At 40.8% G+C, this 106,235-nt stretch overlaps 2 protein-coding genes and 1 long non-coding RNA gene across 14 annotated transcripts; 1 reads left to right on the top strand and 2 right to left on the bottom strand.

Moving 5' to 3' along the window:
* Positions 1–444: 444 nt before the first annotated feature.
* Positions 445–64,389, bottom strand: DNAI3 (dynein axonemal intermediate chain 3). Of its 6 annotated transcripts, XM_072974064.1 has the most exons (25): positions 64,231–64,389; positions 61,676–61,753; positions 60,976–61,014; positions 52,633–52,814; positions 51,920–52,024; positions 49,949–50,098; positions 48,724–48,923; positions 43,241–43,357; positions 39,644–39,834; positions 38,753–38,877; positions 36,772–36,861; positions 35,185–35,271; positions 34,188–34,316; positions 31,651–31,724; positions 27,136–27,280; positions 25,265–25,352; positions 17,865–17,995; positions 15,143–15,206; positions 9,313–9,443; positions 8,226–8,291; positions 7,949–7,990; positions 7,401–7,605; positions 5,805–5,896; positions 4,629–4,751; positions 445–699 (listed from the first exon to the last, which is right to left on the bottom strand). In XM_072974064.1, the coding sequence occupies exons 2-25, from the start codon at positions 61,737–61,739 to the stop codon at positions 556–558; spliced, it is 2,784 nt and encodes a 927-aa protein (XP_072830165.1). In that variant the 5' UTR covers positions 61,740–61,753; positions 64,231–64,389; the 3' UTR covers positions 445–555. The 6 variants fall into 6 exon arrangements, with proteins under 6 accessions (XP_072830165.1, XP_072830168.1, XP_072830167.1 ...); XM_072974067.1 differs by lacking the exon at positions 35,185–35,271; XM_072974066.1 differs by lacking the exon at positions 8,226–8,291.
* Positions 64,390–73,199: 8,810 nt separating this feature from the next.
* LOC116281228 (uncharacterized) lies at positions 73,200–73,885 on the bottom strand. The gene is made up of 2 exons (XR_012078989.1): positions 73,500–73,885; positions 73,200–73,404 (listed from the first exon to the last, which is right to left on the bottom strand). It is a non-coding gene; the product is annotated as an uncharacterized lncRNA (long non-coding RNA).
* On the top strand, positions 73,449–105,380 carry MCOLN3 (mucolipin TRP cation channel 3). 7 transcript variants are annotated; one of them, XM_072974074.1, is made up of 13 exons: positions 73,449–73,510; positions 76,628–76,857; positions 80,491–80,658; positions 86,049–86,202; positions 87,271–87,355; positions 87,433–87,529; positions 91,460–91,559; positions 94,769–94,881; positions 94,970–95,119; positions 98,268–98,369; positions 98,478–98,600; positions 99,508–99,714; positions 101,196–105,380. In XM_072974074.1, the coding sequence occupies exons 2-13, from the start codon at positions 76,630–76,632 to the stop codon at positions 101,328–101,330; spliced, it is 1,662 nt and encodes a 553-aa protein (XP_072830175.1). In that variant the 5' UTR covers positions 73,449–73,510; positions 76,628–76,629; the 3' UTR covers positions 101,331–105,380. The 7 variants fall into 7 exon arrangements, with proteins under 7 accessions (XP_072830175.1, XP_072830171.1, XP_072830177.1 ...); XM_072974070.1 differs by lacking the exon at positions 73,449–73,510 and adding an exon at positions 73,743–73,936; XM_072974071.1 differs by lacking the exon at positions 73,449–73,510 and adding an exon at positions 73,954–74,146.
* Positions 105,381–106,235: the final 855 nt, after the last annotated feature.

A 106,235-nucleotide genomic window follows, 5' to 3' on the forward strand; every position in this document is an offset into this window, starting at 1 on the left:
ATCAAACATTGATTTATTGTCTACTGTTATATTAGCCTTATATTTCCTGAATAAACCCAACATGATCTTCATATGCTACCATTTTTTTGTACACATACTTCTGGATTCCATTTGCTAATAGTCTGTTTAGCACATGGCCCTACAATCTGTACGGTGGCCCAGTGGGAACACTTTTTGGAGAGGTGACCAAAAGCTACCTGATAATTAGAAGCAAAGTATGATTTCCACTTCTGTCTGGGATTAGGGGCTCTGAATGGGTGGATGTAGGTTGAGGACTGAGGGTGGAGGCGATGTCTGAACTCTGTGTTACTGCAGCAAAACTAAAACTTCATTATCAATAACTTTTAATTCAGTACAAAGTTGAGTTCATATTCAGTCCAAAAACTGAAACGTTTTATTGTTATAATTCAAAAGTTTTAATAGCAGTGAAATAAAAGCTTAATATTCATATGTAAACCTTTTTAATGTTTAGTTTGCTAGTTCATCTTACATAAAAAATAATGAATGAAAGGACAGTCCCACGAAGCCCCCAGAACACCCCTACGGGAAGCTCTTTTATACCATTTCCACGTATGACATCGTCTCTTTCACTTTGATGAGACCAAGATTGACGAGGATGTTCCTTTCCAGTTCCAAATAACTCTCGTATTCCATTTTCAGTTCAGTCTCCATTTGTTCTTTTGACTTCTGATACATTTTCTAGGAGGGGAAGAAGCAAGTCATGTGTATAAAACTCTGACAGCCAGAAATACCAAGGGCTGGAAAGGGGCTATTCCTGCACAGCTGGCCTGGCTGCTGCTCTCTGGAAGCGGGGGCAGGAGGGCAGGAGGGCGTCTCTGCACAGTCAGGGAGAGGGGCTGCTGGCTCTGACCTGACGGGGAGGGGCGGAGACGGCGTGGAGCAGCTGTGCAGACTCCGGGCATCTCCTGGCAGCGGGCTGCCTGAGTCTGCCGATGTGCTGGATGTGGGCTCTCGGGGGCAGGGGGAATGCAGGCTGGCCTGCAAGCTCTTGCCCACGGCTGGAGGGAGGAGCACGCGGAGAGGGGAAGAGAATAACAAGGAGCATTTCTTCAGCTACTTTATCCAACACCACTTGCTGAACAATCTGAGTCATCTGTTCTGCTCTTTGACCTGTCAGTGTCTGTGTGACTACTGCTCTGGTTTAATAATTGTGACATTTTAATTTATTATGGTATTTTCCAGGATGGTCATTATGATTTTCTCTCATTTTTGTGTCTTCTTTCGGAGGAACTTTAGGACCACTTCATCTCGGTGTGTCATCCTGTTTCGCCTTTGTTTCTCCTCCACCCGTCCTCTCCCCATCCTATTGTCTTCCTGTGCCTTCTGATGCCTGGTTACAGAGCCCCATCTTTGTGGATTCCATCAAGGGAATCAGTACTGTATTTTATTCTACTTTCTTTGGAGAATAATTCACAAGAGATACTTTCTTCTTGAATGCTCACAGGAACTGACATTCCCTTCCCCTCCCTCTTCTTCCCTCTCTTTTCATAATATCTCTGCTTTCTCAGATACCTCATGTCTAGTAATTGCCTCTACTTCATAGCACTGTGAGGATTAAATGAATCATTAAACGTAAAAGTCCTCAGAATGGTGCCTGCACCCAGTAAGCATTTAATACATGTTAGCTACACAGTAACCAAGTCACAAAAAGAGCAGGGCTTGATAGGCTGAGAGCAGAAAAATATTTTCTTCTAACCTCTGTCCTTTGCAACATGTGTGACAGATCCCAGAGCATTTCCCATCACTTTTAGGTGTTAGGAATCCTGTCATTTTCAGGTATCTGAAGATTCAGGCCTGTCCAATATCCAAGTGGTGACTGCCCCCTGGGGCCCCCACTGCCAGACTCCTCCCTGCACCTCCAGCCTCTCTGTGCAGAAGTGGCCTCACCACAATTAGAAAGTCCTTTTGGGCATCTGATTTGAGCCCAGCTACTTTCAAGCTTCCACCTGGCTGCAGAAAAACTCACCACCCTCACTCTGCCATCAGTCACTGGTCCTCTTTCCACCCTTCTGACAGAGCAGTTTAAGTCAATCTCTTGTCTGCAGAATTTCCAGCCATAGGAGTCAGGCCCCTGTCCCTGGGTTCCCTAAATTCTCCCTGGACATTCTGTTTTGGGCTCTTGCTAACTCCTGGCCCTTGGATTTCTGTGGCTCAGGAAATCACCTGTACGAGGCCAATTGTCTATTCTGGCCAGCATCCTGTCTCTATCAGTGCTTCCCTTGAAGGCCTCCTTCCGGAGTCGGGGTGGTGTTGCAGAAGTGGGAAATGGGGTACGTGTGGCCCTCCAACACTTCTCTCCCAGAAAAATCCCTCTTCCAGCCTCCTTCCCCATTTACTCTTGTGTAGTCTGGAGTGTGGGTCATTGACTATGGGTTGCAGAATTCTTTTGAATTCCTCCCTCCAAGTCCCATTGAGATGGCATAAATTACGGGTCACATGGAAACCGCTACGCTTCTCAGCTTTGGGTCTCCAGCTGAAATTCCGGTCAGGAGAATTCCCATTGCATGTGCTGTTAGAGCTGTGGCTACTAGTGTTTTACAGTAAGTGAGAGGTATCCAGATTCAGGGTTTGCACAGAGATGGGCACATGGTTCCCCTCAGTCTGTGGAGTGAAGGGTACGGCTACTCCCTGCCAGCCCGGGGCACTCAGGAAGCCCGGCCCCGGGGACGGCTGTGTGATCCCGGCCCTGCGTAATAACACTCATGGCGGACACTTACTAGCACTTTCTGGGTGCCAGCTACGGACTAGCTGCTGTACATACTTTTAACTCATTTAATTCCCTCCAAGGTCTTCTGAGATTGTTACAGTTCGTTTCCATTTCCCCTGTTACCAGCGGTTGCCTGTAAGGAGCTCCTTCTGACTACTACTAGTCACTTGCCCTTCGTGACCCTTATCATGTTCTAAATGTAGCAGAGGAGCCCTTTTCCATGCATTTGTGTATCCACAGCCTTGTACCAGAGAAGTAGTAGCTCTATTTTAAGGAGGGCACTATGTCAAATGGAAATGAAGTTACAAGGAGGGGGCGGCAAAGTTTTGGAAACAAAAGCATCCTACAATTCCAAGATACGGTTATTATAATACTCAGGTGTTTCAAAAGTATTTCACATGCAGATTTTTTTTGGATTATCCACAATTCTACCCACTTCCACTGAGGTGGGTAATTAGGAGCTGTCGCTATGGTATTTAAACACTCAGTAATTGTGGATGTCTGCTGCTGCGGTGTGAAATTCTCCCATGGCAGACCAAGGCCAATTTTTTTTTTTTGGTAGTAGGGGAAAACAATGAAAATCAATGGAAAGTTATTTAATTGGTGTTCTTTTATAGCTCATCACCACTAAACAATGTTTTGTTCTTTTTAAAAAAATTTTTTTTGAGGGGTGAGGAGATAATAGAGTTTACCTATTTATCTACTTATTTTTTTTTAAGAGGAGGTCCCAAGGATTGAACCCAGGACCTTGTGCATACTAAGCACGTGCCCTACCACTTTGAGCTATACCTTCCCCCTGCAATGTTTTGAAATGATGCTCCCTCTGCTTTTGTTACACTAATTCGTATCCATCAATGTGATGTTAACCTATTTGGTAATGCAGTACATTGAAATATTTCCACATGCTCGTGCTTTTTATTGAGACCTAGGGTCTTACGTGAGTAATTACGTTGGAGGAGCCTATATATTTGGCTATGAGGAAACTGCAGACAGGACTGGTGATGGAATTGTCGGTGACAAAAGGGCAAGGAAGGGAATGAGCAAGAGTCAGGTAGACATATGGACTGAGAGGACCTCAAGTGGGAAAGAGAGAAGCACTACATTCACAGAATATGGAAAAGCTCCAAATTCCAGGGGGCAAGGGAAGACCAACAGAGCGAGGAAGTTCACATCAAACGGAGAAGCTTAGAGAGGCCGATGGGGTTTCAAAGCTTTAGGTTCCTCTTCAGGAGAGTTTACGATGGATGTACCATCAATATCGAATTCTCCTCTACAGCAAATTTCACAGCTCCAGTCTATGACAGTAGAATTTATATCTACCTGTCTGTCTGTCTACAGTCTAGCTCCCCTTTAATGCCAGTCTAGTATTTGTCAGTTTACTTAACTGAAAGACTTATAATAATCCTGAAAGGTAGTTATTAGTACTCCCATTTTAAAGACAAGAACCGAAGCTCATCACAGATACAAACCTTGCTCCAGATCTCATGGCTGTAAGTGGCAGAGCTGGGATGTGAGCCCACACGTCTTAATTCATATTCCACTATTTGCACTACCTGCTTTAATGCATTATTCACCAGATGTTAAAATTCTATGAAATGAAAGCACTCACATTTTGAACCTTTGCATCTGTCAATGGTATTCAGAGACCACTGTACCTAAGGAACTTTGAAATACAGAAAAGTTCAGAAACTCAAATTGTATAGAATCTCACTAGGTGTCTAGTTGGTAGTTCTCACTCATGTTAAGCTAGGAAATCAGAGAAATGCCCTCCGGACTCTCATGAGAACAAGAGAAGAATGTAAAAAGGTGTAGTTTTTCTATTGAAGCTGGAATAAGCCAAACAAATATATTCCCACTGGCGTTAGAGGGAAGCAACTTTTGTATCTGAAATTTAACTTACAACTTTTTTCTTCTCCATTTCCAGCTCCATGTCTTTCTTCTCCTGTTCACGAATTTTTTTGCGCTGCTCTACATATTCCAGGTGCTTGACTTCCCTTTCAAAGTAGTAATGTACACTTGATACCTGTTAGAGACACAGGCCCGTGAGAGGGGAGCCCACCCGGAGGCCCCCGTCCTCCCCACAAGGCTCTAGAAGAATTTCTGCCGCTTATGAGTCATTAGCTAGATATGCCTGCAGGCCACTCCCAGAGGGTCTGGCTAATTTGGGGGCCATTGGGCTAAGGTTTAGGGACCTTGGAATTGGAGGACTGCAGGAAGGGAGTAGGGTTGGAAGGAGAGAGCTGCAAAAATTGCACTTTTATAGGAGAAATATTCAGGGGTTGCTTTTTTCCCCTTTCTTTCCTTTTTACTTTTAAGATTGAGGGTAGTTCCACATTGTCAACCAAACTCAGAAAACCCAGATGAGGATGCCAGTGTAAACCCTAAAGGGACCAGAAGCAGAGGCGAGCTCCTGATCCCCTGGGGAGCTTAGTGTCTGAGCAGAAGAGCAGAAGCAGGAGTCAGCAGAGATCTTGGGCAAGGGGACCAAGGGAGGGGGAGCTTTTTGCCTGCCAGTAACTAGGTTGATGTTGTTGGGACTTGCAGCAGATTGCGTTCTATATATTTAATGTTGGTTGTATACATATTTATGTATTTCTATTTATTGACCTTCTTTTTATAACCTAATTATTAACACTGCTTGAAAGCTTTGGGTGGTGTGCGTGGAGGGGCAGGATACTGCCACTCAGACATGCTGTCCGCAGTACACCAAGTTGAGGGGGGACGGGTGGAGGCAGGAGATGGAGAGATGTGTGAAAGTGCCAGTGGGGCCCTCTGGGAGGGTATCACCGAAATAGGGTCCCAGGCTTGGGTTACAACCTGAAAATATCATCTTACGATCACAAATCCCCAACTCAATTCCTCTCTGAATCTGGGCTTCATGTATTTGGCCCTCCTTTCATTTGCATGCTTGTTTTATTCTACAATTTATCTCATACGACAGAAATACATTCCCCTTATTTTTGACTGCATGATTCTTCCTGTTCTCTTATAGAATGAAAATGCTGTCATTTCTGAATATACAACATGCCTCAGCAGTATCTGGTCACATAAACCCTCAAAGCCAAAAGTTACTAACCTCATTGGTGGAAGGGTGACTTAACGTCCAAGGAATTTCCAGTATATGCAGTGTTCCAAAATAATCGGCTACGGCTATAAACTGCTGCTTAGCTGGAAGATTCAAAAAATTGGGGAGAAAAAACAACTCTGCAGTCAGAAAGCCATCGTAGAGGTTAAACACGCCCTGTGTTTCTGTTCTGTGAGTTCCCAGAGGACCTGCTGTGGTTACAATGATTTTGGCATCTTCATCAGACACTCATGACCGGAGACCACACTGCCATGTAAAAGCCATTTATTCCAGTTGGTGAAGGAAGGCTGAGACCCCAAGCCTTTATCAGCCACCCTGCCCACCTCCAATCATGTTTTCTTGGTCTTTATATAAGGAGACCACCCTTGCTGAGGGTGACCCTCTCTAGCTGGACCCACTGGGCAAACTTGAAAAGAAAGCAGGGACAATATATGGATGATTTTCAAAGAAAAACCATGAAGCTAGCTTTCACCAAAAACACAGTAAAGGCTAAAGGATACCATTATCCAGATGAAGTTCAAAGACGCAGCCAGAATCAACTTTCTTGTTATAAAAACAAATTGCTTCCTCTGATCATTTAAAATGGATCTAAAACACAAATGTGTTTGAGAATTCTAATTTTCTATCTCTCAACTTTTTCCTTCTTCTTATTTTCAGAAGGTCTGGCTCAAAATGCAAATCCTAGACTTGTAATCCCTGTATATATACAAAAGCAATGTTTTGTTGCAAGATGGGAAAATATTCTTTGGTGACACATATGGCCAAGTAGTAGATCAAAGTCTGGCTACACTCTAGAGATTCTACAGACTGCGTTTCTAAATGTAATGTTTCTTCTGAGAAAGTAATGAATAGAAAGACAATTTTATGCCTGCACATCTTTGGAAACAAAGGGAAACTTCTTTTAAAAGAGGCAAATAAGTACTGGGTCTGTGTAGAAAGTATTATTTGGGTGAAGCAGAGAAATTGGGACAAAGGATATAAATTACGTTTACCATAGACACATTCTTGAATTTCTGCTTACTCTGTTATCCATTATTTTTTCCTCAAAGTCAGTTCAAAAGTTATAGTTTAAATAGATATGTGAGCCCATGGAGTCACTTGATCTCATGAAGAGAGCTACTTGGTATTGTCCACAGGAGAGCCCCAAAAGTGATAAAATATTGAACATTTATGACATAATGAAAAATTAAAGATGCAGAACTTGTTCTGTTTGGAAAAGAAGCGGTAAAAGGCAGCAAGAATTTATGGTTCACTCTGTGATTCCTGGACCTGGAGAGGGTGAGAAGAATGCTTTTCATCATATGGTTCAAAATTAGCTTCTGCTTGGCACACTGTGTCTCAGAAATGATTGTTGATGAAGATAATGGTGAGAGACAATCAGGCTGTATCCAAAGTTTGGGTGGAAGAGGGAAGGGAAAAGCAGCAGAGAGATGGGAAGGAAAGAGAAAGGAAGGGAAAAGATGGGATGGGAAGAAAAATAAAACTTGAGAAGAAAACCTCAGAGGCTTTCCAGGTGAATGTCACAATGTTCCTGGGCTACCCCTGGAAGGCAAGGTGGCTCAGCTCATTCGATCAGAATTAACACACCAGAAAAGGTCCAGGGTTTGACGCAGGTGATCATAGTTATGCAGATGTTTTGTGACTGGGCTGGTTCGTGGGTTTTCTCCAGAAGGTCCCAGATATCAAGGTATCCATCTTCCCGGCCAATATAGAAGACTCCAGGCCTTGTCAGGGACCAGTGCCCCGAGGTGTACCTTTTTGGTGCACAGCATGACTGAAGGAGGGGTCCAGTCTAAAAATAAATTAAAAAAAAAAGAAAAGCTTTTGTTATTATCAGAGGGATATTCACAATGATTTTAAGTACAACTCAGATGGCTATGCTCATACAACAGCTAAGTTATGCCCACTCAGAAATCTTTTTCTTGTAGGATTTTTATACAATGCAAGCTCTTTTCTTTCCTGTATGTTTTCATAGCATCTTTTTTTTCCTTATTTTAGTGACATTTTAGAAAAGATCAAACCTTCCAACTGAGCTGTTGATGGTTCTAATAATCCACCTGCTGCTAAAGTCCACTGCTGTTTCTATGGAGACTGGTGGGCATTAGACAAGAAATGATCGTAAGTTTTGCTTATACCTTTATTTCCCTGTCAGGCGTCTGCTCACCAGGGAAACAGCTCTAGGAAAAGCGAATGAAAAGTCAGTTCTCTCTGTGAGCTGCATCCAATGGCTTATAAGTATTATTTGGAAGAGATTTTGGACCACAAAAGCCACATAAGGTCATTTTCTCTCTTCTCTAGTGTGTGGTAACTTGCCTTCTTTGGGAGGTTTTCATAGAGTCAGAAGATCCAAACATGCTCTCTTCCCACATCATACTCCACCTGGCACCCAGGTGGGCTCATTCACCTACTTACACCTGCAGCGACTAAACTAAGCCATGGCGCTGCCTCCATGTTCCAACACGTGCATATAAAACCTTCCTGTGGGGAACGAAGACAGTCACTAATTCATGCATCCTTTGGGCGACACTCCCAACCTGTTCCTGCTCAGCTCCTTCCGTTTCTGTGGATAACCAGGTTCCTGACCCCTGCACAGTCTTTGGACAATTTTTGCCTAAATTTCCTTTTCAACTGCAAAATTATTACTTGCTTGTTGTGGGAAAAAAATCGATTATACAGCAGTACATTGGTATAAAGTAGAAGTCCTTCTGTTGACAGACACAAGGAATCTCCAACTTTTTTGGTGACAAACTTGCACATATATTCACATACATTTTTTTTGGAGTATTTATGTAAGTTAGAGTCCCAGAAATAAAAGGAAATAAAAGTGTTAGGTCAAAGAATATATATGTATTTCCCCCCCAAAGAATATACATATTACGGCTATGAGATATATATACTTTTTTTTTTTCAGATTTTGATCATTTTCTAAGTAGCTCACCAAAGGGACATATCGTGGTGATTTTCCCACACACCTGCTTCCTTGGTTTGGGCAGATGAGCTTCTGTCCTAATCCTGACCACAGACTCTAGGCACTGCCTCCCACTGACCCATGCACGTCCCTGTCTGCCAGGCGACAGACCCCTTAGCTGTCTTACTCCCGCTTTCTGAACCTGCTGACAAGCTTCTGGTGCAGCAGCAAAGGCGACATACCCATCGCTTGGACGTCACACAGTAATCCACACCCCATCTCGGATTTTAAGGGGAGGGAGAAACGTAAATCAAGTGAACTGCCCACGATATGTATTTCAAAGAAAAGACTGTTTGGTCTCAGAGAACAAAAGACTGGTGATTGTTTCCTTCCCTCAGGAAAGAAAAACAAACGGTTGTGTTTTCGAAAGGTTGCAATGGTTCTGTGGACAAGCTGGAGCCCAGGCCATCTGTTCCAGTTTCTCTACAGTGTGTCTCGGAGGCGCTGTGCTGTCAGAGCAGGCTGGTGTGCCGGCTGCCCTTCTCAAAACAAAGGCCGCCCACCCACTCCTCCATTTTGCCGGCAACTTACCATAACACCTTCTTTCCAGATGGCCACGTTCCATCCCCCAACGGTGAGGATGATGTCGTGGTAAAAAGGTGATCTCTGAACAGTGTGCACAGCCCCGTCGTGGACCGTGTAGAGGCTCACTGGCTTCTTTGCTGTCGGAGTGGAAAAGGCCATTTCATCCTTAATAACAATGTTTACATTCCTGCAACGAAGAATGGGCAGACCTCCAAAGGACGACTGTCCCGATTAACGAGGTCCAAGAGTGGAGAACCAGGGGTCGGTCGGGTGAGAGAATCTGTCAGGGGACAGCTCCTCCTGTTTCTGTGGAAGTCTGGGGACAGTCCTGTCAAGGCCACTTCTCGGGCTCTGAGGGACACCTCGTGTTCGTAGGCATTTACTCACTCATCTGTCAGTTTGTCGCTGTTATATACTGTTAGTCAATAAATACCTGTATCGCCTGTAGGTGCCAGGTGCTGTAGATGGCTGGGTAAACAACGGTTAATAAGCCAGCATGATCTGCCATCATGGAGCTTACAGCCCGGTGGGAAAGACAGGTGCTCAACAAACAAATCCCAAAGTAGAGAATAACCAATGTGAAAGGTGTTATGAAGAAAAACATGTCACAAGAAAGAATAACAAGGGACATTGGTCGTTTAGGTTGAATGGTCAGAAAAGGCTTCTCTGAAGATGAGTCACTTGGGCCGGCAGGGAGGGTTTTGGCATGAAGCAGCCCTCCAGACAGAGGGACCAACACACCCCAGTCCCGAGGAGAGGGACTCTGCACTTAGCATTCTGAGGAAGCCAACAGGAGACAAGAAGTGAATGGAAGGGGGAGGGTTTAGCTCAGTGCACGAGGTGCTGGGTTCAATCCCCAGTACCTCCTCCAAACAGAAATTAATAAAAAAACCTAATTACCTCCCTCTCCTAAAAAAAAAAAAAAAAAAGAAGAAGAAGAAGAAGAAGAAGAAGAAATGAATGGAGACCAAGAGACTCCAGACCGCGCAGGGCCCCATTAGGAAGAGAGTTTAGATTACATTCCCAGGGTAATTAATGTGCTTTAATGAGTCCTTCCGGCCTAGGAGACAATGTGATTGACATGTGAGGACTCTCCGGCTGCTCTGGGATCAGAGGCAGACAACAGCAAAGAGGGGACACCACAGGAGGCTGCTGCGGTAGTTGTGGTGAGACGGGGTGGCGGCTGGGACGAAGGTGCAATGGAGGAGTGGATAACCAGAAATGTGTGCGAGCTAGAGTTGACAGGGCCTGGAGGGGGCTGGAACAGGAGGGGTGAGAGAGATCAAGGGACGAGCAGGACAGCCAGCAGGCCAGTCACCGCAACAGGCTCGAAGTGGTTTCCATTATCACAACCGGGAAGACCAGAGGAGCAGCAGGTTTGGATCTTAAGATCAAGACTTCCCCTCAGTCTCGGCCCCAGGCCCCGGGGTCTGCCTGCCTCGCTGGCCTGTCTCCTCCTCTGCCATTGCTTGGGTTTCCTCTCCCCCAGGCTCGGCTGCAGGGCTGGCTGCTCCCCACTCCTTGCTGCCCACACCCAGCAGCCCTAGGGATGGCCATAAAAATAAGTGCCCGTCAGGGCCAACCACAGTGCAGTGTGTGGCTAGTTTATACTAAAACCATGAACTTACCCTGAATTTCATCATATTAATAGCTACGTGAAGGCTGGATTTTTTTTTCTCAGAACACCAATGGAACATTAAGCAGAAAAAGAGCTACCAAATCTTGCAAAAAGCTCATAAAGTGTCAAAGAGATATTGATCCACTCATGTTCATAGCAGCAATATTCGCAATGGCCCAAAGGTGGAAGCAACCCAAGTGTCCATCAGGGGATGAATGGATAAACAAACTGGTCTATACATACAACGGAATATTATTCATCCTTCAAAAGGAAGGGGATTCTGACACATGCTACAACATGGGTGAACCTTGAGCATATTATTTAAAGGGAAATAAGGCGGTACAAAAGGACAAATACTGTATGAGTTCACTTATATGAGGAACTTACAGTAGTCATGTTCATGGAGCTAGACGTGGAATGGTGGGTGCCGGGGGCTGGAGGGGAAGAGGAGAGGGGGGCAGTGTTTAACGGGTGCAGAGTTTCAGTTTGGCAAGATGAAAAGAGTTCTGGAGATTGGTTGCCCAACACTGTGAATGTACTTAGTTCCACTGAACTATACTTAAAAATGGTTAAGATGTTAAATTTCATGTTTATGTGTATTTTTTCTCAATTTTAAAATTATTCGAAAAAAGTCAATAAGTAAGTAAATAAATTTAAATGTAGCTCTTATAGTTTAAAAAAAAAAGACCAATTTTCGTCCAACCAAAGCCTCATCTTGAAGACAGCACAGAAGGCATCTTTCTGAGGCCATCTTGACGTGATCTGGAAGATTCCTGAGAAGGCAGGAGACACCTGAAAACCTGAAGCTTCCTTCTCGCTGTGGCTCCTGTTTCTCAGAGCCTGGTTTTGTTCTTGGTGCGCCAGGCTTTCCTAGGCCACCTCACTCTGGTGAGCAGGGCCGTCCAGGAGCCTAGAAGCCCTCTGCGAAACGTAATGATCACCAGTGATGGGAATACTGAGAGCTATCAAGATTTGTACTTTCACATGTTAGAAGTTCTCAGTCCATATAACTTCTCCTTCCTTTGGTTCTTTGAAAGACCTCAGTGCCTTTCAGCAGTAGGTGGAGCTGTCCTTAAGTTATTAAGTGAAGTGCCAGAGCGCCCAGCCAGGTTTTTATAAGGAATTTACAATAAACAAAACAGTAATTTCCAGAGTCATTATCTGCTGCAGGATTTCACATAATGATGTGGCCAAGAGCACAGGATGCCCGGGTTCAAATCCACAGTGTTGCTGTGAGGATTAAATGAGTTAATCTGTGGGATACTGGGACAAGACGTGTGTCAACCTGTGAGTCAAGTACATGAGAGGATTATGTCCACTGTCCTCATGCAGCTTGTGTTTCTTGGCTGGTCACTTAGATCATCTGGAAATTTTGTTTGATTTGACCTTCTTCATCACACAGAGCTCAGTCAGGGTAGCCTGTCCCTCAGAAGTTTCCTCTTAGAAGAGAAGATTCTCCTTCCTGCCTTGTTGTACATCGGAGGTAAGAATGTGGGGTTCCCTGCTGGTCAAGAGCTACTGGGTCCCAGTAATTGCCTCATCTTTACTCAGGAGGCCTGCCCGGTGTTTATGAAAGACATCAGGCCGGTAGCTCCCCTGGAAAACACTCCCAGTGCACGGGCTGTAACGAGGGCACGCAACACACAACTCAGCACAAAGCCCACACATGGACTTTCCCTGAACCTCAACCGCTACTCAGTGCGAATAGTACAGTCATTTGGATTTCATTGATACAAAATAACTTGGCTGGTAATTTTAAAGTATGAAAGTATTAAGATGATTTAAAAATATCCTTTAAGTAGGTGGTTAAAGCTATTCCTCCTTTTTTTTAGAATGAACTAAATGCCAAGAAATTAAAAGCACCTCCTCTTTCCCTTTTTCCAGTCACATCCCACTGGTCACAAAGTCCTGGTATAACCCCTGAGGTTCTCCCTCTTGTAGTTCCCCTGCTATACACCCCTGCCACCATGCCTGTACTTCAGTCCTCTCCATGTCTCATCTAGGCTATGCCAACGGGTCATCCTGTTTCCACTGTAAGTCCCACCAATAAATTATCCCCCCAGCCCCGCTCTCCTGACAGTGATTTTCTGATTACACCGGTGGCACCAGGATAAGGTCCGCAGCCCAGGAAGGCACTCAAGGCTTCCTGCCATCTGGACCCAAGTGTCCTCCTGGCCCTCTCCCGCTGCTCCTGCAGCCTCTGTATTGCAACGCTTTGGCCAGGAGTCTCCCTGTTTCCTAACTGTCCACTGCTCTTCTGAGCATCCATGTTTTTGCACTTGTTCCTCTTTCTACCTGGAATGTCTTGCTCCACCTGGAAAATCGCAAACCTCCCCCCTCCTTAAAGCTCCAGCTCAACTGTATCTCTCTTCAGTGGGTCATTCTGTTAACAGCCCAAGCGAGTTGGTCTCTCCCTGGGTTCTGTGTTTGCTTCCAACCACAGCACTGATGACAGTGTAACATCCTCATTTGTGTATGTGGTTTCCAATAGATCATGAAACTCCTTTGGGGGAAGATAATATCTTGTTCATGTTATATCCCCAGTGTCTGGCACATCGTTAATTCTCAATAGTGATTTGATGAATGAAAGAAAGAAAGAAAACAAGACTGAAAGAAAGAACAAGCAAGTATCAGTGAGGTTCAGACATAAAGCTCTTGGTTTTTAGGTTTATTGCCATTGGTTCTATAAATGGAATAAAATTCATTTAAAATAAATAACTAAATCTGTTTGGCATGGGCAACCTTGAAAGCGATTTCGGAAACTGGCACTGGGGTAAGGTTCCAAGAAAATCTGAGACCAGGAGGAACCAGTGTCCACCTGTGCATGACCAAGTTACGGCCTCAAGGTCTCAGCTTTTGTCTGGGGGGGTAGGGGGACCACTGCCACGTATCACAATGTCTGGCGCGCAGCAGGTGCACAATTAACATTCATGAATTATTGAATAAATAGATACATGAGTAAGCGTAAAAGTGGTTGACTGGAACTCATTATATCCAGTATATAATTTTGAGTTCAACTTTAAACCATGGAATTGGAAATGAGTGGAAAATGGAAAATTAGTCTCAGTCTGCACATACTGGACCCTCTTTTTGGGTTACATCTAATGTTCTCTCAATGTCCCACTCTTATTAATAACACACATTTGGGTGTCTGGTCAGAAGACCTATGTAAGAAAAGTAGGAGTGCTTTGTTTCCAGATAAAATGGCCATCCTGGAGGCAGTGTTGAAGAAGCAGGCCTTCCCCAGTCTAAGGCAGACTCCAGCCTGCAGACCCAGACTCGGCAGATGGAAATGAAGAAGATGACATTTAAAGCAGAGATCTGAGCCCAAACAGCTGTCCTCTGCGGGCGGTGGCTCCAACCTCTGGACCTCTGTCAGTCACTCACATGTCCACTTGTCCCAACCACCCCCAGGCTTGACCAGATCCCCTTCTGCAAAGCTGGCCGAGCTGCACCACCTCACTGCTCCATGGTGTCCTAGCTGCCTCTTTCTTAGCTCATGATTATTCCACACTTGGAAAGGTGGCTCAAATATATTTTCATGCCATGATAAAATCCAAAGGTTTCAAGTAAGTGGTTGTAATTGGAGTGCATTCCAAGGCTCTGAGCTTTGACAAGGAACTTAGCTCATTTGGGGGCCTGAACTATGGACTCGGCTTCTTGCTCACACCTGGGTGTGACCCTCATACCTCCATTCAGCTGCCCAGAGTCTGGTCCCTGGGAGCAGGGGGACACATGGACACCACCAGTCCCAGCCCCAAAGGAGAGCCCCACAGTCACAGTCACCCCGTACTGTCCTGAGGTCTTCAAGATCGTGGTAAATTTAGCCTATAATTTCATGTTGCTCTGATTTTCCACATAGCTGAGCCCCTGGGTTGCTGAATGATTGAAACAGCATTGTTATTTTAAAATTGAATTGTCCAAGTGTCTTTGTAATTTAAGCATCAGTAGATCAGTGCTTCTCAAATTTTGGTGTGAAAACAAATCACCTGGAGAATTTTATTAAGATCTGTATTCAGACTTAGCAGGCCTGGGGTTGGGTCCTTGATTTTGTTTCTCACAAGCTCCCAGGTGACAGACAACTCTGCTGCTTGTCCAAGTAACAAGTATAGAGTCAGAGCCTCAGGGGCCCTCCTCACCACTAGCAAGGCCAGGGCTACTCAGTGCTTTGTTAAAAAGGAACAACTTATGAATAATGGAGCAATCATCAAAACTTACTCATCAACCGGCCAGTTTCAGGGTCTCTTTCCATTTTCCAATCTGTGTATATCACTTCACCTTCCTAAAAATATTACAGGTTCCTGATGAGTGTAACGACCACTTAAGATGCAAAAGGCCTTCATGTTCTATTCATGTGCTAAGACTGATTGCAACTCAAACAAAGTAACAGACCAATTTAATCAAATGATAATTTGGGGCACTGGGGGGAAAGGCCCAAGATGATTACTTGATTTTATATTAAACAAAAAATTAATTTTTTGTGTTTTTATCTCCATACAGTGATGGGGAGAACACAGGCAATTATGAAGATAGTCTAGGTCCACAAGTTCCAACTGATGCATTTCCAAAGTCTTTACTGTTAACAGAAAATTGTCCCAATGGACTGAAAGCTCCAGGAGGAGGGGGATCTGGTCCGATTTATTCAGTGATTTATTCTCAGCATGTTACAAAGTCAGTACTTAATACATATTTCTAGAATAAGAGAGAAAGAGGTCTCCCATAAACCATCCAAGGCAGAAGGATCAGTCACACCAAGGGCCGGTGGAAGAGCAGCCCCCCGAGGGCAGGGAAGTTTGACTATTCTGTTCACTGCTATATTCCCTGGGCCAACAGCCGTGCCTAGCGTATATTAAATGCTCAATAATATCTGTTGAATGATGAATGAAGTTAATTCCAAGGAACAAAAGGACTTGAGAGGCAGGAAATCATTTGGTGTATAAGACGAATGAGAGAAAAATCAGAGCAGACAGGGCAAGTGAGGAGATTGGTGCAGATGGGGGTGGCAAGATAGAAAGGAGCCAAATTATGCAGAAGCTTATAAGCCATGCGTGGTGCAAGGAGCTTGGATTTTTCATGTTTCACTAAGTAGTCACTGAAAAGGAGTGTAAGTAGGGGATGCCATGCTTTAATATCTATTTTAAGATTTTTGTGATCATTTCTCTTTCTAAAGCTGTCATCTCCCACTTACAAAACTTTTGTGTGCACAGAGAAAATACTATGTGATTCCACTTACATGAAGTGCCCAGAACAGTCAAATTCATAGAGACAGGCAGTAGAAGGGTGGCTACCAGGAGTGGGGGCAGGAGGTTATGGGGAGTAATTGTTTTAATGGGTGTAGAATACTTTTACTTTGGGTTGATGAAGCAATTCTCGAGATGGATGGTGGTGACGGTTACTTAACAATATGAACGTACTGAATGTTACTGGATAGTACACTTAAAACTGGTTAAGATGGTAAATTCGTGCTTATGCATATTTTGTCATAATATAAAAAATAACAAAAACTGTGGTGTGAAGCCCAAGTTATAAAACACACGTCTATTTGGTAGAGTCCCATTGCTTACTAAATAAAATCACACAGCCTAGCATGGCAGCAAAGGCCCTTTGCTGGACCCCAACTTAGCATTCCAGGTGTAGCGTTCCCTCTCACACCGAACTGTCCCACTATCTCCAGACAAGTCCTGGGCTTTCGTAACTCCGGAATATCGTTCAGGCTGGTGCCTCCGCAGTGCCGTGAGCTTTCAGTGTTTCCTCCACCTCCAATGTCTAGTGAGCTCACAGGTCGCCTTCCCCAACCTCCCCCTTCCTGTCCCCGTGGCCCCTGGCCAAGTGTTGGTGTGGGTCACGCTGTCAACACGTCTGCTCCCTAACTCGGCGGTGGGATCCCCGAGAACAGAGGCTGTGCTGTCTCTGATCCGGGGCTAGTGCTAGCCTGGCAGGCGGTTCACACTCAAGGGCTCGTGGGACTGATCAGGCCCCTCATAACACTGAAGTGTGAACAAACCGCACCTCAGTGAGACCGAGCAGTGGCGTCTTCCCAGGCGGTACGGCCTGGGGGAAACCCCTTCACGTCAGGTAAACAGCCATGAGGGAGAAGAGCATCTCCAGCGGGGAGAGCATAGCTCAGGTGGTAGAGTGCGTGCTGAGCACGCAGGAGGCGCATGCATGGGGCCCTGGGTTCAATGCCCAGTACCTCCTCTAAAAAGAAATAAACCTCATTGCCTTCCCCCCACCCCCAACCCCCCCACCGAAATAAAATAATTAAATAATACAGTGATAAATAAACAAAATATTTTGAAAAAAGAGAGAAAAGAGCATCTCTGCCCCTGTATGAGCGCAGATAAAGCTCCGAGCCTCATTTCTTCATTTGTAAAATGGCACTAATGATATCAGTCTTCCAGGACGATTAGGATTAGATGAAACATAATTTGGAAAGTACCTGGCACGGACCCTGATGCACAGAACACCGATGGACCTGAGCTCGGCTTTGTTGCTACGGCAGGTGCTGAAATCACAGCCGTTATGGTTATTATTTCCGGGTGTTACCTGCCTTTTGCACTGAGTGAGTTTCTCACTCTCCTACTAGATTGTACCGGCCTGACAAAATGACACGTTTTCTCAGTAAATCCCTAACACTCAGCATGGTTTCTTTCACACCGTATAGAAGTTTAGTAAGTGTTTGCAGGTTGATCGATAAAATATTAGTATAAAGAATCATGCCTGGTTTTATAGACTTTCCCACATTTATTCAGGAACATCTCAAATATGAATCTAGGAGGCACTGAGGTCAAAAATTTTAAACGCAAGTAAGCACATTAAAAACATGAAAACAGTATAAATATTGTAAGCCTTCATAAGATAAACATACTATAGAGGTCATAATAGTATTTTTCAATGTAATTTAAAATACTAATTTTAGAAGCAGATCATTCCAACTCACCTCTGTCCCCACAAAGAACTTTGTGCAGAAGTCATCTATTGGCTCGAGATGATTGGCCAGCCCCTCTTCCAGATTCTGATATGGCCTCGCTTCTCCCGCCTTCACTGCTTTGCCCTGGGCTGGGGCTTTGTCTTTGGGAGGCACATGGATAGAAGCAGCACACAGTCACACTGGAAGAGCTTCTAAAATATACTCAGTTATTATTCTCTGTCCCTCATCACACATATCTGCCCCATTCCCTCCCCAGTGTGGGGGGCACGAGTCCAAGCAATTTCAGACTTCTGATTTAGCAGCAGAATGCCTTTTTCAAACCAAAGATGGTGTGGAACCCCTGTTTGTAAAACCGAGCAAAGCTGCACGGCTCTGAAGTGTTTCCTGGGTGGGAAGAGAGGATTCCTCTGCCCACTTTTCAGGGGCTCTAAAAGTTTCCAGGGCACAGTTTGCAAACCACTTCTACATCATTTACATCATTCCACAATTATTTACAGTAAACTGGACACAAAATATATCCTCTGGGTTATAACCCCCTTGATTTTCTCAGAGATATCATTGCAGTTTCTCCTTACTTGATAACACCCTTTACGTTCCCTAATGAGAAACTCATGTCATTTTTATTCATCATATGGCAATTTTTAAAAATAATTCAAGATTGGCCTTTTAAGTGTCAAAATTTTTTTAACTTCTAATAAATAAATCCATCTAAAATGTATTACTCATTTGTCATAAGCCAGCATATGGAACATAATTTAATGTCTGCTGATCAGCCCTGGTGTATTATTTATGAACATCAGTGATTGCACTATGTTACAGTTATCCGTGCAAACAGTAAGAGCGGAGCTCATCTGGGAGCTGGAATTCAAATGTCACCTGGAACATCTTTTCTTTTAAAAGAATCTGATGTTATCTTGTTTTAAAACAGAAGTCTTTTATGACCTAAAATTAATAAATGTTATTCATTGATGCCTTGGGAAAGAGAGAAAAACATGAAGAAAATAACAAAAGTCATTCATTATTATGTCTCCCAGAGGTAACCACTATTAAAATATTGGTATATTTCCCGCTATTACTTAATTTATTTACTTTTTGTTTGGGTACTTCAACTTTGTAGCCTGCTTTTCTACTCTCTTAAAGATATATCTTAGGTATTTTTCCAGGTCACTTTTTTTTTTAAATGGGATATTAAACTTCTGGGAAAGACTGTAAAGAAATATATGCTTACAAAACTCTCCTCACCACACCTTCTCAGTGCATCCACTGGGTTATATCAGTCAATGGAAAACCAAACAACAAACATATAAAGGAAAACTAAAATCGGGGAAGAAAACTTCAGCTACACTAAAAATACATATTGAATTTCAAAAAAACGACTATAATTCCAGACAAGAGTAAAAGATAATCGGGGGAGGGTGTAGCTCAGGGTTAGAGCACCTGCTTAGCAGGCGGTAGGTCCTGAGTTCAATCCCCAGGACCTTCTCCAAAAATAAATAAATGAATAAACCTAATTACCTGCCCCCTCAAAAAAAAAAAAAAAAAAAAAAGAAAGAAAGAAAGAAAAAAATAATCACTATGATTTAGCAGGTACAGCCAACCAGCATTTCCTTTGTTTGGGATCTACATGTTTGGAGCAGTCCCTTTCCCCACTAGGTAAGACACTAAAAACGAGTCCCAAAGTGAAGCCAAATGTGCAGCCTTTAAGCAGCCGTATTACAAAGGGTCGTCAACATTTCAAGAAATAACCAGGCACATTCAATCCCATTGTTCTTGCTAAAAGATATTATTCACAGCACATTTAGCAAGAGCAGAAAGACATTTCGTATCCATTTAATACATAAAATTAAAATCATTAAAACATTTACTTCAAATTCTCTCATTTATGCCTGCTTTTTCTTTTTAAAATGAAGCACATAAATATATCCATAGAGTAAAGCATGTATATAATTCATAAATAAATACATGTTCACTAAAGAATGTTTCCTGAGGGGGTGCAAGAGAAAAGTGTGGAGCCCTCTGGTCTGACAAGGGGCGCCCGATCCAGGGGTCACTACTGATCATGCAAAGGAAAAGGCAAACGTGAGATGCGTTATAAACGGGCTTAATCACCCTGTGTGGGAGGCTGGGCAGGGGGCCTGCGGAGACAGTCGGGGATGACTCAAGTTACGAGTTCTGTTCCAGATACGCTGGTGTTGTGGGGGTGGGCTGGGTTCAGTCCCAAGGGATGGTGAGAGGCGAGGATTCTCAGCAGAGGTGAGAGCGGAGACGGTGTCGCCGCAGGGCGAGCAGCTCATGGGGAAAGCACACGGCTGAACTTAGAGTCTGAGGCACATTCACGATGAGAGGGCAGAAAGGTGAAACGGAACCAGGAAAGAGGACAGAGGAGAGAAACTCAAGAAGGATCAGGAAGTTCACAGAAGCCAAGCTGGGAGCTCCAAGGAAAGGGCCTTACTTGATAGTGTTGGATGTGGTCGTCCGAGAGGACGAGGCCAGAGAGAAATGCTGTCGTCAGCTTCGCTGACTCGGACCTGACTGGAATTTATTCAGTTCAGCGTCATTCTCATAGGAATTGGATTTTCCATTACCAGGGATCATCATAATAATAGCAGCTAACACTTATTGATTGCTTACCACATGCCGGGCACTAAACTGTGTGCACTAAACTGTTTCATTTTAGGGGGTGGAGTATAGCTCAGTGGTAGAGCACATGCTTAGCATGCACGTGGTCCTGGGTTCAATCCCCAGTACCTCCACTAAAACAAAAACCAATAAACAAACAAACAAACAAACAAACCCATTTCATTCAGTTCTCACAGTAACTCCTGAGGTGGTAAAGCATTAACCCTTCAAGGGTGAGCACACTGAGGCTCAGAGAGGTTAAGTAGTTTGCCCAAGGTCTCACATGAGGTAGCTGAGGTTCATTGTGAGTTGACGGTGTGCCGTTCTTAGAGCTTTACATGTATTAACTCACTTTATCTTCACCACATTCTATGAGGTAGTTACCTTTATTATTTACTCTCCTTGTCTTCATCTCTTTCTTTTTAAACAGGTTGGGGGGTGGGGGAGTAAGGCACAGAGAGGTAAAGTAATTTGATCTGGCCAAATTGTGGCTTTGGGATTTAAACCCAGACTCCAGCATCCACACCCTTAAGTACTATGACACATGGCTCAGAAGAATGAAATGGAGGCTTTGAAGGCAATTCCCAAAGAGGAATTCCAGAGCCATTTAGAGCAAAGGCTTCCTTATCAGAATAGGTACAGAACTTCTTCAAGTTGCTAAGGACACGGACTTTTAAATCTAACATGGTAGGCAAAGGCTGAGCGGCCTGGGGCCACTAGATGGCAACAGAGTACCACACACTGAGACCCAACGAGGCCTCGAGGAAATGATGGTAGAATGGTGTGGACTTGTGATTCCTGGCCAGAGGACCCACAGTAATAAAACGTGATCACGAAGCAATGAGTGTGAGAACCACACAATTCTCATCAACAGGTCCAGATCTGGCCAGAGTGGGTGAATAGCCTGCAGTGTGTGCAGAGGAGATCCAAAATACCATAGTTAGAGCTCAGACTCCTGGAAGGTGGCCGGCTACCCAGGAGGCAGGACATGGCCACAGTAATGCCTTTAGAGACAAGAGGCATGTGTTAACAAGATTCATGGAATTACCCAGTGAGAATTAAGTCTTTTCAGGACTTGTGATATTGCCTACAACAATGACTTCAGAACACACGTAAGGGGACATGGCCAACTGAAAGCTCAGATGAGGATGTAAAAATGTGTGTTCATCCTCTTTCCGAACCAATTTAGTCAAAGATGCCTTTCTATAAGAAACACCCACAAAATAACTTTGTGCGGAAAGAGAACATTCATCCGATGGGAGTATCCCTGTCTGATGACGTTTGGGGCATGCTTCAAGTTTCATTTTAAACAGTTCCTTCCTTAAGTGGATGTGGATATGTATTTAGTGTCTATCCCATCAGAATGCAAACTCCATGAAAACGGGGACTTGTCTTTGCACAGATATATCCTTAGAGCCTGGTGTTTTGCAGGAGTTCCATAAATGTTTTGAATACACTCAAATATGGAGATAACTGAAAAGTAGTCTTTAACAAATTGAAGGGTCACAATATTTCTGCACAATGCTCTGACCACAGTGAGCCTTACATGCCTCTTCCCAGGTGCTAGCCGTGCCTGTGCTAAGATGAAATAGAATGCCCTTTAAGGAAAAGAAGGCCTCTGTCTTCTGAAATGGCACCATATTTAGGCAGTCGTCAGGAAGACATCTGCTTGTAAGGAAATGAAGGATCAACAGAATTACACTCACTTGAACAACATTAAAGTTTAGATTCATTTGCTTTTTAAAAAATTAGTCATACCTCATAATAAGTTTTAAAAAGCACACTTTAGAGAAACCTCTGCTTTGGGCCAAGCAGGAGTCACTGGGACTGGACTTAAGCTTTCTCACCTAAAACAACCAAAAAAAAAAAAAAAGGGAAAAGATAAAAAATAATCGTTTTTAAGACACTGGACATCAGACAACAAAGGACATTGATCCCTCAGAGATGGGAGAAAAAGGAATAAACTATTGATGCATGCAACAACACGGATGAATCCTAAATAATTCTGCTGATTGAAAGAAGACAGACAAAAAAAAGCATAATTGTGTGATTTACATAAAATTCTAGAAAATGCAAACTGCCATGCAGTGACAGAAAGTGGTCAGCGGTGGCTTGGGGGTGGATGTGGGGAGGTCCTGGGAGGAGGGATTGCAAAGGGAATCCTTATAAGAGTTAACTTCTGGGAGTGACGGATATGTTCATTATAGTGATGGCTTCATGAGTTTTTAGTATGTCAAAATATATCAAATTGAATATTTTAACATGTGTATTTTATTGTATGTCGATTACACCTCAATCAAGTTGTTAAAAGTGAATAAAGGACTACCACAGCAACAGAAATAAAAGCAAAAATAAACAAATGAGACCTAATTAAACTTACAAGCTTTTGCACAGCAAAGGGAACTGTAAACAAAACAAAAAGACAACCTACAGGATGGGACAAAATATTTGCAAACAATACGGCTGACAAGGTCTTAATTTCCAGGATATACAAAGAGCTCATACAACTCAATAACAAAAACCAACCAACCCAGTCAAAAAATGGGCAGAAGACCTAAACAGACATTTCTCCAAAGAAGTCATACAGATGGCCAATAGGCACATGAAAAGATGCTCAATAACACTAATTATCAGGGAAATGCAAATCAAAACTACAAGAGGCATCACATCACACCAGTCAGAATGGCCACCATTAAGAAGTTCACAAATGATAAATGCTGGAGAGGGTGTGGAGAAAAGGGAGCCCCCCATACGGCAGGTAGGAATGTAATTTGGTGCAACCATTATGGAAAACAGCATGGAGATTCCTTGAAAAACTAAAAATAGACTTACCATATGATCCAGCCATCCCACTCCTGGGCATGTATCTGGAGGGAACTCTAATTCAAAAAGATACATGCACCTCAGTGTTCATAGCAGCACTATTTACAATAGCCAAGACATGGAAGCAACCCAAATGTCCATGAACAGCTGATTGGATAAAGAAGTTGTGGTGTATATATACAATGGAATACTACTCAGCTCAGCCATAAAAAGAATGAGAGAATGCCTTTTGCAGCAATATGGGTGGACCTAGAGATTATCATACTAAGTGAAGTGAGCAAGAAAGAGAAAGAGAAACACCATAAAATATCACGTATATATGGAATCTTAAAAAAAAGACACAAATGAACTTATTTACAAAACAGAAACAGACTCACAAACATAGAAAGCAAACTTATGGTTACCAGGGGGAAATGGGGGAGGGGTAATTTGATAGTTCAGTATTTGCAGATACTATTAAACATAAAATAGATAAACAACAAAGTCCTACTGTATAGCACAGGGAACTATATTCAATATCTTGTAATAACCTATAATTTAAAAAGAATATAAAAAGGAATATATATATACATATATAACTGAATCACTATGCTGTATACCAGAAACTAACACACCATTGTAAACGGACTATACTTCAAGAAAAAAAAAACATAAAAATACAAATGAATAAGGGTAAAAACCTACCCTTTAAAAGATATAATGATATCCTTACTAAAAACTGGATAGAAGCACTAACACCCTCATGATCGCCTTATCATTAGGTTAAAAGTAAGACTAGGACATTGACGAGTTATCTTTTTACAGGTTACATTAAGCTCTCTCAGTCTTGGATTCCTTAATTATAAACTGATAATGAAAATTTCCAGCTTGCAGGATTGCTCTGATCACTAGCGTCTATTTTACTCCCCATTGCACCCCCAGGGCCCAGCATAAAATAAGCACTTCAAACAAATCTGCTAAATGCATAAAAGCACGTGCAGTATCAGCACAGTGCCTGGCTCATGGCTGGAATTCAACACGTGGTAACCAGTAATCAAATACTAAGACGAGGAGTGGAAGAAGGAGGGCACTGTCCTACATCACCCTCTGGAATGAAGGAGGCGCAAATACATAAAAAAATGCAATGTTTTAACATTGCTTTGAAAATGTCTATAAAAATTTAGTGATTCCATTTTCCTTTGTTTTAGCTTGAGTTCTTGGGTGGTATCTATAAAACACACAGCCTCAAAGTAAAGTTTGCCCAAGATGAATACTGGATATATCTTTTTCTTAGATGTCCTATTATTTAACTGAACACTGAACAATTAATAAATGTAAATCCTTCTGAGGAGGCAAATGTTTGGAAAATACTTCAGTTACTAGTGATTCCTGTACATTGTCTCATTATGCAGTGCTCTCCAGGCGGGGGATTCATGTACACCTTTGTTTTAACAATTTTGACAGCTTATATGCACACCCTTCAATTACTCCAACAAAGGTGTATGGGTTGAGATACATTTAAAGGTCGATTGTTCTTTCTTTACTCAGTTTTATCATGGTGCTGTATAAGTATTAATTTTTCTATTCTTTTCTTTTCTTACTGAGAGTGCTAACTTGTTTCTGAGCACTTCATTACTTATTTTGCTAGACTTGAGACGCATTCCATTCTGTAGAATTATTCTTTGAGCACATACATATTAGGTGAGCTTCATTGAATTTTTTTAGCATAATGAGTTTTCAGAAATGCATGAATGTGCTCGATAACTGAATTGCCCTGAATTCTGTCAGATCTTTCTGTGTGTATAGGCAGTTTTCATGTGTTGGCTATAGTTATGAGAGCCATTGTCAAGCTCCACACTGGAGGGTTTGCTCTTCTGCATTTTTTTTTAACAAATTAGACTATCCTAGCAAGTATTCACCTTAGACATAAGGAGCCGCTAACACTCAAACCTCATTAAATGCCTTTTTTGATCAGCAAAGGCAGTTACCTTGCTCTTTGTAAAGGAGGGTGTCATCACTCAGGCTTATCTTGGTCGGGCAGTGGTCCAAAGTTGTTTCACCTTTAGACAGTCTTATCTTTGGGGAGAACATACAAGAAAGATTATTTACTTATATCCTTGAGTTTATCCATGGGTGATTCATTCTTGCTTTTCCCTTCTGCCCCCCCCCGATCGCTGGGCCCTACTTCCCTCTCCCTTTCCCTTCTCCATTCCCCCTCAGATTTTGGTTGCTTTTCCCCATGGAAAAGCACCTAAAACACAGCACCTAAAGCTGTGCTACTGGGGGAGCTTGTCTGGAGCCTCATTTCCAAATCCCAAAGTCTCATGTGTTGTTTAATTTCTGAAAATGTTTTGTATTCCACTCCACAACACATCCCTGCTGGTTTTAATATAAAATAATGGCCTATTCCTCTGTCCCCTAAATCTTTTAGTTAAACAAAGCCCCAGACAGTTGTTCAGGGACCTTGCATCCCCCTGGCATGGCCAAGTCCCCTGGGGGACACACATGCCCCTGAGCTCCATGCAGAAGTGGCCCTGGGTCTGAACCAGAATCGGGAAGTGTCACCCTTTACATTTTCCCCTCATGGCTGCCTCTCCACTGTTCTCCATCAGGATGTTTGTCCACACGCTATACAATTATTTCCCGGTGAAGTTTTGTTTGCTTGTTTCTTTTTAAACTATCTACAGCTCAGTAAATTCTACCCCAGGAGATCTCTAATCCTCTGTTTCTCATTTCTAATCCCAGTTACTTCAGAAATATTCTCACCCCTCTGGGATTTCTTTCCACTAAAATACATGACAATGTAATTCTAGTGATACTTGTAAGTCAAAGGAAAAGAAAAATACTAAGTTTGGAATTAGTAGTGGACATTCCGAAGAAAGAGTCATCAATGTCAGAAGTCCATTCACACTTTTCACATACATGGCATCAGTAGCCATATCTTCCTTAAATTAAAGTTACTTTTCTTCATGCTCTGCCATTGAAGATAACGACAAATAACTTCTATTCCAATTATTTTCAGTTTTATTTGGTTATAGGTATTATAATACAATTCTACTATTGATATGCAAAATACTCAGAATTTTGGCTACAATACGGGTAAAATGAGATTTCCAGGCTAACTCGAGAGTCTACCAATTTTAAGCAACTGCTATGCAATTGAATAATTGTTACACAGACCACTGGTGAGGTATAACTTGCTTATATATGAATAAATATCAATCTCACAGAGAATACAGACTTGTGGTTACCAGGGGGGTGGAGGGTGGGAAGGGATAGACTGGGATTTTAAAATTGTAGAATAGATAAACAAGATTACACTGTATAGCACAGGGAAATATACACAAAATGTTATGATAACTCACAGAGAAAAAAATGTGACAATGAGTGTGTATATGTCCATGAATGACTGAAAAATTATGCTGAACACTGGAATTTGACACAATATTGTAAAATGATTATAAATCAATAAAAAATGTTAAAAAAAAAAAGAATATCAATGGAAGGAAAGACTTCAATGAATAATAGAAGGAGGAGGCTTATCTGTCCTGTTGTAGCCAATGCCTGGCATAAAGTATGGAATTCTATGCATTTTGTTGAATGGATAAATAAAGGAAATGAGATCAGTGCTAAAAAAAAAAAAAGTTCACAATAATTGTGATTTCTGGCTTGACCTAGGCAGGCATTACAATAACTTTCAATGAAAGAATCTATTGGTTGAATGAATACATGGATTGTAAGGTCCTGTGTTAACCTGAGCTGCTCTGCTTTTAGAGTGTGTGTATATATGTATGTCTATGCGTGTGAATTATACAGTGTATGTAAGTAAATAAAACAGACTAAATCCCATGTTACTTACTTTAGAGAAAGGTTTCCAGGAGAGATCTAGATGCAAAAAAGTGGATGGTACATCAAAAGGAATTTCAATACTTTCTTCTTTCTTTTTCTCTGTTGGCTGGGGAGTTAAAGCCTTCTGTGGTCTGATATCCCAAAAACATATTGTGCTTAAAAAAAAGTTTACAGTTTGTTTTCTTATTAAGTACAAAGAAGAGGTGTAACCTTAGGACTACATTCTTGCTGCTACACGTTAGCGATGTTTTATCATGGCTATATTTACTATCTCTGAAACTAAGATTTTTATGAAATGGGGCTGTTTTGCATTTTACATTTTAGAGTATCACACAGTTTATAGGATTATTTAATTCTTATGTATGATATGTTATCATATCTTATGTATGTTATCACACGTAAGAATTGAGTTTGTAAATTGACACAATTTTTTAAAATGTAACAGTTTTATTGAAATATAACTCACATACCACAAAATTCACCCACTTTACACAATTCAGTGATTTTTAATATATTCATCGAGTTGTACAAGCCATCATTACAATCAATTTTAGAAGATTTTCGTCATCCTCCAGAAGATATTATGTACAGATTAGCAGTCAGTCCCCATTTTCCCCAGCGCTTCCCAACCAACCCTGGGCAACCACTAATATCTACCTCTTGTCTGTATAGATTAGTCTATTCTGGACATTCCATATAAATGGAATGATAATATGTGGTCCTTTGTGAATGGCTTCTTTCATTCCGCATGTTTTCAAAGTTCATTCATGTTGTAGTATATATCAGTACGTCATTCCTTTGTATTGCCAAATAACATTGCATTGTATGGCATACCACAGTTTACTTCCCCATTCATCATTTGATGGAGTGATGAATGAATAAACAAAGTTGGGTCACTTTCCCTTTTGGCTATTATAAATAATGCTGCTATGAATATTCGTTAAGTTTTGTGTGGATATAGGTTTTTTATTTCTCTTAGCTATATATTTAGGAGTGGAATTGCTGGGTTATGTGGTAATAATATCTAGGTTTAATTTTTTGAGGAACTGCTAGAATGTTTTCTTTTTAATCACATGCTTTTCTGGGGGGTAGTAATTCAGTTGTTAAAAAATTAGTTTACTTTTAATGGAGGTACTGGGGATTGAACCCAGGACCTCATGCATGCTAAGCATGTGCCCTACCACTGAGCTATATCCTGCCACCTCCACTGAGATATAGCCTCCCCTCTTAGACTATTTTCTAAAGCATCTGCATTCTTTTCTGAGGATTCCAATTTCTCCACATCCTTACCAACAATTATTATTTGTTGTCTCTTTTATTTTGGCTATACTAGTGAGTGAAGTGGTATCTCACCAAAAGTGGTTTCATTTGCATTTGCTTGCACTTCAGGTGCAATATCTAGGAAGTCATTCCCTAATCCAAGGTCATAAACATTTACATTTCTGTTTGCCTATGTTTTCTTATAAGAGTTTTACAGTTTTGGCTCTTACATTTAGGTCTTTATTTCCTTTTCAGTTAATTTTTGTATGGAGTGTGAGGTAAGGGTTCAACTTCATTGTTTTGCATGTGAATACCCAGTCGTCCCAGGACCATTTGTTGAAAAGACTATTTTTTCTCTATTAAATTGCCTTCGGTCCCTGTTGAAATCAGTTGACCACAGATGTACAGGCTTATTTCTGGACTCTCAACTGTATCCCACTGATCTATAGGTCTATCCTTAGGCCATTATTTCTACAGCTATAACTGCAGAAACTTTAGAGATCAAGAAGTGTGAGCCTTGAAACTTTGTTCTTCTCTGTCAAGACTGCCGGCTATTTGTGTCTTTTTGGCTTTGATTTGACAGCTAACGATGCTGAACATCTGTGCTTATTGGACTTCTGTCTATTTTGGGGTGGGGAAGAGTCTGTTTCTGTGATACATCTATTGATATTCTTTTCTCATTTTAAAATGGATTGTTTGCCTTTTTATTGTTGAGTTATAAGAGTTCTTTATATATTCTTGATAGAAATCTCCTATCGATGCATGATTTGCCAATACTTTCTCCCATTGCATGGGTTGTCTTTTAAATGTCTCAATAGTGCTTCAAAAGGCAGTATCAAGTTTTGAATTTTGATGAAGTTCAGTTTATCTTTTTCTCTTTTATTAGTTGTGTTTTTGGTGTCATATACAAGAGTCTATATATATGTTATATATATATAAAACAAGGCATACACAGAATTTGTATTTAATGTGCTTTGTACATAGTAGGCATATAATAAGTGTTATTTCTCTTCTTATTTCTTTTTTCTCACAGGTTGGTTATGAAAATCAAATGAGATAATGTATGTGAAAATTCTTTATTAAGTTCCATATAGATCTAGAGTGTTATTTTTAATGCAAAAATACTTGGTACAAATTTATGATACGTGTACAGTACTTCAGTATATAAGGTCTTTGCATTAATTATGTGAAAACATATAATAAGAATAGCAAAGAATATGCCATAATAGCTCCCTAATGTCTATCACTGAGGTTATGAGTAACTTGGTAAATTTAAGATATTATTAAAGAATTTAGATGTGTAAATTTAAGTATTTAGATAAACAGATGGTAGCTCATGCAAGATGAACAAAACTTTTATTCATGTATGTGAATTATTTAATCAATATTAATCATTTATTTAATAATGGATAAATAAATTTAATAAAAATATTAATCATTTTTATGGTCAAAATATAAATATTTGGTAGAATACCATAGATGACATAATAAGATCTGTTTTAAAATATAATTACAGTTGATTTAAAACTCTTTTTCGAAATTACATAGCTCTTCTTGAATCTCATTTATGGCATTAATTTGCATTATATGTGAAATGGTTTTGCTAAATACAGAAACTTCAGTAGAATTTTCTGCATCAATCAGTTACATTCTTAATTAGCAGAACCTTCTTTTATCTTATTCTATACTATAAGACCCTTAGTATGGTTGAAGTATAAAGGTTAGAACTGATGAGTTTTCCAGAGAGCTAAGCATCGGGCTTTCTAAATGCATAAACTATTTCTTCTTACTACAACAACTTTTAAAGGAACTATTTCCAGAATATTTCCAAATTCAAGGGCCATCATTATAAACAACAATCAAGAACATGTACCTTCAATGTAGGACATGTAACATTTTACACATGGAACTGTTCATAGCTTCTAAATGCTCTCCAAGGCTACTAAAGAACAGTACAGCTTTGCATTCTGTTGTTTATAATCAACATTATACCACGAGCATTTCTCCATGAAATAATAATACAATTTTAATTGTTGTATAATATTTCATATGGCCCTATTGGTACCATGTGTTGTTTCTGTCTGGGCAGTAATTCCCCCCTCCTTTTTTTAGCAGGAGCATTCTGTTTTGGGGAGCTGCCCCTTCTGCACTGCGTGCAGTCAGGTGGAGCTGCCACTCAGGGTGCTTTGCCGCTCCTTCCCTGGTTGGTTGGGTGAGTTCACGATGTAGCAGAAACCAGATTCTCTTCTGTCACTCTGTATCTTCAACAGTGACACAATGGTTGGAACTGATTCATTCAGATGGAAGGGGCTGGCCATTCATTCTGGCCATTCACTATATATCGTGAGCTAAGGGTGGATAATATATTCGCCCTCAGAGCCTCATTTCTTTTATCCATAAGTATTTTCCAGGTTGGTGAGAATACAAAAATAGCTCGCCTGTTAAAGCACCTAGTACAGCATTGGCATGAACTTCCAGTAAATGTTTTTTGTTCCCTTAAGTTAACCATAGTCAATCTCTATTGCTTGTAATTACAGAACCTCACCCAATACGTGCCCATGGGATTAATCATGTCTCCCCCCACCTCCTGCCCACGGCTGCTGCTGATGTTACTGATGCCTTCACCTGCCACCCACCGCTGCTTCTGCTCCTGTCAGCACCTAAAGCTTAAGGTGCCATTACTTCTACTGGCTCAAAGCTATTTGGAATGGGAAAGTTTTGCCAGTATTTGGATGCTAGATGATACTATTACTCTTCATATTTCCTACTTCACTATGAATTTTCAGTTCCATAAATTAAGGGATACAATTTTTAAAAATAAATATTCTTCAACATAGTTACTGAACTGTTTATAAAAATACTTGTAATAAATATGCAATAAAATATAAAACTCTTCCACTTTTTCAAAGGAACTTTCCCAATTAAATGTTGTAATCTTCATAATTGGATGTAAACAACACATAATGCAAACTTACAAGAATGTGAATGTGAAGAAACAGAATAACTATGGCTAATATTACACAACATTATCAACTATTAAACCTAGTTCATTCTACTTTTTACAACATATTTGTATCTGTAAAACTTTTTTTTAATCAGCAACAATCTAACATTCTGTCCTTTAGTTATATTAGGTTTAATTGCTACAATAAAGACTATTTAAGGGACAGAAGAGGACAATGATAGAAGCATCTTTTTTAGAAGCATCTACAAAAAGAACATATTGTATGAAAACATAATAGATAATGGTTAAAGTAAGACATACCAGTCTGCGGAACAAGTGGCAAGTTGACAGGATATTCCGCTTCGATTTTCAAAGACAGAACCCAGTCTGTTAATCTATTTTTTAAAAACGCTGGAAGTTAGTTCTGTATACCTAGAACAGTAATGACTTTTTCCTAAAAGCTTTTCATTTTTACTTTAAAATGTTTTTCTTCTTTGCTTTAATTTTTATTAAAAGAACATAACACTAACAAAGAATTTGAAAACTAGGTTTTGAGGTCAAATACAATTCTACCATAAATCTTTCCCAGTCTTTTTTCACAGAAACATTTTTTATATTTTTAAATTAGTTTTAGTTAGTATATAAACTTCTATCCTAAGAGTTTTCAGTTAATATAATTTGAACACTTACCTATGTAGACATAAATATTTCTGTTTTTTAATATATAGATGATGAATCATAATTTCATTACCGTTATTATTAGAAATGTAGGCACTCCCTGTTTTCCACTACTAATTGTGGAGCTGAACACAGGAGCTTTTATGGGAGGGTTAAGTAGGTAAGATCAATAGAAAAGAGGCTTGGTGTTACATCAGATTCGTGCAGCATGCAGCGAATGCTGGGGGACCTACATTCTTCCAGTAGTTAGTGGCACAACTCTGCTAGCACACAGAGGAGTCCAAGGAGAGTGAATGGCTCTTTAAGGGCCTAGAAGGTCCAAAGTTTCAATCAACTAGCTCTCAGAGGTGAAATTTGCCTGTGAAGGTGCCACTCTCAAATCACATCAACAGGGAAACATGACTTTTCCCAATACCCTACCTTACACGATAGGACTAGTGAGCAAAAAGCAAACAGAGGTGGGGGTTCCAGCGGCAGAAAAATGGTGAAGGTGGGGTGGGAGGAAGGACACAGGTGCTGCACCGGTAAGGCCTACTGACGTCACAGGAGCTAGGGCCCTGGAGGCCTGGCGACGCTGCTGTGGCCTGAGCTGGTCCGGGGTCAGTTACAGCAGCCAGCTTCCACTGTGCTCTGATACACAGTCCAGAACCCACGGGGCCCCCCCTCTAGTAAGACTTCCCGACTGTAGGAAATACAAGACCCCAAGTTGTGCTTGCTCTAGGGCTGTATGTTTTAATGGTTAAAAGAATAATAATACTAGTATTACAGAAGTTTGGAAAATAGGTTTTAAAATCAAATATAATTCTACCTTATAATCTTTTCCAGTCTTCTTTCATGGATACACTTTGGCATATGGCTGTGTATCTTAAGATACAAATTGGATTATTTCTTTGCATAAATTCCCAAAATTTGAATTACAAATTACTGGTCAAAACCTTTGAAAATTTGGATGACTTAAGGACCACATCGGCTAATTGTATTACGAAAACTTTATGTTGGAACTCTAATGTTAGAGTTCACTGGTTTTCACCATTTCCTCCTTTCTAACACAGGGAATTGTTTGAAATTTTCATTAAAAAATTGAATAGTTCCAAAATAGTACATTATTGTTGCTTTATTATTAATTTCTTTGATACTAGAAAGTCTGAACAATTTTCCTGTTTATCTACTAACTGTTTTTCAGTATATGTCTTTAGCTTATTTACTGGAAAATTTGCATTTACCACATTTGGGACAAACATTTTTCTTCATTTTGTTATTTGTCCTTTATTTTTTAATTTAGAAAGTATATGTGTATGGTGCTTTGAATTTCTTTCAATAATAATTAGCTTAGAAAACTACTGAATCCAGAAATAAGCTATTCTATCCTGATTTGTTGTATGTTTCCTTGATTTGTTATTTTATTTAAATTTATAATCACTTGAATTAATTTACATATGTGATGTGAGCTGAAATGGAGTTGAAATAAATTCCCTCCCTTGTGTTGCAACTTCCATTGTCAAGTTAAACTTTTGTAAATAACAGAACTGCTATCTGGGCTATTTATTTTGGTCCATTACAACTTTGAAAAGTAATTGTGTTTTTCCATAATCTATTTGAATACCTTAAAGGGCTAATCACTTCCCATAACTCTGAGTTTTCAGAATATTCTTTGATATACTCACCTCTTAATTCTTCAAAGCACATAGTAGATAGACCCTTAGCTCTCTGAAGGAAATGTTTGGGAAACTTACTAGTTTCCAAATTCACAAACCCTAGACTTTGTGGGTCAAGTACAGACCACCTTGCCAAATGACACATTACTGTACGTCCCAGATCTTCAGAGTTGTCTGCTCTAAATAGCTCAAATCATAAATTTTAAATCCACAAAGGCTAATGGTGTAAAATATTTGCAGTCTAGTTTTACAATCTTCACCTTCTCCACTATTGTATTATATCAATGTTAATACCATGTACAATTTTTTCGTGGTTTATAAATCATCAAAGTTGAAACATTGGCCTTATTCTTATCCCCAAGTCAGATACTGATCTGTCAACAGTGACACAACTGTGTGATGTCTAGTTCCTGGTCATTTCACAATTTAAATGCAAATGGATTTTTGACTTGAAACATCCTTTTTGAATAAAATCTCCTGAAAGCTTATAAGCCAGCAGGAGAATAACTTACAAGCCAGACTCACCTCAAACGTGTCAGACAGCCAGTGTATATCGGTAATGACTTTCCTATGTCCGTTTTCTATTGAGGAGACAGCACAGTGTCTGATATACATTACTTCTTTATTACTCTCTGGTTCAAGTAGAAACAAAGGCTGTAAAATGTTAAAAGAAAGTTATGTGCTAATTTCAGAGCGCTGATGAGTGAACTCATAATTTACCTATTATTCCAATTAAAATCAATAATTTGGGGAAATATCAGTTCAGGGAAAACCAGAAATTAGTGTTTCTATGTATCATATAGTTAGGTAATAATCTTTCTTTTTCAGTTTAGTCTAAGACTTTAATCAATAAACTTAACAAAAATTATTGACCCATTTCCTAAAAAACCAACAAGGTCCCATTTCTGAAGGTGTATTGCTTTGAATGCACCAGAAGACCATCTCCCATTGTTTCTCGGTGAAGACCCGTCATGCTCAGGTTGAAGGACTCGGGGCGGAGATGCATAAACGGTGGATAAGCACTGTGTTGGGAGCTGAGCAATCTCTTCCCAGCCCTCTTGGCAGAATCCAAAGCTTCACAAAATCATAGTATATTATTATCAGAAAGAATTGTAACCCCTTTGTTGTATATATGAGAAAATTGATGCTTGCTGAGGGGGTGGGGGAGCATGTCCAAACTCTCAGGACTGTGATCTAGAGCCTGGATGTGTGGCCCTTCTATCCAGTGCCTTTTCAGCTCCATCACTTTATACAACCCCTTGGCCCCTTCATTTTATTTAACAGCAATAACAACAAAAAGGAACCCTGGGATAGATATTACCATCTGTTCTGTGCTGTTTTTAATCTAGGGGCTACATGAAAGCGATTGAAAACACATCCACAAGCAGGTGTGAAGGCTTAGGAAATAACACTTTCCCCCCCACTGAGTCTTTGTTTAGCTTGGCAGCCCTCTTAGGTACTTTTTGATAAACTCCTGAGTGGAAAAAACTTGCAAGTGAAAAGTTATAAGAAGCCAGCTAACCTTGAGGGTGACTTTTTTACTTCTGCTCCCACCCGCCTTGATGTTTTCTATTCTATCAGCGTGTGCGGTGATGTCCCACATGACAATCTGAAACAAAAGGAAAGTTTCTCACAACAGATTTTCAGGGAACAGCTAATTGCGTCTTGAACATTAGAAAAAAAAACACTTGGTATTGCATGCACTCTGATAAATCAGCCACCTTGGTGGGGGGGAATAATCAAATTTACCTACATCTTTAGTAAGTCAGCAACTTTTAAAGCTAGTATTAAAAAATGTTTTCTTCTCTATAAGAGTATTTTCAGCACTTTGATTTTTGTGCTTGTGTTAATAAATGCTAGTGTTTTCTTAAATCCAACACAGACATCATGCAATTCTCTCTGCTTTGGGAAGAGTTCTTCCTCTGTTTTGGGAACTGTGTGGATTCTGAGGACAGTTGCTTTAGACCCAGGAGAAAACAGCCTGTTCTCCAGAATTAAGTACAAATACTCAGCTGTCCAAAAGGCCAGGAAATGATGATTTCTATTTAATTGACTATTTTGGCCAATGCTGAATTTGCATATAAATGGATAGCCATTTTTTGAAAAATCAGAATAAAGTAGAACATGCAACACTAAATTGGAATAATTTTCAATGATGAAAAGTCATTGCAGTACACTAAAATGTTAAAAATGTCAGGACAGAATTGTGAGTGGTTTTATTTTCATCATTTGCTTTTCTAAAATATCCTAAAACAAAGTTGTATCACCTTCATAATCAGTAAAAAAAAGCATTTCAGTATTTGCAGGGCTTGAAGGATGGGCTCTGAGTCATCATTATGACTGCCAGTTATTGTTGAACAAAACTTAAGGAGAAAATTAGTTTTGAAAATAGAAAATTAGTTTTCTTAGATGTTTTTGGCTTTGGATAAGTGGGCACGGATGATGCAGTCATCTACATTGCAACCACAAGGAAGTTCCCCTAGCCACACCACAAAAGATCATATATACCCTTGTAATGGTCAAACTCACTGTATCATAGTGAATTTAAACTTTGATCACAAAGTAGCTATAAGATTTTTATTTTGCTTTATTGGAAAAAAACAGGCAACTGGAGGATAGAACCTAAATTTTACACAAACTAGGTAACTTAAAAGAGAAAAAAGAAAAAGCAAATAGGCTATCAAATTATACATACATAAATTTAGTGATGTAGGTGTGTTTTCCAGAGAATTCTGTTTAAATTCTGGATCATTCCCAAACTCCTATCCCTAGGGAAATTTCAGAAGAGGCCCCTTGACTAAAAGGTATTAATGCTCGTGGTTTTTGTTCTTCTGTGGGATCGTGTAAAATGTGTGGTTCTACCCCAGTGACACAAATAGATTTAACCTGTTTTGTTCCAGTTATCATAACTGGGTTACCCTGTGGACATCTCGAGCCCAGATACCATGTCTAACAGATCTTTATACCCCAGTTCCTGGCATGGTGATTGGCACACAATTGGCATGCCTTCCTTCTGCTGAATTGAACCCTTAAGTTAAAAAAATAGTACCAAAATGTATTACAGAATGTTGCCTAAATTAATCCATAGCTGAAAAAGAGCCATACGTACCTGCCCATTTATGCAGCCTCCAGCAATGATATTAGGGTCACTTGGACAGAACTCGAAGCAGAAGATGTCATCTGGGCTCTCCAGCATTAACTAAGGCAAACCCCACAAATTCAAGGCAGAATGAGAAAACTTATTAAGATCATGGCTATAAAGTAATATTAAGACAATCGAAAGTCTAATTTTATAGCCATCTATAAGAGACATGCACATTCCCAGAATTCTACCTCTGGATTGGAAGCTGCTTTTGCGGAATTTTGTTCTGGACATTGACCGTGTGTATGAGAGCAGCAGGCAAGTTCTCAAGGGGACCCGGTCTCCCTCCCCCCACCCTCCATGGGTCATTGTTGAGACATGTTATAATTTTTTATAAACACAAAGACGATGAAATAAATGTTTCTGAAAAGTGTGGAAAACAAGTTTTGGGGGGGCAGGATGTTTGTATGATTTATTCTCCGCTGTACAGCTAGCGTAGCACAGAGTGAGCACTCAAAAACAAAATTTCTTGAACAAGAGAAGATGGCAGTGCTGCCAATGATAACATTTCAAATTTTAAAATAATACAGAACCCATAAGGTAGACAACATCAAGTGCCTGGAGGGTAGGGCGGAAGCCCTGCGAGGAATACAGCAGTGTGAGGAAACAGGTGCACTGACCGTGGTTAGCACGTGTGCTACTGCGTTGCCACCAAGCTAAACACTTGCACGCTCACTGTTCTTGAAACATAATGACCGAAACAACATGCGCCGGAGGCCATTGGTTTGCCATCACTGGGCTAAAGATTTCAAATTGGAATCGGGGTGAAGTATCTTGGTTTATTTGGTACTCAGTGGATTCTAGAGAAACCTCTACTTTCAACAATATAATCTTTTAATACTCTCCTATAGCTTTGATTAGAACAAAGCTAAAAATTTGCATTATTCCTTTAAGAAACTGTGTGTCTTTTAAAACCTATTCTTCAAAATAGAGGAAAGGAGAGTCTTTCTTTCCTTCCTCTTCCTATTTGCCTGGAAGCTCAGCCACACTTCCACGGCGTGGAGTGGAGAGTGGTTCTAAATACTGGAAACTGTGAGAAAACCCCAGCGAGAGAACAGCGCCATTCTTGCGGTAAGTGGGCTGACAAGGAGGAACTAGAGCTCTGTCATTTTGATCTCTGTGTCTCTAGTAAGTAAAGCATCTAGACTCCATCCCAGTAACACTGCCTTAATTCAGATGAATTAGGGAAGAAGGGATAAAAGGAGGCTAGGGTTTATTAGGGAAAGCCTCAGTTATGTAATGCTTTATAGAAACCAAATATTACTATATTTAAGTACATTGAAAAAGCTTAATCTAACACTATAAAACAACCTCCCCCTAAGCAGAACTCTTCTGAAGCAGATACTGGAACTCAAAGGCCTTCAGCCTTATTTTATTTGGATTGCTGTGTGCTTTGGTTTGGTTTAGTTATCTTTTTAAAAATTGGAAGAGCTCACATAAAATTGCTGGATTCTCTTGACAAGTGGGACCACCGGCAACGAGAGCAGAAGAGTAGCTGTCCCCACAGATGGGCTGTGTACTCCCCGGGGCCACAGTCCCCACCATTCCCCACGGACACCCACATGGTCATCTTTACTCATTACCATCACTACTGGCGGTCCTTCGAATTGAGGAAATTCATATGAAACTAAAATCCCTCTGCATTTCAACAATTAGTACTTAAATAAAGCCCATAAAAGAGTTTGTTCTTTGAAATCAATTGAACATTCCTCTTACAATTTTTTTAAATAACATGTTGATTTGTTCAATAAACCTTTTAAATAAATTAAGTGTAAACTTGAATTCTGCTTGAATTGAATGATGACAAATTCTGAACTGAAGAAAGCCTAACTTTATAAGGGTTTACAACATTAAGTGATTATAAAGTATTTTGCAATTAAAACTGCTAAAGATATGTGAAAGTAGTACTTGAAATTTCTAGACCATGTAGAAGACTCTCCTTAATTACCTGAGGATGTATGGGATCGGAGAAGCTCCAGAAAAGAATCAGTGATGGCTGCAGCAATAATTTACCAGAAAAGTGGACTCTCTCTTCAAAGGAGAGTCGTACAGCCACCGATACGGCTATTAGCCCTGATGGAAACACAACTAGAAATTAAAATCTGCAGCAACGGTACACGGAGAAGTGTTTTTAGGTTTTGTTTCCCTACATAGTCACTTCATTGCTATGTTGATGAGATTTGCATAGAAATATTCTATGAGAGGCCAAGAGTTTTCTTAGAACTCTACTGTCTAACACATTGGTTGCCAGTAGCCATGTGTCACTTAGCTCTTGAACTGTGACTGGTCCAAATTAAGAGGTACTGTTAGTATAAAATAAACAGTGAACTTTGAAGATTTAGTAAGAAAAAAGGTGTTTTTTTTATTTTGTTTTGGTGAGGAGAGGACCAATGTTGGGGAGGGAAGGGGGAAGAAAGAAGGCATGGATGGCTTTGTTCCTGGTTGCACCTTCATGCATCCTACCTCCCTCAGCCACTGAGCGCTTTAAAGGAGGTGTGTCTCCTATCTTGCTCAGTAATCAGAAGGTCAGAGGGAATGAAGCTAGTCTTGGGAGTCCAACAGGCCCCAGGCACATCCATATTTGGCAAATCCAGCTAGGTGGCCTGAGCCAGTCACGTCCCTGCGAGCTTTGGTCCTCTCCTTGTAAAGCAGAGACCAGAATGCAGTCCTACAGGGTAGCTGGGAGGATCATGATGGAGAGGAGGTTCAGAAAGCACTTGGCCTGCACTCAACAATGGAAATTGTTTTACTGAAAGTGAGCTAGTTTGCTCACATATAAAAGCAACAGGCTATTTCAATGTCCTCCCAGAAGGGAATCCCAGCCATGATTCTGCCTCACCAAAGATAACTGGATGCCAGGAGACGCAGGTGATCATCTTCTCCGTGGGGCTATGAAGGTCAGTAAAGGACTGGTACTCTTTCAGGTGGGTATCAGTCTTGTCCCCAAAGGTGCCTTCTTCTTCTGCCAGGCGTTTCCAGTCATCAATAAATACATTCATGATTTCATTTTGCTGCAGGGCTATTTCAACACTTTTGTAAGAGAAAAAAAGGAATTAAGATGTTGGATTTTAGTATTCAGTGATAGAAAGTTTCTCCTGCTTCATTTATACTGAAAGAAAAAAAAATAGTCAATTGTATTTGGTAACTAATGATTAACCCCATGTGAAATGAATTACTTAAGAGAAAAAGAAATCATGGCAGTGTGCTGCTCAGAACTTTTCCTACTGCCAGGATGCCACAGCTGACAGCCTCCCACACCATCACGATCTGCCTCAGTTTCCCAGCCAAGGCCATGCTCTCTCCAGGCCAGTGACTGAGCATGGCAGCTGCAGGGACCTCAGGGCCTGCCAGCTGTGCTGCGGGCAGGACGCCTCCAACAGGTCGGCTTCCTAGGCAGCTCCCCGATGGGCTGGCTGAGACTCTGAAGTTCTCCCCGCCCAATCCTGCTTCCTGCTCCTTTATTTTTCACAGTGAGCTTCTCAGTAAACTTCTACTTTGAATTTGACCTCATTTGCTTCTTGAAAACTCCCAACTGACAGAAAAGGCAATTTTCTTGGCCATTTTCAGTACCAAACGATCATGTATGCTTACTATTGTAATAATATAGACAATTATTTTAATATATATAATTCAAAACAACAAATAGGGGATTCTCAAGGGGGAGATTTGGAGTTTAGAAGTGTGTGTGTGTGTGTGCACGTGGTGGTGGTGGTTTCAGTTGTCACATGCCTGGCAGGTGCTGATGTGTTTAATTCAATTACTAAACCACCCGCCATGCATGAGACAATCCCTAAAATGAAGACTTATCCTGCTAAAAATACTAATATTGCTTCTTTAAGAAACAATCTGGGTGCTAGGCTCATCTCTTCTTAGTCTAGGGACCTCAGTTTGACAGGCTCCTTATTTTAAAAGTTGCTATAAGTTACTATAAAGCTTATTGTCCCTTTATATGCTTAGGTTTGAAAGCTCAGCCCACTCCCAAGGCCACTAGGAGCTTGCCCACAATTAGAATGCTACCCACGGCTTTATCCTTATGATCTAAAGTCCAGATAACTTGAATTTTAATAAATGTAATAAGCTGAAAGAGTGGTTTCCAATAAGAATTTCCTAAAATAAGGGGAAAAAAACCCTTTATTTAGAAAATTAAACAGTAAATTTCATAATAGATACTCCTAACATGTAATTAAACAAGGGTACCATGTAATACCTCTGTCATTAATCATTACACTACCATTCACTTCTTAATTGAATACTCTTTGGGCTAAATTCTTCCTATACTTCATCTTTCAAACTAGAAGCACATCCCTGACCAGCAGCAGCAGCAGCACGAGCTGGAGCTGTTAGAAATGCAGAGACAGAGGCCCCTCCCAGACCCCCTGAGTCAGAACTGCATTTGAACAAGGTGCCCAGGGGGTTCATATGCACCGGAAAGTTTGAACAGCCCTGTTCAGGTTAGGGTCACACCCGGAGCTTCAAGGTTTAAACTCAGTTTCAAGTAGAAGCATTTGCTAGCATTTTCAGAATCATTTCTTTCTGTTTCAGCCTGAATGAGAAAGGAATTCCCAAGAGAGAAATTAAAGACAGGGCCTTTGCTCTGGTTCCCTGATGCTTCCGTCTCAGCCTGAATGGGGAAGTGACTCTCAAGGGAGAAGTGAAGCCAGCACCTTTTCTCTGGCTTCCTGTTTCTTGATTTCCCTGCCTTCTACCACCTGGCTCCTGGGAGCAATGGCTTAGGGGCTGACAAAGCTTGCCAACTGAGTGAAAGCCTCTGGGCTATCACTGTCTTTTAACCCCTAAATGAACATTTCTTAGTTGCTTTGGGAATCCCCTTGAAGTTTCTCTCTCTTCTCTCAGATCATTTTCTTCTTTTGCAAATAATGCTCTCCTTAGGTTTGTTCTAGACAAAATTCTAAGAAGGAAAGAACTCATTTCTAAAATGTCTGTCTTCCAGAACAAAACTAGGTTTATAGTACTCTTAAAAAATTACATATGTTCATGTATGACTGAAGCATTATGCTGTACACCAGAAACTGACACAGCATTGTAAACTGACTATACTTCAATAAAATATATATATATATGTATATATATATAATTAAGTAAACCTTTAGCAGTTTTAGAGTGGGAAGCATGGCTGTGATGTAAATGTAGGTTTTTCTTTATTCGTGGCCAGTGTAGTTAAAATTCCTGTACCAATGTTCCTCTTTCTTCTTATAGTTCTGGCTACTCCTCCCCACATCTCAAGGTATAAATTTTGAAGCTGTTCACTATCCCTCTGTTTATAAGCATGACAATTAAAAGGGAAGAATAAAAGCCCACATCTAAAGATAATACACAAAGTAGATAACCGAGAATTGGCTATAGACCATTTATTCTCTTGAAATTGATTGTACATAGACAGACTTCTAATTTTTAATGTTCTTAGGAAAAATTTTAATAACAACTTAATTTTAATATGAGGGAAAAGAAATCCCTGGTTTTCTAGTTTCTCACTGCCCACATGGGAAAAACTGTAGCACACTTACTGTGAGTGAGCGGCAAATAGTTAATAAGCTCTCTTTGAATCATTAATGAATTTTTGAACCAGATTCCCTCTAGGTATAGGTAACAACTTTTGAGACTTGTTGGAATTTTCAAGACACTCAACCATAAAATGTTTTCTTAAAAATAAAAATAGAAAAAGCTTAACTTTGGCTCTATGTGAACTTGTCTACCGAATCTTAAATTTGGGAAAGAAATGGAAACCAACCTATTGATATAACTGGCAGACCTGTCCACATGGTTCCACTTATCTGAACTCTGATATCAGCCTGATGAGACCTTGTCAGACTCTCTAGTTAAGAAGCCCCAAGGCTCTGCCTCGGGTCTCAGTATTAGTGCGGGGGGAATTTTGAAGTCACCTCTCTTTCAGAGCCGGTAAGAGTGGCAGCAACACAGGAATTAGGGATAAGGGTGATGTATCCATAAAGTACATCTGAATTGGATTCAGATTTCTATTTAAAAGATATTTTTGTAAATTTCTATTATCATTGTAACCATCATCCTCAACACCCACAGCGTCCTCATCTTTGTGATCCTATAAAAGTTAATAAAGCTAAGAAGGGGAGTGAGGAATGAAGAAAAAGACTTAAAAAAAAAGGTAAATAAATAGTTGTTAATTTGCCATTAGGAAAACATCCTTCCATGTTCAAATGCATATGTCTTCCAGGTTCGCACAGTTTGGTGTGGGCCTAGCTTGGACAGTCCAGGGTGTTGCTTAGCAACAGAAGGGAAAGAAAGACTGAGAATCTGGAGAGAGTGTGACACGCTCATGCGTATCTAGTAACTGTCTTCATACTCTATCTGGACACCAGGCATGGGGTTGTTTTTTAAGACTCATTATTATAGCTAAACGCATATTTTTTGTTTTATTTTTAAAATTTAACATAATTTTTACCTCATAGACACACTGTTAAGAAAATCAGTCAAAGTTTTTGATTGTTCCAGTGTCTTTTTTTCCTCTTCTGAAAATTCTCTTGGATGATATTGTGTCGTGGCATTTTGGGGATATGTCCTAACATTTTTAAAAAAAAATTGAACACCAAAAATTAGATCAAAGACAAGCAAATATAGGTCATGACAGGTCAAAGGTTTGTCTCCGTGATAATATTAGGATATTACTTTACATTTAAATTCTATTCATTGATTGTTTTTCTTTATCTTAGACAATTGATATTGGCTGCCATTTGAAGTATTTTGTGAATTTCTCTCCAATATAATCAACAAGCTCTTTACTTTAAAAAAAATTTATTTAGGTATCACTTCAAACTTCAGAAAAGTTGTAAGAAGGCTATAAGAAATTCCCACACACTCCTCTTTACCAGATTCATCAATTATTAACATTTTGTCCGATTTGTATATTATTCTCTCTCTTCATTTCATTAAGTCATTGTTTCTTAACCAGCGGGATCCTGTCCCATCTTCTCAACCCAGGAACATCTGGCAACGTCTGCAAACAACTGTGCTTGTCACAACTGGGAAATGCTACTGGGATCTAGTGCGCAGAGCCCAGGGATGCGGTTAAACACCCTGCAGTGCTCGAGGCAGCCGCCCGCAGCAGAGAATTATCCAGCCCCAGATGTCAGCAGTGCTGGGGTTGAGAAGCTCTGTTCTAAACATACAGAACGAGGAACAATTTACATTTTGGAAGTTACGGCAGTACGGTCTCTGGGAGAAAGCTTATTCCATCCAGTCTGCTCTCAGGGTTCACCTCCACCCTTGAACATGACACACTGCGCTGTACCTCTGGGCTTCGTCAGTGTCCCTCTCTAGACTGAGTGAGTTCCTTCATCTTAGAGTGTGGGGCTACAGAAGGATGACAGAGCACAGCCCTGAAGAGCGTGCATGCTGGTGACAGGCTGCCCGGCTTGCAGCCTGGTTCTATCTCGTACTAGCTATGTCGCCCTGAGCTACTTATTTAACCTCTCTGTGCCTGTTGTTTCATCTGTAAATGAAATACTTATAGTACCTGGCTCATGGTGTTACTGTAAGGACTGAATGTGTTAACAGATGCGAAGCTTTTAAGACAGTGCTTAGTGCATTTTTAAGTACTCCAAAAAACTAGGTTGTATTTAACCTGTGTTTGCTGAACAAATTTCAGTAAAATATACTAATGTCTCTGTGAGAGGCAAATATATTAATGGAGAGTAATCAAACAGTGGTAAAGGGAATTTTGTTTATATTTAATAGAACAGTTGATTCTTTGCTCCTTGCCTAGAGCAGTATCCACAGCAGAAGGCAGAGGGAAGAAAGGATGTTGGTGTTGGAACCAGAGACTTGGGTTCGGATCTCAGCTTCGCCTTTTAGCTTCTACCCCACGCTAGACCCTCCAGGTAGGAATAAGTAAGAAATTATATGGCACCCGGCGGTTTCATCAAAGTAGCAACACGGCTTAAGAGTCATTCTTACTTTTTAAAATGTGATTGTTTAGTTGTTTCTCAGCAAATTTATTCATTACTGCTTAAAATTTAAATTATGTTCCAAACACTGAGCTTTCACTTTCAACCTCTCTTTGTCTCAGTTTCTTTATTTGTAACATGGGGGTAGTGCCTATCTCAGAGGGCAGTTGTGAGGATTAACTGAGTTCATGTGTGCAAAGTACTTTGAAGAATGCCTGCTATGTAAGAGCAATGTAAGCTCTTGTTTTCATTGTCACTACTCTTTGAACCTCATCTTTGATTTTTTTTCCTTCTTCCATCACAATCATATATCTGTCTTCTCCACCTAATTTCTGACCTTAGTAAATAGAATCAGGATTCTTCTCCCAAGTCGCCTGGATTTGAACCATTTGAGTTACTTTTGATTCTCACTCTGTGGGTCAAGACCTGATCCTATTTCTCATCTATTCATCCACATAGAAACAATTGTCCATCATCATTAGTCAACAGTCACTGAGGGTCTATTAAATCCAAAGTCCTAGCTAGGGGTATAGTTCAGTGGTAGAGCATTTGACTGCAAAGCCCTGTGGCTAGGGTCTCTTTTTTCAGAAGTCACTCTCCCTTTCTGAGTCTACCTCCTGAGTCTACCCTGGCTGACTCATTCTCATCACTTTTCTGTACACTTGGTTTGACTAGGAAATTTGTCTCAAAATCTAAGTTATTTTTCGTGCTAATGAATCACATCTCCTCCTTCCTGTCTTACCCTCACTTCTTGGTATTTAATGATCTCTGATGTCCTAATCCTCTGCCAAGACATCACTACTAATCCTTGTCTTTCTCTTCACCTCCTTTGGTTCTGACCTGTCTGTCCACCTGCCTCCCTGGCTTCTGACCCAAGTCTTGTCTTGACCCCGGGCATCTATGCACTTGTGCCTGAACTTTAACATTGCACCTTCACGGTGTCTGACTCTTTGGTTCACAGAGATCTGAAAAGTGTGGTTTGTACTATTGTCCACACTGAGGACCCATGGTTTTCCTGGTCATGGCCTCTCTCAATGTATAGTTCACGGCTCTTCTCTTAACACTGAACTCAAGTCAGTCATCCATTCTGCACATTCTTCCTTAACTTGATCCCTCTCCTCCTCCTTTCCTTCCTCCATTCCTTTCTTCTCCTCCATTTAATAAATATGTGCCAGGAAGTGTCCTAGGAACTGAGGATACAGAAGTGAAAACAGTCAAAGTCCCAGTCTCATGGGGCTTAAATTCTAAGTGGTGGTGAGGAGAAGGTGAGAGAAGAGAGACAGTGACAAACACATATCAAGTGATGGGAGCACCATGAAGAAAAATAAAGCAAGGGGCGGGATAGCGAGGGGTGCTGCTTTTACACATGAGTGTCAAGGAATGCCTCATTCAAGCAGTGGTCTGAATGAAGGAGCGAATAAACCCTATGGAGGGGGGGAGAGCAGCCTCTGTAGAGGAGCTGTAAGCATAAACACATCAGGTATGAATAGGTTTGGTGAATTCAAGGAACAATGAAGCCAGTGGTGCTGGAATGGATGAGCCAGTGGAGTTGTGGGAAATGAGGGCAGAGGGGGAAATGGGACTCAGAGCATTTGAAGCCCTGGAGGTTCCTTCAGGATGGGAGGCCACAGGAGGGGTTTTGTCTGAGACATTTATATGACTTACATTTTAACAGGATTAGTCTGGCTCCTCTATGAAGAACAGAATGTAGAAGGGAAGGGACGGATAGAGCAAGCCCAGTTAGGACGCATTACAGTAATCCAGGCAAGAGATGATGATGGCTTGGTCCAAGGTGATAGCAGTAAATATATTCTGAAGATAGAGCCAGTGAAGTTCAAAGTTTGGGGTCTGAGTTATTACAAGAAGGTCATTGTCATTTACTGAGATGAGAAAGATTTGGGGAGTTTCAGGTTCGAAAATAGAAACTCAAAAGTTCATCGTTGGGTATGTTCACTCTGAGACACCTGTTAGATATTTAAGGAAGCAGATGAATAAATGAGTGTATAGTTCGAGGGAGAGATTAAGGCTGAGGGTATAGATTTGGGAGCCATCAGCAAACTGATAATAGGTAACGCCATAGGACTGGATAAATTCACCCAGGGATGAAGTGTAGTTAGAGAAAACATCAACCAGAGTTAGCTGCAGGTGTCCTTTAATATTTAGAAGTCGGGAGGAGGAGGACCAAGTAAAAGAGACTGAGAAGGAGCTGCCAGTGACTTCGGAGGGGTACAGTGAGTATTGTCCAGAAGCCAAGGGAAAAATGTGTGTGTAGAAAGAAGGAGAAATGGTCAACCATGTAAAATACTGCTCAAAAGTGGAGGAAGACGGGGTCTGGAAATTGGATTAGGCAAACAGACCACTGGAGGTCTTCAGTGACCTTGTTAAGACTGGAGTGGGCTTGAAACAGAGTGGCAGAAGAGAAAGTGGAACTAGAGAATGTGGACAACTGTTGTGAGGAGTTTTGTTGTAAAAAAAAAAAGTTGGAGAAATTAGCTAATAGAGGAAAGGCCAAACATTTTTCGTTCGTTTTAATGATGGGAGTTATGCATTTTGTATTTACACATGTCTGCTTTCCACTCTTTCTTCTTGGCTTACTGCCACCACCTCACTTTAAGACACTGGTCACATTTTGCCTGGTTTAATTAAAATAGACTCCTATTTGGCCAGTCTCCTCAACTCCAGACTTTTTCTTTCCTCTGCTCTCCAACACATACTGCCTGGCTCATAATAGCTTTACCATCTTGCCTCTCCTTCACTTCAGGTTGCCAAAGTTCTCTACTGTCTCCCACAGAGAACCCACTTCTCTGTCTGTCTGTCGCTGCTGCTGCTCCCTCCACCCTACCCAGCTGGTCTCCTTGTGGTCCCATGCAAACTCTGTTCACCACACCCCTTTGAACTGTTCAAGTAACTTTAAAAAATTTAGGCTGTTTTCCATTTCGATGTCTCCAAATCATATTCAACATTTGCTGCTTTTCTTCTATGAATCTAAAATTATTTCAAAATAAAAGGTTTTTTTAATCCTAAAAATATGTATGGCTTAGCTAAATATGTCATCAAATTTATACAACATTCAAAACCTAGCTCAATTCCCTCAGCAATCCATTTCACACCAATTTATTCACTGGATAAATTTTAATTAAGAGCTTGCTGTGTAAAATGATATCATCGATAGCCTCAAAGTTGCCTGGATGTAAGGCAGACAGACAGGTAGCAGACGAGGACAATATGGATCATCAGTTTGGTGGTATATAAAGATACCTCTAAGTTCCAGCGGGAACCCAGAGGAGACAGTGACCAACTCTACCTGGTGTTTGTAGGAACTCACAGAGGATGGGCTACTGAACTGAAATTTAGAGTCAAGAGGGCTGGATAAGGTAGTCAGGGCATTTTATGCAGAGGAACAGCATGGGCAAAGGCAGGAAGATGTGGAAGAGCAGGTATTCTGTGAGCTGGAAGCAGCTCGTAGGCTAGAGCCTGGAGGGTTTGTCTGGGAACAGGGCTGGAGAGGCAGACAGTGCCTCATCACGGAGGAAGGAGGACCTTAGATGTCATCCTAAGGGCTCTGGATGTGATGGGGAGCCATGGAAGAGATGCAGGCAGTGAAGTAACACAATCTGATTCGATACGTTGGAATGATCACTTAGGTGGTAGACTAGACCAGTTAGAAGGTGATGATAATATTCCAAGTGAGAGATGACCAGGGCCCCTTCTCTGAAAGCAGTACTGTAATTATTAACAGCATCACTCGTTTCCCGACTTCATAGTCTTTATAGTCTTATATATTGATATTTCATTTTCCCAGATTTTTGAAAGGTGTTGTTGATTATAATTACATCTTCTTGAGTTGAATTACTCCGTGGAGATCTGGCATCACTGTCAATTCATTTCTATTATAAAGATCTCTCGAAGTAATCATGGATGTTGCTAGATTTTACTGTAATTGACATTAAAATATATATATATAAATCCATCGCATACTTACCATCTTGTCTGAGTACTTATGTCCTTGATTTGGGGGATGACTTGCATGCCGACATCTCTTTCAAGTTGCTTAAGGGTAAAATTTTTATCTGGGTAGGCTGTACATTCAATATAGGCATCTTTTACACTGGAAGCATTCTGGTCACTAAACTTAATAGGGGCACCAAATTCACTTCGTTTTCGAGAAATCATATATGTAATCTGCAATACATGTAAGCAGTGAAGGAAATATTACCAAGTCTGTGGAGAAAAACGGATGTGGGGTCAACAACACTGATGCTCTGCCCTCATCCTCGCGGATCCCTTTGTGTACTTGCTGTGCACCCTTCCAGGTCCGTGTGCTCTCTGTTCCCACAGCCCCACCTGCTGCTCTTCTGTGGAGGATGCTCTAGGGCTATGGGGACCGCTTTGCCCGAAGGTACAAAGAACAGGAAGTGACTGGAAGTTTACATCTTGATCAGTGATAGACTAGCAGGAGACACATGTAAGCCCATCTCTTTTGCTTCTGTTTGTGACACCTCTGAGTTCCCCTAGGGGTTCAGGCTGAAGCCTTACCTCCGCCAGCCTTTTGCCTGAAATTGCACCCTTGCAGAGTTTCGGCCTTGTCTCTGTCCTGCCGTGTTTCCCATTCTCTTATGGAACACTTGCATAATACATCACTTGCACATAACTGCTCCTCTCAGGGGCTGGTGTGTGTTCGTTTCCTAGGGTTGCTATAACCAAGTGGCTTAAAACAACAAGAATTTATTCTCTGTCAGCTGTAAAGGCTCGAAGTCTGAAATAAAGTGTTGGGGGTTGGTTCCTTCTGAGGGTTCTGAAATAGAATCTGTTCCCTGTCTGTCTCCTAGCTTCAGGTGTGATGGCCAGCAATCCTTGGCTTGTAGACACATCACTCCAATCTCTGCCTTCGTCTTCACATGGTGTTCTCCCTGTGTCTCTGACTTCACAAGACCCTCTTCTCAGAAGGACCCCAGTCATATTGGATAAAGCTTCCCCTATTTCCTAACAAGGTCACATTCTGAAATACTGGGGGTTAGGACTTCAACTTACCTTTTGAGGGGGAGACACAATTCAACCCATAACACCCACCTAAGACAGTGACCATTCTTCTATCAAAAGAAAAACCATATCCCCTTAGCAAACATAGCAAACCATACAGACCCTCAGAGTAAGTGTTGCTCAGCTACAGGGAGGTATTGACGAGAGACCACATTCAAGCTGCTGACCTGTTTTGTAGATTCTTTAACCGTTTCTTCGTCAATTTCTCTTTCACTACCCAAAGAGACCCATGGCTTGGAGACAGGCGGCTTATAAACATACAGATCCTCAGGAATATGCTCTTTATATTCCTCCTGTTCTTCTGGTACCTCTAGGGGCTGGAGGAAAATAAACAGCATTCTAAAATATGTGAACAAGTTTAGGTTATATTATATATGTATATTTTGTGATAAACTTTACTTTTATATAAATTCATTAAGGTCTTCCTTATTATTTTTCTTCTTTGTTGTTTCATGCTTTTCAATTATGAGAAACTCAGCAAAAAAAAAAAAGGAAGACTAAAGAACAAAAAAGAAAGTATAGATATAGAAAGAAGAAATAGATGGGAGAGTAGAAACAGGAAAAGATAAGTAATAAGAAAAAAGCAGATACTGTGTACCTTTAAGAATATGGAATGGAAAACTTGATAAAATATTACACTAGTTTTCTATTATTTAATGAAATGAATTTTGATAAAAGGATTATATGTATGAGTAAATATGATATCCATTAAATAATAAAGAGTGAATGTTTTTTGAACTAAGATGTCCACTAGGAGGTATTCAGATAGATATACAGTTATATAGATGTTCACGGCTGCTTTATTTGTAATAGAGAAAAAATGGGCAACTGAATAAATATCATTAAGGAAAAGGGTTGATACATTGTGGTATAATCAGAAAATAAAATCTCGTAAAACAGCTGCAATGAGCAAGCTCAGTATGCATGTATGTGATATCTTAATGTTTTCAACATGGACAGATCCTGGAAGTTTACAATTCAGTGAAAAACAAAAGTTACAAAACAATTTGTATGATAAAATTTGTGTAAATTTTAAGTTAAAAAATATTTGTGGACCATACATACATGGTAATGGTATGAAATCATGGACAGAAGAACATAACAACTTTAGAGTAATAGTTCCTTATAGAGAGGAGTTAGAAAAATGGAATTATGAAGCTTATAAGAGGGAATCAAACATTACCTGCTATATTTTATTTCTTTTCAAAAGAATTTGAAGTAAATATGATCAAATATTAACATTTGTTAATTCTGCATAGTGATTGTGTAGATGTTTGTTACATCATCTGTATTTTTCTATACACTTGAAATATTTCACCATAATAAAAATACTAAAACACAGAGAAAAGCAACCATAAAAATAAAAATTGAAAATGTTATGGCTAACTGAAAGATTATTTTAAATTTAAAAAGTGTTAGATATTTTGAAGCCCTATGGTTTTCCTTTATTTTTCTTGTTTATTGGACCACACAAACCCCTGTCACACTGAATTTGACAAAACCTCCCCACCAGGATGCCAGATCTGAAGGCAATTGTCAGAAACCTGTCACCTTTCATGACCACTTTGACACTACACCCCAAGGGTAAACTGATTTCCTTTCTTTGGAAACTACCATTCTTTTATTTTCTGTTTATCTTTGACAGACTTTTCCCCTAACTCCCCACTGACCAAGTTGTCACTTTAAAATTTTGCTATTAAATAATCAGAGCAAACAAAGTGTGGAGCACCTAGCTTTGTGCCAGGCACTATAAAAGGGCTTTATCTGTATCGGCCCATTTACTCTTCACAATGGCCCAACTGGTGCCACCATTTTGAGGACGAGAGGTTCAGTAACCTACCCGACATCATGGAGATGGCAAGAGGAGAAACAGAAATACGGGCCAAGGAATGGCCAAGAGCAGTGATGCTCCAAATTGGCTGTTTCCACTCTCATTGGGTCGACGAAGGGCAAACAAGTGGAGTATCTGCTGCCCTGAGACGTCTGAGTTACCTCACCCCATAGTTACTGCTCACCTACTCTACACCCCGGGGAATCAGAGCTGAACAAGAATAACCATGACCACGTCTAGGGCTCCCCCGAGAGGCACCACTTCCTTCTGACAGTCAACAGATTGCACAGACTCGGGATGTGCTTACATTTAAATAGTTTTCCTTGCCCTCTTCAGTTCCAATAAGATAAAAGTTAAGTCCATATTTGAAGTCTTTGTCATAAACTAGCAGAAGCTCATCTCCAGGATATTCCTACAAAAATATCATCAAAAGAGAAGGTTAATATTTAGTGGCCAGTTTATTCAGAAACTGACACAAAATTGATATTTCTTTAATCAATCAGTCAGTCAATCACAGAAGATAACCATGATGCTAATCTATGGTTAATAACCCCAAACTGCAAAATTATTTTATTAACTTACAAAAGCTATTAGAACACAAAGGATCAAGGGAAATTTACCATGCAATTTTATTTCTAACAGGAAAAAAAAAAAAGAAGCAGCATTCCTTTTATTTGGTGCTGTGCTCTTTAGCATGTCTGCAGAGAAACCAGTACCAACGTTTTGAATTGAAAAATTAGAGCAGTATGGGGAAATAAGGGTGGGTTCCTTTTCTAGTAAAAAATTAAGCAAAGATATGCTTTTCTGGATGTGGAATAAGACAATCTGTCACTGACAGGAGTGTGCTTTCCACAAAGGGCCAACAAGAAGGGTTCCCAAGGATGCACAGGCAAGCTAGCACCTGCCCAAAGCAATGGGAAATACCAGATGTGAACTCAGCAATCTCTCCAACTTTTGAGATTATGTACCAGGAACTTCTTGAGGTAGCACTGAAAAATCAAGAGTGATGCTGTACTCAACCTGAATAATTTTTTTGACTGGGTAGAAATCAGATACTGCAGCTCTGTTTATGAAATCTGCAAAAAAATCTTCTTTTCTGATAAGTTTATAAGGTTGTTCATCCGTGATATCTTCATCTATTCGGCAGTTAAATATTTCCTGGGTCTTGGTAGTTAACACCAAAGGATAAATTTCCGGATGACCTGGGAAAGGCAAAGTGGAATTTGGACATCAAATAGAACCATTTCAAACCCTAACGCTAGGAAACATGCCACTGTTATGCTTTAAATAATTGTCTTGGTTACAATTTTAAGACTTAAAAATTATTGTTCATATTTTTAAAGTTAGTTTATCCATTATTAAAAAAAAAGTCAAAAGATTAAAAGAGAAAATAACAATCACCTGCTACTACCTCTCTTAAGAGAGAATCTGAATGAATAGTTTGCCCTATTTCCTTCCAGCCACTCCATATATAGTCTCTTTTTTTTTCTCAACAGAATTATTTATTGAAATCAATGCTCATGGTGCTTTCACAGTCATTCAAGGACATGTACACAATGAAAACTTTATAGTGAAAAATTTTTAGTTGCTTAACAAGCATGTTCCCAGCTGAGGTTTTTCACAGCCTTCTTAGAGCCAATGCTTTTTGCATTTTTGTGCTTTTTGTTCATGATTGCACCACTTGAAATGACCCACTAATGCTGAAGTGCTGTAGATCTAGTATCCTAAGCACAAGAAGGCTGTGCTTCCAATATATATTATCTTACATGAAATTCTAAATCCTGCCTTTCATACGTACCATTGTGTCACTAGACTTTTACTGTGACATTATATAATTTTTTATGCATCATTTTAAATTAATGTAATTCTATAGCATAGTTTTTAACCATTCTGTTGTTGGTAAGCATTACATTTTTTCTCATTTGTTTCCAATGGTTATAAATTACTCTATAAACAAATGTCTAGTTTATAAAATTTTATCATATTTCAAATTATTTTCTTAGGATAGGTTTTAAAGTGAAATTATTGGTGCGAAGGTATTAGCACTCTTTTAGGCTCTATCAAACCCGTTTGCTTTCCTAAACGCGCCCCCTCCGGCGCCCCTTCACCTGCTGCTCTCTCTCAGTAGGTGGCCTCACTTTCTTTCCCAGAGAGAATTCTGTGTCTGGACAGCAGTGACTCCTGGGAGGCCTCGCGGCCCTGCACGCCCACCAGCTGATCAGCACAGGCACCATCTTTCTGCCCTTCCCTCAGGTCTGCAGACCCCTCCCCACCCTTCTCAGCCTTCCAGGCCCACCAGCCCCTCCTCTCCCATCTACCTTTCCTACTCTGTGGGGTTTGCCCTCAGCATACCCGCTTGCTCAATGGGCTCCCACTTCAAGAAAACTTCCCTTGACCCTGCCTAGGTATCTCTGCTCCCTACGGCTCCTTTTCACAGTCAGACTTGCTCCTCAGTTCTTCACATGTTAAAGCCACTGACTTCCTGGTTAGATCAGGCCATATTAGTCAGCATGGAAGTGGGAAGGGAGGTGTGTTAGGGAATCCCTGTTCCCGCCTCTGGTTCCCGCGGCCCAGGATCGCCCTCAGGAGAGGAGGGAGGTTCACGGGCCTTCCATTCTGGTTCTTCCTGTCCCTTTGTCCCCCACCTCAGGTCAGTCCTCGGCAGCAGCAAGCCCTGGGACAGCCGATGGAAGAGGACAAGCTACGTTTTGCCTGTTGGCATCTCCTCTCTCAAGCCTTCTCTCATTTTCATATTCTTTCTGTCGCCATCAGTTTCTACTACCCCAGTCTCAGTCCTGCATTTATCCCCAGAACTCCCTCCCCTAGCTCATGCTCCCAGGATCCCAGAACCCACCCGTCTCCTCTCCAGGCCCCCCCACACATGGACATCCTGACAGGCTCCCTCCCGCTGCTCAGCAGGTGCGCCTGGAGAGGAGAAGTGCGTGTGGCCCCTCAAGTTGGAATTTTGAGCTTATTTTCTCACAGAAACATTGACCCCTCTCACCCTAGTGGCTCTATTGCACCATTAGTCAGGTGATTTTGGATTTTTTTTTTAGTGATTGTATGCATAACACTGATTATATACAGAAATATATTGCAAATTGCTATCAGTTGGTATAATAAACATTTGGAATACAAATTGCTCATAAATTAGGGGCAAAAACTGCCCATTTTTATCTCCCTCAAAATACTAACGCTAACATCTGGCACACAGGAGATGTTCAAAAAGCAACTGTTGACTTGATTTACATACAAGCTATCCTTCGAAAACGTACTGCCAAGGGTAATTTGTAGTGTCCAATGCCTAAGAAAAATTCTGCAGTTTTGCCTTGGAAAACCCACAAGGTGGAGCTGTAAGACTCACACTGAGCTGATGTCAAAAAGGCCGTGGCGGTCCTTTGTGAACCGAGGTGTTCACAACGACCAGGAAGTTTCCTACCATCCAAGAAACTGGAAAGACAGCGACAAAGACAGTGTTCTATGTCACCTGCCCCTACTAAACACACTGCAAGTACTACTAGCTGGATATTTTTCATAAAAATAATCCTTTTACACTAAGTGGGTGTTTTCAAGGTAACTTTAATATAGGATCTAACATCCCTTTATCTAGAAATGAGTAAAACCAGGAGCTTGCTTCTGGCTGGGGTTGGCAATCAGCAGTAACTGCAGGCAACTGGAAGCCAACGGACCATGCAAAACTCCTGCAGTCTATACTTTCGTGCCCTTCCTGAACAATGGCCAAACTAGATACAGGAAGGCCTGATGCTTCTGGCCACCCCCGAGGGTCTCTGGCTAAATTCAACAAAAGAATTGCTATTGCTTTGAGGCCTGCACTGAGATAGCACTCCAGGTACACAACAATGGAGTTGCAACGAGATGGCCTCTGGGCTCAGCTGCACCTCCGCGGAGTGGGATACTGGTTGTTCCAGGAGGGTGAGAAAGATGTTGGAGCAGAGAAGGCCTGCAGGGCCTCCTGAAGCTTACAGAGGTCAAGGGTGCCTGCCAAGTGGGCAAGGCCTGCAGCTCAGGGTGCCAGGCTGGTGCGGCTAGTGAGCAACAATGTGAGTGAATAAAAGCCATGTTAATTGTGGTAACGTCTGTGAAGCACCTTAGTAATGTGATCTAAGCACGTTACATGGATTATTAATTCATTTACTCTTCACAACAACACTCTGAGGTGGTTACTTAATTGTCTCCATTTTTAAAAAAACTTATTTTAACTTTTTAAATTCATTTATTTGGGGAAAGGTAATTAGGTTTGTTTATTTATAGAGGAGGCCCCGGGGCTTGAACCAAGGGCCTCATGCGTACTAAACATGCACCCTACCACTTGAGCTATACCCTCTGCCCTCCCTTTTTCAGCTGAGTCCAAATAAGGTATCCAAGGTCAGGAGCTGGGAGTTGGAAACAGGGGAGCCAGGATCCAAACCACGGTGCCTGCACTCTAACTACCATGCTGTGCTTTCTCTTGAATGTGTGAGCACAGCAGAGCCCAGCAGGGTCCTGCTCCTTCTTCACACGTGGTCAGGGATGTCACAGAGGCTACATTCCATCGGATGCACTGAATGGCAGTTATTTACTGAGTCGCCTGGTAGAGCAGGAGCCAAAGCCAGACTCAAGCTGCACACAACTAGCTCACTTGGAATCCGGCTGTGTGCGCAGGGAAGCGGCCTGTGCAATACAAGCCATGCGTCACACATCAGTTGTCCTGCATGTTGAAACAGAGTTCACGTAATGAACTCCCACGCATTTCATCTATATCTTTTTTTAAAAAAACATTTTGGTTACTGTTAACTTTTTTTTAAAAAATAATTTTATTCATTTTGGTTGCTGTTAACTTTTTTTTAAAAATGATGTTATTGAGATATAACTGACAAATAGGAAACTGTATATATTTAAAGTGTACAATTTGATATATATATATGCATATGCTCATGAAACCATCACCACAACTGAGATGAAGAATCACATCCATAATCCCCAAAAGTTTTCTCCTGCCGGTTCTCCCAGCACCCCTTTTCCCCCACTAATGCGCTTTCTGTTGCTATAGAATAATAGTTTACTTTTTTCTGGAATATTTATAAATGAAATTCCACGGTATATACTTTGTCCTCTTTTACTCAGAATAATTATTTTGAGATTCAGTCACATTGTTGCATGTAGCAATGGTTCATTTCTTTATATTTCTGACTAGTATTCCATAAAAGGAAAAATCAAGTAGGCAAAGATTTCGTAAGATTTATGCTTTTGGTTTTGGGTGCTGTGTCTAGGAAATCTTTGCCTAATCCAAGGTCACAAAGATTTTCTTCTGGCTTCTTCCAGAAGTTTTATGATATTTTGTTTTACATTTGGAGATAATTTTTGTACATTCTGTGCAGTATGGATTGAAGTTGACTTTTTTGCATGTAGACATTCAATTGTTCCAGCATCATTTGTTGAAAAGATTATCCCTTCTCCACTGAATTGCCTTTGCACTTTTGTTGAAAATCAATTAATTGACTGTATATGTGTGAGTCTCTTTTTGGATACTTCATTGTCATTCATTTATTTATTTCTCTATCTTGATGGTATTTTTTAAAAATAGTAACAACAGTTAATGGGAACCTTCTCTGTGACAGCCCTCTGTAAGGAAATGTTCGTGAACTACCTAATTTAACTTCTGCAATAAGCTCATGAAGTAGGTATTACACCCTCATTCTTCAGATGCGGAAGCAGAGAGCAGACAGCTGAAGTCATTTGTGGTCACACAGTCATTCAGTAGCAAAATTATGACTTAAACCACATCTGGCTAACTTCAAAAACCACGCTATTCATCACTTGTGGTAAACAGAATAATGTCCCCCCAAAGATATCCATGGCCTAACTCCTGAAGCCTGTGAATATGTTGCCTTATATGACAAGAGGGGCTTGCAGGTGGGATTAAGTTAAGGATCTTAAGATGGGAAGATTACTGGGCTTCTGAGATGGGTCCAATGTCATCACAAGGGTCCTTATAAGAGGAGGGCAGGAGGGTCAACGTCAAGGAAGATGTGACAGGGAGGCCGAGGTCAAAGAGAGGGAAAGATTGGAAGATGCTATGGTATTGGCTTTGAAGAAAGAGGAAGGGGCAAAGAGCCAATGATTACAGGAAGCCTTTCACTGAAAAAGGTAAGAAAACAGATTGTCCCTTCAGAGCCTCCAGAAGGAACCAGCCCTGCCGACACCTTGACTTTACCCCAGTGAAAGTAATTTCAGACTCCTGATTTCCAAAACTGTATGATAGTAAATTTGTGGTAATTTGTTATAGAAGCAATAGGCCGTTAATATAACCACAGACACTCTAACTTGTATTAAGGTGTGACTTATAATTTGGTAAATTATTTAACTTCTAGGGTCACAGCACCTCCATCTTGTGATGGCCACACTGCTGCTTATACGGATTCTCTAGAAACCTCCAGACGTTGCCTGTTAGGCCCTTAGGAGAGTTTTTAGCTAGTCTGTTGGTCCCTTGCTTCCCTGGTAGGAGAGAGGGTCCTCGTCCCCTGCAGCATGACAGCCACAAGCCCTGAGTGACAGCTGACAATGTCAGGACCCCACAGCTAGGAAGTCTGAGGGGTCCTGATGCTGCCTGAGGGGAGTCTGCGGGTACAGGGAGAGGTTCTAGGACAAGGGGTGCTAAGTCAAAACCTGCCCTCAACTTTCACTACAAAGTACTGAGATTTTTTTTTTCTCTTTAAAGAAACATACTCATTTTTATTTTTCAGTCCATTTACTTTCAGCTGAAACATCCCCATCATGTCCCATTCTCAGGTTCATGGATTTTCTTACCAGTCAATTATTTAGTCAGGAAATATGTACTGAGCACCTATGATGTGAAAAGCATGGTGCGAGTGCCAGGGCACACAATCTAGAGGGGGAGACAGACACTAAACAGATAAATACACTCAGAAATACATAAGGACAAATGGTGACAAGTGCAGTCTAGGAGAACACAGGGTGAGAGACAGAACATAGAACTAAGGAGGGCAGCAGTGCTCGTGGTCTGATTAGACAGGAGGAACAGGGAAAGCAATTCATTCATTCTTTTATTCAAGCAATCAACATATTTACTGAGTGTTTATTATGTGTCAAGATCTGTTCTAGGCATTGCGGTACAGTGGTGAACAGAGAGACAGTGAGAAAAGGGAAGAAAGAGAGAGTACACGAGGGGAGCCTGCATGGGTATGTGTGGAAATAGCTTATAAATGCATGAACATACAAATATGCTCCATCCTTATCACCCACAAATCCGGTATTTGCAAATTCACTTGCTAAGATGTATTTATAACCCCGAGATCAATAGTGGTACTTTCACAGTCATTAGTGGACATGCTGAGAGTGGCCAAAATACGTGAGCTGCCCAACATGCACGTTGCCAGGTAAGATCAAACAAGACGATGCTCTACCATCTTCTATCTGCTCTCATACTGTAAACAGTGTCCTTTCCACTGTTTATATAGTACCATGTTTTTTACATTTTTGTGCTCTGTATTTGTGATTTGGCTGTCTAAAATGGTCCCCAAGCTTCCTGCTAAAGTGCTGTCCAGTGTTCCTAAGCACAAGAAGGCTGTGATGCGTTTCACAGAGAAAACACGTGTATTAGATACGCATCAGTCAAGCACGAATCATAGTGCCGTTGGCTGTGTTAATGATTCAACAACATAAATAAGTTGTCTTTAAACAGAAACACACATAACACAAGGTTATGTATGGATTGGTAAATGAAATATTGTGACCAGAGGTTTGCAGGAACCTAATCCTGTATCTCCCTTAGGAGCAATGGCTCAGGATTTGCTAATTCAGTGTTTGCAGCAACTGTATAGAGCGTCCACTAGTAATGACAATTGACTGTACTTTAACTTCAGAATTATGATAAGTGCAATGAAGGCAATAAAATAGTGCACTAGGTGAAAGAGATGCCTTCAAGAAAGGCCTCTTGCGGAGATGGGATTGGAGTCTGGATCTGAAAGATGAGAAGGAGAGAGCTGCATGGAAGGCTTGTCCAGGCACTGAGGAGAACGAGAGCAAGGGTCCTGAGGCAGGAACGAATTGGGTATGTTTTGTGCTAAGCAAGGCCGATGAGCTATAGGTAGCAGGAGGGGATGGAGAGACAAGGTCAGAGAAGAAGGCGGGGCCAGGACCACTATAAGGACAAAGAAAAGCCATGGGAGAGTTTAAGGAGGAAAGAGACAAGTCAGAAGGGTTTCTGTGTGCAGAATGCATTGGAGGAGGCTGAGTGGAAGGAGGGATACCAGTTAGGGCTAGGGAACTAATCTAAATGAGGGATGTGGAGGCTAAGGTTGTAGATATGGAGATCATGTGAACTGGATGCGTTTGAGATATACAGACAGGACTTGGGATGGTTTAGGTGCAAGTGAGGAGGTGTTGAGGGGGAGAAAGGAGTCAAAGATGAGCCCCATGTTTCTGGGTGGTACCTTCATTAATTCAGTAAGTGTTTGCTGGGCAGCACACCCTGCTCCAGTGCTGCTTACTGAGAGCTGACATCCTCCCACCGCCTCCCCACCTCCACACTCCACACCTGCACCCCTTTGCCACCCTGGCCCTGCCACCACCATCTCTTTCCTGGCTTGTCACAATAGCTTCCTAACTAGTGTCGCTGCTCCTGCAATTCCCAACAGAGTAGCCAGGCTGGCCCTTTACAAACAGAAGTCAGATCGTGTCACCTCTCTGCTTAAACGCTGCCAATAGTTCCTCAACCTACAAGATGAAAAGCCAAAACCTTTATGATGGCCTCCAAGGCTTTTCGAGCTTCCTCCTCCATACCCTCACTGTTTCCCCTCTGTTTCCAAACAGGAAGTGCATCCTCTAAGGCAACTCTAAAGAGAGTTTCAACAACAACCAATTAAGAAGTTGTTGGACTAAGATTATTTCACCTCAAAAATTAGGAACAACATTAGTTTGGTTGTCTCAGTTTTAGCTTATTTGATTAAAAATCAGCCTCTCTCCTTGAAATAGTGGAATCCTACCATGACGAACAGATAAATATTGCCCAAGAGCCAGAGTTTGAGATTATTATAATAAAAGTCATAACTTGCAGATTTACCACACTTTATAGTTACAAACAGTCTCCTAATAATCATATAATACTGGATTTTTAAGGGACTGCTTGGTCTTAGTCTATTTCTCAGTTTGAAATTCTCTCTTCCACTCTTACTTTGTATTCTTTCTTTAAAAATTTTATTTTATATTACAAATGACACGATGTCATTTTAGTCCCTGCACATTTTGCTCAGTCACTTCAATTTGTAGTATTCTCACTTGCTTATTACACATTAAAATATTGTAGAACTGGGGACATAAATTCTGAATTGTATTTCCACTTACCCATGCTCTCCATATTTATAGGTTCTGCTTCTTCACTAACTGGAATATAATAAAATGATGTTAAATTTACATTTTTGAATCAAATATGTGTCTTAGTTTATTACAATCTTTTACCAAGTCTTAACACAAAACATAAAAGCAAAGACACAATAAAGATTTAAGCTATTTTATGAATAATTCAATAGACAGAAACTGAAATAATTGTTTTTCTCACAGAATTATCTCATAGTGATATATTTGCTATGACATTTATTATATGGCATTTAATTGATATTGTAATGAAATGAATAAAGAATAAGAATCTATCCCCAGGGGAGGGATAAATTAGGAATTTGGGATTAACAGATAAAAACTACTATATATAAAGTAGTTACACAACAAGGAACTAAGCATGGGGAACTATACTCAATATCTTGTAATAACCTATAATGGAAAATAATCTGAAAAATAATAGATATACACATGTATATGTATAACTGAACCACTCTGCTGTACACCTGAAACACTGCAAATCAACTGTACTTCAATAAAATAAACATACTAAAAAAGAATAAATCCCCAGATTTTGAATTCCACTTGTGTTTGACTTTATGACAGCAAAGATGTTTATTTGAGACATAAAACCATGATCATTTTGGCTGCTAATATACGTACAAGTACTAAATGCTTAGAAAGCCGGTTAATGAAAAAACAGTCTTACCAGGTAATGTTATTTTTTTTTTGCCAGTTTTTGAGATCTTTCGTTTTTGAGATTTGGGAGCCATGGCTCTGACTTAGGCTGCATAAAGAGAAAATATCGTTAGTAAATGCTGGTTTATAGTCTCCAACAGTAAGTACTGTCATTCAGTAAACATAAGAATATGTTTTCTAAGTTTTGCCTTTGGCTAAGTCAATATATATCTTCATAGAATGGGTGTTCTGTGACCAAAGGTTTTTGGCAACAAAAGTTTTCCTAAAGAGATCTTGCCATTCCAGCAGAGCCCTTCAGCTGAAGCACAAGGAGGCAACCTGCCAACACTTCAAGGTTTCCGCCACAGCCCAGCGGCGGAAGCACAACGGAGCTCTGGATCCCCTGCCCCTGCTGCAGGTTCCACTCCAGGGAGCTGCTCTGTGCTGCCCTGTGCCGGCGCCCAGGCAGGTGCCCCAGCTACAAACACAGGCTTAAAGTCCATGGGCAGACACAGGCCCACAATGTGCATATGTGGACATAATTTTAAAGTAACATAATTTAAATAGTACTTCTGTCCTAGACTGTGTACATGTATCCACTGTGTCCTTATTTGCACCCCCAGAGAATACCTCTAAAAGGTTTTCTGTGGAAAACTAGAAGCCCCCAGCATTTCTTGGCTTGTGGGCCCTCTTTGTCAATCTTCAAAGCCAGCAACAGTGGGTTTCTTCCCTCTCACACAGCATCCTCTGGCCTTCACTTCTTCCTCCCTCTTCCACTTCTAAGAGCCATTGTGATTACCTTAGGCCCACTAGATAATATAGGATAATCTCCTTATCTTAAGGTCAGCAATTTTAATTTCATCAGCAATCTTAACTCTTCTTTGCCATGTATAGAAAAATATTCACAGGCTCCAGGGATTACCAGGTGCTGCTTGAATATATATATCAGTTTAAAACAATCATCCCAAGAAATCATCAAAGTAATCAAGTGCACCTAGTTCTTTTCAAATGCTATGAAATGACATGTGGGTAATTTGGTATTTTCCAATTTTCGGGGAAAACAAAGTTAATTTACCACCTAATTTGTCTGTTAGGTGACAAAATTGGAACAAACATTAAATGTGTGCTGCCTTACCAGAACAGCTCATTTATTACTTTTGCAAATATTAACTCTTGTGTCTAAAATAATGACTGGTGACCAAGGAAAAAGGAGGGTCAGGTTGTTCCACAGGCTTTTAGAGGTCCTAATCCTTCTTCATTAAAAAGCATAATATCTACGTTGCTAGGCATCATAGATGGAAAAATTCATTGGCTGAGGCCAGCCGGATAAATACAGTCTAAACTGAAAAAAAAAAGACTAGTTTGGGAGTACCTACCTTACATTGTATTTGTGTTTCAGGCAAAATTCTATAGTTTATTTTAATAACTGCAAATAATAAAAACTCTACCAATACTGTGTCTAGAAAATAAATCAGTTGTCATTGGTGATATCAAAATCAAATGAGTGATGTAGTCTGCATAATTTCAATAAACACACTTACCTATTCAAGGTTTATTTTGGGGGCAGATTTTCCTTTTAAAAACAAATCCCACATAAAAGATGTCACTTTTTAGTTACAGTAGGTCTTACTAAAATTTTCCCATAAAACTAATTGCATATTTCATGTAGCAAATGTGCTATATTATATTTTCCAATTTTTCCCATTAAATTGACTTATGAAAGGTCATGGAAAATTTTCAATACAGGTATCATTCACTAAGACTACTCTGAAATGCTGACCACATTTTTCCTGTTCCCAGCTGAAGTAAATTCATTACAATTAAAAGCAGCAGAAGAGATACTTCATCTGCTCCTAAAATAATGGCTGCGCCTACCCAGGGGCTTGTGCTACAACTGATTTTCAAAGCCACTATAGCTGACTCAATTACAAAACAGAATTTGTGAAAGAGAATGCTTACAAATATTTAAGCATTCCAAGCTTCAAGTCTCTCCTGGACTCTTTGGCCATCTTCTGAGAAGTACATAACATCCACCCTCCAGAGATAACCATTTCTACAATGTTTCTTATTAGTCTACTATTCGTTCCTCCCCTTCTAACCTACTTTCATTCCTTTCCAAGATGAGCTATCTGCTTATTTAAGTAGAGGCTAAATCATCAATTCTCCCTTTGAAATATCTCCTGAACTCCAAACTCTCCTTTCCCATAACTTGCTCTAGCTCAGGCCTTCAATATACCCTTCTATACCAGGGGTTCCTAACTATTTTGCGCAGAACCTGCAGCCTGGTGAAGCCCATGCATCAAATAAAAACATGGGATCACAAGGGAGAAAGACAGTGATAGGCACTGAGGATATAAAACCTGTGAACATGACCTAGTACCTGCCCTCAAAGTTCTTGGCGTGTCGTTAACTGCTCTCTCGTTGCGACTTTTGTCTCCTGGCTAGGCTGGAAGTTATTTGAAAGCAGAGGAAGTTTTGCACATTTTTATAATCTTCACTGGGCACAGAGGGTGTTTTAAACGCCCTTGGAAGAGTGAGCAAAATACTTGATTCTAAGCCTCCCTCCCCATTCAAAGCTTCCCTTACCTGATGCTGCTAAGCTGAAGGGAAAAGAAGCCTTTTTGTAATACCCTGGAGAAAAGTTTCTTCGGGAGCTGGAGATGGGAGTTTGACTCTCCTCTCTCCGAAGTCCCCCAAACAAACTGCAGTTCCCCCGGCTGGCTGTTGCCGAGACGCATCCGTTGCTAAGAGAAAAGAGGCGCGTCCTCTGCTGGGATTGACAAAGCAGCACCACCAATACAGAGCCCGCTCCCTAAAAGCCTCTTTGAGAGAAGCCTTTTGATTGGTTGCTATGACGCTGACGTCACGCAACTAGAACCGGAGAAGTACGCAGTTTCCCACTAGCAAGGAAGGAGTTGCGCAATTTAGGTGCGCTGAGGACTGCAGCCCGGCCTGACCCCAGGTCTGTCAGGCTTGGGCCATGCCTCGCACCCAGCGCAGCCGTACTCAAAGGAGAGCCTTTCTAGGCTGTGTTCTCCAGCAGCAAGGAGTGAAGGATGGTTGAAGATTTCGGGCTCGGAATCCCTTAGGGCTGCTGCTCTGCCCACCCCACCTGCGACCTGAGGCCCTCCCAGGAATCTGCCCTAGATTCCCGTGTAAAGTAGAGAAAATTTGGCTCGATCGTGGTGGCCCAGAACTTCTACCGTGTTACATTTTCTTCTTGCCAAAATAACTTTTGTATAGAGCTTGATTCAAAATGAAAGTATGAGTCTCAGAGGAAGAAGATTAAATCCTTCAGCAACAGCAAGATTCACTTTATGATTATGGGTCCTGTGGGGTTCATACAGTCCAGCTCATCTCTCTGAACACTGTTACCGGCTCTCCCCTCCTTTAAAAAACAATTAAAACCGCCTAATTGGTAAGCTGGCAGAATTTAATAAAGTAATTCAATTGACCGCTGGAATTGGTCTAAATCAATTCTTTGCACCCAATTTAAATGAAAATATTTGGCAATAAGCTTACAGATTCTTAACGTATCTGAAATTAAATGATCCTAAGTATGATGACATCACATGGTGTGTAGGAAGGTCAGGTACAGTCTTTCAAATATCTGAATAACTTGTGTTTGCAAAATGCAAATAAATTTTACTAAAGAAATCATTAAAAAATAGAACTAGGAGGACTACTCATCATTGTGACGTTGTGGAAACTTTTATCGCAGGCTCTTCCACTCCCTGACACTGAAAGGTTTGTCTTCCCCTGGGCTCAGTCCAGAAACGCTTTCTTTTCTTACTCTTTGCTCTCTCCTCATGGCATCACATCTATACCCCCTTAGATTTAATTCTCTCTCCAAACACATCAGTGACTTCCATTTCTATACTCAGCCTATTACATCTCATAAATTCCAGACCTGAATTTCCACTACCTCTTGGATATTTCCAAACATGTTGAGCTTAGTTCATGGCGTTTAATAGGTGCCAAATAAAGATACTGAGTGAATAAATGAATAAAGATATTGAATGAGTAATTACTGTACCAGAGACATCACCAATGTAGCAGAAGTGAAAGTCAACTTATTATTTTTCACACCTCTTTCAGGTATCATTTGGAAATTTTTTTACTTCTTTATTTTCTCCTTTAGCTAACAGTATCTACTGTCTATTAGTTTGCAAAGCTAGAAATCTGTCATCCCTGACTCCTCCCACCTACAGTCAACATGTCACTAAATCCTGTCATTTTCCTTTTCTAAATTATCTCTCAAATAATCCATCTCTTCTTAGCCATCTTCACTGCCTCTGACTTATTTCAGGTGATGATAATGTTCTCTTGATTTGTTCTCTCTCTTCCTCTCTAATTTATTTGCTAAGGTGTCACAGAATGTTCTGAAACAGAGCTTCAATCTTGATAGCATCCTGCTTACATATTCTAAATCTGGCATGTGAAACCCTGTACAAACAGGGTTCTGAAAGATGCCTTAAAGATATCTGGAAGATAATGAGTTATATTTCTAACCTCACTTCCTGCCTCTCTCCCCAACTCAACCAACATTTTAGCATAGTGTGTCTCAACTGAGCCCCTTAAGAGCCAAGAGACGTGAAACCATAGGGGTTGGGGGTTGGTAATAGGCTGATAGTAAGAGGGGTTATAGCTTGAAATAGATTTTGGCAGCAGAGATATATTTTTTTCATACAAAGAATTCATGAGGTTTTTGCATTCTGCTCCACAATGTGTTCATGTTTGTTTTCATTTTTTAAATACATCTAAAATGCTTATTCAATTCTATCTCAGTAAAACTGGGGGAAATGTCTAAAATCATTATTAACTAAATTGACACAAAATTGAATAAACTCAAAGGAGCCCCAGGCAGCTGTGACACGCTCACCTTGTGGTTTTCGACAGCTCCTGACATCCTGCTGCCCAGGTCCAGGAGTTTCTGTGTCCCAGAAGGGAGGCAGAGCTCTGGTTCTGCAGAGCCCGTGACTGCTCCCTAAGTAGGCCATGCCCTTTAACAGCTGTGCACCTGTTCATCCCGCTGCCTCTACTTCTGCCTCTGCCTCTAATGCCTTTCTTCATCTGCATTATTTGGTAAACTCCTAATTATTTTTCAAGATCCAACTCAAGTATCATCTTCCCTGGAAGCCATCCAGACACCCAGCAGAATTAGTCACTCTTTCCTCTGTTTTTCCATTATTGCAAGCATTACACTGTGTTGCAATGGCTTGTTTATATGGCTGTGCCCCCAACCCTTGCTACCGGACTTTAGAGGTGTCTCATTCTTTTATATCTCCATTGTTTAGCACAGTATCTGACATGGATATTTAACATATGTTGACTCATTTAACTGATTGACTATTCTTGAGAGCAAATCTAAAAAAAGTTGTCTAATCAAAGTTTCTTTGTATTCTTCCAAAGAACTTCCTATTCGTAAAAAAAAATCATAATCCTCTGCAGTCAGATTTAAGGAAGTAAATATTATAACCTTGTGATTTGGATGAGACAGCAAGCCTTTCTGGCATCTCTTCTTCACAGACACCCCAAGGGAATGTCCACTCGGAGGAGTGAGTCACAAGTCCTGATACCAAGAGAGTCAGAAATCAAATGGAAAATGTTGAGTAATTCCTTCCTGTCACAAATTCAAATTATAAATGATTGCCTGAACATCTGTTCTTTCCTGGGAGTGGTCAGAAATGAAGCATCCCCACAGCGGCTAATGAACAACTCCGTGCTCTTCCAGGGGATTTGAACTCAGTCTGCCGGAAATCTGAAGACCTTTAAAAGTTAGTTTTAGTTTTACTAGTTGAGTGAAAATGTAGTAAGTCAAGAAGCTGCTACTGAAAATACCTCTCTGATGATTTAAGGACATCTTGGTGAGCTTCAGATCGGGTGTACAAGGGTAATCTGACACACTGGGTATGAGGTGGATTTTTACTACTTATTATTTTAGTGCTTGATTCCCCCTCCTCTTTTAAGAATTTTTCAAGAGTTAGTTTAGAAACCAGGGCCAAGGACCCTTAATAGGAATCTTGATGCCTTTTGTTTGTCTGCATCAGTACACCTGGAAGGGGAAAGAGGGTAGGAGAGAAGGAAGTGTCCCTGTTTGAGCCCCAGATTGCTGGGAGTCTGACATGTTTGCAAAGTGCTTGGGGAAATTATCACAGCCTATAGCAGGAGGAACTGAAGATTGTCCCGGAAGAGTACTCAGGTTCACAGATGAGAAAACAGACAGAGAAGTCTGACCTGGGAACAAAGTTTACCTATTGGAGGAGAGGACCAATTGTGGCAAAGCTAGAAATAAATGGACTAAAACTTTAGTACGAAATCAGAATATGTGCAACACGAAAGTGAGGTGCTAGGCATTCTATGACTTCTGCACAGAATGACTTCAGTCTAATGGGGACTACCCCATCAGAACTGCTGGTCCCTCCCACAAAGGAAGGTGAGGCCCAGTGGGTTGTCTGCCAGCTGTGGTGGCAGGTGTCTCTAGGGGGCGCTGATGCAGGAGCTGAGGAGGAAAATGTGGGGCCACGTGGTAGCAGAGTGGACTTACTTGTGAGTATAGGTGAGACTCCACTCTCTACACCAGAGACAGCTGGTGGTGGGAGACGCATTGTATGGTGGTGATAGTCTTACAATGTCAATAGGATCAAGAGCCAGTGAAATATCAATTCTGCATGTATAATGATTATTACCATTGGGACATTTTTAATATTTTTTAAAGTGGAATCATTCAAATAATACTTTCCTTAAAGTTAGAAAACTATGTCAGAACCTAAATTTGTCGCTTTCCAGAAAAGTGACATCAGACCAGTTGCTAAACTCTCTATATCTCAGTTTTACGTCTGCAGAATCTGGGATAATGATGCTTTCCTTGGAACCAAGTCAGATAAAGGGTGGGAGCAACCACATTGCTGCCGTGAAGGACATTCTTCAAAAGAGACGAAACTTCACAGGGGTGAACTGGACGTAGGGTGTCAGTTAGCTCAGGTCCCCACAGGTGACTGGGGGAGAGAGAAAATTGATTCTCCTCTCAACCAAGTATACAACTTCAGATTTGCAATAAAATCTATGTTGAATATTTTTGCCACGTGAGGGTACAAATCACAGGGTTTAATCAAAAGGCAATGTTTCCATCCCTGAGTTCAGCCAGTTTTAACATTTAAACTTTGAACAGTTCAATATGCTCCCAATAGCAATTTACTTAGAAAGTAGTTGAGAAAATTGTGTTTAATAAATTATTTCGAATGTAAAGGAAGGGTATACATGTTTGTTAGCAGCAATCATTTTTCCCCTATTTCCACTACATAAATGGTAAATAAAAATTTAAAGAACATTAGTATGAAGGGATGCTAGATTACTAGCATGCCCAGATTACCCACAGATCTTAATCTGTCCCTTCCACATAGCACAGCCATGAAGAGGCCGCATAGTGCCTCAAATGTGCTACGTGCTCAATGAATAGTTGTTGAATCAAAATTACTCTGAAATTCTGTTCAAAGTGAATTACAGACATTGCCTCTGCCCTTTGGTGACAAAGACAGATTTCCATGTTCAGCTGTCTAAGAGACATTTCCACTTGGATGTCTAACACAGAATTATCCAAAGTGTGGCCTTCTGATCGGAGCAAGCCAGAAAATATTTGTTACTAGTTCACCAATCCACGAAATATTTGTTACCCCTCTCTAACAAAAGAAGTACAGAATTTGAAAGTGCTTAAAAACTTAATAGCATTCTGGTAGCGTAACTGCTTTATGTTATATATGAACAAAACTACTTAGTATTCTAAATGTCTTTATTCCATTTTCTAGCAATTTAGTTGTACTGTATTTCACAGATGTATGTCTGTGAGAGGAATGCAAACAAAGCCAAATCAAGTTGCCTCCAACAGGTAGTTGGGAAGCACTTAAGAGACATCTCAAACGCGTGTTCAAACTCAGCTCCTGATTCTCCCCACCCACCTGCTCACCCTGCAGTCTTCTCCACCTCAGCTGATGGACACTCCACCTTCATGGCTGCTCAGGCGAAAACCCAAGAGTCATCCTTTGACTCCTTTGCTTCCGTCTTTCACCCTTTGGGGATGTATTTTCCACACAGCAGCCAGAGGAACATACTTGTAAAACATAAGTCAAATCATGCCAATCGTCTGCTCAAAACCCTATAAAGTCTCCCCTTTCACTCTGTGTAAAAGCCAGCCCTCACAATGGCCTACAAGGTCCGCCTTAGCCTGGCCCCTGTCACTAACCTCATTTCCTACCATTCCTCCTGGCGGCTCACACAGCTGCAGACACACTGGCCTCCCTGCTGTTACTCAAACACACCAGGCAGGCTCCTGCTCTGCACTGGCTGTTCCCTCTGCCCGGAACACTTCAACCAGATCCCCCTCATGTTTTTGCTAAAATGTTAACTCCTGAATGAGCTACCCTGTCTAAAACGGCAACTTCTAATACTCCTCGTTCTCATTTCTCTGCTTAATTTTTTCCCCGCTTAATTTTCCCCCCATAGTATTTATCACCTTCTGAAACACTCTATAGTCTACTTGTTATAGGCATTGACTGTCTCTTCCCACTAAACTGTAAACTCTACAAGGCATAAGTTTTTTTTTTTTTCACTGCTGCATCCCCTGTGCGTAGATCTATGCCTCCCATGCAGAAGGTGCACCATATAAAGTTCATTAAATGATTTGGGATAACCACTTTGGGGAGTAATTTGGCAGGATCTATTAAAACTGAAAACGTATGTATCCTACCATCCAGCAATTCTACTCCTCGATATTTACCCAAGAGGAACACGTGCGTGAGGCAGTGGTTCATAGATGTTCACTGCAGAATCTTTTTGTAATGGCAAATGGCTATTGTAGTAGTGTTTCCAAATTCCCAACACATACACATCTTTAGGATTCAGGAACAACAACAACAAAAAATGAAATTCATGAGTTATTTTGTATTTTTCATAACACTTTTTACATGTTTTTAAAATGTAAAGAGTAACCACAATAATAAACAATCAATTCTTTTTCTGTGACAGGGTTATACTAAAAGTTCCAGAGGTTTCTTTCTGTTTTAAGAGAAAATAAGAAAAGTGTGATTTATTATTATTATGAACCAATATATCGGACAAGGTTGTATATTTCAGTTACATGTTACTTGTTAGACATTTCATAACAAAAATAATTAAAAGAGGGAAGCAATAATGCAAAATAAATTCTAAATAGAAACTATTTTTCAAGATGAAAAGTAAAAGTATTTAATATTTAAAAAGTTATTCTTCATATGACAGTTTAAAACACACAGAACATTAATTGCCTTATCCAATAGATTTGATCTTTGTTTTGTGACAGATATTCCAGACGAGAGAAAATTTCTTATTCTGTGTTTGATGTTGGTTCAGCTGTTAAAAGTGTTTCCAAAAGAATTATCAGAGTGGGCATTAGGGCATATGTTGCTTTTTATAAGCTCATTTACTTTTTTCACAATAAAAATTTTTAGTCTGTTTTACAAAGAACTATATCCTTCAGTGAATATTCCAACTCTGAAAATGCAGCAAACATGATTAGGTAATATTCAAACAATGTAACACTTGGATCTCCTAGCAAGATCAATAATATTACATAGAAATATATTGAAATCACCATTGTATGAAGTTGTTTCAAGGTTATTTCTTGAAATACCATCAATAGGATTAAAACAATGTATTCTTGTATCTAAACATATTAATATTTATTTTATTTGTAAGAAGTACTCACCAGCAGGGTCAGGAACACACATTTATAACATGACAACAATTACAAGCAAGATTGACTGCTTAGATATGTTAGCTGTTTCTAATGTGCTCCTGTCCTGCTTCCAGAAATGTTGACCTTAAATTTTGACTTAATTTCCTGTCTTCCTTTTGACTTGATGTCAATATACTGCTTTAAACCAACAACATCATTAATGTTCATTGTCAGGGTTTAATTTTCTCCTTTACGTTGTTTTGGCACAATGTAATTTGTTATGTGAGGATCTATTTCTGCACCTGCTAGTCTGTTCCAATCCATTTTATATGTCTCTTTCCATAAACACCAAAACATCATGTTTATAGAGCTTTATAATAAGTCTTGAAATCAGTTAGGGTAAATCCTCTAACTCTGTCCTTATTTAAAAAAATTGCTTTCGTTATTCTGGGTTCTTTGCATTTCCATAGAATTTTAGAATTAGCTTGTCAATCTGTATAAAATAGCTTGTTGGAATTTTGATTGAGATTAATCTATAAATGAACTTGGTAAGAATTGACATCTTAACAATACTGTCTTATAATACATAAACATAGTTGATTTTTTCATTAATTTAGATCTTCCAAAAATTAAAATTTAAAAAGGATCAACATTCACAAGCAGATAAAGTATGTCAGGCACAGTAATGGGTGCTTTACATCTATCAAATTAATTAAAATTCATCATTCCTTTTATTAGGCAAATTATATATAGAAGGAAATGGGGAGATGGAGAGGTTAAGTAATTCCCTGGGGCCGGTAAGCTGGTGGCAAAGAAGGGAGTGTGGGTCCCCAGCTGTCTGACACCAAAGCCTGACTTTTTCTATTCACCAGTCTACTTAACTCAGCTGTAACTAGGGCCATCTCTTATGGCTGCAAACCTCTCTAAAGTTCAGATTGTTCCTGAACAATCAAGCATTTCAAACTCCCACCGTCACTGTTATGATAAGGAGATATTATTAAGTCATGTGTAGGCATGTGGGCATAGAAGATTAAATTACATTTTACAAATTGCACTTGAGAATCGGGTGTGCCAATTATACCCTTTTGACCGTCTACCTTGTTCACAGCACTTTGGATTCAGGTTTACGATCAGCATAAAATTCTTGTACTCCACTGCAAGAAAAGATATTACCATTTATAAATTATCCATTGCTAATTATCCTGGTTTAGAATTTGGAAACAATTTTGTAAAAGATCTAAAAGCTCTTTATATAATTTGGGGAACTACCTGTTGTGGAAATTCAGTGACTTTTCACAAATTTGCCTGTGGCCCCCCCAAAAAAAATCAATTAAAACAAACCCAAAGTGGTTGTAATTAAAATCAAAGTTCTTGATTTATTCCTGATAAGCTAAGGTTTAATTTAAAAAAATTCATGAAGAAAAAGTTATGGTTTCAGGTCAACACTTAAAAAAATATTCAATGACACTTTCCATCCAGATAGCTACAGGGGCCACTGCAATGGAATCTTACAGTGGAGGAGACGGGGTACAACTCCCAATACAGCATGGGCAAGTGGAAGTTTGCAGATTAGGGGTCAGTGGATGGAAAATCCTTAAAGAAAACAGTAGGGTTCAGGAGAGTTCTGGCTAAAATGACCTAGCAGGACTCTTGCTGAAAAAGGACCAGGACCATCAGACAGCTCCTGGGGAGTGGTGAAGGATGAGGAAGCAGCAAACATATTGACGATCATCACATACTGAGGCGGAGGGTGCTTCTGGTTAAACTGACTTAGCAAAGTTCTTCCTAAAACTGGATTTTTACAAGGAAGTGCACACGTGAGCCTAGAAGGCTTCAGGAGCCTGACTGAAGTTTGGCCAAGCAAAGAATCTTTACTTCAAGTACTTCCAGTCACATTTCTTTTAAGAGCTTTTCGGGACTCATTCAAACTCAGCATCCATTCTTCAAGAGTCTAGTTAACAGTCCGCTAATTTTATAGCAATTCTCCCAATCTCGAAGGCCTAGAGAGGGCTCAAGCTTGAAAAGTCTTCCCCTTCACGATTTCCTCTGTACTAAAAAAAAAAAAAAAATCAGAATAGAAGGCTGCCGGAGAGGGCTGCGCGCTCACCCGCCTCCAGGCATTCCACATCCGTCCTGGCTCGTTTACCCGCACAACCGGTGAGAGGGAGCCCGGAGCCCACGCACTTGCTCCTCCCGGCTGCAGGCAACCGCAGAAAACCCGGGGAGGGGTGAGCGGGTCGTCTGTGGCGACCGGAGGGGCGCGAAGGGAGTGAGGCGCCCGGAGAACGGGGACAGCGCCGGGCTCGCTCAGGCGGCCTCCTTGGCCCACGTCCTGAGGGGCGGCTCCAGAACGCGCGTGCGGGGGAGCCGCAGCGATGCGGCGGGGGTCACGGGTTCAAACGGCCGGAGGACGGGGGATGCCACCGCGGCGGCTCCTGGCCGCCGGGCTCACGTCGGACTCCGGGCTGAGCCGAGCTCGGACGCTGCCAGAGCGGCGGAGCCGCAGCAGCCCCGGCCGCCGAGAAGCCGCGACGACCCGCCCCGCCCCTCCGCCGGCGCCCCCTCCGCCCGCCGCGGCCGCGAGTGAGCCGAGCGCCGCAGCGCCGGGAGGCGGCGGTGTCGTGGGAACGGCGCCCGCGGCGCCGAGGGAGGGGCCGCGACGTCTCCAGCCGTGGGTGATACAAGGCGGGAGGGTCGGGCCCCGGGACGCCGGCGCCATGGAGGGGACACGGGTGGGCGCGGGCTGCGAGCTGCAGCGGTTCGGCCCCGCGCGCGCTCCGCTACCTGCCCAAGGTCAGTGGCGGCGCCCCCCGCGCCCGGGGAAGCCGGGAGTCCCGCCGCGGCTGCCCGGAGGCCCTGCCGCGCTCCGGGAAGCCACGTGCGAGCGGGCCGGGCCCAGCCTGGAAGGCCTGGGCGGAGGGCGGCCGCCTGCGTGCGGCCAGGGGCTCGCAGGCGGCCTGCAGGTTGCGCTGCCAGCCTCTCCTGACGAGGAGTGTCCCTGTGTTCGAGGGGGCGGATGGGCTTGGGGGACCCAGCCGGGCTCGGGTCGCGTGGGCAGCTCGCGTGCCTGTCGTCAACTCTGAGGGCTTTGCTGTTTACATATATTCCCTGGTTTTCTTTAACTTTCTGCAGTTCAGTCTAGTTAAGCCTCTCCCCGCTGTGAATAACTCCCCTCGGTGTGTTAGCTGTAGACTCTGCGAGCATGCCTCTCCCCTGACCCGCATCTCCACCTGCGCGGCGCCCCGGGCGGTTGTGGAGGCGTGTTGGCCGACACGGTCGGCGGCTAGGGGTCTGGGCAGTGGCAGGTTTTAAAGTGCACCTTCAGAGGGGCTTCTGTGACGTGGCAAAGCTAAGGTTTGCAGCAAGCTGAGCGATCAGCCCTCGTGAAAGAAACGTCTTACTTCCGGGACAGCGTGGTGCTATGTGCTGAATACACTAATCGTGGTTGGCTCTTTTTACTTTGTTCCTATGGGTACTGTTACACGTCGTGTGGCTCGTTTGTTTAAAGTTTAATTTTCCCCTGTACCAAAATAGAAAGGGCTGAATGTGACCTCAAATCTGTCATTCACCAACATGCTGCATTATTAACAACTTCATTATTATGTTGGAGTTCGTATGCGAGTTTCTGGTGAACAGAAAATCATCTTTCTTATAATTCCCAGAGGTAAAGTCTCTTTAAATGCTAGTTAAATGTCATACCTTTTTGAAGAAGGAACCAAAATGTTTTTGAATGAGAAGCCCTAAGGGATTAACTTTTTCTCTCCATAGGTCTTTACCTAAAAGTTACTGTACTCAGATCTTGACAGGCATTTTAACACACACACACCAACCATACTTTAATGAATTCTATTATAATTATTTCATTTTAAGGTACTGCATATGTTATTGTAAACGTGCTTTAGGCTCTGTTGACTCAGTAATATCCTTATTAATCTTTTATTTATCAAGAATTTTACAACTTTCCCCATGGATAGATTTTTATAGCCAATATCTATTGTTTGCAGATGTTGGGTTTGCTAAGAATGTTTTGATTCAGAACCAAATGTTGCATTCTAGACCTGGAAAGCACCTAAGTAGTGACTTGTAAGATATTGTATTAATACAGTTTGAATCCCACCACACCCCCATCAATCTATGAATAGAAGTTATGGTAAAAATTATCAAATAGAGCCAGCCTTTCTAGTCTGTAAAAAGGAACTCTACTCTCCTTGGTGGTTTGGGGTATTTTACTTTGAACAGGCTTCCATAATATCAATATTAGTCTGAGGGAAAATCCAAGGTAGGTTCCAGCTTCTGGAGAGACTTTATCACTTTGGATAAGCTGACTATGAAAGCAATAAAACCAGCCTCATCCTTTTCAAATCGACCAAAAAAAGTAGGTATGAAGTGCTTTGAAAAGTAAAATGTGCTACATAAAATAAATATAAGGCCTTCAATAAAAAGCTAGTACAAGTGATGTGGCTGATTGGGATTTGGACTTAAATTGAGATTCTGAGTTCTTCTTTGCAGACCTCCATTGTAAGTCCTCTGAGGCTTCCACTGCCTCTCAAGAGCCTTGTTGACTGTTCAGGAAGCTGCTCCATCTGCTGGGGCTGTAGGGAAAGTGAGGCTGTTTGCTTAGTGTTAGACCGTATGCAAGGGCTTTGTTTGCGTTTTCATTGCAGGCTCGCTAGAAACATATGAGGGTGGATATTCTTATTCCCATTTTGCAGAAGAGAACACTGAGGCTCAGACAGGCTGAGTGACTTGCCTAAGGTGACAGAAGAGTCACATTGTAGAATCAGGATTAGAAACCAAGCAAGATCTTGGTTCTCTACAGCACAACTTTTACCTTTAACTCAATGGTTTTAATTTTTTTTTGTTTTAGTAATCTGATGAAACTGCATCTCCTTAGGAAAAGTGGCCATATCCATATATCTGCAAAATTTTGCATATAATTTCAGAGTCCACCTACTTTCTGAAGCCCTTACGTGGGCTTTCAGGACTGAATGAGGCAGAAAGCATAGACATACTCTATGTACGTACGTGTAATTTTTTATTAATAGCAGCTCTTGAATTTGGTAATTTTCAATTGGGTAAAAATTCACTTAGTAACTGAACCAAAATGACGTGCTACATTCTAATTGATTCTGTAAACATCAAAAGTACAGTTTAGCACAATGGTGCTTATTTGAAAGCAGATCTTTTGTTTGGGTTTCTTCAGCTATCCTGCAATAGCAACAGAACATCGATTTTGCCTTCACTTACAGTTGTTTTTTCTTGTTTTCCTCTCAGAGATGGCAAATCCTGAGGACATTGTAAGTAGCTGCCGCTCTCACAAAGAGGAAAATCACTGCACTTTTAATCAGCATACATCTCCCTCGGAGGAACTTCTATTAGAAGATCAGATGAGGCGAAAACTCAAATTTTTTTTCATGAATCCTTGTGAGAAGTTCTGGGCTCGAGGTAGAAAACCATGGAAACTTGCCATACAAATTCTAAAAATTGTAATGGTGACTATCCAGGTAAGCATCTCGGATCATGAGTTTAGTGAAGTCTTCTCTTACTAACAAAGAGGACTATGGACACTGGTGTTTTTCTTTTTTTTAATAACTTTTAACTGTATGCATGATAAAGAACAATAAATAAGGAGACATACAATCTTACACCCTTCTCTCTTCAATATTTGTGAAGAAGATTTTGGGGATTTTTTTTCCCCTAACGTTTTTCCTTCTCAACTTTAATTAGGCTATAATTTTAGTCACATGATGTAATTACTTTTCAGGAAAAGAATATGTTAATATTTGGCTTGGCTTCCAATCAAGAAGTTTAGCTAAAGGTTTCTATATCAACCGTGGAAACCAGCTGTTGCCCAACCAGAGGATTCTTTTCCTTCCTAGTTAGTTTCCTGAGAATTTCTCTCTCTTCAGAAACTTCAGGATTTCAGCTGAGGCAGATACTTGGATTCTCACATCCCTGTGATCACAGGAGCCCTGCAGTGGGAGAATGTGGGGCCAACTGAAAAGGAGTAGCATAGGGGGTGAAATTTGAGACTTCATTTTAGGAGATGTCAAATATCATTTCCTTGGCTTCTCTTAACATTTTTGGGGAAAATTATATTTTGTGATTCTTTACATATATATGTATATATATACTTATGATTTATTCTTGTGAAGGTGTGTTTTCTTGCTAGTGACAGTAATTATCTCTTGTTAAAAGCAAAAGGACAAAAATAAAAGCAGATTTTAATAGGAAAAATAGATGTGATGATTTATCTTTATTAATACTTTCTGTGATTTGGTGAAAAATGCATGAGTAAACAACTGGTATTCAAGGAGATTTTTTTAAACTTAAATCACTAATCTTAACTGATTTTTGAGAACAAATGCTTTAAATTGTTAGAAGCTAAGGCTTTTTCTACAATCAAATGGAAGTTGGTGAAAGTTCTTGTCCAAGTTTCTGATGCTTGATGTTGTGTAAAGAAGACTAACATTTGAGTGGTTACCTTTTCCCAGGACATTATTTCATTCAATTTTCATCAACACTCCTATTGGATAAGTACTGGTGTCCTTCACTTCACAGAAGAGGGAACTGATGTTTATAGGGTTTTTTAAAAAGCCACAGGACTAGTCAGTGACAGAATCAAGATTTTAGAGGCAGGCTCTCTCTCTCTAAGATATCAACATAAAATAGATGCTCAATTCTCAGTATAATATTTGGCAAGTTAGAATTGAAATTCTTAATTTCCAGGTGATAATACATGTATCAAATAGTGAAAAAAACTATCTGTGTTGTTTCTGATAAGTAGGAGGGAAAAACTGTATCAGCTGAACATAAACATTTTCTACTTAGAGTGATAGATACCACTTGTATGTTTGCTATGTTTGGGGCTAAACATTTTACACCATCATGTTTAATTCTTAAATCAGAGGTAGGCAGTGGTATCCCCATTACACAGTTGAGAACACTGAGGCTTAGTGAGGAAAAATAACCTGTCATAGTCAGGAAACTAGAAGAGTAGAACGGAGACTGAAACTCAGATTTTATGCCCTCTAGGACTTATATCCTTAATTACTCCTAAATCTTTTAGGGAGCTCATCTAACCTTCCTGTGTTTCCTAGGATGGTCAAGAGGAAATTGACCAACAGTTTAAGATGTTAAGCCTGTTAGTAATAAGCATATAAAAGGCATTTAGGTAAGTTTTTGAAAGTAACCGAGGGTTTTTGTTAATTGTGATATTTCCTTAATTTACATTGGAGCAATCAAACAAATATTACATACTTTGTCCAATTGAGCAAATTAGGGTGACTTGATTACAGAGTTCCTCTTTTCAGAGAAAAGGTGGTACTGCTGTTAAGCTGGAGATTTTGTGTCTGGAGCAGCAGCAAAAAAAATAGATGTCGAAGATGATAGGCACCCTACTGACAGTTTCCCTGTTCCCGCTGCCTGGCTCAGCCTCTGAATTATAGCAGTTCTCTCTCTGCCAGTGGGACTCCTGCCAACCACTAGGTCCTTGAGGGCAAGGCTGTGTCTTCTGTATGCTCAGGACCTAGCTCAGTGCCGGCACGTGGAGGTACTCGTGTGCTTGAATAGGTAAAAATGTCTTTGGGAATTCTCTGGAGGCTTTTTGGTTATCAGCTTAATAGATGTGAAATGCCTGGAATATCAAGCTGTCAATCTTACTGGGATTTAAACAGGACACAACTTAAAGAGGCTTTTCAGAAATGGCAGTTGAATTAGGCGAAAAGTGATGCCATGTGCGGGGTGCAGGGTGTACATCACAAGGGGACATGAGAGGGGAAAAGACTGGTCTACTGTCTCTGTTTCTCCCCAAACAGACCTGGGTGCTTTGTATACATGATTGGATGGCTAGAGCTTGGATTTAGTCTGTTAGACTTGGGTTCAAATTTTGACTATACACTTCCTACTGATATGACTTATAAAAATTATTTAACTTTTCTGAGTCTTTATGTACTTACCTGTTAAATGGGTATATTAGGAACTATACTTTGGGATTACTATGAAGAAAGTACCTGTAATACTGTATGGCACATAGGGGGTTCAATGTTGTTCCCCTTTTCCATATAAAATACACCTTGCCTCTCACCCTGGGACCTAAGTCAAAGTATATGTTCTAAACATATAGTGTGTGTGTGTGTGTGTGTGTGTGTGTGTGTGAGAGAGAGAGAGAGAGAGTGTGTGAGAGAGAGAAAGAGAGATTGAAGTGGTTTGGGAGGGAAGAGAAGGTAAAAGAGAACTTGGAGTACAGTAGGGTGTGGGTGTGATGGGAGAGTGTATATGAATATGACAGCAGTGCAATTAAACAACTTTTTTGTGTGTAAATAACTGAGTTTTATGTAAAACTCAGGGGCCAATCCTGCATGAATACGAAGGATATGTTATGTTAATATACTTTAATTTAGAGACAAGTTGAAAGAATATTTTTATTTTCGGTCTTCTTGTTACTGTTTTGGCAGTTAGCCCTAGGAATACAGTTTGGTGATAGGACTTAGGCTTATGTGAGACAGCGCTCACATTGTATTGTGCACCTGCTTCAAGGCCTTCTTGCTATCCTGCAGAATTCATGTTAAACTCTTCCACTTAGCATTCAAACCCCTGCACCATCTGTCTCCAGTTTTTCTGCTGACATTTTTTTTTTTGCTATTTCTCAAATTGAATTATGCCTCAGTGTCCCCCCAAAGTGCTAAGTTCCACTCCACCTTCCTAGCCTTTCCCCCGTGCTCCTCCCATGTCCCCTGCCCAAGTTCTGCACATACTTCAGGGTTTCTATTACTCTTTCTCCCTTACGGAAACCTTCCCACTTCCTTAGTCAAAGTTACCTTGCATCTCTGAACTTAAGAATTCCTAAAGGACTTCTTTGAACTCCTAAAGCTTTTGTTGGTGGGGACAATGTCATAAGTGAGACCATACATGAAAATAAGTGCTGAAAACAGGAAAAGTCACTTTCTTTTGTTTAAAAACTGGAAACCCACCTTATATTTCAGGACAAATTAATTCACAGCTGCCAAAACTTTAATTTTTATTGGACATATTCGGAATTAATTAGACATCGAATCTTGAATAGATAAATTGGCATTATATGGAGACCTTTTATTTCATTACTTTTTCACCCTCTTACTTCTTTTTTTTCTTTTAAGCTGATCTTTTTTGGGCTAAGTAACCAGATGGTGGTAGCTTTCAAGGAAGAGAACACTATAGCATTCAAACACCTCTTCCTAAAAGGATATATGGATCGAATGGATGACACATACGCAGTGTACACGCAAAGGGAGGTGTACGATCAGATCACCTTCGCAGTGAACCAGGTAAACAGAGGACGTGCATTCTTTACTTGGGAGAAAGATTAGCCTGCAGAATTGTTAGCAATGGACATAATAGAAACTGACATTCACGTGTACAAGGGTGAATTTTTTTAATGAAATATATAATGACATGCATAAAACTGTTAAAAAATTTTTAATATTGCCAACAAACTTTTACAAAACTGGAAGTTGAGAAATGTTTTTGTTTAGTAACAGAGAGACAGAAACTTCAAAGACTTAATGAAAAGAGTCAGAGCTGGGGCTTGGCATGAGAACTTCAAAGCTTTAAAATGATTAACTATGACCCTGGTTGTAAGTGGTCATTTAAGTCTTCAGCGTTTATACTTTCAGGGGCCCTTAACAAGTACTGAGAATGTTAACTTTGCAGAGTGTGTATAGTAACCAAGACCTGAAAGTTCATTTAAAAAATAAGTAAGGCTTTTATGTCATAGATAACAATGATTTTATTGTACCAGTGATTAACTACACCCAAAAACGTAAGCTTGTTTTTCATACAGATGAGTCAAATTTCTATTCTGAGTTTCTAGTCAATTTGTTTTTGCTACAAACAGTACTTTCTCAAGTCTGAAACCTCCCATTTTGTAGCAATCACTGGATGCTTTCTTAAAGTCAGTGTTTCCAACCTGGGTTAGTCTTAGACGACATTTCAAAATTATTACAACTCTTCATCAAAACATTATTACATTGCAATCATTGTCTTCATTATCTAGCCACAAACCACACACAGTGAGATAAAATACGTATTTATGGCACTAAGGCTTTCTGATAGCATGCAGATGGTGAATATTGGCCCAAAGTCTTTATAGTAATAGCAGTAAGGCTCATTGTTAAATAGCATTGTCCTACCATTTGTAAAGGAAAAAATGGTACAATGCTGGAGATACTCAGCTTTGAGATTCTTGTTTTAAGGTTATTACGTTTACCTAAAAAGATACTCTGAACCTAGTTGGTAGTTTGTTTGGTGAGAGGGGTGGGTAGAGGCAAGAAGTAAACGGTTCAGTAAATTTTTCCTTAAACACTTTTACCTTTATTAGGAAGCCTAAAAGCAGTCTTTTAAATACAGTATTTGGCATTCAGGCCATTGTGTTGATCCGATTCCCCTGTTCATTACAGAACTGCACGGAGACTCCTTCTACTAGTCTACAAGTAGATATTCTTAATTGGGGGGGGTTTGCCTAGGGCAGGTGACTCCCCACCGTCTTACAGCAGGCACTTTCAGGCTTTTTTTTTTTTCAACTGAAGGTAGAAAGTATCTTGGTCACGAGGCTCATGAATAAAGTTTTTGTGGTTAATGAGGTCAATTATTCTGTGTGATTCTAGAGACTGAATAGGGGAAAATGTTCACGAAGGCAAGATCTGTTTGCTGTAAGGAAATATCTTGACGGTTGAGGTGATAGACACCAAATAGAACAAACAGATAAGACAGTAACTTCTCAGCCGATCGAGCTCTTTCCATGACTAGTTAGTTTTCTTGAAGAGTGGAGCCCTAAAATGTCATCTAATGAATAGTCAGGGGCTCGTCCTGAGCCAGCGCTGGTTGTAACGGCACCATTCTTTGTTCAGTATACATGCTTGTGTATTTGAATGTCAAAGACCTAGTTATTTTTATACTATATCCTGGTTTCCTTGGTCATGTTTGGGTCATCTTTACTGGATTCCTTCTTTCATCTGCTCCTTAAATTAGGGCAGTCCTCAAACGTTTGTCCCTTTCCTGCAGAACTTCCCCCACTCCGTAGCCTCAGCCTTCGCCAAGACAGGTGACTCCTGAGCAGTTGGAGGCGCTGACGCTGACACTGCCGCCTGCAGACAGCTCAAAGCACCGCAGAACCGCTCTGTCCAAAGCGGGTTCATAGTCTCTTCCCACCCGCTCCCCAGACCTGCTTCTCTTTCTGGTCAGTTGCTTAGGTTAAAGGTCTCAGGGTCTTGGAACCATTTACTCTTGCAGCTCAAGCATAGTCTATAAATCCCTACTTCTGGTTGGCTTCCCTTCTTCCCCTCCGCCTGTCCCACCACTTTCTGATTCTAAAGAATCCACCTGAGATCACAGGTTTGATTGTTCAATGCTCCTCATTGTGTTTATACACAAACACATTTATATATACATACACACATAACAGTGTTCAGTGCCACACATTGATATATTTATTCCACAAAGGCAGCGGTACACAATAGGCTCTCAGATGTCTGTGAATGATTGAATGAGCTCAAAAGACTCATTGTATGTGTTCAGATCAGGTGATCACAAAAAATCCATCTATAATAGAGAAGCAAACCATTTTAGTCTGCTTTACCTTGCGTGCCACACCACTCAGGTAAGGACCTTTAATGTCTTTTTATATTGGCTCAAAGGATGACCTGGGACCTATGGATCTGCGTGAAAAACTGCTTCTCTTAAGGCAGAGCTGCAGAGGCAAGTCGGGACAGTTGCCCAGCCTGATTAAAGCCCCACAGAGGCTGCAGCCACAGTGCCCCATCTGTCAATCCTACAGGTCCTACGCCTCCAGCCATAGTCCCACACCACATTCCAGTCCCAGAGTCCTTGACTTAGGCTCCAGAGCTGCCCCTTAGCTGGATACAGCCCTAACACTTGTCCCTGAACATTGTTGACTGAAAAAAAAAAAAAAAAAAACAAAAAGCACAACCTAAAGGTTGAGAATTTTGTTTTATTCAAGGACATCACTGAGGACTCTAGCCTGGGAAGGCAGCCTCCCAGATGGCTCTGAGGGACTATGCCAAAGAGTTAAGGTAGGAACCAGGATATATAGGAGCTTTTACTGGAAAAAACCAAAACCAAAACCAAAACAAAAAACATGTACTGGTACGTCAAAGATTACTGCTAATCACAAAAAACAGGTATCTCAAATTGATGGTTTTAGCTCTTTTCTACGTGTGGAAAGATGCAGGAGTCTGGGCTTAGGGCAGTGGTTCCTTTAATATGCATCTTAACTACCTGGGGCTAGTATCCTGTTTTTCTCCCTCCTGACTTCCCCTCAGGTCACAACCTCAGCACCACTGCAGTGGCTGATGGCTTGATGGCAGGCAACACTCTTAGTCCACACCATCCAACTCTTGCAGGTGCTCAGACCTCCACAAAGAGCCTTATGAGGACGGCAAGGCAGTCTAGCCGTAGTATAGCTTACAATGTCTGCATGTACCTGAAACCCTGCACCTTGGATCTTTTGTGTTTCAGGATCTTACAAGATTTAAGACACACAAGTGTCCGTGGTGGAAGGCTCAGATCTTTGGGTAATTGCCGTGTGGGCTGCCTCACAGGTAGTGAGCACTCAGAAGAGCTACTGGGCCCCATACAGATGTGACGGCTTCATGACCCTGGCTTGCCTTTCTGGCTTTATCTCCTGTTACACACCCCGCATTCCAGGCACACTGATCTCCTTGCTACCTTACCACATTCAGTATCTTTTATCTCCTTTTTCATTTAATGTACTGTTTACCTCTTACTACCCCCCCCCCCACTATAAAACTACCAGTTTGGCTCAGAGTAGTTTTAGAAAGACTTAATACACTTATTTCCTTGTATGGAAAACAAACAGCTCAAAACTGAGCATCTCCAGCATTATTCTGTTTCCCCCTATATGTAGGACATAATGCTATTTAACACTCTATGCAGCTTAATTCTGTTCCCAGCCCATTTTCATGTTCCCAGTGCTACCAGAAAGACCAGTGCCACAGTCACAAATCCTGTCCTAGCTGTGTGCCATCCTACTGTGCAAGATTAACTCTAGTGAGTGAAGATCTTCTATCCCATTATAGTAATTTTCATCTCACTGTTAATTTGACAAAAATATTTGAGCACCTACTTTGTGCCTCATACTGTTACCTGGAAACTGGGTTTGCCCCTTGGTGGACGTCGAGCCAAAAGACACAACCAAGCCAAAGACTGGGAGAAGGGAGGGTTTATTACTTACAGCAGGTAAGGAGAACACTGAGGACCTTTCCCAAAGCAGTGTCTCCCAGAACAGTAAAATGGGGGAAGTTTTAAGCTAAGGGTACATGCACATTCATGAAGGGGCTTGGGTGGTCACAGAGTCCAAGCTGTAGCTGATTGAAGTCACGAGGTTCAGAAAAGATTACCTTCATCCCTCGTTAGGTTCTAGTTGATCTGGTGGTTGAGCACTTCCGGCTAATCCTACCATTGAAACAGAACTGGGAGTCTTTACAGCTGTTAAATTATCTTTGTTATTGTTCCTTCTCTTGTCTGATAACAGTCATTTGTTTCTGCTTCCTTTTGTTCCCTTAAGCTCATTAATTACTGAGACCAGTTCAAGAACCAGCACCATGGCCAGGTTACGTCCCAAAATGGCTTAGGCCAAATATGGCTTCTCTTATGTCAAGAAAGCCATGCCTGGGTCTCATTCTCTGGGACCCCCTACCCTATTTGCTTACAATACTGTTCTAAGTGCAAGGGTTAGAGCAGTAGACTTGATAAATTCCTTGTTGCATGGAACTCACATTCTAATGGAAGATACGGATTTTAAACAAGTTTAAGCAAAATCACTTGATTTCCAACAGTGATGAGTGCTATGAAAAAAAATTAAGTAGCATAAAATATTAGCAGAGGCCTCAGGGTGGTCAGGAAAGACCTCTCTGGGGACTTGAAGTCTGGGGGGGAATATTTCAGGCTGAAGGAGTGGCAACAGCAAAGGCCCCTGAGGCTGGAAAACACTTAGTATGTTTAAGGCAAGTGTGCAGAGGAGTGAGGGGCAGGAGGGCAGAAACAGGGCGAGATCTCTCAGGGCTTAACAGGCCCTGGAAAAGAATTTTGAAATTTGTTCTGAGAGACAGGAAGCCATGGAAGGGCTTTTAGAAGGGGGATATTGCTATAAAAGTGACTAAACTGTATTCTTGCGAAGATAAAGATTTTAAAAATATTATTTTTAGAAAAAGTTTTGCTGGTTAGCCTGGAACAGTTGTATCCCCCTTCCTATATTATAGTAAAACAAAACTCTGACCTTAGAGGAAATAATAGTTCAAAGATAAATAAAACTTGTATTTCACACTGTCAAAGTCAGTTCCTAAATGTAATTCTTTAAAGGAGAAAAGAACCTCAGAGAGTATATGGCTTAAGCCTTTAATTTTGCAGATTATAAAGCAGAGGCTCAGAAAGTTTATGACTTGCTCAAGGCACAGAAGTGAGACTTCAACTCAGAAGTCTAGTTAATTCACGAGTGCCCTTCGCCCTCCGCCGTCCTGGTGCGCAGTGGCTTGTCGCTTACTCTGGATGCCAGTGTGCCAACCTCCCCCTGGACAGGAGGCGGGAACCTGCCGTTTCAAAGGCGAGGAGGGAGGGGAGTCATGGCCTCACTTCTGCCTGGCTGAGTGCTTCCGACTTCTGCTTCTCCTTCCGGTTGAAGTACCTGCAGCTCCGCAACATCTCTGTTGGGAATCACGCCTACGAGAGCAAGGGCGCGGAGCGGTCGGCTCTGGCAGTCTGCCAGCACTTCTACAAGCAAGGAAACATCTGGCCTGGAAACGCTACCTTTGACATTGATCCAGATATTGAAACTGGTGATGTTCTTCTATAAGCCAGCACCTCCATCTTTAACTCCTTGACTTACGCTTAAAATCTGTAATTTCATCTCTGGAAACATTGATTCAGTCTGTGCTACTAGGTCATAGTAAGAACTATATCAAATTATTATGAGTCAGGTACTTCATTATAACTCATGACTCTTAAAAAAAAAAGGAAGTTTATTATTATCCCCATTTTATAGAAGACTAAAGTGTGGCTGAGACAGGTGATCTCCTCAAGGTGAAACTAGTAAGAGGCAGTGCTGAAATCTGCCCCAGGCTGTGCTCTTGGCCACTAGATTCCACTGCCCTGGGGCTTGACAAGCCAGTCAGAAAGACAGGTGTTGTCCTTCCAGAACGGTGTGCTTCACAATTCCTGATGTAGGTAAAACTCTCTCCCGTCAGGGCGCTGCACTATCAGTATCTTCAGCGGTAGGTTGGGGAGGAATGAGAACCAGAACGTGGAATAACAGAGCTTATTCTTATCAGCAAAGTGCTATTTGCAGTTTGTACGTAAAACATTAGCTTAGGTCACTGAGTTAAAAAGTAAGTACCTTTAACAATAGCCACTGGGACTTTTTCTTTGAGAAGAATAGTAAAAGATTATGGTACTGGCTAATGAAAACCTTCTGAGATACTTTCTTCCTTTTTTTAAAAAAAGCGTTCATTGAGGAAAAATTGTCAATATATAATTTTTTAAAAAATAGATCCTTTAAACAAACATTTTGATCTTAGACACTGCAGGTGCTTCAAACCTATGCCTAAGACACAAAAATGGAGAGGGGCTTAAAGAGACAGAAAGGAAGATAGCATTCTTTGGAAGCCTAGTGAGAGAGTTCAGGTCTGTCTTTACCCCCATCCACTCCGGAAATGTTGTGGTCACTTACGTATTAAAAACGAATGAGTCACTGTAACCCTGTGGTATGGATGTTTAGCTTTAAAAATCTTCATTCAGGAAAATACCAGAATCTGAATGATCTAGTTTTAAATAAATGATCCTTTCAAGATGCAGTTCCGTGTATTTAGTTTAGATGCTGTGTTATGTTTCATTCTTTTCTGTGGCAGAATGTTTCTTTGTTGAACCAGACGAACCTCTTCATGTTGGAACACTAGAAGAGAATAAGCTCAACTTGACGCTGGACTTTCACAGGTGAGGGAGGCAGGTGGGAGCATAGCTTGTGTTTGTGTGTGTGTGTTTTCACTGCACTAAAGTCTCCTGTCTTCCAGACTCCTAACAATGGAGCTGCAGTTTAAACTGAAGGCCATTAATCTGCAGACCATTCGTCATCATGAGCTCCCTGACTGTTACGACTTTGCCCTGACTGTAAGTGTGGGCTGGGCTGAATTTGGTTCCTGCCTGGAGAAAAACAGTTTTCTCTGGTTATGTATTTCATCTGCTGGTATTAAGGAGCACAGTGATGCCTCCCCTGTGAGTTCATCACCTCACGAAGATCAGTCAGTAACGTGATACTGTACTGGCAGGTGCAGGACAGCATTTGGTAACAACTCGCCTGCACAGGATCCAAACTTCTATGACTTCACCAACAGTTTGTATCAAAGGCTGTGTCCATGATGCTCAACTGGCTGTAAGAAATAAAATTTTCCGAGATTGAGGTTAAAAGTATTCTCAGAATATAGTATAAAGTAATAATTATGCATATCATTTAATAAGAAAAAGCACTAACTATAAAACTATTTTTATTTGGGCTCCAATTTTGATCCTAATAGTAATCAGCAAGTTATAAATTTTCAAAATTACTTGATTTTTTAAAAACTGACATATTATCCACAGTCTTCTCTCTCCTCTCTCTGTCTCTCATGGAGAAATTGCACTTTTCAGAAGTTTTATAATCTTTCAGACCCCTTTGTGATTCCTCAATTAGAAACACATTCTGTGCTCTGAACTCCCAGATTTTGTTTTCCTTTTTGTATTTTGTGTGTCTTACCACCTTCTCTGCTTTAGGATTTTCTTGGTGTTTATCATCAACTCTGCTAGACTGAAAGCTCCTTGAAGGCAGGAACCATTTTATTTATCTTTTCATCCTTCAGAGAACATAGTAGATGACTCAGATATTTGTTGACTGAGTAAATGAAATGCTTGTGAAATACAGATTCTTTCTCATGACTCACTACAACGGTAAGAGCAACCTGGCCTTTTGCTACCTGAAGATGTTATATCTTTGCCATTATTGTAGAATCACTCTGAGCTATCCCATGCTTTGTGGATTTAGCAGCACATCTCATACAGCTATGGTATAACTTATATCCTGTAAGGTAGTTTGATAATAAAAGCCATTAGTCCAACTTTATTGCGTTAAGTAAAGATGAACTGGGGCAGCATACACCTGATATAAAACCTGATATAAAAGGACTTTGGAGTGACGCAAGCCTAGATTTCAAGGTCAGCTCACCAGTTAGTAGCAGTTATGTAGCTGTGTAACTGTAGGCAAATTGCTTAATTGGTTTGTGCCTCAGTTTTCTCACCTGTAAAACAGAATTAATGCCCACTTACCTGACAAAATTGTTGTCAAGATAGAAGATAACACATATGAAGGACCTACCAAAGTATCTGGTATATAGTAGGTATTTGATTCATTCAACAGCTATTTATTATGCTCTGTGTGCCCAGTGGATTTATAGTGTAAAAGTGGTGCATTAGCCTTCACTCACAGCCGTTTGATAAGTTCTTGCATCATGTATCTTAAAGCTCTCTGCTAGGTGTATACACAGCTATGGTCCTGTGTTCACTCTTGTGTAACTCTTTTAGCCTAATGCAATAGCACCCTTTAATCCTGGTAGTATTTTTTGCTCTAAAATTTACTTTGATGTTAATACAACCCTTCCAGCTTTTTTTTTTTATATTAGTATTAGCATGGCATATCTTCTTCCATCCTTTTAAACTTATTTGTGTCTTAAAGTGGGTTTCTGGTTAGGCAGCATCCTAACCAGTTGAGTCTTGCTTTTTTATCCAACCTAACAATCTCTACCTGTTAATTAAGGTGCTTATATCATTTAAATTGCATGTGATTATTAATATGGTTTCTTTCTTTTTCTGCCTTCTTTTGGATTAATTGAGTATTTTTTTAGGATTCCATTCTATCCCATATGTTAGCTTATTAGCTACAACTCTCTGTTGTATTATTTTAGGGTTAATAGTATACATATATAACTTATCACAGCCTACCTTCACGTGACTGTGCACCACTACATGTGCACCATAAAAACCTAACAACAACAGATTTCCATTTCTCCCATCTTGGCATTTATGTTTTTGTTGTCATACTGTTTACTTCCAGATATAAACTGGAACAATACACTATTGTTACTTTCATTTTAAACAGTCAGTTACCCTTTAAAGCAACTTAATAATAAAAGCGTCTTTATATTAGCCCGTGTTGTTGTTTCCAGAGCGCTCCGCTGCTTTGTGTGGCTCCACGTTCCCATCTGGTATCACTTTCCTTCCTTTAACATTTCATACTGTGCAGCAGGTCTGGTAATAAATACATCCTTTCAGCTTCCATGGGTCTGAAAAAACATTTCATCTTGACTCTTGAAAGACAGTTTCACTAGGTATAGAATTCTAGGTTGACTGTTTTCTCCCCAGCACTTTAAAGATGTTGCTCTTTTAATTTGGATTATTTCTGAAGAGAAGCCAGCTGTTGTCTCCATCTTTGTTGCTCTGTATGGGATGTATTTCCCCTCCTCTGGCTGCTTTAAAAATTTGCTCTTTATCTCTGACTTTAACAATTTGACTGTGATATGTCTTGATGTAGTTTTCTTCATGTTTCTTATTTTGGGGGTTTACTGAGTATCTTGGGTCTGTAGGTTTATAATTTTCATTGTATTTGACATTTACTCAGTATTATTTCCTCAGATATTTTTCTGTTTCTTTCCCCTACATTTCAGGGATTCCAATACATGTATATTTAGGCACTTGAAGTTGTCCCACAGATCTCTTTTTTGTTTTATTTTTCAGTCTTCTTTCTCTGTATTTCATTCTGGATAGTTTCTATTGCTGTGTCTTCAAATTCACCAATTTTTTTTCTGAATTATGTAATCTGTTGTTAATTATATCCAGTATTTTTTCTTCTTCTTTAAAGAATTCATCTTCTAAGCTTTACTTAGATGTGATTGACATTAAGGCAAACTTTATTCACTCAACAGATATTTAATGAGCACCTACTATTTGTAAGACCCTGAGGCTCTTTGTATGGAAAAGCATGGTTTCTCCTTGGCAAGGATTTCTGACTCATTCAGATGATACTGAGCATCTTCCTTGTGTGAGGCTGTGGGCTAGGTCCCTCAGGGCTATAGAGATGGGTAGACACTAACAATGTCCTTGGTTGCTTATCATGGGAAAAACTTGGAGTCTAACTTGAGAAGAAATGGAGTAGCTAGACCTATTAAGCTTATTTGAAATCTTATATCTGATGTGGTATCTGATTATCCCACATGAAGGATCTTCAGTAAAACTCATTTAAATGACAGACTTTAAGATAACTTTTTTTTTCTTTAGGACTTGAGAGAAGAGGCAATAAAAAGATAAAGAGAAAAAACAGACTAATTTTCTTACCTTGCCTTCCTGGTCTCTGCAAGGGGAAAGTGGAGGGAGCTGGAAGGGGAAGACTGGAAGAATGTGAAGGGTGTCCTGGCATGGCTTTGTCCCCCTTGGTGCCTGGTGTCCTGAAATGGTTATCATTGAAGCCAGACATGGCTGTTGCTTCCCTGTGACCACACCCTTTGTAATACATACGGTTCTAAAGTGACAAAGAATTCTAGTCCCGGGAGGAAAATCAAAAAAGCTCCATCTGAAATATTTCAACACAGAGATAATGAGCCTCTGTGTTAGTAAGAATTACAACAGCATTAAAAATCTTCACAGCTGAGGCCCAGCTGGAAGGCGGGGAAGGCACACTTGCACCCGCTCTTCTCATTTCAAGAGGGCAAATGGAGATGCTTAGAATGGGACGGAGAGGGAAGCTGTCTTGTTTTCTAAGTGGTTTAGGGCTTAAATACTGTCCTAGAAACAGGAGTTTAGAGACTAAGCATTCTCTGTAGAAGATCTAGTTCAACCTTCTCAGCTCACGGAGAGATAAAGGGAACTTCCCAAGGCTGAACAGAGTTAGCAGTAGATCGAAGCTGAGAATCTGAGTCTCCCATAATCTTGGAAGAATTATTTCCTAATAAATGCATAGAGGTATCTTGGCTTTAAAACCTATAGGTATATTATTTACTCTTTTCCTGTTTTTCACAGATAACATTTGACAACAAAGCCCACAGTGGAAGAATTAAAATAAGTTTAGATAATGACATTTCCATCAGAGAATGTAGAGATTGGCATGTATCTGGATCAAGTAAGTGATGCATTTTACTAGTTTTCAAGATGGTTATTAAATAATATTAAATAGTCATTAAATTACTGGTCCCAGGGATATTTGGAACATGAAATGCAAGAACTGGACCATACCCAAGTCCCTACTTCTCTGCAAGTAGACCAATTCATTGTAGTTATCTGGTGTTCCAAGTAATTCCTAAGTTATTATTCATTGAAATGGCTTTTCCTGCTTTCTCCATGTAACCTTCACTGGCCCACTCCTTACCAAAAAAAAGGGTACTATTACCCCAGCAAAAAAAAAAAAAAAATCACATAGAGTGAAACCAGTATTTACTGAGTGCTTACTGCATAAGTACTTCCACCTACATTTCCCTCACTTTAATATTTTAAAGCATTTTTGAGGTAGGCAGCTTCCCTGTTTTTACAGATGAAGAAGCTAAGGCTCAGACATAAGTTCTGGTGTCCACAGTCGCACAGGCAGGGAGAGGTCAGGTAGGATTTGACCCTGAAGCATCCTACATGTTGTAATTATCTTCTACCTAGGTAAAAAAAAAAGTAGACTAAATGAGGAAACGGTATGTTCCCAGAAATATGGACACAAATTCAGGTATAAACTGAGTACCACTGAGAGTTTGGGAGTGGAATTGGAGGAAGCTGTCTGTCTCATTTCCTCGGCCCTGGTAAGCGACGGTGTGTTGTGCGAGGCTTTGTCAGGGAGTCTCAGTTTCAAGGGAGCAGAAGCATCAACCCTGGGGCCTGCTGAGCTGCAGCTTCCCCGGCTCCACGGAGATAGTCGGCAGGTCTGGGGCGGGGCCTAGGGACGTGCGGGGAGTCCTTATTCAGACTGCAATTGGATAAATGACTGCTTTAGGGTTTCCTACTGATGGATTCAGGAAGTTCAGAGTAGTAATGAGGAGTATAAGTAAATAAAACAAAACTTCATTCTACTATTTTTTCACTAATAGGTGATTTCAAATATATGAGGATCTTGAGTCACAAACTTTTATTTCAATCACAAAATTGTTTATTTGGAACACAAGCCTGCTTTGTCACCTGTGAACGTTGGACGACTTCTCCACAAATTTAGGAATAGGGAAAGTGAGAACACAGGGAAGTGCCGGGCGTGTAGACGTTCTCGCAAATGTCTGTTTCTTGGATTTAAAGGTTTTTCTAGAGTAGATTTAGATATTCGTGTATCTAAACTAGATGCCTCCTGACAACGTTAAAGGGCTGCTTCACTGTGGAGCTGCTCTTGAGTTCTCTCCGTCTGTTCAGGGCAATCTAACTTATCAAGGAAAGACAAGCTTATAGAGAGCACGTGATGGGGAGCCCTCCCTGCCCACCCCTCTTCACCTGGCTGTGCTCATCTGGAGGACGGGCCCTCAGCGCCTCTGCATGGGTAGCTCCGTCTCGTCACTCGGGTCTCAGCTAAAGCCTACCGCCCCTTGGTGAGGCCTTCCTCCACTGTGCAGTACTCGTGAGCCTGTCTTCTCCCTGCTCCCCACACCAAGCTCCCTCAGCAACAGTGCTCAGGTGTTCCCCGGAGAGCTTAGGGAAGTGCAGTTTCTGATCCAGTGGGTCTAGGGTAAGGCAGGAGAGTGTGCATTTCTAACAAGGGATGCCAAGAACAGAGTGATAGATGCTGGAGACAGACCAGGCTTTGAATCCTGACTCTGCCACTGACTGGCTGTGGAGCCCTGGCCAAGCTCTGTGGCCTCTCTGCGCTTCTGTCTTCTCACCTGCAGAGCAAGGATAATCATACCCACCTTGTAGGGACTGCTTTGAGGTGCAAATGAGTTAAACCCTTTAAGATGCTTGGAATTAAGCTTGGCAAGAAATGCACTCAGTGCACGTTAGCTGCTCAGATTTATATTCTTCATAGCACTCCTACCTGAAAGTGTTTTGTTTATTGACTTGTTTCCCTTTTTGTTTGTCTCAATGGAGCAGAATAGAAGTTCCACAAGGTCAGGGTCATTGTCTTCCTGGCTCACAGCTGTATTCACAGCATGTAGAAACACATCTGGTGCTTAAGAAGTATTTTATACTTAGATAAGTATATTTTAATGAGATAGGAAAGGCCCTACCTGTATTAAGAACAAAAGACTACAAGCTGATTTACAGAGCTTTGATTGATGGTTGTGGTGATTTTTAAAAGAATGACTTTAAACCTTCTTTTACTACTAATGGAAGAATGTGTATCAGAGCTTTTTCTCTTTGTTGTCTTCGTGGAATGAATGCTTGAGTTATTTAAATTATTCTAAAAATGAGTGTGAAGGATCCTATAAAATTTGAAAATGGTTCTGAAGGATGCAAGAAGAGGACCTGAATCAATGAAAAGGCACATCATGTTTTTGGACAAGCAATTCAACATCATGAATATGTCAGTTCTCCCTAAGTTAATCGGTACATTAACGTATTTCCCCCCCAAAATTACCAGTAGGATTTTTATTGGAATTTAACAATTTGATCCTAAAGAATATATGGAAAAATAAACAAGCCAAGAATAGCCAGCGGAAATTCTAGGAAAGAATAATGAGACGTATTTGTCTTAGGCATTAAAACACACAAAAACATCAGAAGGGAACGATATGGTGCTTGAATACAAACAGCAGTTTGGTACATGATAAAGATGGCATTTCAAATCATTTGCTTTTTTGATTGGAAAAAAGTAAAGAATGCTGATACCCGAAGATGGAGAAAATGTGGAGATGCGTGTAGGTATGTAAACTGGCGTGATGTTTTTGGAGAGCAAGTTCTTAGATTTGTTTTTAGAGAGATACATATACCTTAACCCACAATTCCATCTTTGGATATTCATCCACTTAAAGAGTCATTTGCAACAAGGTCCTACTGTGTAGCACAGGGAACTATATTCAGTACTTTGTAATGGCCTATAATGAAAAAGAATATGAAAAAGAATATATATAATATGTATAAATGAATTCCTATGCTGTGCACCAGAAATTAACACAACACTGTAAATCAACTATACTTAAAAAAAAAAAAGAATCACTTGCCCCTGTGCACAAACAGGACCTGGAGAATGGTTTGTGGTAGGGAAAAACACATTACAACCCAAGTGTCTTTACAAAGTATTGTACATCTGTACTGAAGTATGCAGTGCAGCAATTAGAATAAATGAGGCTAGAAATGAAAAGGAAAAAGAAGGATTATATGTCAGCATATTAATGTCCCACTGGCTAAGAAGGCAGTCCTTTTTCCTTCCAGTTCAGAAGAACACTCACTACATGATGATCTTTGATGCCTTTGTTATTCTCACATGCTTGGCTTCCTTAATCCTGTGTGTTCGATCTATGGTCAGAGGACTTCAGCTTCAGCAGGTAGGGGTCGCTGTTTTCTAGGAATACGATGGACTTTATTTTTTGATTGACAGAGAAATTCACTGTGCCTTCCCTCTTTTCCCTAAAGGAATTTGTCAGTTTTTTCCTCCTCCATTATAAGAAGGACGTTTCTGTTTCTGATCGGATGGAATTCATCAATGGGTGGTATATTATGATTATTATTAGTGACATATTGACAATTATTGGATCAATTCTGAAAATGGAAATCCAAGCTAAGGTAAAATTTTTTCCTATTTATGCCATTGTTAGTATCAGATTTGCATTAACAGTCATTTATTTTTACAAAATGTAAGAATTTGTTGAGTAAATGATTTCTTTCAAACACTGTATTGAGTAAATCTGAAATAACAGCAATTTTTAAAAAATCTAGTCAGGAAATCCCTTAGGCTGAGTTTTTCCAAGTATGATCTGCAGTCCTCTGCATTAGAATCATTTGAGTGACTGGTAAAAGTACCCCGTGTTGGATTTACCAAATTTGAACTCTGGAGGTGGAGGCTGTGAATTCTTACACACGCCAAAGTCATACACACCAAGGTAACTAAGGTAAAAGGTAGTTCTGTTGTTCTTACGAGAAATGCCAGAATCTCCAGCCGAAAGGGTAGGACTGGATGCGGGGATGAGGCCAGGCTACTATTGTGTGTGTGCTTGCAGCTGTTTGCTTTGTCCATTCACACTGAGAATATTTTCTTACTTTCCCATTTTCTTACTTTCCCCACTGATGTACTGGAAGGTTTTCCATTTTAAGTTAGGACTAACCCAGCCTGGATATCGACCTTCCCCCTAGCAAAAAGCAAATTAAAAAAACTAGTACTGTTCAAGCTAATCTTGTTCAAATTCATATTTTTCTAGCCTTGACTACAACTGACTATGATCCATGTGGGGGACCTGTTATGGTTCAGATTCCTGGGCAGAGACCCCAAATGCAATGGCTCAGATAAGACAGGAGCATATTTCTCCCTCGTGTAATAGTTAGGGTGGGTTTTCCAGGCTGGCAAGACGACTGCTCAGCTCCACGCAGTCATTCAGGGACCCAGGATTCTCCCATTGTTTCTCTGCTGAGCATTAAGGACTCACCCAGACTGCATGATTGATGCCAGGTTCCTTACAAACAGGTTGCAGCCCATGGAAGGGACAACGCGGTATGGTGGTAGGTCTCTCACAGTCTTACAGCCTTGGCTCAGGAATGGCAGCCTTCATTTCTGTTCATTTTTACCAGAGAGAATTTAGTCGCATCAAACTAACTGCAAGGGAGTTGGGGGAGACAGTCCAAGTATGCACCTCAGTAAGTGAGAATGGGTTTAAAGCGAGGACACGGAGCAGCTGCCACTATTTACAGCAGTAGTTTATATCATTGGAGTAGACGTTTAACTTTAGAGAACAACAACAACAAAAAGAGTAGGAAGGGGAGATTTGCAGCAAATCTTTATTTTCATTAACCTCAATGAGCCCTTAATGGTGTTCAACAATCTTTCTGCATTATTCTAAATCATTCACTCCCCCTGTCTTATAGCCAATAATTTCATGGTTTTTTCTCTTGTTGAAACCTCTGATTCTCCTGCCCCATCCTCACTCGCAGCTGATAACCTCACTTCCTATTTCACAGAACAATAGAAAAAAACAGAAATTCCACAAACTCCCACTTCATTTATCTGCCTACCGGCACCTGTGCCCATACACTCTGCTTTCCCTCTGTTACTGTGGATGTACTGTGCAGTGACTCTCCGAGGCCAGCTCCTCCGCGTGCCTGTCAGACGCCGTCCCCGCTCGCTTGCTCCAGGGCAGAGCTCCATCTAGTCTTCCTTTTGTCTGGCAGCGTCAGTTTCTCATTCTCTGCCATGTCATTTCCATCAGCATGTGTTTTTTCTCCTTTCTAAAAAGACAAAATCTCAACCTGTTCTCCTTTCAGCTACTTTCCCATTTCTCTGCTCCCCTTTATATAGCAAAAAACCTCAAAAGAGTCTTTAATCTTGTTTCTGACCCTGCTCATCCTATTCTCTCTTGTATCTCTTCCCATCAGGCTGCCCTGCCACTCCACGGAAAGTGTGTTTTCCAGTGACCTCTCATGTTGCTAAGTCCAGTAGTTATCTAGCCTCATTTTGACCTACCTGTAGCTTTTACCACTGCAAGCACTCCCTCTTTGTTGATGAACTTTTTCACTGGGCTGTCACTTACCTGGTTTTTCTCCTAAATCACTGGCTGGTCTTCTGGCTTCCCTTTGCTGGTTCCGTCTCATCTCACCAACCTGTTAAAGTGGCAGTGCTTCAAGGTGTGTTACTTGGACACCACCTCTTTTCTACCTGTCTTTTGATCTCATCCTGTCCCATTGTCTTAAATAGTATTTATTGTTCAATAATTTTCAAATCTATATCCTCAGTTTGGAATTATTCCCTGAACTCCAGTCCCGACCATCCAGCTGTCTATTTCACATCTTCACCTGGATGTCTGTTTGGCCTCTCAAATTTAACATACTTGAAACAGAGGTCCTGAAATTTTCACTTCTACAGTCCAAAGCTGCTTTTCCACAGCCTTTCTAACTTCAGTTAATGGCAACTCTTTTCAGTTGCTCAAGACAAAAGCCATGGATTGATCCTTGACTCCTCGCTTTGACTTACCCCTCTCCTCCATATCTAATCCAAGATGAAATCCTATTTGTCTGCTGCAGGAATCACCTCATCCCCTCCACCATTACTAGCCTGGCCCCAGCCACCTTCAGCTCTCATCTGTATTATTGCAGTAGCCATCTCCCTCTTCTAACAATCTGCTCCCAGCCGCAGACCCAGCATTGGATCCTATCACTCCTGGGCAGAGTTCTCAAATCTCCCCAATCTTTTCAGAGTAAAATGCAAAATTGTTAAATTATACCCGTGAGGCCCTAAACTACCTGCCCCCTCACTCTGTGGCTTCACACTCCCCGCCTCCTCCTCGCTCACCCCAGCCAGACGCACTGTGCTGCCAGGCACCCTCCTGCTTTGAGGCGGCCACACTTGCTGGTCCCTGTGCCTGGAAAGCTCTTCCCCTAGATTTCTGCTTGGCTTGCTCCCTCCCTCTCCTCATGTGTTTGCTCAAATGCCACCTTTTCAGTGAGACTGTCCCTGGTCACCCTATTTAAAATGCAACCCACAGCCTTTCCTTATCCCCACCCCTGAATTTTATCCTCAGCCCTCACCATCAGCTAATGTACCCAGGGTTTTGTTAATTTATTTCTCTCATCTCTCTCCCCATAGTAGAATATAAGCGCCATGAGGGCACAGAACTTTGTTCACTGCTTTGTCCTGGAACAACGCTTGACTCATTGCTTCCCAATAAATAATTTTTGCCAAAATGAATTTCTACTCTGTAATGATTGTTTTTTCCACTCTGTTTAGAGTCTAACAAGTTATGATGTCTGTAGCATACTCCTTGGGACCTCTACCATGCTGGTGTGGCTTGGAGTCATCCGATACCTCGGTTTCTTTCAGAAGTACAATGTAAGGAGTTCCATGGGTCTCCAAGCTGTTGCTCTTTCTCTTTCAAAGTGATTGCTCTGCTTTGTCTGAAGGACAAGGGGATTCTAATGACTTCTTTTGCTTTCCCAGCTCCTTATCCTGACCCTGCAGGCAGCGCTGCCCAGCGTCATCAGGTTCTGCTGCTGTGCGGCTATGATTTATTTAGGCTATTGCTTCTGTGGCTGGATTGTGCTGGGGCCTTACCATGAAAAGGTACAGCAGCTTTGTTCCTGTTGCTATTAAGCACTGAGCATAGTGCCAGTGGCTTGTTGTTCTTTTAAAATAAGCTCCTTTTACTTGGTGACACAGCCTTAAGATGTTGAAGGTAGTACATCTTTTGCCATGTTTATAAGCTGCTAAAGTAGGACCAGCTCGAGAGAATAAGTGATTCACTTGGCTGCCTCAACTCCTTTGGTGAAATATGTCAGATAATTAAGTCATTCTTACCATCAGCAAAGTTAAGTTTGTCCATTTGATTCATCAGTGTATATCAGAGTGGGCTGTTTTAGGTAAGTTCTCGAAATGTGACTTTATTTTTTTTTAAGTAGTCAGGAGAAACTCATAGAAATATTTGAAGATTTTGTTTATCAGAGTTATAGTCTTGGCTATATTGCCATCATCTTGAATAGAATGAACTTTAAAACAAGAACCATGAGCATGCATGGTCAGGACCTGGGTTTCTCTGCAGAAGCATTTCAAGAATCTCTTTCTAGGGAGGTAAAGGGGAGGATCTCATTCTAAGGCTTGATTCAGAGAAACACTGAGGCTGCAGACCAACTCGTCTGTCTTCAGCTCAGGCTGCTCCTTTTAAGAGGAGCACCAAGAAGGAACTGCCTATTCCAAGAAAAACTGTAGGCTTATACATGTTACGTGTTTCACAGAAGAAATGCTTTTTAGAAGTGATTCCGTTTTCCTGGGTCTTTCCAGTGTGCACATGTTACTAAACTTGTGTGTGATTTTTCTCTTGTTTAAAAAAAAATGCTTGTAGTTACCCTGGTTGCTTTTTTGAATAGGTAACTTGGGATCTCTGGTCCCATTATTTTTAATATGGTGTCACGATCAAAGTCTCCAATGGGAAGGAACACGTAGTAAAATGAACTTTTCTCTTTTGTTTTTCCAGTTCCGTTCTCTGAACATGGTCTCTGAGTGCCTTTTCTCTCTGATAAATGGAGATGATATGTTTGCCACATTTGCCAAAATGCAGCGAAAAAGTTACTTGGTCTGGTTGTTCAGCAGAATTTACCTCTACTCATTCATCAGCCTCTTTATCTACATGATTTTAAGCCTCTTTATCGCACTGATCACTGATACATACGAAACGATTAAGGTAGGTTCGTCAAGAACCAGGAGAGGCAGCATTTTTCTAGGACTTTTTGAGTGGCAGTAAAATACAGTGCCTGCAGGGGAGAGGCATTGATGGAGTGGTCATTTCTTCAGGGTAGGGAAGAAGGCCTTCAATTTTAGACACTGAGAAACAGAAAGGAAGGGAAAGTAGAATTTCCAGAATGTTGGAAGTTTTGTCTCTAATTGTGCTTTTTCAAACAAGCTGTCTAACCTTTTATTAGAATTATAAGGATCAGCTGGTATTGGGTGAGTGAAGCAGGTGGCATTTCAGACAGTCAAAATTCTGTGGGAAACTTTTCAAAATCCAATTTTCGTAAAGAGATCGACCTCTTCATTTGGAGTGTGCTGTAACGACCCCCACTACCCTTTGCGAGGCCCCGCACGGGCCACCCCAGAGGCCTGGTCTCCAAAGCAGAGTTGGGACTGATACGTCAAGCATGGGCCGTGTGTGCGTCACACAGTCAGGAACATGATTTGAAAAGCTGTTGCCTTTCATGTTGTCACTCACACTGGATATTTTAAAAATCAGTTTGAGCCTTTTGAAATATGGAAAGGCAGAATATATGTCCAGATGTGTTTAAATTTCCTAACAACCTAATGTCAAGCATCGACACGTCCACTTGGGGAATTTTCATTCTGAGCATGAGAAGGGTGGTGGAACACAATGCCATGTGAATGGATAAGGAGGAAGACCATCAGCAGCTGATGGATTATGAATTGATAATTACAAATACCTTGCTCATGAAGCCAGGGCTATGACATCGTTCTTACCAAGTCAGACTTCAGGATCTGACTGTTCTCAATTCTTGCTTGGCAGACTTGCTTAGAGTCACCAAGGAGAGTTGGAAAGAATGTAGCTGTTCCTGTCCAGATCCCCTCCCGTGGTGCTCAAAAAATGCGCTACCTTCAGCTCTGTGTGCGGGGAACTCTGTATTATTCAAGGGTGACATCCAAGGTCTTAAAGAGTAAGCTGAGTTGACAACTCTTGACACTAGCCTAAGGCTTGTAGTTTAGATGTTAATCTTCTTCCATGTGCTCAGAGCCCTTGTCAGATGGGTGAGTCCTTTCTGAGCCTTTCTGGTCAGGGCGCATTCTAGAGATCTTAGACCCCCGAACTGATATAAACATGAGGCCCTGAAATAAACCTGTCTGTCAGGAAGACAGACTCCAAAAGGGTGTGCAGACTGGCTCCCACTTGGGAGGGGTCTCAGGTTCAGATTCAACATTTTGGGTGGAATCAGACCCTCAAAAGAGAGCCCAGGAGGCACCTCAGGATCCTGCACCCACTTTACCTCAGCCAAACTCACGAGTGCGTCGAGAGGCTCCCTCTCCACGAAAACCCTTGGAAGTGACTAAACTATCCCTTTAGGATGATCCCCTCTGTTGCCAGATGATCCACTTTGAATTTGAAATAAAGCCATTTTCAAGGGACTTATTAACGAAAACTTTTTTTCTTCTTTATAGCATTACCAACAAGACGGCTTCCCTGAGACTGAACTTCGTACGTTTATATCAGAGTGCAAAGATCTACCTGATTCTGGAAAGTTCAGATTAGAAGATGACCCTCCAGGATCTATATTCTGCTGTTGTAAAAAGTAGCTGTCAGGTTAATCTATGCCCTGGAGAGGACTCTAATGTGTAGCCAAGTGGTGAGGCAAAATGGGTGTTTTAAGATCAGATGTAGTAAGTTCGAAGACTATTATTTGAGCAAATTGATGGCTATAATTCATCAAGAACTATGTTTATATTTTTAAAGAAATAGTTAATGTTTTTGCAACTTTATGTTAGGGTTATTTATAAAAAAGAAAGAAAGAAAGAAAGAAAGCCCTAACTTGGTGAGGGAAACTATTGGATTCTTGTCCTTCACTGTTTATTTTTCCATCACTTTGGAATGTATTCTCTCCGTGCCTCCCTTCACTTGAGCTCTCACACGCTTGCTTCCGGTTATTCTGGCTGTGCTGCCTCTGTTGTCAGTGGAAAACAGTACCTGGTCTGACTTCAGGCAACTCATAACCCTGGTCTAGACCATTCTTAGGGGGCCGCCGTGAGAGAGAGGATGGTTGCTGTAATCATTGCATTTAAGAAAAAAATCTCTTAAAGGGAAGAATAAGAAAGAAATAACCATTACCAGCTAACAGTTCCATGTTTGGGTCTGAAGGACAACTATTATCCGATACTGCTGTTCTGGAGAAGATCAGAATGAGTATTCATGTACAAGTTTTCTCTTTTCCTTTAGTGTTAGAGGACAAAGTTGAAAGAGCATCCTGTACATCCCTGAAAATTAAAGTGCATGCGTCAGGCAGGCTCAATCCCATGGGGATGGTTTTATTAGTATTTGCACAGCCTACGCCTCCCAGACACAGTCAGTCTCACAGAAAAAGAGCAGCGTTTCAGCGTTCGGAACTGCAGTTCTGTAACTCACAGTAAAAATATTTTAGAAAACAATTATGCTCAAAATTTAAAAGTAAGTGGGAAATGTATGCCTTAAAAAGACACAAAAGCAAAGTCTCCACTCCTTGCAGACCTCTGATTGGAAGTTTCAGGGATTTTCACAACATGAATCTTTTTTATGCGCTATTTATTCAAGAAGAAATTAACTCAATGGTATGCAATAAGGTTTTCTCAAAGCAAGCTCTTGTTTTGTTAATTTTTAATTTTATTTTAAGAGCTAAATGAAAATAGCCTTGAGACACTGAAATCTTATTGTTTAACATAATCACCTTCATAATAATGACTCTGGGTGTTGAAATGTGAGGTTTTGCAATTAACATACGCTATTTTTGTAGTACCTGTGGCTTTTTAAAAATGGAAAATATGAATCTCTCGGTGCATATTTTTTTCTTTTGGCTTAGCGCTAACATTTGTATCATAATCACTTTAGAATTTGCTAGAATGCACTGTGAATTTTGAAATCATGTTTATTATCTGATAAATACTTTACCCCTGGTGAGGTTTTTGGATGAGCAATATTTCAGTGGAAGCGTGAGACCTCTGACCCAGTGTCAGGCCTGGAGTTTTGCTTTGCCCTAACGGCATTGTGTTCCTGCTGTGGAATTACAGCCAGTGACAAGAGTCTGTGCACCTTGATGGAAAGTCTGGACTTTGAGTGATGATGTGTCAATGTAGGGTCATCTGTTGGGACAGGTGTACCACGCAGGTGTGCAATGTGATAGTAGGGAAGGCTGTGCCTGTGTCGGGGCAGGGAGTATCACTCTCAATACTTTCTCTTCAATTTTGTTGTGATCTAAAACTGCTCTAAAAAAAACCCACCTATCTTTGAAAAATTAAAGTACTATTTCATGTAAAACCCAGTCACTCCCTTTTGTTCACACGTTGTCTACGCCTGCGGTCACATTACAAGGGCAGAGGTGAGTAGTTGCAGCAGAGATGGCAGTATGTTTCTCAAAGCCTCAAATACTTATTTTCTGGCTCTTTACAGAAAAGGCTTGCCAATCCCTGATTCATAGAATAGCTTGCTGAAAATGGACTTCATTACATAGAAAAATTGAGCTGCCTCCGTATCTCTTATCAAATGCCAATTTGAAGTACAAATGGGCTTTGATATGAAGGGTAAAACTAAACTATTATAGGAAAATGCAGAGGATATTTGTGACCAAACGGTAGAGAAAGATTGCTTAAAATTGCAAAAGCACAAGCCTTAAGGCCAATGACTTGGCACCTTCACATCTCTCTCCTGATTCTCCACGCTTTCTGATTGTGGCAGGAATCCCTGATAAATTTCAAGGCCTAATTTTTAGTAACGAGGCCCATAATCCTGGCTGGAAAGCTTCTGGTTCCTCACTACTAGGTAGGATGTGAGCTTTAGTTTTTTCAAAGATGTTTTTCATCAAGTTAAGGCTGTTCCTCTCTAGTCCTAGTTTGCTGACAGTTTTTTTTTTAAATCATGAATAGGTATTGGATTTTGTCAAATGCTTTATTTGCATCTCTTGATGTGATGGTGATTTTTTCCTTGGGCCCAATGGTATGATGGACTACATTAGCTGAGTTTCAGATGTTGAACTACTCTGCATACCTGGAGTAAATCCCGTGTGGTGTGGTGTGTGTTTATTTTCACACATTGTTGGATTCAATTTGCTAAGACCTTTGTTGAGGATTTTGCATCAGTGTTCATGCTCTTGTGGTCTGTAGTTTTCTTTAGTTAATGTCTTTAGACTACTTACAAAAGTCCCTTTAACATTGTAAGTCATTTTATATGAAGGCAACCTGCTAGAGAAATTCAAGGGAAAGTTCTGTAAATTTAAACTTCTACGTTTTAGTACATTATGGAGCAAAAGATTCTTATGTTACTTGCTATTGTCATTACAGACTTGAGTCAGGCTACATAATTTTTTGTGCTATGATACACAGAACAGAACACAGACATTTGAAAGAAACAAAGCATAGCACAAACCAATGACTATTCCTGCCCAGTGAGAAATAAGCCAGGATCTTTACCACAAACAAGTGACTTCTTGAAAGTGAAAAACAATGCCTATTGTGAACTTACCAATTTAGAATGGTTAGATTTGGTGCCTAAAAACTATAATTTTTATGTCTTAGTGTGTGTGAGAGTCGCAGCTTTCAGCCATCTGACTCCAACTATCCTCCATTCTCACTCTCCTACCTTCTTTCCCATCCCCGACTCCCTCAAACACTCAGGTTAAACATTTCCTAGAACCTAGAACCGCGCCACTTCAGCAGTGAGCAGTGGACCAGCAGCATGGGCAGCATCTTCTGGCTGGAACTGCAAACCCTGCAGTCCTATTCCAGACCTTCTGAATCAGTCTGCTTCAGTAAGATCCCCTGGTGTTTCATTTGCACATTAAAATTTGAGATACTTGGAGATGCCTTTCATAGCTACTTCTCCCTCTACAGTGTTTTATAAGAATTCGCTTACTGTTTATTTCTTAAATGATACTTTTATGCCCATCAATAATATATGCATTGCCAGTTACAGCTATTTGTCTACAGGTATCTCTTCTCCACTTTGTGAAACTGTTTATAGATTATTATAGATACGAAACTGTTTATAGAAACTTCTGCAAATGGTGGCAGTTGTCAGTCATGTCTTAGCAGTGTGGTGAGAATAAAGGTTTTGGAGGGTGAAAGATCTGACTAGTAATCTTGGACCTACTATATATTCTGTGGGTGACCTCAGAGAAGTAACTTAAACCTCTGTGAACACATTTCCTCATTTTAATAGGGAGATGACAGTACTCAGAATGCTAAGCATTCAGTGAGATTACATGTAAATCAACCTTGGAACCCAACAGGGCTCAGGTTTACTTCCGACCCCTTTTGAAGCAGAGTCCTTATTCATGGTAGATGTTTTTAACAAATGCGAAATTAACCATGGATCGTCTTTTTTGTTTTTAAATTGAGTACAGTTGATTTACAATGCTGTTAGTTTCAGGTATACAGGAAAGCGATACAGTTATAAATATATATGTATATTCTGTTTCAGATTCTTTCCTACTATATTTTATTATAAGACATTGAATATAATTCCCTGAGTGCACCCTATACCGTAGGACTTTGTTGTTAATCTGTTTATATTTGGTAATTTGTATCTGCTAATCCCTACTCCTTATTTATCCTCCCCCAGCCTTTCCGCTTTGGTAACCATAAATTTGTTTTCTATGCCTGTGAGTCTGTTTCTGTTTTGTGAATAAGTTCATCTGTGTTTTTTTTTTTTTTAGAGTCCACATATAAGTGATATCATATGATATTTGTCTTTCTCTGTCTGGCTTACTTCACTTAGTATGATAATCCATAGGTCCATCCATATTGCTGTAAATGACATTATTTCATTCATTTTTTTTTGAGTAGTGTTCCATTGTGTGTGTGTGTATATATATATGTATGTATATATGTGTGTGTGTGTGTATATACACACACCACATCTTCTTTATACAATGGATCTTTTTTTAACTACCTACTAGAAAATTATTCAGTAGAATTACCTTGGCTTAGAAAATACATAATGAGAAGTTTGCTGATAAAAAAAAAATGTTACCCCAGTTTACAGTCCCCTTCTAAAGGGATTGCAGCCCCTAGTGGAGTTCTAGCATTTTGAAGCTAAGGGCTGCCCCTTCAGGGTGGCTTTTCTTTGGGTTAAAAAGGCTTAAAAATTCTTTAGCATAAAAATTGTATATATAGATACTATATATATACTACATATGATGTATGTGTATATATTCTACATATATAAATATGGTATTTTTTACTTATAACATACTTCCTCCAACACTCTCCAGTCAAGCCACAGTCTGCCTCTTTCACCAGAGTCCACATCCTCCCCAGGAGAACAGCGCCATAACACTTCCTCTCCTTTTCTTCTAAAAAGGAACCGCACCACTGTTGCACCCACCTGCAGGCACTGCGACCACACAGACAGGATCTTTCAAGCCTGTCTGTACCCAGTGGGCACCTCTGATGAAGGGGGCTCTAAAAATCAGGCACTTTCCCCTATTAGCCTACTGGAAGCGACTTTCAAAAAGGGGC

This window comes from Vicugna pacos, chromosome 13 (assembly GCF_048564905.1).
Source record: "Vicugna pacos chromosome 13, VicPac4, whole genome shotgun sequence".
Classification (NCBI taxonomy): domain Eukaryota; kingdom Metazoa; phylum Chordata; class Mammalia; order Artiodactyla; family Camelidae; genus Vicugna; species Vicugna pacos.

Bases quoted from the DNA above. Each gene is read 5' to 3' on its own strand.
- DNAI3 (XM_072974064.1), bottom strand. From the start codon at position 61,739: ATGGCTCCCAAATCTCAAAAACGAAAGATCTCAAAAACTGGCAAAAAA. The intron at 48,924-49,948 runs GTCAGCAGCTTG...CATGTATTGCAG, and splicing joins TTAAAGAATCTACAAAACAG to ATTACATATATGATTTCTCG. The intron at 43,358-48,723 runs GTAAGTATGCGA...TAAAAATGTTAG, and splicing joins ATAAGTACTCAGACAAGATG to GACATATCCCCAAAATGCCA.
- MCOLN3 (XM_072974070.1), top strand. From the start codon at position 73,771: ATGCCACCGCGGCGGCTCCTGGCCGCCGGGCTCACGTCGGACTCCGGG. The intron at 94,882-94,969 runs GTAGGGGTCGCT...TTTTCCCTAAAG, and splicing joins GAGGACTTCAGCTTCAGCAG to GAATTTGTCAGTTTTTTCCT. The intron at 99,715-101,195 runs GTAGGTTCGTCA...TCTTCTTTATAG, and splicing joins ATACATACGAAACGATTAAG to CATTACCAACAAGACGGCTT.